The sequence below is a fragment of the Cebidichthys violaceus genome, unplaced genomic scaffold (genome assembly GCF_023349555.1).
Source record: "Cebidichthys violaceus isolate CVI_PGR_0920_01 unplaced genomic scaffold, fCebVio1.0.p SCAF_8, whole genome shotgun sequence".
NCBI lineage: Eukaryota > Metazoa > Chordata > Actinopteri > Perciformes > Stichaeidae > Cebidichthys > Cebidichthys violaceus.
The window spans coordinates 7,742-143,502 of record NW_027176964.1 but is presented as its reverse complement, the minus strand read 5'-3'; the positions used below and the strand labels follow the sequence as shown (position 1 = coordinate 143,502).

General features: G+C 43.5%; 1 protein-coding gene across 13 annotated transcripts; it reads left to right on the top strand.

Annotated features, from left to right (window-relative positions):
- Positions 1 to 40,247: 40,247 nt before the first annotated feature.
- LOC137866166 (adhesion G protein-coupled receptor L2-like) lies at positions 40,248 to 126,090 on the top strand. Of its 13 annotated transcripts, none has more exons than XM_068701882.1 (24): positions 40,248 to 40,919; positions 61,206 to 61,421; positions 76,848 to 77,061; positions 81,028 to 81,137; positions 84,786 to 85,586; positions 95,832 to 96,128; positions 97,622 to 97,722; positions 99,430 to 99,615; positions 101,016 to 101,054; positions 104,554 to 104,737; positions 106,327 to 106,449; positions 108,154 to 108,359; positions 108,781 to 108,954; positions 110,139 to 110,348; positions 111,476 to 111,696; positions 112,494 to 112,560; positions 115,306 to 115,397; positions 116,809 to 116,977; positions 117,742 to 117,870; positions 119,138 to 119,234; positions 120,334 to 120,459; positions 122,433 to 122,489; positions 123,313 to 123,351; positions 123,985 to 124,055. In XM_068701882.1, the coding sequence occupies exons 2-23, from the start codon at positions 61,346 to 61,348 to the stop codon at positions 123,348 to 123,350; spliced, it is 3,717 nt and encodes a 1,238-aa protein (XP_068557983.1). In that variant the 5' UTR covers positions 40,248 to 40,919; positions 61,206 to 61,345; the 3' UTR covers position 123,351; positions 123,985 to 124,055. The 13 variants fall into 13 exon arrangements, with proteins under 13 accessions (XP_068557983.1, XP_068557982.1, XP_068557986.1 ...); XM_068701881.1 differs by having other exon boundaries at positions 123,313 to 123,366; XM_068701885.1 differs by lacking the exon at positions 122,433 to 122,489.
- The last annotated feature ends 9,671 nt before the right edge of the window (positions 126,091 to 135,761 follow it).

Genomic DNA, 135,761 nt, shown 5'->3' with positions numbered 1-135,761 from the left:
AGTTAAATGGTCTAAGAGAAAAGTAGTCTACGTCATCTTTATTTTTAAATCAGAGAACAAAAAGCAGCAAGTGATACCTTTTGAAAATGTCTGGCGTTCTTCCCTGATAAATGAAACAAACGATGAATCAATGAATCCAAATTTCTGCAATTTTTTGTGCATTGACAAAGTGATGATTTGACAGATTGTTGCGGCTCTAGTTTGCACATGCGTAGCTTGCGTATTGTTCTGTCTACATGTTATCCCTTCAGGTCATTTTTGTGTCAGTGTGTTTACATAATATTTTCATGAATGCACCACATTCTACGAAACAGGATTTCATTTTTTTGTTTCAATTCTGCTCCTCCAGCGGGGGGGCCCGCTGACCCGGAGCGCTATTGGGCCGACCCAGCAAGACACAGGGCCTGAGCGGAGGCAGGCTCTCTGCAGACTGGCCTTTAGCTCTTTTTCATTGAAAACGGACTCCCACTGGCCTGCTTTTGGCTTTGAAAATATGCTCCTTTATGTGCCCTGGCCGCCCCATACTACTGCAGCACAATACTATTAATAATCACACTGAATGGGAACCTCCACACTGGACCAGTTTGCTGGCTCACAAAGGAACCGGGATGCTCCTCAGCATCTCTGTATGAATTTGGTTATTGAGCTGCAAGCGACGAGGACCTACTGCTGATGCTTTATTATCTCCAGAAAAGATTTTCCCAAGGCAATGCTTGTCATTTCACAATAATAGCACGATGCCACCCACACAACTACAAAGATGATATTGTAATCGTGAGGCGGATGGGCCTTAAGTGCATTAAACTGGGAGGCAGCTAAACCGTATTGTTTTGAATGCATTTACTGCAGCGACGTGTAGGTAGCAGAGCCAAATCCAACGAGAGGCTGGTCTTCACTGAGAACACCTGGTGAGGTGGACAAGCATCACGCTGAGGGCCCGTGAAGACCCCCGCCAGCAGGAGACCACGAATCAAAGCATCAGATGTGTTTCATCTCTCCGCTGGAGTCTCTGTTTTTTTTCATCCCGGGTTAAGACTGAAAGGACGACTCTTCACCTTCTGAGCTCCTCACATCTCCAGCCACGAGGTAGGGAGCGTCGGGCATTAGAAGCCGACCACTGATTCCTACAAAACACTTGTTTTCACACTTTGTTCACAGCGGGGGCTTCCTCACATCCTCCCCAGGAGTGGTTTCTGTAACTGTCGGGGGGGGGGGGGGGGGAGCCGTCTCGGGTGCTTTCGGAGAATGTAAATAGCGGTGGCATGACAGGAAATACTGAATAGAATTGACTGCTAATTGAAGGCTTTCATCTGACACGGCAGGCTGTGTGAATACAGATTATCATCAGTTGGAGGCGGGGACGCGGTTAGAATACCAATTTCTCTCACCGGGCGTTTTTTTTTTTTTTTAACCGTTTATTTAAAATATTTCAACCATTATGTTGGATGACTCAACTAGTACAAGAACATTTCATCATGAAATAACTGGCGGATGAAATTCCACGGTATGGGGTTTTTTAACTCGGTGACACATACTTGAACTTATGAACTTCATCTCTTTTTTTTTTATTGGCTTAGCTTTCATCGCTTATTGTTATTAAAGACTCGTAAAACACATTTTCTTAATCACTGTCTCGCTCTGAGGAATGGAGTCGCACACGAACACACAGATTCATCCCAAAGTTAGACTGTCTGTCTGAGCTGGTGTCGCCTGGTTCCTGCTTCCAGACCTCTGAATAGTCTGAATCGTCTCTGATTTGTTCAGCGATTTAAAACAAGTCTAATACAAAGAGCTGAAGTCATGACGTCACCTGCGTTCCTCTAGCTTCTGTTACTCAATGCAAGGTCTATTTTCCATATTCTACGACAAAATGCCATCAGCTGAAGCAGCTGCTATAATAAATTGAACCGACAATTAAACATTTACTTTGTGCTCACAGAAGAAACTACAGCTCCCATGAAAAACAAACTACAAGCGCGGCACTGCAGGTATTCTTGCTTCATCGGTTTCATCTGTATCCATAAAAGTCATCCTCTTCTACGGCCATTTTTCAACCTTCTAGTTTATTCAGCGAGCTACGGCCCATGAACTGTCTGCTGCCGAGCCGTGACAAACGTCTCGGGCTTTTTGGGGAATGGCGTTTGTTAAATGACGCTGAAAAGCATGAAGATATTCAGGTAACTATCATGTAAGACAAGATTCAACAAGGTCACATTTGGCATTTTTGTTTTTTCGCGTTCTTGACAACCTTCAAAAACAGCTGACCAATTTTCCAGGCATTGAAAACACATTAAAATGAGCGTGTTGTCCTGGAGGAATTATTCCAACATTCTCCGAGTTTCCTTTTCCTGAGAATGAACTGCTAGTCTATCAATCAAACGTCTGTAACTCAGCAGATCTTTTTTTTTTTTTTTAGGTAAATCAACTTCCTAGTACAAACCCTTGAAGAGCCTTATTTGAATCATTGAGTCCTAAAAGTTGTAAAATGCACTTATAGCCGAATCCGGAGTTATTTCCCTTCCTTCGTTCATGTGAATGAGCCTGAGAACGAGGCTGCTGGGAAATTAGTGATGCGAAAGAGTCCCGGGAGTTCTGGGTAATTTCAGGGTATGATTGATCCCGAAGAGATAATTAAGGTTCATCGACGCCGTATCCACTTCTCTTTACAAGTTGCTGGATTTCCACCGAAACTTATGATTGTTGCATATTTAGTCATGAATATTTAAAGAATCGTTGTGTAGCATTCAAATCAATTTGATAATAATAAGCGTGTTTTCTTGACCGTAGAGTGAGTTGTATCCACATATCCATGTATCCATCCGGTTGTCTTCACGGAGCCGGCCGCCATGTTTCTACAGAATCCCAAGAACGGACAAACGGAACGCCGACTCTCCTCCACGCGTGAACCTCACTGCTCGATGTCTCCAGATAGCACACACTGCTCCTTTAACGCTACAGAGAAACAGGTCAGATGCTGCAGTGAGAATAAGGATGCACTAAATCAATTAGTATGTTTTTTTGTTTTTTTATTATGTCATGAATATTTATTTAGGATATGAGTGAATATTTCCTCTCAAACTTCATATTCTGTTTGATTCCTTTGGTCACATGTCAACAGCACATCCTCACCACCGTGCATCTGCTGCTGCAGATGAAACTCGCATGACAAACGACACAAGAGTTGTGAGAGTGAACCACAAAAAAAAAAGAAGCAAGTTGTCAGAGAGTAAAGAGTGATCGCTCTGTAGCATTTCAGTGACCCCCCCCCCCCCCCATCCCACATGTCTCCTGTCAGTCACTGGCTGGCGGAGGCCTCTGATAGAGTACAAAAGGGAATCAGCAGGGGGCAATGTTCTCTCATCAAACCATCCCACACTTGAGTCGAGTACAGATGAGCTCAGAGTCACCGGCTCGGCTCGGGCTAATGGCTGCAATGCAAGCGTCTTTTCGCATGCAGCACGGCGGTCATCATTGATAATTCCTGCGCTGTGATATCGACTGCAGCATCCTGTGCAGAGCTCTTGAGATTGTAAAGGGCTTGTACGCCTAAATATTTTACACACTGCCCCGACTCAACATTAGCAACGTACACACACACACACACACACACACACACACACAGAGTCAGCTGTGTTTCGGGAGCAAAAATGCATTTGAGATCATGTAACCATTAATAATTAAGCCAATTGTTACATCCGTTGCGGGGTTGCCTGTGGAAATATTTTCAGTGTAAAAAGCAAAGAGGGAAGCAGGGAGACGACAGCCTGACGACTGTTTGCTGCTCCGGCTGTAACTCTCCGTGTCTGGAAGTGTTACAAAGCTAAAGAACAGCCGACATCGTCATGATTTAGAGGTTAATTCTCTGTCTTCTGCCAGAAATCACACCGTGGCCACACTTGTAACTGTACAGGCCGCCACCGCAGTGATACAGCAAAGGTCTGAAACAGTCTAAAATAGATAAAAGGGAATAGATTAATATATTAAGCAAATTAAAGGGAGAAGAGGGAGAAAGAGCTCTTTGATTGAATTCTGTTGAAAGTTCAAACCGTATGCGCCATAAATGAAAGAAGCCGTTGGAGTTTGTTGTTTGTCGTGAGTCTGACGTCTTGAAAGGTGTTCCTGTAGCTCCACACGGAGACTCGTACGGCCCGTCTCGATGCTGTTAATAAAGCCCCTGTGCTGAACAGCGCTCCCATATTGTGTAAGGCGGCCGAGTACAAGACAGAAATATCAGACATTTTAAATTCAATGAGATTTAAGGATTGGTTTCACAGACAGACAGTCAAAGTTCTCTTTTTTAGTGTATTAGACCAGGATTAGCTTAATCCATGTCTGTGAAATAGGCCCTTCATTTTCCTGGTACTATCTTCGGTGCACTAGGTATCTTCTTCTTCTTCTTCTTCTTCTTCTTCTTCTTCTTCTTCTTCTTCTTCGGTTTCTCACTTATTTGCAGAGGAGAAGAGGGAAAAAAAAAAGAGACAATTCAAATCCACATAATCACATTTTTTCTTTCTTTTTTTTAAAAATGGTTTCAAGCAAGTTCACTGATTTGCAGCGTAGTCAAGAGAGGCCAGTGGAAGAGTGAAACGCAACAGGAGAAGAATCAAGGAGGTAAACCGAGGAGGAGGAGGAGGAGGAGGAGGAGGAGGACATGTTGACATGTAAAGGAAATCAGGAAACAGACAACAGGCGAGAGGAGGCGTGGAGCGTCTGACGGGGGGGAAATTCATTAGAGTTTTGAAGATTTGATTAAAAACTGTTTATGTGAGTGATTAAAGCGTGACAGAGAGGGAATGGATTTTATTGATGTCTACAGATTGAATCTCATAGAAGACCAGATCAATGCTTATTTTTCCACCACTGTTTCAATATAAGGTGGATTTTTGCTGATATTGGTTCCTGTTTTTCCAAGAAAGCCCCCAGAGTGCACGGCGGGGGTAAATTGTGGCAAACAGAAATACTGCTCTGGCCTAGATTTCTCTCGCACGGCGGCTATTTCATTAAGTACATCCAGCTCGCAGCGGACCAGGCTACTGAAGCCGCTCTGTGAGGAGAGCTGATGGGTTTTATACAAAGCGTTCTGTTATCAGAGATGGACGTTAGATGGACGAGTTTGTTCTTCCTGTAGCGTTTAGTAGTTTTGCGAGACATGGGATGGTTGTTTCACTCTTCATATCTTCTTGCTTATTTAAATCCTCTTTCTAGAGTTTCCCTTAAAATCTACTATTAACGGCTTACATCTTTCCGTTACACACCGAGTGGTTAAAAATAACAAAACTAAATCTCCGAGGCAAATACAGGGAGTGAAAAGTGACATCCTATCCCACACACTGTAATTTGTAAGTTGTATTGGCAGTTGTGTGTGTGTGTGTGTGTGTGTGTGTGTGTGTGTGGCAGCGAGTTTAAATGTGACTGCTTCAATGGCGGCAGACGTACTGCGATCTTTTATTTAGGCAGAAATAACAACTCAACAGTGTAGAAATACTCTGTTACTCTACTTATCTGTTATGCTACTGAAGTAAAAGTGCAGAAGTATTTACGTCAAAACCTGCTTAAAGTAGAAAAAGGAGTCGTTGTGCAGAATGACCCCTGTCTGAATCATATATAATCATATATATATTAACAATAATTGTATTGCAATTATTGTTAAGTGTAAGCATCACTTTAATATAGCAGGTGGGGCTAATTTTAACTTCACATACTGCTGCATAACGTATTCTATAATAATATATCATCATTTATTCGTTGATTATATTTTGCATTAGTAATCTGAATCTGCAAAGTAACAACAATAGTACCTACAAATAAATGTAGTGCAGTAAAAATACAATACCTCCCTCTGAAATGTAGGGGAGTAGAAGTATAAAGTGCATTAAATATAAATACTCAAGTGAAGTACCAGTACCTCCAAATTGTAGTTCAGTACACGACTAGAGTACATGTACTTCCACCACTGCGCGTTTAAACGTTAACGTTAAAGAATGAGTGACATATCTTTGTTGTTCATTTTCGCTCACAGTCGCTCCACATTCTGTTCTTCCTCATTTGAACAGAACTGTGAGTGTTAAACTCTAACGAGCAAATAAAAACATGACCTGTGTATTCACTCACTGCCTCGTGGCGTCAGCATCACCGAGTCCCATTATGTTCCCTTTTAAAGTCTAATTACTAAGTATTAATTCCACTAACTCTGCGTGGGAGAATTACAAATATCACGCTCATTATTCATAATGTCTGTTTCATTCACAAAGACGTTACACACGTGTGGTTTGAACTAGCAGGAACATCTGCTCAGTGTTAAAGCACCTGACCGGAGGAACTCGGAGTGTTACCACGGCAGCGGGCCGATGGTCTAGCCACGCCCACACACGCGGTCGTGGAACAGCGGCAGTTTATTACAGCATCTACTTTTCATTTACTGCAGATTAGCCTCGAGTTAGTCAAGAAAATATCTTAATATCTGCTGCAAACCCAATTATGTTCTCATTTGAATTCTATTTTAATTCTATTTATAAGGATAAAAGGCTATTTAATAACATGAAAGCTTCAATCGTAGATATTTTTCAGGGTGTGTTGAAGAGAGAGAAAGCAGGCCAGTCCCCGTTCCTTTCCGAGTAAACAAACATGAAGTGGCAAAAATAGATTTTTTTTTTTTTTTTTTTTTCTGCTTCTGAATGTCATTTTAGTCGCAGAAACTGACACAGCTGTGTTTGGGGAAGAAAACAGAATCACACAGACATTTTGAGCCTGTCTCCAGCCTCACGCTGAATGGCGTACTGTGCTGTTGTTTGCTTGTTTGTGGTCGACCCCCTTTTTTCACTTACTCGAGTCCTGCAAAGCCTCCCTCGATCCCGGTCCATTAATGAGCTGGCTTTTTCTTTTTTCTTTTTTTTTGTTGCCCTCGGAGCTACTGCTGACTGCAGGGTTTGTGGGATGTCCAACGCACGAAAAAAAAAAAAAAAGCGCAGGAGGGTTGTCTGTTTATGAGATACTGGAACCATCACGCCTGGCAAGGACAATCACAGCAGCACCCACAGTGTCGCTTAATTGTGCAAAGCCTGCTTTGTTCTGCAAACCACAGCCATGTGATTCACCGTCTGTAGAAGACATTCATTTCCGTGAATGCATAATAATGTTCTCCTAACTGTTCCCGGATCATTGCGAGTAACAAAGATGTGTCCCAGTTATAAAGCAGCCGAGTATTATTATTGTAGCGATAATGTGAAGAAAACAAAAAGGGGAATTTGCAAATGTTGTTGTACACGAGCATAATTTGTCCTCGGCACATTGCGGCGCTAAATGAAATGTGCTTCCAACTTATGTTGAGGTGCAGGCAACGCTGTTTAGGCTCTTTGTGCTTGGCTGCATTCATCTACTGTCAAGCTGAAGTTGATCTGCAATTCTCTTTGTAGCGGATCCTCTCCCAGCATCTACGATCCAGACGCACGAGGGAGAAACCTTGACGAGGCGCATGAGAGGAAAAACAGCACATTTGGGTATGACTAAAACCTTCAAAGCATTCTCTGTCAGCCTGATCTTTTTAGTGATTCAGCCCTATAGTGCGGACGAGCGGCACACGGAAAGAAGATACTGTATATATTTTTTTTCCGGCAGCATGTGTTATATGTGTTTCTCTGGACCTTGAGGTTCATGGAGCTCCCGCAAAATGAAGTGAGAGCTTGCAGCAGCTGCCAGACGGCACGTTGAATAGAAATACTACCTCCTCTGATGAGGTCGAGAGCAAAGACACGTTTTTTTTTTTTTTAAAAAGGAGAAAGGAAATAAGAGGATTAAGGCCGGTAATGTGTGTGTAACCTCCCACTAAGACAAGTGTGCCTTGTTGCAGAATACCTGTGGCTCTTGTAAGGGCTGTTTACAATGGATTCATAGACCGTCACAAGACAAAGGAGGAGCATTCTGATTGGCTGCTGGAGGTCGCGTTAGCGGCAGGCGTGATTCTTACATAAAGAGCTGAAGGTCATCCACAGCACCTTGTTTTAGTGGTAAAATGCACCTTCTGAAAACCTCTATTATCTCCTAATTTGTTGTTATTTATTGTAAATTGCATTTAGATGTGGGTTAACACCTTTGCGGCGGATGGGCTCCCAAAGCGCCCTGAACATTTTTAAAAGGGATTTTAATGACCTTAATGAATAGCCTTTGAGTTTGAGGAATGATCTAAGAAACGTCGTTAGCAAAGAAGACTCTGCGCCGCTGTAAATCACTGGCCTGCGTTGTTCACCATATGTAAAGGATTTATGTGCAGTCTAGTGTTTGGAGTACTTGTAAAGCAACAATTAAGAAAAAAAAAACACGCGTGTTATGCTCAAGGTCTACTCGGTCTGAATGTTGCAATTGAAGTCATACGTAAACTGGATGGATCACGTTTATTTGCTCAGAAACACCGGACCGAGTAGCCAACTGTGGCGGAAAAATGCCAAAAAAACAAAACTATTCCCACATTTGCCCCATTATCACATCCCGGTAATAAAAGGTTTGATTGATGACGGCGTTGGCAGAGCAGCGAAAGTCGCTCTCTTGCCACATTTACATGCGGTAAATCACTGCCTGCAGAGTAATTTGCCGTTTGTGCCATCTGCAAACATTAATAAGACATAAATAAATAAAGCGAGGGAAAGGTGATTGCGTACGTCTGTGGGGATTTTGGAGCAGAATGCCGCCGACAAAAAGAGTCCCAACACTTTGTAGGAGCGTCCTTGCCAAAGCCTCTATCAGCTTCCTAAATCACATCAGATGTTTGGGCTTTATAGGGATTGAAATTGTTATTAGCCTGAGCACCCACTCTGCTGGGTTTTTTCTCTCCTGCGAAAACAAAGACCCACACAATAATGACTTCTGCTCGGTGTGCTATCTGCTCCTTCTACAGTACTTTTAAAACTACGCCTTGAAGAATTCCAACAGGCAGGTGAACGGTAGTTAATATAAGAGCTAATATATCTCTCGAAAAAAGACTCGTAAACTTGAAATTCACTTGAGATGAAATAAGAAAGTTTACCGAGCCGGCCTTATTACAACTGGGCTGCAAAAAATGTCTTTGATGGATCGAAGAAAACCCCTCCGTGAAACGATGAACACCACAGCGGCTCTCCGTAGAAACATCGGGGCTGAGCGTGCAGACGCTTTGCTCAGCCTCTGCTGAAAACCTTCAGCAGGAGGGATTACGGGAGAAGGTGGAGTGTTTGTGCCGTCCGCTGCATGTTTCCTAAATTACACTGTGCGGGTCATTTCCAAGGGGGGGGGGGGGGGGGGGGGGGGAGTAGGCCTGCAGCGTATCTAATTTGTCTATAATACCAGCAGAAATGGAGAATCTCCTGCCAAGCAGCATCTCAACTTCCCCCTTTGTCAGACATCCTGTTGCCCGGATTGCAAAACTCTGCCAATCTTCTGCCAATATTCCACGAAATCAAATGTAAAACAAAAAAACAAGTCATGCACTGGAGAGATTGTTTTATGGATATCCAATATATGCTAAGTATTCAATTAGTAGTTTAGTTTTTATAGGAGATGTAGATCGAAAACACATCGAACGTGAATCTTTTTATTTTCTGCTGCTATTATGATTGACAATTTACCAAAACATGTTTTATATGCTAAAGGGTAAATGTAATTATTTATTTATTTTGCTTTTTAAATTAAATGATATAATACAAATTATTAATTATACTAACCCTGATCAGCAGTACAGTGTAGATGGCTGTGGTTGTACAGGTTTGAATGTGTGTAACCATCCTATAGTACATGGATGAATTAATAAATAAAAAAAAAAGCTGTATTTATTTTATAAGATAGAAGTAAAAACTGTATTCCCCCCAATCCCATATATGAGCCAAAACATGATCAGTATATCTCTTATTATTTAAGATATTTTTCTTATTTAATTATGAAGTGCAAAAATTAAATAATATCCTAGCGTTCTTCACTAAAGGCAGTAATGCCATATTATTATGAAGCGACATCAGTGTGGTATAATGTTTCTTTGCAGCAGCAGTGTGTGTTTCTATTATCAGGCTGTATGTGTGAAAACACCTTCTCTCTTTTGTTGCGTGAACTAAAGGCTCTGACATGTATGCATTTCTTTCATTTATTCTCCTCCTCCTCTAATACAAGAAACCTTGGACTCCATGGAAATCCCATTCATTGGCAACAATACAGAGAAACCAAGTATAGAGAGAGAAAGCGCTTTTTCTTCTTAGGAAGGGAAATATATATATATATATATATATATATATATTAAAAAAAAAGAATCATTCATTCCTCTGCATGGTCAGAAATGTTCATGCTGATTCAGTTCACTAGGAGTGTAATGATATTACTCAATAAGCAGCGGGTGCGGTGTTAAGCATTAATTTGTGTGTTTATTAAATACGACCACTGCTGCTACTAACGCTGTGACTGCTTCTGTCACGTGGGTGCAAAAAAAAAAAAAAAAAACTTGTCAAAGGAGATGAAATCTTTTTTCCTCAAATTGCATTCGAGGCAAACTGAGCCAAGCAAACGTTTGACATTCAGGTGTTGGTCAGAGCGCCGGATATGCTTGACTATTTCAAATTGATTACAGGGTGAAGGATGGCCGCTAGACCTAAATTTAGGATCGCTTTCACAAGTGAGATCTGAGATTTCTCTCCATATAGGCTCCGGTCAGAGTGCTCCCTGTCGCTCAGGGTTGCCAGCTGCTTCTAAACTTGTGTTCAAAGTTTGGCACAGAGCACAGATCACACCGAACGCAAACTGACAGGGAAGCCAAAGTCGTGTCCCTTTTTTTTTTTTTTCTTCTCAATGTCAATTTTTTTTCAAGTTTTGTAATTTTCTCGTAAAATCTAATTGTCTCTCCTTCAATGACGAGTGAGCGTATTTCTCCTCTAACCTCCTCTTAGCCACAGATGAAAGTTAACCTCCGCTTCATGTGAAGGAATAATGAGAAACCGGTTAATTATCTTTTACGTCTGTGCCTGCCTCCTTTGTGTCCTAGTTAACATTTATATTATAAATAAAACCTTCCAGAAATAGACACAATAACCTTTTGTTCTCTCTCGGGTAAAAGAGTTAAAACACTTGAAGCCCTTATGACGGCTCAGAGTTCAACATCTACTGTAGCTACACAATCCATTCAAAATATAGCGGCGGTATTAATAGCAGTTGAACTTAAATTAGATGAAAATTAAGATGGTCATCTGCTCGTCTGTTGGTGACATACCGTGTATCTACACTCAAACTAAAAATAAGTATAAAAGACGTCATAATAAAACATAAAAATCATGTTTTTTGATATAAAAAAATGTGAAACTTCAATATTACTCATTAGCAGCTGCAGTGTTGCAGTCTACTACCATCATGAGCGTTAGAGAGATGTTAATTTAATGGCCGCCTTGGAGGCTGTAGTTTGTGGTGCTGTTGAATTGTATTGCATTAATACTGAGAGGAAGAACTTTATTGATATTATGATATGAGAGATGGATGTATTCACCCTATGAAGGCTGTAATGTAAGAGATACATTACATTATAGATGCATTTTTTTTGCAGAATTATTTTGGGTTAAAATCAATTGCAGTGCCTTTTAATCCACATCTAAATATGTACTTTAAATGACAAACTTTTTTTTTTTTTAAATTTACTATATTTATTAAAATTAGCCATACCCAAATTATGACATTATTATTCATCTCAAGGTCTTATATTGCAATATTAATGCCGTCACATTGCGTCTTATCTGTCATTTGTCAATCATCTGTCCACAAAAGTGAAGGAAGTTGTCAATCACATCTTCACGATAAGCCAGAGAACTAATGAAAACTTGGGAGTTTTTAATGACGGTAACAAAAAATGCAATAATTGTGATTGAAATATCTTTTGACACGGATGTTTCCGGGCGACCCGGGACTCGGCGCCGTCAGCCCTCTGCCCTGCCTGCGTTCCTGAATGTCTCGCTGCTGTACTCTCCACAGCGCACCGTTGCCACACTGCTGCGCTGCGCTGCGCTGCGCTGCGCTGCGCTGCGCTGCGCTGCGCTGCGTGCCATGTTGATAACGACAAAACGCATTCACCTCAATTCACACCCTCTAGTTTGTCCCTCTCATCGACGGCAACAAGGAGCACACTTGGGCCGTAAGAGGAGCTGTAACGCGATCACTACAACACAACAACACCGACCAATTGACTTATATTAGTGTCAGGTCTCTTGCTAACACAACTGTGGTGGTCTATTTAACCGCTGTGGAGTGCAGACCCTATGTAGAAATCCATATCGCTGCATGTTGTCACCGCATGTCTATTTCACGGTAACATAATTCCTGTAATAGGTGTCTGGTAACTCTCGGTGTTGACTGTATAATCAGCGCAGAAAGAGCCCTCGGTGCTCAGGTTGTTGTATACAATGGAATTCATCTTGATAGGTCAGTCTCCAAAAAACAGTGAACCTGGGAAGTGCAGTTGTAAAACTGTAGAGCTGCTGCTGTTCCTACTTACTTTCCGCGGATCACTTGCTGTGGGTTTCTAGAGCTGGAGAGTGAATTTTGTCACACTGTATGGTGCTTAAAAACAAGAGGTTAGCAAAACATAACCTGCCTGTCTGAGGCAATATGGTGCGGAAGGGCCTGCTGTTTCCGTTAATTCCCAGAGCAAGAATATCCACACAAGTCGAAAATATCAGTACAAGAAATCTGTGCCAGCAGCACAAAATACCACATGTTGGTGGGTCTGATGCTATAGAGTCAGACAAGAAAACATAATGGCTAGTCGGATAATTGGGTCCAGACTAAATTGTTACTGTTTGTGTCACAGCTTGGGATAACCATTAGTTTTTGATTTTTTTTTAAATATTATGATGAGGGTCTCTAAGGCTAACAGATGGGGGAAGCTAGCGCTCTTTACATAATAATACTTAACATAACAGATAACCCAGGGAGACGTCCGCTGCAATTATGTAACACATGTATTTGTGAATTTGGATTTAATTAATAAAATGTGGCAAAAATTGTTTTCATTCAAGTTAGAAATACAACTGAATACAGCAACAGATAATATTGTTAGTATATATAGCACAATACCAATTATGATGGAGAGCAAAAAATAAAGCTTTTTTATTTTTTCTTTAACTCGCACATACAACTGTTCAAATATTTAATCATTTATATATTCTTTATTTTCCCCATGTATTCCCAATTCCCTCACCACATTCCCAATTTTCAAAAGCATTTAATGAGATGGGCGTCCAGAGAAGCTATTGGTCCAGGGTGTGTGTGTGTGTGTGTGTGTGTGTGTGTGTGTGAGTAACATCCGTGGAGCCATTAAAAGTACTGTGGCTAGCTAGCTTAACTGGAAACACTGGTGACTAAACAGACATGAGCGCTATCCAGCTAGCTGAAGCTAACCTGCGTGCAGAGTTTACTGCATTGCTGTGTAAACTCTAGCCGGCAAGCAAATGCTAAGAAAGTCAGCCAGCTTATGCTACTTATACGTTTTTGTTTACTTTTTTTTGCCATGAGAGAAAAGAGACGTTGTGTCATACACGTCTGCAGCGTGTCTCAGATGCTCAGACTAGATGAAGATAAAGTGATGAAGATAGAAGCATGGCGTCTGTGAACTTATGTTATGCTCTTCCATGGGGAATTCTTGAATTTTGCTGCAGTTTCAGGGCTCCATAGCTGAACTGAAAGCTACGTTTGAAGTTATGTTTAACAGAATATTCCTTTCCATTACGCTTTTACTTTTCCACTTTCCCACTTTCAATTGCGCACATATATTATTTTATCTTAATGTGAAATGACATTTTCACTTTCATTTCAAATTACTCTCACATAATTTCCGAATCATTTACTTTAGCTTCAAAGCCTCGTTGAAAAATAAAAAAGAAAGGTTGCATCCTCATGTTGTTGTGTTGGTAATGTTTTAATGCTCTGTGGAAATCTCATTTTGGAATGAAACTCTTCACTTGCTACAGATTTATCCAATTATCATTTTTTTTTTGTTAAAGTTCTGCTCCCTATTGAACAGAGAGAATGTAAACCGGGGCTTGATCCGCTCGTGTCATTAGATCTGGCAGTGGGGATTGGGCGCTACCATGGGGTGAGATTAACCCTGTCCTCTGCTGTTTGATGTGGTCGGCTGACGCAAAGCGTCACAGTCAACTGTGTGCAGACGCAGACCGGTCTGGGGAGAGTCGTGTGTGAGGCATGCGAACACGGTACATGAAGCATGCTTCCCTGCTTCGCCGTCTTCCTAACAGCTTCCAGTCAGGGATGATGTCACTCCTTGCCCTGCAGAGGAGTAATCAGTCTCCTGCATGCCTGAAGGGCCCCGCAGGAGTTATCAGTCTTTGATAGTTGTCTCCATTGCAGCTGATTCAATCCGAAACACTTTACGGCCCCTGTGTGAGCACGTAACAAATACTTAATCATTTCTGCCCGTTAGAAGTGGAGTCCTCCGCCAAGCCGTCCCTCGTTATGTTCTAGTTGCGGAGTATTAATATCAGAGCAGACGCGGCGCTACGCCTTGCAAGAGGTATGATTACATGCGTACACATGACAGTGGGAGACGCAGGGCGACAGATTCACACGCACACACCCTCGGGCTGATACGAGCGCACACGCTCGGCTCAGTGTGCCACTTCCTCATCTCCTGCTGCTCTGTCCTTAAACCTCTTCACCCTCCATGCAGGGAGCAGACACTGTGCTCTTTTCTCTTTGTCATGGTAATAACGCTAAGCCTAACTGTCCCCCATTTTGCCTGTCAACTTGCATTTATTTTGTTTTCCTTTTTTCTTTTCTTTCTGCGGCATGTACTGTCAGGTTTCTCGGGGTACGTTTAAGTCCCTCCCTGCGTCATTCACGGCTCCTGGAACCAATTATATTATCCGGCCGCCCCTTTTCAATTCCTATAGAGGGAAGGACAGAAAGGATTGGAGCTCTATTCTCTGTGCCGGCAGCATCACACCTTCACTAACCTATTCTTAAGATCCCACTCATGAGATTTCCGCTCCTCGCTCTGCCTTCTCCGAGCCTCTCTAACTCTTCCCGCCGTAGTTTCTCATTCTTTCCGTGAAGCTTCCCCCTGACGGTGTGAATAAGGGTCTTGTTGTTTGCGACACCAACATGCTGCTGTGTGACATATTATCTGGTGTAGTCTGCCATTGCAGCAGGATGCTTGCCTCAGAGCCTAACCGTATTGTCTGAGCTTTCACCTCACCCCTGGCTATCTGCTGTGCTCTGGCTTAAGGCTTATCCTCAGGCCTCTGCAGAGCTGCCGGGCCAATGAACACTAACAACTTTCCCTTTGTATGCTGTGAGAACCTCTCTACACCAGCACTGGCACATTTACTACTACTATCTACCTCTACTACTGATATCATTCTGTCTGTCATTTAGTGGCACTACAATAAGTTTTATTGCGTTGGATTTTTCGGCACGAGCCTGTCCATTCAATACATATAGTGTTCTGAACAATTCACCACGCGTTTTGTTCAACATCTCTTGAACAATGCAGAGCGGGTTGTTTAGATGAGATCACTTCTCTTGTTCTTGACACAACATCTGGTGTTTTTGTTAAACAGCGAAGCACTGCTTTGTCTTTTCTTTATATGTAATGCTGAGAAACCAGTTGCAATGGGCCAAAAATTATGTTGCTTTTTTTTAGAATCGATATATTCCAACCATGATCTGTTGCCATATCAGCCTCCGCTCTTCAGTAAAGGCTTTCCAGCATTTTTTTTTTTGGTTGCTGGCTGCAGGGAATTGTTTTCATTTAGCCACATAGGCATTAGTGAGGTGAGGGCACTGATGCTGGCCTGGCTCGCAGTCGGTGTTTCCGTTCAACACAAAAGGTCTTGAATGGTGTTGAGGTCGGTGCTCAGGGCAACCCAAGTCAAATGTTTCGACACAAGACAAGAAATTGCCCGAACCAAGAAAACAGCCCCAGACAATAGTATCTAGCTATATCCATCTATCCGTCCATCCATCCATATATCCATCCATATTCCATCCATCCATTCCTCTGTCCGTCCATCCATCCATCCATATATCCATCCATATTCCATCCATATATCCATCCATCCATCCATTCCTCTGTCCATCCATCCATCCATCCATCAGTCTATTCATCCGTCCGTCTATTCGTCCATCCATCCGTCCATCCATCCATCCATCCTTCCGTCCGTCCATCCATCCATCCGTCCTTCCGTCCGTCCGTCCATCCATCCATCCGTCCATCAATCCATCCATCCATTCGTCCACCCATCCAACCGTCCGTCCATCAGTCCATCCTTCCGTCCATCCGTCCATCAGTCCATCCTTGCGTCCATCCATCCTTCCACCCAAATAATAGGGTGAGGTTAACAGGCCTGTGGCAACAGAAACAGTATGATTTAGTCCTTTCAGTCCGTCCAGCTATCCATCAGCGTACCTACCTTACTCACTCTCTCCTATGGCTGACGGTTTGCAGCCCAGTGGGAGTTAACACAAGATGTGTTGCCACCTGAGCGATGCCAAAGTGTCCATTTGACTCACATTTCTTTTTGACACCACTTAAAGGTTAAAGCAATCCACCCCACATGTGGTGCTGTTTCAAAGGCATCGAGGTAGACATCGCATGGTAAACTATTCTTTCATCTCCTCACTAGCTGCTGTTGCAAATCAGACAAGGCTTTGCCCGCATAATCATTGGCTTTGATATGGATGCAGTTCCATTGAGATTTGTGTATCATCAATTCTTTTTATGTTGCGTTGCTCAGCTGCTTGGCGTCGGTAGTCTCTGACTGCAAAGCAATGCTTAACTTCAGATATATTTCATATGATAGTGATTTTTTTCTCCCCCCAAAGTTTTTGCCTCTCCTATAACGAGAGGAGAGATCCTGTATATGAGCCTGATTAAAATTCCAGTGCCACGGTCAAAGTTGTCCTCAGTTTCAGCAGAAAAGTGGTCCTATGTAATTATCCTAATCGCAGTTTTAAAAGCAATGGAGCTGTCAAATACTCTCATGCAGGATAATACCCATATTGGCTAGAAATGAGCCGGTCGGACAAGCGCAATAATGTGTCAGGAATGTCACTAGCTGAAGAAAATGCCCTCCATTGTTGTTCTGTCACACCTGTGGCTACCTTTTTACAGAACAGACAAGCTACAATTAAGTGCTCAAAGAAATATGTAGATGGGGAATATTAATGTTAATTTTTTTTGTATTTTTAATTTATTTATTGTGCCATATTATCTATTATTATTGTTGTTGCTGCATTGGTGGTTGTCTGTATTGTTTGCTTGTTACCCTGAAATTCTTATTGTCATTGTTATAAATACAAAATATGAACACTTAATTGCATGCAGCGGAGAAAAACAACCAAGAAAAATAAACGCACAACAACCACGTTGGAGACAATGACAACCTGGATGTCAACATTACTTCCGAAGTCTGATCTGAAGCCGGCTATGCTTTAGGGCGTGGCTACCTTGTGATTGACAGGTCGCTACCATGGCATCGTCTGCTCGGGGAGTTTTTGAACCCTTCACAGTGTGTTTTCAGTTCATGAAAGTTAAGTGTGACCGTTTTGGTCGCCTAAACAAAGTCTTATTCAGCGTTCGGTTGTACTTAGCTCCACCCTCTCTGGTCACCTCTGGTTGGAAAAAAACAAGATGGCGACGGCCAAATTGCCGAACGCGAGGCTTCAAAGCGGCGAGTCGCCAACCAATGGGTGACATCACGGTGACTACGTCCAATCAACAAAAAAGTTCTAAAGCTGGAATCCGGTTCTTCTTCTCTAGCCGACCATGCGCTCGGATACGTTCTTGTATGTAGTGAACCGTACGGGAACGTCTTTATGTCCTGGTTCGATCCCGCCTCCTGACAGGATTTGAATTAGCAGATCACTTTTGCTTGACACGCAGCTCTGCAAAACACGTAGTTTGACCTACTGTTACCCATTACACCCTTCCCCTGTGTATGGTGCTTACGTCTGTCTTCACAAAAGCACAATTCCAGTTTAACAAGAAAATGGGATAAAGCTGATCTCCCAGGGAAAGAGCAATTATTTTAGATTGTTTGGGAAATGTATACAATGGAAAAATGGACAGAAATTGTAAAAGGTGGATTATTTACACGAAACATGACGCCACGTACAAGTGAATGTTTAAATAAGGAATAACTGGAAGAGATTCTCGTCCAGGAATGATTGAGTTGTTTAATTTTGGATTCAAATGAATGGTGAGGGATGCAGGGGGGCCCGGGGGTCGAGCAGTAGGTGTTGACTCGCTTGCTCATGCGGGATGGTGCTCACGTCTCTGAAGGCGTCCAATAGCTTATTGATCGGGAGGTGGAAAAGCTTGTGATGGTAGTTATTGTCATGACAAGTTCAGAACCAGCTGTCCTGAAAGCACGGAGCGAAACAGGCTCCCGGTGAGGTTTACAAGCCCCGCGAACGCACTCACACACGGAGCAGATTCAGCAGGTGTTGCTCGCTGCTCAGGTCACCGACAGTTCAGACTCCCAGAGTTCTGGTCCTGCAGTGTGGAGCTGCTGCTGCTGAGAGAGAGGTGGTGCAGATAGCGACTACAGAGTTCTGCAGGCGCAATCTTATTTATATTCAGTGTATAGATTTACCCTGACTCATCATGGCGCAGGAAGAAGTATTAAGAGCGCTGCTGCATATGAAGAAAATAAATCTGCTTGTACTTTCTGTCAGTGATATCAAATAAACAAAAAGCAAATCAATCATTTACATGGGACGCTTGGCTGTGAAACAGAAACCTTTGTGTTTGCATAATGACTTCACATATTGCTTACATTTTTATTAATCCCATTTTTTCTCAAAGGCGCCGGCGCAAAACGCCAATCAGATGTCGGCTCAGCCTCATATTTATACAATATGTTTTCTTTCATCAAAGCCACTTCAGAACAATCTGATCGTTCGATTGGGTTTGCATATCGTGCTCTCCGTCCGCTTCCTTGTTCTCAAGTAAGATGAAGTCATACTGATGAGGGATGTTTCATCATGTCAGAATAACAACTATTATTCCTAATGCCACAAGCCACAGTATAGAAAATTCACAGCTGCCTGTGTTTAAGGGTCTATTAATTCCAGCCATGACTGCTGAAAGATGAAACAGCTGGCTATAAACTATCTTGACAAACTTGTGCGGCGAGAAAAAAAAAAAAAAAAGGATAGAAGAGGCATACTTAGACAGTCTCTGTGTCAGTGATTCTTTTATTTTTTATTTCTTCTCGCAACTCTGCCAGAACCATCGCTTCTTAAGAAGAAGGACAGAGAGCATATTTAATTTCCCAACAGTTCACTTAGGCCTGTTTCTTCGGATTCCTCAAGGACTTTGCAGGTAGCCTCTTTTTTTCCGAGGTTTAGTGCTTGCTCTGTACTTACACTGACATGAAAAATTAAATACATCCTGCATGAAACAGTTGGGACTTACAGTACCTTGAACCTCTTGTCTACATGCCCCGTTTCTCCAAGAGCAGTAAATCATAATGTTAAACTGCTGAAGTCTGGGACTCAAAATCTAAACTCGGGCCGTCATCAGCTAACGTGGAGTTTATGTAACACACACGCTATTAGTGCTGCACATGAAGAGCAGCCTTGAAGATGATTCCCCTTCCTGCCAGTGAAGGCAGCACCTCTGGGGGGCAGTAGAGGCATCAGCACTTCCTTTCATCTCTTCCTGGCTGCAGGAAAAGGGGCAAGGTCAGAGGGGATTTCAGCTTGGCTCACCACCACATGTTTCTTTGCTTTCCCAGTCTTGCTTCAGGCACATTATCACCATATACCGGCTACTGTTACATCTACCTTTGTGGCTTGTGTGCCACGCCAGATCCTGATTTGGTGTGTCAGGAGGCTCTTTCTACCCTTTCTTCCATATTTATGCAAACCAAAGCCCTTTTCTTCAAAAAAAAAAAAAAATATGCACAAACATCAGAAAAAGCTAAAGAGCCTCTTAAATGATTTCCTGCCAAAATATACATCAACAAAGCTAGCGCTGGAAGCCATTTGCTGAGCTTCAGCTGGAGATGCTTCACCTGTGTGGACTGAATGTTTAGCCCCATCTTGTTCTTATTTGTGTGCTCTTTTTTTTGAAACACTATGATATCATTTTCTCACCATTTACTGTTATTATTTCCCATCCAAGCATTCAACCGGACACCCCTCTAAGGGCAAATGATAAAAGATTAATAAAGCGTCGGGTATGCTTGCGGTCTCTTTTGACGACTCGTCCTTTACATGGCCTACATTTGCTTCGATTGAATAGTTGTATCATAAACACAATGAGGGCTCTCTGGGTTTGCAGCGCTCTGTAAACTGGTAGCGTGTGGCTTGATTGCACTGATGGTTTGGCAGAGAAGTGGAGCGTCAGGCAGATCGTGGCTGAAAGAGAAATCTCCCTTTGAGTGAAAGGAACGAGAAATTCATTATGTTTTTGGAGAGTGAGGACTGTGAATAGAAGATATGTGCGATAGAAATGAATAACTTTAGGACTCTCGCTACTTAAAATGTCACCGATCGTGCCATTTGAAGAACACAGTCAAAGTGACAAACGTAAAGGTCTTTAGATTAAAGGAAAATTAAGAAAAGTCAAGCTGTCAAAGAGCTGCGGAATGAGATTTTCACAGCTGCTTCCTGTACCTTTCTCTGCTGAAGCCACCTGCACTTGTCTGGTAGAGAGACAGAATATTCCTCACACATTTCTCCCATAAAAGACACCAAACCCAAAAAATTCACCAAACTGCTGTTGTTTTATGTACTTCTTTAAGTCTCTAGAGGCCTCAGGAGGACTGTGCTCGGAGTCCCAGTATGGCGAGGTCGAAGTCATCCAGCAGTGGCCTCCGTCTGGCATTTTACCCAGAGCACATCCTGTGGGAGCGGGAGCTTTGGAGCCGGCTGCGCGACCACATCAAACAATAGCTTTTTGTAGTAAACAAAGCCAGGGCAGCTTGCCGGGGGCACTCTCTCTCTCTCTCTCTCTTTCTCTCTCTCTCTCTCTCTCTCTCTCTCTCTCTCTCTCTCTCTCTCTCTCTCTCTCTCTCTCTCTCTCTCCCTCTCTCTCTCTCTCTCTCCCTCTCTCTCCTCCCGCTCACGGCCAGATCCAGTCTGCCTGCCATAATTCTGGACTGTCAGACAAATGTGCGTCAGTGCACCACAACTCTATTTGCATTTGTACACAAAGCCCACGAACCTGGCTGTGCAACAGACAAATTCAAATTTGTTTGAAAATGGTAAAGCTATATAGATGAAAAGCAAAACTAAAGGTTTGCCTCAAGAGGATAGTTAAAACACAATCACCTGAACAGTTGCTTGAGTGCACGGCATGAAACATAATGTCCTTATGTTTGTTTATTGTTCAGTGTAACCACTGCTGCAGCTGCTTTGTCCAGGGGACAGACTAAAAATTGTGCATAAAACATTTTATTTGTGTTTTTGTTTTCCTGAAATGCGCTTTCACATATGCTTATTTGCAACTTGATTGATAAAAATCCATATGGTCATATATATTTTTGAACACTTGAAGTGACACGCCAAGCATTTCAAGTTGTTATACTGGCAAACCACATAACGTATAGAAAGATTTTAATGCCTTTATTTTAGTCTTCTTAGCTTGATTATTTTAATAATTTTAATTATTGCCATAAAACCTACATATTACCTGAATAATGCAGATACTGCCTTTGGATAATCATCACAGATTACAGGAGGAAAATGCAGGAACTACAAACTAAATGTGTTCTTTCAGAAAGTAAACTTATGTTTGCAGCATTAATATAGCAGCAAACATCCACTAGCTATGTAAAGATATAGTGGAGTAATGTCGCTCTGTGCTTAGTTTCTTTAGCCGTCAGTGTGAGTCTTTCTGTTGTGCCCCATTGGCTAGTTGATGGCCACCGCTCTGCAGCTTAGCGCCCTGCCTCCGGTTATCCTTCAGGTGGACACTGTTACCTCTGTCTGCACTGTTTCCGTTGTTTGTGCTGTTAGCAACGTTAGCTGCTAGTTGCTGACAGTCGTGTGGAGGCAATAGATATGTTCTGACTTTCTTATTGAGCACCTCCTAAAGAATAAAATGTATCTCTGTATGTGAGGTGAAAATGTGCCCAACTACTATTAATATTTATAATGAATTCGATATAATAAACTGTACATTTAATTCTGTGATTTAATGTTAGCCTGACTTGACCAAATCACATGAATTCCACTAGTCACGGCTACGATTACGTTAGCTTTAGCATGAGTTTTGCCAGATATTTCAGCTTCTGCCACATTTTGTTATATGGAATAACTAAGATGTAAGTTCATTTGAAATTCTTTTCATCTATTATAGATAACAACCAGGGAAAATAAATTAATTAATGTAGCTTTAGTTTAACCTAAGGCTAGCCGTAGCTATCTCACCAGCTAGTTTTAGCTTGGTATAGTGCTCTTGCTTTAGCTCTGTTAGTTTCTGCTGTTTAGCTGAGTTTTAGCTCTGTCTTGTAGTTACTGCAATTATAGAAAAGATGTTTTCACATGTATTACACATTTCTATGGTGTAATGTGTTTTTTATATGTACATTTTTAGCCAATTTGTTGATACTGCGTTTAGCCTTTGTAGGGCTGATTAGATTTCCAGCACGGTAGCTCAGTTGGCACAATGACCAGTATAACTAACAAGCCACACTCACCATGAAATTACAGTTAATAGGTACCCAAAGGTGCTGCAACACAATGTCACATTAAATCAAAAAAAACAAAAACCCTATTTCAGGATCAGGACTGATTCAAAACAGAAGCAAATGATGCAACGTGCTGCAACCCCTGCTGCTTCATGTTAGTGCCATTACCTCTCATGCATCTGGCGTGTACTTGATCAAAGGTGACAATGCAGAATGTTTTCACAGTAGGGCTCGTGCTGATCCCAGTGATTAGCGCCACGTTATAGGACTGTTGACTGCACTCGCTCGCTATACCCTGGTGATCTCACTTTAGCCGTGATAATGAAAGATTCTGAACACCGTTGCTAATTGAAATGCTGGTGCAAGGCAGCAGCTGGTATTCGTGCTTTGCTATTATCACTACTAATAGTTTTGATCGGAAAGGGAAACAGGAAGAGGAAAGGGGAGCCCCATCTCTGTGTCCCAGGAGCCCCGGAGACCCACCGAGGCCGTTTGAGTTTGTGTTTTCCTATTATGGCACCTATGTATATTTTATCCCAACTGATATTCTGTCAGCAACTCATGCAGAGTACAATTTGGAGAGCTGGTTAATTGCAATGTTTGCCGATAATTGTTTCATTAATTCTAGCTGGCTCCCATTGTTCCTGGCCAGGCACATGGGTCCAAGTCTAAGCAGAGCTTGGCAGTAGGTTTTAAACGAAGGGGAAATGGAACAACCTGCTTCACTGCCCCCGCTGATCCCTCGGGTTTCAGCAATTTTTTTTTTCTTTTTTCTATCATACCTCATGTGTCAAGGGCATTCCCTGTTTCCAGGCTTCTGGAAACCTGCAGAGGACAATCATTGTAAGAGCTGGTGGAGGCGCACAGCAGGGGACCAGATTTACGTACTCTTTCCATATTCCCCTCGACAGACAGTCCAGGACGTTTGTTCTTAATAAATACCACAGCTTTTCACAATCCTGTAAAATATTCTCTTCAAAGAATAAGCACACTGTAAGGTTCATACATCATTTGTTTTGCTTTTGACGAAAGGAGGATTAGCATGCTGTTAACATTTATGTTCGGATTCTGCTCCGTACGAAGTGGAAATTATAATGGATTGAATTCTTACCAAGTATGTGCATGCTAATCACACCGCTCTGCTATTCGAGATCCGCATGCTGACTGCTGAAGGGGAAAGAGGCGCCTATTGACTCTATTTGAATCCATTGGTGAGCACATGTTCCAATCTCAACACAGTGAGCTGGGGTTATAAAGTGTGGCGATGGGTAGTACACCAGAGGGCAGAGGCCAGTGGCTTTATTGCTATTTGGAGCACCGCTGTGTGTCTTTGAGGTTTGAAAAGTTTGAATTAGATTTGCCTCAGCACATCTCCAGCTGGGAACTATGTAAATTGACAGTAAGGAAACTTATCTTTGCAAGAAAAGTTAAAGCCTCTACCATCCGCATCACAGCCACAGGCTCTACCATTTTATATCCTCTGCACTGAGTGACTAGTCTATAAATTATCATGTTCCAATGATTGAATAGAGCCCCTCTTGTTATCTGGTGGCCATCAACAGCGAGAATGTAACCTTATGAGCATATCCTGCTGATAAAATCTATTTCTGGTTTGTTCCTTGGGACCGAACCTTTTTTTTTTTTTTTCATTTGAGGGAATCAACCCAGCATGAAAATATTTTTCAGCGTCTTTTTGTTCTTAAAGAAAAACAGGATGCCTATTCATGTGCAGTTACTCAAAATAAAGGAAGAATCCAATCCCTTCAGTGTGAGGCTTAGAAGAATGCGTTTCAGCTCTGAATCGGTGTGTATATATTCAGTGTGCTGCAGGCTGCTGTGGCCTGTAGACCTCAGGCAGGGCAATCCTCCGTCATGGCTGGTGGCCGTTTTTTTTTCTCTTCAACTGCGAAAACATATGAGGAGCCGCGGCGCCTCTGTGTTGCGGAGAGAGAGAGAGAGAGAGAGAGAGAGAGAGAGAGAGAGAGAGAGAGAGAGAGAGAGAGAGAAAAAAGGCAATCATTTATTATTCAAATGAAATGAGGTCCGGCAGATGGTGGAAGAGGGGCCGTGGGCATACGGCAGAAAACCTCCTGCTCTCTACCTCTGTGATTTCAGTCAGCCCATGACAAAATAAAAGTTCAAAGGGAATCAGCGATCGTGACTGATCTCATTAGCATATTTCCAATGAGCAACATTAGAAGCTGGAGGAGTTGGGGGATGTATCCCATGCAGGAACTAATCAATGTATGCTGCGTATATACGATACTGCAGGCATCACTTACTTCATTTACTGTTTACTGAGTATACTAATATTTATTTCTCCTGTGGTAGAGAGGCCTTGGTTTCAAACAAGTAAAGGCACTGTTGCATAAACGAAACTATTCTGATCCACAGTTCCAACTCGTGGAGTCAAGGATTTTTTTATTTTTGTTTGGTGAGAGTGAATAGAGCCATTGTTTATTTCTGGAAATGTATAAACATTTGCATTTATTATACAGTACATGTTGTGTAGAAAACATCTTCTCAGGTTTTTTTCGTAGCTTTATATAATTCCAGTGTCGGGAAAGAAAATGAAAACTGAAAAGTTTACAGTTTAGGAGACTGTAAACAGAGCACACACACTTTGACACAAAAATGGCTCGATAAAGGAACAGATAACCATTTTGGGAAATGTGCATATTCGCTTTGCCGAGAGTTAGATGTGAGCATCTATACCTCTCGTGTTGTGTTTGTTGAATATGAAGCTAGAGGCTGGAGACATTAAGCTGAGCATAACGATTGGAAACATGGGGAAGTAGCTATCCTGGCTCTGTCCAAAGGTAGAAAAACAAATGCTCCCACCAGCACCTCTAAAGCTCTTTAACACTTTATATCTCGTTTGTATAATCCGCTCTAAAACGCAAAGTGTAAGTAACTTCACGGAGTCTCTGTTGGTTGCCTGAAGTCACTGCTCCCAGCCAAACAGTCCAGTAACCCCCCCTGTAAAGCCACTTTGTCTACGGATCAAACAAACAAGACACGACGTGTTAATTAGTGAGCTTTAGAGGTGCTGCTCGGTAGATTTCTACCTTCAGACAGCAGAGCTAGCTTATCCTCCCTGCTCACATTCGTTAGCTAAGCTAACGTGCTGCAGTCCCCAGCTACATATATATATATATATATATATATAGCGTACAGACATGAGAGTGGGGTTGATCTTGTCATCCAACCGTCGGCAAAAATAAGCATATCCCCCCCAAATGTTGAATTTCTTTAACCAGCCATGTTTGTGTCAAAATGGAGCTCTTTTCACAGTCCTCTTCAGGCTCTGCTCAGTTTTTCACAACATACACAGACCCTGGCTTAACATCAAAAGAATGTAGTACTACACAGTATAGTACACTGTATTATGTAGTGTAAATAGTAATGTATTTCTAGAAATGCACAAAAGCTCCTGTCTGTGGACACTGGAGCATTATGCAGTTGTGTCATGCCATTTGCCCGAGCTCTGTGAAACAAACCAAGGCTGGGCTTGTAAACCCCCGCCCCCCCAAAAAAAAAAAAAAAAGTAGAAACCTCTTAAGCTGCCCTTCAGACACATAAAACTTCAGCACCTGTCAAAGGGGTTACCTAAGTGTCAGCCAGTGACCACGTGCATCCAGAAGCTCGCAGCCAGCCTATCAGACATGGAGTTTCATGCCATATACTTTATTCTGTGGGAGGCCGTTCACCCTTCTTTACAGAACAGAGTACCACTCCATCTCTGATTTAAAATATTGGACTGGGAGATGCTCTTGCCCCCCCCCCCCCCTCCCCCCTTAGGCACGACTGTATTTCAAAAAAACTGAAACTTGAGCGAGTTTTTCTGAAGTTCCCTGTGGTGCTGTTCTTTTGGACCACAACAGGCCACAAATCTGGCAGCAGCAGCGTTTTCTCAGTGAAAAATACAGAGGAACAACTACCCATTAAAGCACAAGAGGAATTTGGTTAGGGAAGGAATGCAATAAAGTGTATACAAAAAGCCAAATTTGACTTTACACAAAGGATCTAAGAATGTCGCAGAACCAAACGAGGCATATAAAGGAACAAATAGATCACAATCTTTTTATTTATGGGTTATAAAGAAAGGGGCGGTCACATCCTGCAGAAGGGTTTTGGTTATCACATCACATAGGAATGTTCCGTCTGCAGAGGAGAAAGAAAACTGCTGCACATAAAATCATTCAATTTGTTAATCCTAATTTGGAACTGATCATGGAAACCGTAATAGGTTGGCAGTTTTACTTGTTATTTGCATATTAATTAATAGGTTGTAATTCTAACACAATGCCCTCCTCTTTTGAAAACGTGTTGCATTACAGGCTGAGGGAATCATAATGGAGGTCTTTAAACAGGAACATTTGGACATTTGGTTTGGCATCACGTGGCTCCTTTGTTCAGCACAGATGAAGAAATTGGCTAAATACATTGAAGATTAATATAAAAAAAAAAAAAAAAAAATCACATTCTTGGGAAAACACCCAAATCTTCCTTCATTGGCTATAATCAGGGATATGAATGTCTGTTTTGAAGATTAATGACTCAGGCGTTTTAAAACGGAGACACAGGCGGAACAATCGTGCGGTAAATTGTAAGTCTTGATTTAGGAGGGAGATCAGTGTTTCTTGTTTCCACTTCCTGCTGAGAGATAAACAGAGCTCTCACTGAGGCGTTTGGCAGCTCACGCACGGCATTTTTTTTTTCTTGCAATATCAGTTTGTGAATCTCGACTCCTCTTTGCGGTGACACCTTGTAAATTCTTCCCGCCTGCTTTAAATGTGTTGTAGTGCTTTTGAAAATGAAGAGACCACCATGTGCCTTGGAACATACCTTAGCCTGCAACAGGTTCTAATTTTTATTTTTTTTTCCGACTCCCACTCAAACACTCACCCACTTGCTCCACTCCACGACCAGAATAGAAGCAGCAAAGCGACATTGACGAGTTCACCGGGCCTGCAGGCTGACGTTAGCCCACCCTGGGCTGAAGGCTGGCGGAGGACCACCCCAGGAGGCTGTTAAGCCCTTGGGTGCCTCGGCCAATTTATGACACCTACACGGGGAGATTGCACTGTAAACACTTTAGAAGGCAAGTGTCTGAGTCATAGCCCTGCTCCACTGCTTCCTGCTTCCATTCAAGGCTTTATTTTTTCATTGCTTGTTATGCCAACAGATTTCTCTGTTGCCCTTATTAGCATGATTGCTATCCTGCAACTGTCGCGCTCACGTTGTCTCGCATACTTATTGTTATTTCAATTATTATGACGTGCCATTTTTTTGGTCACTTCTACCTTGTAAACCGTATATGCATCAAATACCATCATTCTCATATTGATATGTGAATGACTTTACTCAGTTTTCTGCGTTTCCATAAAATGTGCAAAAGACCTCTTTGAATCGTTTCTCCTCCTAAAGCTCCCGAGATCATTTTATTCTTGATAACTGTGACATTTTATGAACAATTAGAATTAAAAAAACGATCCCACACAGACATACGCTGTGTCGATGTCTCAGAATGCTCAATACTGATCAAGTATACACACCCTCATTATGATAACATGCACAGTTTACGAGTTATATATTTCATTTGAGTCAATAGAGGACCATTTACTCCCACAGGATTTATAATGTCGCGCATGTATACAGAACAGACTCAGTATTTCACACTGATCCACTGCATATACACTCGCTATAATGACTTTGTGCAGTTTATGAGTTACATAATGTTTATTATTGTCTATGGAGCTTTTTGACCTCCACTGTATTTACATCTCTTTCACTTTAATCGGTACAAACGCCACTTAAATAGGAAAATGCTCAGTATTTCATAGTAGTCAAGTGCTGATATACTCACTATAATGACAGTTACAGTTCATGAGTGATTATGAGTTATATAATGGAGACCCATCCACTCCCATTGTATTTATAGCATATTTTATTATTATTGACTCCTGAAATTTATCAAATTATTAGTGAGCCTTCAAGGCTATAGACAAATCAGAAGCACTCCCTCAGTCTGACTGCACAAAAGGAGTGAAATTAAGACCAGGCTGTGGACGAGGCTTAATCCACAGCAGATTCTCCCCTCAGCTTGAATAAAGCTTTGCAGCGTGGCTCTCCGCTACGTCTGCTTGCTCTGGAAACAAGCCTCCTCTGTGAGCGGGCAGGAAAAATTCATAAGCAAGGCACAAGGTAGGGATAACCTCCCTCGCTTCCTCTTCAAATAGAGGCATGCTGAGCTTCGCTGGAGAGGGTGGCGGTAGGGGGGCACAGGGGAGCATTCAAGGCCCCCGCCCCCCTCACTGCTCAGTTTTTAACCAGCCTTTTCCACAGCCCAGTGTGCACGCAAGGCAAGCCAAAATAGATAATGAGGAATGTCAGCCTAGAAACAGAAAATCACCTCTACCAAGTCCAAGCTGTTCCAGAGGACTGGATTGCATTCTACAGCAACCCTGAGTGATTTATTACTACCCCCCCAAAAAAAAACAAGTCCCCCAAAAAGACATCTAGCTACGCAGCTGGTTAATACCAACTGGTTGTGACTTGTGATGAGTAATGACATCCCTTTGAGTCCGTCGCTTTGTTCTGCAGCGTCTGAAATGATGGATCATTCTTTTAAATCCGTTTTCAAGATGTGCAGATTATCCTTTCCATAATTATTATTGTTTAAAAAAAAAAAAAACGCAGCCGAGAACTCTAAGAAGTCATTCCCCCCCCCCCCCCCCCCCCCCCCCCCCCCTCCGTCGGGTCAGCTGTGTTATCACGTTTCTGCGGAGAGTCGAAGCCGTAGATGTCCACTTTTCACTGGGCTCATCAACAGTAGATCCAGGGTCCATACAAACCCAATTAAGAATCAATTTGAGCCAGTGTCAGACAGTCTGGCGCCTGGAGAGGGGTAAATGCTTTTAATATGAACATTTTATCGTTGTCTCGCAGTCTTCCATCGTCTAACAGTCTGGCGTGTGTAAAGTATCTGTCATGAAGCCTTATGCCTGAATACTACCACAGTAGTGTGTCCACAGACCTCAACACATGGCACGCATGTGAAAGGACAGGTAGAAAGACCTGACGTGCGAAACCATCCCAAGGCACAAATCATAAAATCCTCCAGAACAATGAGATTTTGACAGTAGTCGTGGTTGGCATATTTATTTTCTCTGCCGCTCGGTCCCAAGACGAGCGTCGCGCCGTGAAATGTGCTCTTGAATCGTGTCAAACACGTTTGACGTGGGCGCAGATTGATGCTGTTGCCATGAACGCTTTGAAAAAAAAAAAACGGACACCTTTGCTACTCTTTTCTTGCAAATAGCCTAAGTAACTCCTCCACATGCTTCCTCCCACCTCCCAGCCATCACAGCAAGAATAATGAAGTTGAGTACGTATGTGGATCTGTGGATCCCAGCAATGGAAGCGTTGGAAGACATGACATTACATTGCAAGTGTACAAACACAGATTTCAAGGAGAAAATAGCACGTTTTACGCCAGTTAAATTCATAAATTATATTCTGTATTAGTATATGTGTTTTTACAGCAGACACGTGTAATTTATAACATCATACTATACACTTCTGCCGTCTACTCCCAACTGGCTGCACACTCTACCTGTATTTTCCATCAATTTGTAGCATTTCAGGAGCCTGCACTTAGAGCTGAGAACCTGTGCCACGCCGTCCCCTTTCTGGCGTCTCTCTCCGCGCTGACATACCTGTGGCTGTGAAATGCTGTGATTAACATTTGATGCAACGCTGTGCCGAGAGGAGCTGTGCAGAGATGTATGCTTCTGGAAGCTGAGTGACAGTCAAGGAATGAGTCATGTTTTCTGAACATATTCACCTGAGCATGAAAGTAATTTCGATGGCAGCGATGTTTTCATGCTGTTATTGATTTAACAGTTGGGTTATTTTTTTTTATTTTTCGGTCCCATTGTTGCTTTGTCTGCCGTTATGTTTATTGATGTTTCGGATCAACATTTTGGCCGTGTGAGGAAGCTTCGGGGACTTGGAGGAGCTACCTTTGAGGCTAGCTCGTGTGCTACAAGCCTTTTCTAAACAGAACTTCTTCTTTTTTTTTTTTGTTCTTCGTGGAAAGCTGAAACACAATACTGAGGTTTTCTGTCACATATTTACTCACAAACAACATTTTAAGACTGCTGTGTTAACACCCAGAAACTGCAGCTCCTGCAAAGATTTGAAAGTGAACTGGAAGAACAGGAAAACCTCAGGCTTTATTCCAAGATGCTAATTTGCATATTAGTTTAGAACTTGGCGAATATAAACATGTTTCATATTAGCAGCGGTTGGATGTCAAGTGAAATCAGATAGTAACAAATTGCGTAGATATTGACTGAACAAGAGTCAATGTTGGATTTAATGTGAATGTAATCACATATCTCTGACTGGACTAAATGTGGGCTGGAAGAAAACGATGGGATTGATCAGCGATCACATTTTTTTGGGCGACTGAAGATAGTTATATAATTGCAGAGGTGGTCAGCTGAGGGTTAAATGCTGCGCATTGACAACATGGGGCTCCATACGTTCGATTTGGGTTTGATTACCTTGATTGCGGACATTGGCTGACCTGAAGCTTCCATATTTGTTTTGCTTTTTCAACATATTGTTTCGCATGTTTCACCCGAACAGAAATAGGATCGACAGAAACTCCCATGTCGCAGCGCATGACTCATGAAAAATGTCGTTGTTTGAAAGGCCTCTGCCTAACACAACCACTCCCACACAGGAGCGGCTGTGCTTTTGAAGGGGCCTCTGTTCAGGTTGACGGCGGGTGACGCAACGCTGGGAACGACTGAACGACCTGACAAGAGACATGTTAAAGGTGCGAGTTGTCCCGCCCCTACAGATACCAGACCAACCAACAGGAGAGCAAACACAGTCAGTACACTGATCCCTGAGAACCCCCCCCCGGTGCTTCAGCTCTTCAGAGAGACCAATTAAAGACACTCTCTATGACTATTATCACTAGGCAACTAGCTTAAAAAGGGGTTAAGACTACATTCAAAGTCTCAAACCACCACAAAGATCGCTTGTGTTCCACTAAACATCGATGCCTCCGTGTGTTTTTGCATAGCCGATGTATTTCACTTCATTTTCCTTGTGAACTGCTTTGCAAATGAATGACTTACAACCAACCTTTGAGAGGGTAATCTCCTCCCTGTTTGGTGGATTTATTATTTACTGCGTGTGTGTGTGTTTGTGTGTTTGTGTGTGTGTGTGTGTGTGTGTGTTTGTGTCAGGGTTAAACTGTACGCTACGCGTCTGAGCTCCAGGTGCTATAAATAGAAGGCGGTCCCAGAACTCCTACTTGAGTGACAGGATTCCTTTTCGCTGGCACGCAAAGATGACCCATTTCCTCTTTTCCTAAAAAGTTAACCACCACCTACTGCATGATGTTATGGTATACATTTACTTTATGACTTTTTCTTCCTTCTGTCTGTGTTCTTTTAAAGAAAGATTTGACTTGGGAATTGAATAGAAACGGTGTGAAGAAAACGTAACTATCAGCTACCGTTGAATGGAATCATTAGATGCTGTAAATCTTTTCTTTTTTTTCTCCTCGCCTTTTCTCGCTGGAACAATGAGCATCTGTTTCCAATGTTTCAGTGTTTCTGCCTCATATGTGGAAGAGGGTAGGCTCGCTGCACAACAACAGAGCAACAACATGACTACACTCTAAGATAAACATTCACCATTGGAAAGTAAATTAAAACAAATGTTCCCAAGTGCTTTACCAAGTGCTTTAAAACTCTCAAGTTTAGATTGAGATGCTTTGTTCCGATAAGACTTGTTTTGTGGGCTGAGACACGCTGATATTTTTGGAGCAAATCACACAGCTGGAAAGCAGTCACTCTGGTACATTACTTTTATTTGCTCTGTGTTTTTCCCCCATATAAGAGCATTTTCACAGACGTCCCACGGACGGCAGAGGCAAAGTCCTGTGAGCCAAACAGATCTAGAGAGGAGACAAGTCTGGATCCATGTTGCTTGTCAGATTTTATCTATCGTAGAGAGGTGGATTCGCTTTCTATGCTTGATCTGACTTCTGTCAGCGGAGTCTGCAGTCGACACAAGTCTCATGGGGGGAAAAAATGGAGGACTACAAACTAGAAGTTCCAGAAAGGAGAATATAATGTACAGTTCTGAAATTCTGAGCCCCCTCCAAAGCAACTTTAAAGGCCCAAATTAATAATTGAGTACCCTATGCTGTCTATAAATAGATGGATTTTTTTATGGTTTTTTGAGGGACAGTATGCAACTTGGATATTAGCTGGATTTTTAGCTAGCCTGTGTGTATTGTTTGAATGCATTTTGTCAAGTGCGAATTATGTCCTACTTATTGTTCTGTACACAAGACATGTAATTTAAGAAATAAGAATGTTCTAAGTATGTCATTAGTCACTTTCATCAGTACTTTGTAAGTTTAAACTTAGCTTAGTTGTAATGGAAGTCTTTACTGGAGATTTACAAATTGCAAAATGTGTAAAGGTACATTTTTCTGATAAGTTTGCGGCGCTGGAAGCTTGGGAATTTAAAGTCACTTTGACTTCAGCTTTCTAAAACCGGGACTGTCTGTTTCAAACATCTTACAGTCCGCTGACCGTGTCGCTAGCTAGCTAGCTAGCCAACCACTACTGCGCAGACGAATGACATCACCAGCGCAAGATTGCAGCGCCCTTATCCGAGATATTTCGCCTTCATTTTTGTACGGCGGGAGGAAGTGGAGACACGTCATCCATCTTTAATATACAACCATCCATTATCCGTTAACGCTTATCCTGTACCAAACCATCGCAAGGCACAGAGAGACGCTGACATTTTACTTTTCCACATTCTTAAGTTTTTACGGGTTATTGGTGCTAACCTGATTTAGTAAATAAATTAGAACTTACTGAGAACTTAAGAAAGCCTATACACACAATCCAAGTAATTTATGAATGGCTGGTGAAAAGTAACTCTCCTGGTCCTCATTGAATTCAGTCATTGTCTCACCGTGAGTGTGGTAGAGTTCACTTGTGGGTGAGCCTTATAATCGAGCCTGTTCTATCATGGGAACCGTCATTACAAGATCATGATAATTCCCACCCTTTTTGATGCTGCCCTGTGATTACAAAACTATAGAAAGCTGCTCCACACAATAAGCTGGGAAATGAATGCCGCAAAGAATTAGCTTCCTCTCCATGCAGAAAGAACAGACAATGTTTCTGTCTGCGTGGAACAAGAGCATTTATCAAATCCCTTAGAAAATCCCCAAAAAACACTCCTTTGATTTTTGTGTTTTCCCTTTAAGCTCCAACTTTGCTTTTGAATGTGTGGCTTTTGATCTTAATGAGTAAAACCACCTAATAATGACTCAAGACATATTTGCCACAGCATGCTCAGCTACCCTCTTATTTACCGCATGAATGTTTGTTGAAACGCCCCACATTATTGCATGAGGTTTCTGCCCGTAATGTGAGCGGCACATATGGAGCGGGGGAACACACACAAAGCACGAGAGGACAGAAATCAAAAACAACATGTAGAGGTGAAGAATTCTGACACCGTGTCTCTCTGTGGGGTCTCTGTGGCTGCGGAAATACCACAAAATACTACTACCACCCAAAAAAAAAAGTAATTATCACTCTCATAATCCAATGTAACATGTGAAGTTTGGATTCACAAGAAGTGGAGTTTGTATTTGAAGGCATGTGTGCTGCTGTTTTCTTGTGTTTCTCCAGCTAATCATCAACAGCAGGGCAATTTCAAAGCAATGGGTGCTGTTTCCCTGAAACTCCAATAAAAGAGTTTAGTCCAGTCCTCACGTTAAAGTGGTAAAGATAAAGAAAAATGATTTTTTTCGCTAGAGCGTAAGGTGTCTTATCATAACAGACAGGTTACTTTTTGAGTCCAGACGAACCGTTAACAACTTTAATTTGTGAATTAAAGTTCACACACAATAAAAAAAAACAATAAAAAACTCAACAGCAATGTCTCTTTTGAGAAATCATGACCCGGTTACTCCAGATAATCCACAGATCATGTTGTCACATGGGAGTTCCTACGTGAAACTGCTGTTGAGTTTTATAAAATGTATTTTTTGGGGCACTTTGAGCACCACAAGCCGAGCGCCGTATAGTCCCATTAAATTGGAGAGAGGGCAGACATCTCTACGGCCGATTCCTCCAAAACGAGGCAACTGGCACCAAAAACGTTGTCGATTGATTAAAAGCAAACTTCAGGAAAAAGGGAAAATATGTATTTTGGATTTTGTGGTGAACTGTCCCTTTAAGCTGAAAGGCAGAGAAAAGCAGTAGCGATCATGAGCAATCGTAGGTGAATTAATGTGCGCGTGGACGCCATTTATTCTCCCCGCCGTTAATTAACAGAAATGGAGTCAGCATAAGCTGTAGTCAAATGTGGAAGTTAAGCTCTGGCAAACACTGAGGGAAGGATACAGGAGCATGTTGTTTCACCGCTGCTATAATTTCAATGTGGCTTAAACTGGACTCATAAAGACCTATAATTTACAGCACGGAGTCTGTTCTTATGATAAAGTCTGGTCTCTCGCAGTGAAATTTATTTACACTCTTTTTCATGAGTCAGCAGCAAAACTTTTTCGTTCTTTTGTGCTATTACTGGGGGGTTTTGATTGCAAACTGAACGCAGACAAGAATGACGGGGTGCGGGAAAAGAAAGCAAAGCTAAGCATTTTCTGACAACTTCATCGGTTCTCAAAAAAAAAAAAAAAAAAAAAAAGGAGAAGAAGAAAAAACAGAGACGAGAACCGGCTGTGTGTATTTACATATATACTGCATTGACCACAATGAATAAAACACCAGCAAAGCCAGGCTCTCCTGGGTCAGCTAATATGAAATAGAGAGTTTACACGTTCAGTAGTAGGCCATACATAAACATTGTCTCTCTAAATAAGAATATGTGCCAGTGGATCAGCATCATTACATCTGTTTTTTTTTTTGCTCTTCTATTCTTTATTATGTAAAACTACACCTCTGAAAAACACGCGAGCTCTGCACTAATCCTCTCACTTTCCACCTGGTGAATTTGACCCAAATTCACATTTCCCCCGTGCGGCTATAGGGGGCTGTTTTTTTATTGAAGCCACGTGTAACGGAGACCACTGACTCGGCTATGTACTTTGGCTCTCGACAGGAAGCCAAGAGAAGTCATATTTAGGACATTAATACTTACAAACTTGGGCCATCGAGTGTTGGTTCTCAGACAGACATTTCTCAAGCAAATATGTCCTTCGCCTGAAATTTGCACCGCCGAGGTAGCTCTTTTATTACAATGCTGAAAAGTAAGGCTCTAAAAATAGGCGTCGTGTTGGGGTGGACTGAAAGCTCCCACTCGCAGTACAATATCATGTTCAAAAGAAAGCTGCATGGGGCTGAACTTTAGAAACCTGAGGAAAATGTTACCATAAACCTGCGTCCAGCTGGGCAGATCATTTTTCTCCCAGTACATCGATTGCTGTGAAATTACAACAGAAGCTTCACATGATATTTCGAGGTAAAAATGATAGAGCTCAGATAACATATTGCACGTCACACACGCAGAAAGGCCGTCTGTGCAGAGACACCTCTGCCGAAAAACGAGGACACAGCTGGGAGTGCAGCTCAGGTAGACGTCGCACATTTCATGAGCCATTAGTGTGCTGTGTTGCTTTGGCTTATCACGGGCGTAATGGTTTCTAATGATAGCCTTAATGTGCTGACTGAATAAATCAGAACATTATGAAATACATTTATCTCTTCATGTTTTTTTTCGGGTCCTCTTTTTTGTAAGACAGAAAAATATGGTGCCTGCAGCTGGCACATCCGAAGCAGTCAACAAATCATGACGGAATAATTGGGAATCTGCCGTCCTCAAGCGCGCCGTTGTCCAGTTTGTCGGCGGGATTAGATCATATTTGTTCGCAAATGGCAATTTAATGCTAATGTTTTGCAGCTTACTGTAAAATCCGAATGGGCTTTCGGCTTTGAAGTGTAATTTTATCGACAAAGCCGAATCATTTCCAGTCAACTCAGTTATAGTTTCATGATTTTTGGGGTGCCAAGTCGGTTACGATTCTGGTTTCCGTTCACGACCGTAATATCAGGATTCAATTTGCCTCTTTTTCATTGTAACCAACAAAGGAGGAAGGGTGTGCCTTCATATGAAGGCAGAGGCAATGCAACTACATTCCTATTTGCATCATGGATGATTTCTTCAGCTAAAGACAAGCGTCTGTGGAAACTGTGGAAATGTGTTACATATAAATACATCTATGGTATTCTTCTATTTAATAAGAAACACAATGACCACAATTACTGACCCTTAATCTGAAAAACGTGTGCCTGCAGGACGAGATATTGGCCTTGTTGCCCTCTGTTGTTATCTCCTATTATAATAATACCTTTACAATATTCCAACGGGACATTATGCAGTTTAGAGAAATGTTTGTTCTCTGATCCACCGAGCCTTTGATTAAAGAATAAATATCAGAACACAGATGTGTTGTTGACGGGGAGAGTTTATTGCTCAAGCAAAGAGTTTGATATCATTCACACTAGAACCAATGGTGACGTGGTCCATTAGGAACAATACAAATAGGGATATTAGACCGATACTGGCTCAAATGGCTGGATATCAATGACAATGAGGCCGATCTATTTAATTCAGTATTCAATATATTATATATTTAATTCTGACCGTGGCTAAGTGGAGAGCAGGGCCGCCTTTCAATCAGAGGGTCGGCGGTTCGATCCCCGGCTCCTGCTCTACTAGTCTCATGTCAATGTGTCCTTGAGCAGGACACTTAACCCCAAAACTGCTCCCGTAGCTGTGTCCACGGTAGATAGATACTGAATTGTAAGTTGCTTTGGATAAAAGCGTCTGCTAAATGACTGTAATGTAATTCCTTAAGTTTTGACCAATTTGTTGCTGAATTATAAAGGTTTACACTTGAATTGTAATTAAGTCGATTTTTTATGATTTGTATCAAGTTGCTGGTGTACAATAAGAATAAAACCAATAACGCAATACATTTATATTTATTTGTTAGATTTTGTATCACAAAGTTAAGAAAGCAACATTTAGGTCAAGCCTGATTACACACAGGACAATGACCCCAGTCTCTTCCACACAGTGAGGCATACAGGTCACTACTTCAACACTGGTATCGGATCAGCTCTCCGCGTCGGGCCGACGCCTAAAGCCCAGGAATTGGTTTCGGTATTGGGAACGAAAGAGTCGTATCGGTGCATCCCTCAATACAAACACGCATTGGTAAGTCATAAACACTGACGTTCAAAAGTTAGAAAAAAACTGCATATTTTTTTACCCCAAATATGTCTAGTACATTTGAAATACTTTGGCCCCAAAAGAGGAATTATTAAATGATTTAAACATCAGTGTTGCGAGACAACTTGGAATACTGTTTTTACCCCAAATACCTTTTGATTCTGAATTGTTTTCCTGTCCAGTCGATGCTCTGCGATCCAGTGTCAGTCGCGCTAACCTTCTATTTCTATTGTGAAGCTTCAAGAATAGCTTTGCTGGAGCAACACACCTGTTAATTCCAGCTATAGGCATTGTTGTGCTCTTGACACTGAAACAGGAACCTGTTCCTATTTAAACCTGCACAGATGCTAAGCCTCTAGCTTTGTTTTCCTAATGACTTCTTCTGTTCTTATTTAAAGATGCAATATACAGGATTCAGAGCATTGATGTATGAGCAAACAGCTATGTGTTATGTAAAGATGTAGTCGAGTAACGTCACCCTGAGCGGAGAATGAAGCAGCTCCGTTATTGTTCTTATCTGAGCGTCTCCTTGCTTTTTTGACAGCACGCTTGCCAGAGTGCGCCGTTAGCGCCGTTAGCGCCGTTAGCCGTGAGCCGCCGGCTCAGCCGTCGCCATGTTGATGAGCCGTTGAGAGGCAATGAAAAAATCCTCCCAAATCCTTTGCACCTTCAACTGTTGCTCAGCTGGAGCTTTGTCTCTTTCTGATCTTTAAATTGTAAATCTGTCTGAACCACTGCACCGCGTTTTTTGTTCTCCTTGTGCAAAACATGAATTCTTGGAAAAACCTTCATACAAAATAACATCTGTTTGTAAAGAGGACTTCCAACGACCTTAGAGCATGAAAGAGCATTCACAAATATAGAGCAGTCCTCTAAACCTTCTCGCTGTCCCCATGCAGGTTTTCATGGCAGGTGATTGAAAACCTTTTGAGCGGCAGTGTATATGCAGTGTATAATAGTGAAAATGATATTCATAAATCCTCAATGCACTTTGAATTTGATGCAGAAATACAAATTGTTGAGCATTTCTATTAAAAGCTGTTTGTGTGCATAAAGCTCAAGTGGTCTAGTTTGTATGAATATGACTTTATGTTGTGCCAGCTGAAGGTTGAGAGTTAAACCTTGAACATTTGTATTGTCCTTGTCCTTCACAAAGTATATTCATGCATTCTTATGCACACTGTACATCTTGCATACTTGCTTGCTGGCTGTGCTGTGCATAAGACAGCTGGATTCTTTCTTACACGCTATTTATTGATTCTTTCCACTCTGCACACGTCACACGTCACATTCCTGACAAACGTGTATGTTGGTTATTGTTCATATTGTATCCTATAAATAAGTTACAATCCCTCTTACTCATGGGTTGATTGTTTATGTTCTACATCATAGGCCTGTAACAAAAGAGTATTTTCACTTTGAATTAATCTGCCAATATTTCCGAGCTGTCATTTGATCAATAGAATCACAGAAAAATAATGAAACGGTGTTTTTTTTTTGTTTTTTTTTAATCTGATCAAAGCTACAAAACCCAAAGAAAGAAAAAGAAACAAAGAAAAGCAGAACATCCCGTGAAAAGTGAGGAGCTGGAACAACAGAATGTTTGACTTAAAGGATTAATCAAAATCAGATTCATTTGACTTCTCAGTCAGCCGCCTTGTTCTTCCAGCTCTACTGTATATTGACTCATCTTTATATATCTGTCTCCACTTCCCTGCAGTTTGCTTCATCTGATCTGATGCTGAGCTCTTATAGAATCGCTACAAGAGGAGTTTCAAGTGCAGAAAGCAGGATTAACCTCCCTGATAACATGACCCTGTTCCAGAGCTCTTCTTGTTAAACAACAGCGCCGAATAAAAAGTGATTTTCTTATCACCTTGGTGCTTTCTACTTTACCTTTATACGCCCACCCCCATAAAACAAGCCGCTCAGCCTCGTTAGTTAGTGTTTTTAGCATAAAATACTAATTATCAGTAAGACGTTTCTTTTGGTAATGAATGGCCTTGCACTTTTTTTGCACTCCTGATTAAACATTGGGGCATCCTGGTGTGAAAACATTGGTTTTGTTTAAGCTTGTGTGGGAAAAAGACAGCACAACGTGTTTACGCTTTACACACACGCGCTAAATCTGAGCACACGAGATAAGGCTTTTTTTTAATGTTAGCCCTAATGCGGGCTGTCATCATTAGCATTAGGGATCCGGTCCACGCCCCGGCCGGGACTCCGCTCCGCGTTTTGCGCGCCGCCCTCCACAGCCAGCTGCTGCAGAGCAGGGGACCGGTGCGCCGTTTCTCCTCGCCTTGTTTGCCTCCAGTCCGGCTGTAGCTCCGACTGTCTGCGCGGCGTGCGGAGGAGGCGCAGAGGGAACGAACCGGGGCGAAGAGCGCACCGACAGCCAGACAGAAGAAGTCATATAGTATCGCTCCTCGGGGTGTGTCTGTGGGGGAAAAAAAAAAACAGGCCCCAGCCGGAGAGAGACAGACTTGACGAGCTCGTGGAGTTTTTGCATTTGTGTAGCGAGACGCGGAGCGCATCTCGTCTCCTTGAAGTGATCCTTTTTTATGCAGTCTCTGCGTAGCGCTCCCGTCGGAAGGAGCCAGGGTGCACGCACAAGAGGAAGGAGGAGGAGGAGGAGGGGGGTGTAGTGGCGGCGGTGAGGTAGCGATCATTACTTTTGAACAGAGCCCTCGTCATGGAGCTATTCGTCCGGTCCCGGACGTTTTGGCTTGAAGAGGAACAGATACCTGCCACAGGAAACCCCGCCGTCTGTCCGCTGTGAGGAAAGTGGAGCACGCAGCCGAGCCCCAGCCGTCTTTGTGAGACCCGCTGCTCATAGTTTCTGGGGGCCTCTTGTGAGAAAAAGGAAAAAAATCTGGAGAGGAGGGGGGGGCTCCTGGTGTTGATCTGAAATTCACACCCCATGCCGGGATCCATATTTTGGCACGGCGCACCACAGTAAGTAGCCTTTAAAAAGCGGATGTTTGGAGTGTTTCAGGGGAGATGCCGGGTTATGCCTCAGCCGAATCGATACCATTTATTTACGCTCCCAGGATATCGCAAGGCAAAATGTCAGAAAACGGGCCCACGAGCTCCTCCAGCAGTTTAAAACTGTTGTGATGAGATCAATACGTAGTCCATAGTACGTGATGTTATTCTGTAGTGTGCGGAGCCTCCGCACTTTTGATTCATATGAAGTTGCTTGGCTATTAGCGTCAGCCCAATGTGGATTTCAGTGTGTGTGTGTGTGTGTGTGTGTGTGTGTGTGTGTGTGTGTGTGTGTGTCTATCTCTATAATTTGAATTAATAGCCCACTGAAGGATGCATATTTAGTAATTAATGGAATTGTGTGAAAATGCTTCTATTCAAGGTGTTTTCAGGTTTAATAAATGGGATTATTCTGTCTGTAAGATGACACTCTTACTGGATATGAGTCAAAAGCCAATCAGGAGTTGATTTAATAGATGCTCAGCTGTGATATTCAGCGTGATAACATGGTGAAAAAAAAGAAGAGCTCACACAAACATCTCCACCCAGTTCCAGGACACCGGGAGCTAAGTAGTTGGATGTCAGCTACTGTCTCCATTTACTTCTCCATTTTGCGGCTATAAAATAAGATCATTTCACAGGGCATGTATAATTCACAGACCTGAGCCAGCCATGTGTGATGATGGGACACACACACACACACCTACACACACACACATTTATACACACACACACAGAGTTTTTACAGGCAAAGGCAACCATATCTCATTCTCACGTGAAGCTTTTAGAGATAGGGCCGCATAGACTTCAGCAAGAAACCTCAGGAGAGCGAGACTGTGGCGGACTGAAACATCAAGGTTAAATAACATCTACACATAATCCATACTGTCAATGCCAAATCAGGATAGTGGTGCAACCTTACATAACGGACAAGTTCAGAAACTGAGAGCTTCCCTGCTGCTCTGCATATACTTATATAACAGCTGTCATGCAGGGAAGTATATATATGATGACTCTTTCCAAATCCAGTTGTTTTTTCGTCCATGAAAGCGAACCATAAAGCATTCGGGGACTCGCTTTTTTGATCTTTTGAGAGCTGCAACGTTATATAAGACGTATGCACAGCGTGAGGAATCGACTCGCCACCAGACAAATCCGAGCATTATTTTGTGACCCTGGCGGAGAAGTTTCTCCGTCATGCCAGCCATTTTTTTTTGGGGGGGGGGGGGGGGGGGGGGGGGGAGGGACGAGATAAAGAAAGCGTCTCCCAGGCTGGGATGATGTTGAATGTGGCTGCTTGATGCTGACGTTCCCGCCAGTGATTCCTGGCAAGGAAAAGGTCATTTCAACCCCCCCCCCCCCCCCCCCCCCCCCCCCCCCCCCCCCTCCCACCACCGATGGGCCGCTTTACTGGTGAATGTAGATGTTGCCTCCTCTGCGTTTCAGCTCAGACTAATAAAACTAAGTATTTCTTGAAACAAATGCTGGGACAGGGGGTTGTAGGAATTCAAGAAGGGGGGGGGGGGAGCAAATGTTCTCCCTTCCTCCTCCTCCTCCTCCCCTCTACCTCCACTCCATCCCTCACCCGCCCCAGACGTGCTGGTTTGGTCCATTTGTCTGTGTTGTCTTGGGAGGAAGTGCCATCTCATCTCACATTGCGCAAATGGTTTCAATGCATGCGAGTGTGAATTCTAGCGGCTTTTTGTAACTGCCAATTTCCATATCAAAGTGTCTGCATTTCAATGGGGAGAACTTGAGCTACCAGCCCCCTTCCTCTGAGCAGTTTTGTTCTGATAGAGAGCTGCTGCTGCTGCTGCTGCTGCTGGTGTTGCTGCTGGTGGTGCTGGTGGTGGTGGTGGTGGAGGAGGCTTCTGACAGGCTTGCTGGACACTGCTGTTGGTTGGTTGTGTGTGTGTGTGTGTGTGTGTGTGTGTGTGTGTGAAGCAAGTGTTTGTGTTGGAAGCAGATTTAGTGTGGATTGGGAGAATTCGTTGACCATAATCTAACACCAGAAGCCATGTATTTAGCGGAAACGTTGGACGGCGTTCAGACGTGGTTATGTTAAAAATATTTTTTTTTTCTTCTTCCTGTTATAACATTGTCCCCCAGTATTCCTCCACATAGAGCACACAACACCAACAAAGACAGATCTGTATTTTAATTTCAAGGATAAGGAGAACAAACCGCATCCAAGGCGCTCAAAATAAATAATTATAAACAACTTGACAAAAATCTGTTTGCATATTTCGACTGGTATTTTTCCCCCAAAAAGGAATTTGTTTTCAGGTGTGGAATAAATGGCTTAATTCCACATTCAGTGAGTGTGGATGTTAAGATGCAGAGCATTCAAGACTCTGAGTACCTAGAGGTGTCTGATTGTTTTTCTGTCGCAGAGATAATATTTATTTCCCATTCTGTGCAGCTGTTGTTTGTCAGACAAAGAATGCGGCAAGACTCTGTTTATTTCTGATGGATTCCTTCTCTGTCTTATGATACATTGCCTAATGTTCCTCTGCAATTTTTAGGCAGATTCAGTAGAGGACTTTTTTTTTTTTTTTTTTAACCAACGAGACACAAAGAAGTGCCTTTTGTGCACGCCTTTGCTTCGGCAGTAGGTTCAGCATCGGTTAATAGTGAAAGAAAGTGCAGCGTGTGAGATGTTATTGCACAGAGACGGGGAATGTAAATGCCTCTGAGAGCGAGGTGGGGGTCGGTGGCCCCCCTTCGTGGTCATCCCGCTCCCGGGTAATAACATGAGCCAACTGCTGCCCAACCTGCAGCAGGAGAAGAAAGCTTCGCTCCTTCTTTTTGTTCGGACGAAATAACATCACACAACTCCAAGTAGAGCCAACAGTGGGAGCTTTACATCCAGAGAGCAAGGCAGGAAGGGGGGAAGAGGGGGGGGGGGGGACTTCACCTGCCATCTTCACTCACGGGGGGGCGGGTTTGACAGCTGTCTTGTTCGGTTCCTCTGACACGCTCGCTGTGAAAAGTTGGACAAACAAATGGACAGAGAGAGGGAGCGGTGAATCACCGTGGATGAGACAGTTCTGATTGTGTTCGGGGAGGAACTCTCTTTACATCAGCTTGTGATGTTCAGTGCATTTTCTGATGAATTGTGTAATTCTTTTTTTTTTCTTCTTCTTCTTCTTGTTGTCCTGACTTTACACCAGTCTTCTCCTGACGACTTTCTGACAAATCCCAGAGAATAGGACTCTTTTTTATTTATTTGTTGTTGAGTGGAAATGCTGCTGTGGTGTCTGCTTGTTGAAATTATTAAAAAGCTGCTGAAGTGCTCGCATTGTGCTCTGTGTGGAGGCTGCTATCGCTGGAGGAATTGGCATCGGGGCTCCTCCTCAGATGGATTTCTTCCTGGGTGAGTGTTTGCTGCAAAATGGTCTTAGAGTTTAGAAAGTAGTCTCTGATTCTGAGGGGCTGACACCAAACCTGACATTTACTGGTGATGCTGTGAAGAGGAGCGCCCACCCCTCCAAAAAAAAAAAAAAAAAAGATGTCTTTGAAACGACATCTAAGCGGTTCATTTGGCCTGTTACGCCAGAGAAAGAAGAAAAACACACACAGCAGAGGAGCGAGAGGGAAAATGGAAGGAAAAAAAAACAGCAAAGGGCAATTTGTTTATTTAACTAAGTGCTTTGGGGTAAATTTCTCATTTAACTGCATAAAACCCCCATCGTAGCCATTTTGCGGCTCGCCTCAAAAATAAGGAGACAGATGACTGGAACGAATGATTATGCGTTCGGGTAGTTAACCCGATGGATGGATTTATGGTCTTGCTCCTTTTCACCAGAGAAAATACATCTGAGGGAGATAAAAAAAAAAAGAAAAAGAAAGAAAGTCTACCACCTCCTGTGTTTAAAATGACAGTTAACTTTCCCCCACTGGTTCAAAATGGATGTTTAATGATCAACAGAGGCTGGGAGCTTAGGTCTAGCAGTCACGCTGGCTCTCATCGCAGAGCCTCTGCTCAGAAAGAAGCTGCTGCCCCCTCTGTGTTGTTAAAGGACGCCCGTGCTCTAAAGAGAGGCTGATTCTTGAGTGATGGATCATCACAGGTCTCTTTGGGATGCGCGTTAACTCTTTGGTGTGCGCCGATCCCTCTCGGCTGGGAGCCGTTGGCGGCGTGTGATGGATGTGTCCCGGGTCTTTAGGCTCCATATATCAGAAGATTAGCACTGACCTGCGACTTGTCTGGGCCGCCCTCGGAGCGTCTTCTCCGACACTGGCCGGCATTAGCATACGAGGACACTGCTCTGTCTCCGGGGGATACCGAGATAGTGTGCTTTATTCGGTCCCGTCGTAGCGCGGGTCACAGGAAGTGTGCAGATTAGAGGCTGAAGGCCTTTGTGTTGGTATTAGGTGCATCTGACAGGTCATCTGTCTTCAACTGAGGGAATGCGCCTCTCTTCCTCAAATTCCTAAATAGTATCATATAATTATCCTAGAGATTGAGGTTCAGGCCATGCTTCACTGCAGAGACATCTCTCCCCGTCCTCCTCCACTGTATTCACGAATCGCATAAAAATGCAAATCACTCCGCTGATGTGGTGTAACATTGTTATTTCTCATTTTGCATTGAAAAGAGAGAAATTGTAACAGGTATACACCCAAACTCATGTTTTTTATTTTCCAAATGAGTAATCGGCAGGGCCTGTGCATGCGGAGGGCAGCTCCAGTTCTTCTATTAAATGCTTTCACATCATCAGCAGAGGAACCCTGTTTATTACCGTGGGCTGAATTGAATCATTTCTACGTTTTAAAGCAGATTCTCTAAAAGGATGATAAAACCCTCTCACGTTTAGTGCTCTAATGCATCTAACCTAACTCTTAAAGTGTCACACCCGACCGCGGCGACGCATTTGTTTTTGTTGTCTTTAAGAGTACAGAGAACGCTTTTAATGCCATTTTTTTTTCTCCCAGAGCCGTTGTCATGTTGAAACGGAGGCGCGGGTTCACCTGCAGTTCCTCGTCCGCCGCGTCTAATGGCTATTTGATGCCCACTTGGTGTCACCTGGCGTCTTGTGATGAGAAGCCAATGTGTTTTCAAGGTGACGATATATTGTCAAAGCCCTCTCGACGTTCCCCGGGCCCTGATTGGCAGGCGTTGTCACAGAAGATGAGAGGCGGTGGGAGTCAGCACAGCAAAGAGAATCTATTACCCAGGATGGCAGGGCGTGCTTTCACAACGTGTCAGTGCAGTCAGCCATCTTGCTCTCTCTCTCTCTCTCTCTCTCTCTCTCTCTCTCTCTCTCTCTCTCTCTGTCTGTCTGTGGAACCGTCCCTCCTCGGCGCGGCCAGGGAGCAGCTTTCAGGTTTAATTTTGGTGGCTGCCATAAGTCATTTTATTGATGATACGTGGGATTCATACTATGATGAATTATCATGTAAACGCCCCCCCACCCCCCAACAAAACATTTAAGTGTTCATCAGCAGCGGTGGGTAATCTGCTCATGATTGCTGGCAGTCAACATTTAGAAGAAGCTAAATATTCCACGTAAATGGCATCCTGGGTAAATGAAAAAAAAAAAAAAAAAAAAAAAAGAGCCCTTTCTGGTATAGTTTTGCTGATTTCCTCCATTTCAAAAGCCTCTTTAAGAAAGAGAGAGAGAGAGAGAGAGAGAGAGAGAGAGAGAGAGAGAGAGAGACCCTTGTTGTTGATCAGCCAAGCAAATCAGATCTTGATATTTGAAGAGTTGAGTTGTGATTGCTAATCACTCCACTGCTGAGTTTTAATTAGGAGACTCATGAGCATCATGTTATTTCTCAGCAGAGCATAGTCAACCATCAGATGTACTTAAGAGAACAAACAATTAGTTTTCTTCCTGGCGAGGGCTACAGCAACAAGCACAGGTTGTTGTTGGGTTTTTTTTCTGCGCCGCGCATCAATGAGTATTCAGTTTTATTGTATGTACTTATGGAATTGATTTTGGAATATTGCAGCATAATCGTGCTCCATCTGAAGCTGTGTACTTACACTCTCTCAAACCATATCGCGACCCTATTAAGGGATAAGAAAAGACTTATTTTGAGCACAGCTGCCACTTCTTTCACCTCCAGTGAAAGGCTGAATCTAATCTTAAGACTACCTTCTCTGAGATGCTGCTATAGATTGGACTGAGCTTATTGTCAATGGGTAGGTTTCTGTCCTGTGCTCCTAAGACCTTTGTTAGGACATTTTAATTACAGCAGAGCTGGATGTAATTGATCTAGGCTTAGAGGGATTTCACTGTCAATGAGAGTGAGCCTGGGCGTTAATGCAGCCGAGCAAATGCTTCCACCTCTGTGCTGCTCTGACACACACACACCCACACACACACACACACACACACAGTGTCTTCTTGTTGACTCTCCCTTAATTCAGCGAGGCGTCTGTCTTTTATGTGTAATGGTTGAAATCAGCCTCGCGGGGCCGGCTGACACGCCGCCGTCCCTCCTGCCTCCACTTTAGCATATCTGTTGCCAACACTGTCGCCACCTGGAGCGTCCTCTTACGGAGCACTTTCTTCATGGTTCCGTGTTGTCACCAGAAATCTTTAAATTTTCATAAGGCTGTTAGATAATGCTTCCCGATGAGGGTGAATTATTGATGGTCTTGTTCGTACGAGCGGGACAGGGCAGGCTTTTAACTCTCCGAGCTGCTGGGTCTCTTATCCGGTAACTAAGGGACACCGCACAAACACCCGAAGGAATGATGTACTGGAGGAGGGAGAGAAGAAAACCTGGAGGCGGCGGCGGCGGCGGCGGCGTGGGTGGGTGGGTGGGGGGGGCTGAAAATAAAATAAAAGAAGCATGCATCCTTTACACTACTGTTGGGCTAAGCCTCACAGCACAAGGGAAGCTTGGCAGCAGAGAAAAGCGTTGCATCTACAGAAGCGTTTTCTCTGTGTATGGAGCATTGGGTATGGTATGGTGGCTGTGTGTTTGCTGCTCATGTTTGTTGGTTTATATCGGAGTACAAACGGCACTCTGGCCCTGCTTCTGCTTTCTTCTTTCTTCTTTTTTTTTGCAGACAAATGTTTAAAGTTTGGTACTTTTGTGAACACAGGATGCTCAGGCAGGAATGTGATGTGAAGCTGATTTTTTACAGTTTGAGTGGACAATTAAACTATGTAGCCACTAGAGATGAACTCATTAGTTGATTAGACGATTTTCTGCTTTTTCCCTGTTTTGTATCACTGTAAAAAAAATTTAAAAAAACAACATCTTTGAGGTTTGGACTGACGGTCGGACCAATCAGGCTATAAAAATATGTCACATTAGGCTCTGGGAAGTCTTTTTTTTCTCGGTTTTCTGACGTTTCATACGACTAAAGATTCATTGATTAATCGTAACAACTATCAACGGTTTAATCCATGATAAAAAATACCGCTAAGCTGCAGCAGTTAGCTGGCCGAGCGTTGCCGTGTGTTCACAGTTCAAGGGGTTTTCTTGAACCGCTTAACCAAAAGTGATTTCTTCCAGAATGTCAAAACGGATACGGTGTCCTTGTATTGTTACGTCGTCGGTCCAATGCGGCATAAACCTTATTTATGAGCATTTCTTGGAGGAAGAAGCCACACAGCCGAGAGTCTTATCTGTTCTTAAGCAGCGGAATGGAGCTTTGACCCTGAGTGACTAACGGTGAAACGTGCTGCACAGTGTCTTTGTGACTCCAGCACAGAGCTGCGTTTCAGTCAGATCCGTCCTTCACCGCTAAATGTTCGCCCGTACACCCTGACAGCTGTCCTGATTCTTGTAACACGCACTTTCATCATTGTTCCAATTCAGTTCCTCTGCACTCGTGTCGCCCTCCAGTTTGCATTACAATGGAGCGAGCAGAAAAAAAACTTTGGAAATGCTGGTAAAGCGCATAATTTGGCATGCTCTACTTCAGCGGTATTGTCCTTCTTAAGACACATTCTAGGCTCCATTTTAACGTTCAGATGCGGGGACGTTTTTTTTCCAGCCTAAAAGCGCTATATTTGGCCTCGTCCTGTCCTCTGACAATATCTCACAGATTTTGTGCATTAAAGACATGAAGTCTGGCCAAAGTCGCATTCCAAGATTGGACCCAAATTTCTGGACACTTATCTCGTTGTTTAGAGGCAATGTTGTGTAATTATGTCGTATTTTTGTCCATTCTGACTTCTTACAGCTCGGGTTGCGTCACAGTTCTCAGTAAAACGTTTTCAGCGTCTTCTTCTCTAACAGCAGGATGAAGATGAAGGAGAGACATTTGAAGGCCACTGGTCCATCTTTCAAAAAATGAAAATGAAGTGCTTTACAGCTGATCCAGGAGCAGAGAGTCTTAAATAATATCCACGAGACTGTTGGGGCAAAGAAAGGAAAGAGAACAGGAAACTAATTATGTAGAAAGAAACAAGAAAAACAAGTCCATCCAGTTCCCATTTCCCTCTGGAGAGGCTGCAGATTGATGCCCGTGTCTTGGTTTCCAAAAGGAACAGACAGAGTGGGTGGACAAATTAATAGAAACCAACACTGAGAAAAAGGACTTTGAATTGAAAACAGGCATGAAACCCGTCCAGGCCTACAGCGCGCGTGTGCATATTAAGTGCATGGCTCATTTCCAACTCAATACAGCCAAACTGTAGAGCTGGTGAAAAGATATTTGATACTTCAGTGAAATACTGTGTCTCTACAAAAGGATCTCTCTAGTTAGAGGAGTGATTAGGAATAATCTGCCTCTAATAAATGCTGTTGGAGAACAACAGGCCAGTGCAAACATGCCTTTATTCAAGGTTTTAAAGCTTTTTTTCATAATCTTTCAACAATCAACATAAAAATTAGAAGTTTGGAACAAGTTCTGTGTCAGGGCCAGTCGCTCCAGGATCTCTGTGAGTTTGATTATTACATCCCAGAATACATGAACCAGAACATGGAGCACAGCTACGAACGTAATGTTTTCCTGCTGTCTCTCAAACATTCATGAGATATTTTAATGTTCCCCATTCCCAAATCAGAGTACGCACACTGACATTAGCTGCCTCCTCAACTCGGTTCTTCATTGAAATGTAACATTTCAGTAGCTTCTGTGATGACTGGTATCAAGTTGAATTATCAGATATGTGTCCGCTTCAAAAGAGGCTAATCACCATTTTTTTTAAAACCGATATGACCCAACTACCAGCGATTCCAAACAGAGATTGCCTGAACTGCCAGTGATAAAAAAGAAATATGCTAAAAATAATTTAAGGTCACGCTGGGAACAGTGGCGCTCGGTGCTACAGACACAAAGTGTCCACGCACACACGTCAGAGACCTGCACCGGTCCAGTTTAACAAACCTGCACCCCACAAAGCTCAGGACCGGTACCCACAGACACAGTGGGGGGGGGGGGGCAGTTGGCACACTGCTAACAGCTAACAGAAGTACCAGTGCTGAGTACATCGCCGCCACTCCATTTTTTTTTTTGCCAAGATTATATGACATGTCTAATAACACGACTTGGAGTCAATTTCCTCCATACATAGCCATATATTTTTCAGTATGAATAAAGTTCAATTGTGTCTATACCGGCGGGGGGGGGGGGGGGGTGTATCTGATTGAGGGTTGTATTCACTCAATCACACAATACAGCAGCGGTCTACTGAGTGCACCTTTCTACTTATTATTTTTACACTGTGTTTTAAGGCCGATTTTCTGTTCTTGAATCACAAATCCAGCCGAGGAAAAGTCTCCGTCTCTGGGACGGCGATAGCCTGCGTTTAACTTAATCACTGCGATTCAGGCGACTGATAATATTAATTCAGGTGTTAGAATACTGCATACGCATGTCTGACTTCTTCAGAACACAGGCACTTAGTGGGAACGCCGGTAAACACGATACAACGTCCTCACCTGAATATCATTCAAAGCGAGTATTGATGAGGAAGGTGGCCTTTTAGAAAACACACACGTCTAAGGCCGAGACACACGCATGCATCGGGTCACCTGGTTTATCAGCAAAGAAATGAGAAACGGAACAGATGTCTGCTGTCGACTGTTGAGCACGGCGCTGGGGTCCATAATGGCGTCGGCAGCCGTCTCGTGGGACTGATTGGGACCGGCGATTACTCCACACGGCTGCGTAATGGCCGAGGTGTATGAGACTGTTTTACAGGACTACTGTAGCAGCACCGTGTTTTTACGGTGTGTCCATGAATGAAATGAAATCGCTGGTCTGCTTTACCCCCGTCCACCAGATCCAAACAGCATTTAACATGAAGGGAAATCCTGCAGAGCGGAGTGTGAAGTTAATTTCCACCTCCTCTGCCTCTCACATAAGCAGAGCCTTCACTCCTCCAAGAAGATGACCTACTTCAGGGCTTGTGGGTACTGTAGTCCCACCTACCTCTGGTTAGGATCTTAATATCTGATTCACTGACTTCCACATTCATCTTTAGGCTTCTGCTCCTTTAAGGCATGATTAACCCTTTTTATTTACTATCTTAATGTAGTTGGTTTGTATTGTGTGAAGGCAAAGTGGTGCAGCTATTTTCTCGTTTAATTTTTCCATTGTTTGGTCTGTTAAATGTTCCAAAATGGTAAAAAAAAAAATGACCATCACATTTTCACAGTCTTCAATTAGCTTGTTTTATTTGACAAACAGTCCAAAATGCCCAAATTTCCAGTTCAGTTTATAATGACGTGAAATAGCAACAACAGTTGATGATCAACGCTCTTTTGATTGACTAATTCACTCTGATTGATTCAGATCTAGATTATTTTATTGTTTTATTGTCATAAATGCTCTGAGTTGACAGTTTATTTGGTACGCTAAGCTAAAAAATACATTTTAATATAACTTTATATCCTTTGAATTCTAACTTTATAACAGTTGTAATGTTCTTTTTTTTGTTGAAAAATAAGCTAATTCAACTGTATGGTCACTTCAGAGGCTGTTGTGAGACTGTTGAATTGTGAACGTGTTTTTTGACATCAGAGAATTATTGCTATTAATATTGTGATTGTGAGTTCAGCGCTCTGTGCCCCTGTGTGTTTTCATAACTTCACACAACACACTTACTTACTTGATGTGACACATCTTCCCTCGATGATTTTAACACTCGGTGCTGCCACTGGGCTCCTGAGGGCACATTATGGCCGTGAATTAAGGCGAATTAATGCACGTCAGTCACTGAAGACCCTGAATGAATAGAGACCACACAGACCGACCACGGTTAGGATGCAGCCCATGTGCTGACCATGCATAGGTAATGCGAAGCAGACTGGATTCAGGACAGAGATGGGCTTTAAGTTGGACTTAAACAATGAATTGGTGAACAATGAACTGCAGAAGGTGATGACACCAGTGTAGGTGAAGCCAGCCAGGAGGTTTCCATCATCACTGCATTGAATTGTTTCCAGCTGATAGAAGACACAAAACTTTGAACAGCACCGAAATCAATAAGATGCACCGAGCGTGACGCGTTAATCGGGACGTGAGGAGGTCTAAAATTCCTGATTACCAGGTGAAGATTAAAAACAGAGTCCCACTATGCAACACGCGACGGCAACGTAACAGCTGTGTGGCTGAAGGAGCGAATGGAGACGCTCGTACTCGAACTGGTAGAGCTGAGTTAAATGCAGTCGGTGCTACATGAGTTTTATACAAAGATATCGTGAGTGTTGCATTTTGAGATGTTTGTGTTCAGTAAGAAATGAGTGAAACAAGCCAGCGAGGCTCTTTGATTAAAGGAAGTTGTATCTAAGAGGAGGAATGCACCTCAAGGCTGGAAAATATCCTGCAGACTCCGCTGCATATTTATTTATTTCCCGGGAGGTCGTGTAAAAAATATTTACTGTATGTTTCTATTCAGCCCACAGTCAGTATTCTTTAAAATAAATGCCGGGAATGAACTTGACTCTAATATGAGACATCTGCATCTCGTAGGGAGACGGCAACTAACCATTATTTTCATCATCGAATTCATCTGCAGATTATTTCCTCGATTAATTCATGAATTACTTGACCAATAAGAGACCCAGAGAAATTAAATTTACTAAAATGTAAGATAAAAAATAAAACAGTAAATCCTCAATTTTGCAAGCTGTAATCTGGCTCAGCAATCGTTTGAAATGTCCGCGTTAAAAACGACTTGATTGATTAATTATCAAATTAGTTCGTTTCAGCTCAGCAAAAACTAAATGTGATTTTTCAGTGCCGTTGTTTTATTAATAGTGCAGGAATTTACATACCATTAAAATAAAATAAAAAAGAATGTTTTGGAAAGCTTAATCACCAATTTCATAGTAATGTGTTGGTAGATTGGTATGAATATTCAGACACATGACGTAGCAGCTCTGACTTCATGGCCCCTCACCCACCTCTGAAACCAAAGCTACTTATTTGCAATAATTCAAAATTAGTTTTTTGTTTACACCGCCATCTAATTGCTCCCCTCAAGCATTTGTGGTTTGCTCAATTTGCATTTATTTTTCTATCAAAAATAAAACTAATTGATGTTTGCGTTTGGCAACAAACGTGTGTCGTTTCCCCCCCCCCCCCCCCCACACACACACACACACACACACACACACACACACACATTATGGTGGGATTCATGTTACGGGGTTCGGGTGTGGTGGTGGTAGTGTCTGTATTTTTAGTTCCCTCTGAATCTCGCCACGTCAGTAACTTGTGCGGATTTTACCGGCCGGCCAAATCTGGGACCTCCCAAATACCCTCTGATAAAACCTCAGCCAGTCCAATCCAATGTGACAACCCTGAGATAGTTTGCTAATATTTTCTCATTTCCTTTCGGAGGTGGGGGGGGGGCTCCTCTGGCTTTTACCCCAAACTGACATCACTCTGGTCCAGTTGCCATATTTCTTCTCCTTTTCTTCCCTGTTTTGTCGTTTAAAGAAGTTTGCTGTCAGTTGCGGAAATTGTGTTTGATTACAATGATGCTTTTTTAATTTTTTTTGCAATGGCAGCGCTGGAGACTGATTACGCACTCTCCTCCTCGCCTGCCTGTTGTTCATTAACATCACACATGTTGCATATTAGCAGCTACTTTATGTGCATTTCTGCTGAAAGCTAATCCAGTCCGAATGAGGCTACAGTGTGTAAGAATGTAACATGGTGCCGGTGCTTTTTTCCCCCCAGAAGGTGTGAACATCAACACATCACCTGCTGGGAACGCGTTGAAAGAATGAATGAATTTGTTGTGAGTGTGTTGTTAGTTTATGGCGGGGGTGGGATGCTGGTCGGAGAGAGCTGGAGGTGAGCTGTGTGTGTGTGTGTGTGTGTGTGTGTGTGTGTGTGTGTGTGTGTGTGTGTGTGTGTGTGTGTGTGTGTGTGTGTGTGTGTGTGTGTGTGTGTGTGTGGGGGTGCTAGAGTTATGCGTGGTGGAGGCGAGAAGTGCGGCTCTCGGTGCATTGATGAGGAGACTCATCGAAGAAGAGAAGCCTCTCTTCACCACGTCGGTGTGGAGCTGATCTCCGCTCCTCCCCGGTGACCCCGCTGCTTAACCAACTGCTCTGAGGTCAGCTCATTCATGCATTCAGCAGGATGGGCTACTAAGCTCAGAGTGACCTGTGGCCAATTATTAGAGGATAAAACCGACATTTTAGTCGTTTCTTTTTTTTTACCCCATACATTTTTAAATTCCGAGTTCAGTTTTTTTTTCTATTGTAGAATACATATGGTTTTAATAAGCCCGAGTAACCGTCGCAAAATGTTGAGGTGAGTGTATTACCATAAAACACTAGAGCGAGCAGTTGGTTAAAGCCTGTTATGAATACCAGGAACAATGTTATATTAATACACGTCAGTCAGAGATGAAACAATTTGTCAATTTATCAAAAGAACATTTTAAAGAAAGAAAAAGAAAATCAGTGAAAATGTCAAAAAAATCACTGGTTCCATCTTGAATATAACTAAAATCAATATGTTGCTGTGTTGGTCTCTGAAAATTTGCATTTAACTCAATTTCTGACATTTTATAGAATAAGCAATTACTTTATGAATTTTGGCTGGGCGATATGGCCAAAATATTTTATGACGATAAAGGTAATTTTGTATCCATATAGGTATAAAGCAGGTTTTCTGATAAGTAACCACATGGTTTTGTATTTTGTGTGAATTAAATACTAGACAAATAAAATATAGAATATTTGTTCTGATTTCATTAAGAACATAATGCTAAATAATCAGCTGTTCTGAGAAATTTGAGTTTGTATGTGCTTCTTATTATCAATGTAGTAATTGATATATGAATCACGATATGTGATGTCATCACGACATGATTCCATGATCATATTGAGCCGTCGCCCGGCTCCACCATGCATTTTTATTGATGGATGAAGTAAACAAGAGTTGCATAATTCCGTTGGCTGGGGATTCCAACTACAGACCTCGCCAGAAACATCCACTTTCACCCTTTCTTGCTCCTCCGCACGGCTCCCGTTTGAAGACCTCCTCCCTCTCTTCATTTAGCCCGACGCTAACCTGCTTGTTCCGTCTGGGTCTTCTTTGTTCTCTTCACTTCACGGAGCTTCTCTTCGCCCTTCTCGGTTTCACTACGTCCATCTGCCCGCTGGCACTCCGTCTTATCTACTGCCTCAATCATTTGGCCGAGAGCTGCTGAACGCACCAACTGTTGTGCTCTCCCTCTCTCCCTCTCTCCCTCGCTCCCTCTCCCTCTTTCCCTCGCTCCCTCTCTCTCTCTCTCCCTATCTCTCTCTCCCTCTCCCTATCTCTCTCTCCCTCCCTCTCTCTCTCCCTCTCTCTCTCCCTCTCTCAATGAAATTGTAAAGCGTTGCACCTTTCTGGAGGTTTCTGTTTGGGCTTTTTGAGCTACACTGAAGAACATTTCAACTTAAAAGCAGACTTTCCAGAGGTCTGCTTTTAATGTAGAGCCATTTATCTCGAAAACAAAAAGAAAACATGAAAGCTGAAAATGAAGTGCCTTGAAGTTTTGCATATTTCGATGTTACAGTGAAATCATTGTGACCCTCGCCCAGACAGAAGATGTAATTCGTGATCTATTAACCGTCTTATAAACATCTGTTGACACATAAATCATTTATAGGCGCTGAACCGGGCTGTAATTATGACGGAAGAAATGGCACCCACTGGCTCATAAGAAGTAATCCAAAAATAAATGTTCCTAAAAATGAATCTAAGCAAAACTAGAGCTGAAACCATAAGACGATTAATTCACAGCAAAAGCAGCAGCTCAGGGCTGCGTGGTATGGAGAACATCAAATATCACCGAGTAAAGATATCACCTCGACATCATAATGATGTTGCAGGGCTGACTGTTGGTGCTTTCACAACATATTTACACCGATTTTTGATATTAATCATCAATAATGTGGATATAATAAACAAGTCATAGAACGACTAGAACAGTCCAGTAAGTTTAGGAAATGACACCACTTCACCGTAATGCAGCCTTTAAACAGGAAAAGACAACATTCACACACATATTACAATATCTAGTCTTGTATCAGTGTATTCATATAATATTGATTTATGTCTCAGCTCTACAGCAGGTATTTTGACAAACTATTCTCACTGTTATTTCTTTAAGCAAAACTGCCAGACAGTCAGTGACTAATGCTGAAGCCGTCTCTCTTTGTTAATAATACACTGAGTACATTTTGGTTTTGGACTGTTGGTTAGAGAAAACAATACATTTGAAGACGTCCTTTGGACATTTTTCACAATTCTTTTGTTGATTTTATACTCCAAACAATTAATTGAGAAAATGATTGGCAGATTAACCAATAATTACAATAATTAGTTTGTTGCATCCCCAAAGCAAACCATGCAACAGACTGTAACAAAGCAACATTATTTCTAATAACATCTAAGATGTTGTGAATGTTGCAATAAAAAAGAAATTCATCAAGAAAATAAGAAAAAGCAGAGAAAGTTTGTTTATGATGTTCTATTCATCTTAAGTTAAACTGCTCTTAAACCTCATCAAGACTTCCCTCATTTAATCAATTGACCCATTTGCAATATGTTCACAGTTCAAAACCCATTTATATGTATTCATGTAAATGTTCATTTGACCGTAATAGAAGACTAAGAAAGCCAGAAAGTGTTCATGATTGAGAAGCAAACCAGTGAATTTCTTGTAAAATGGCTCAAACTGATAAATCACTGCAGCTCTACTTCCAAGAAAATATCATAAAAAGGTTTGTTGATGATATAATGTTGTGAAAGTTATAACTGGGGGAAGACCCGGACTATAAAACGTAATTTTGCTTCACAAAATGACTTAATTTTCTGCGGATCGTCAATTGAGAAATCCTAATTGTTTGAGCGCGTGCAGCTGTAAAGCAAAGTTTACAAGCTGTTTATCCTCACAGAGAAAACACCCTCTGCAGACTGAGCTCGGTGTCAGCCCATCTCTGTTCCTGCCAGTTGATGGCAAGTTCTCCACATCTCCGGTGGAGCCAAGGAAGTGACATCATGTCCCTGTAGGGGTTGAAAGCGCAGCCCTGACAGGACTGTCATGACAAAAGAGTTCCTTGGGAACATCATGGTGCACCGAGGACAGAAAAAGAAAAGTGTCTGGAGGCTGTGTTTTCTTAGTTCCTGTAGCTCCCGTCTCCCACTTCTAGCCCATCAACCATTTTCTGGTTTTTGAAATTCCCCTCTCACATGTGTGTCTTTTTTTTTTTTTTTTCACCCTGAATGTAGGCCATGGGGGCGGGGCAAAAAGTTCTCCAAATTAGCAGTTATTCAAAGAGTGGAAGAGGAATCATTGTGTTGGCGAGATCCAGCTCAACGTCTCTATTTCACTTGTAGGTTTTCAGGCTTACACTTGGACTTGCGCATTCATTTTGTTCCCGTCTTACTTGATATGTATGTATGTATGCGCTCTTTATCTCCCTCTTCTCGGCGTAGACAATTGAAAATAAATTAACATTCCTGGGCTTTATTTTTGTCTTCTCTAAGCCGGTGGAGAGAACTTTGAGGCGAACCCGGGAGGTCAGGCCAAACTCACAGGCTGTCAATCCTCCACGGTGACCCTGCCGCCCCTTTCTTTCTCCCCCTTCCATTCTTCTCCTCCTCTGCTCTCCCTCTCCCATCCATTTAGTCCCTCCCGGCTTAGAAACTCCCAAACTCCCCCCGTCTCCCACTCGCTCTTTCACTGGACGCCTCTCCAGCTTGAGTGAGGCAGACACAAGCTTTGTCAAAGGGAGACTCGCATTCATTCGGCCGGCTGTTGCACACGGCCGTGAATTTCATGTGAAGACATGTGGGCTGTCTCCTTCTATCCATTTATTTTAATTACGTTTTAATTGCTCGCCGTCCTCTTTTAAATGCTTGCTTATTATTTCTATCGGGCTGATGTGAAAAATTGGCTGTGGACTGTGATTCCCTCCATTATCTTAACTGATGATAGATTTCTCTCCTTGGGTTTCCACCGTGTATGTATGGCAGACAAAAGAAAAACAGATGTCTTGAATGTTTGCGTATCATTTTTCATTTCATTGGTAGTTTTTGGGCCTCGTTTCCAGTAAGACATACTGTTAATAGAGCGAAAACCTGAGGGAATATATATGCTTGTATTTTTTTAGGGCGAGGAGCTAAAGGTCCTGATGAAAATGAATAACTTGTATTCAGCCAGTGGTCTTCTGGTGCATATATATCTGTATTCCTATTTACTTTAGATCAGTGTCTAAGGCAGGAACATACATTAGAATAAGTAAAAAACACAAACTGGTATGGCAGATTTTAAAGGATCATGATGATATATATACATTTGGCATTAAAAGCACTTAAAGGGACAGTTCACCCTAAAATCAAGAGTACATATTTTCCCTCCTATACCTGAGGAGCCATTCATCAGTCTGCCCTCTCTCCAGCCCGGTGGAACGACATCTTGTGGTTTATATCAACTGTTTGCGTTTGTTAGATTTAGTGTAGGTGGTGACAGTTAGTCATAACTGTGTTCCTTTTTTTTTTTACACATCTGCCTCAGTGGAACATGAGGATCATTATGCGAAAATAAAAAGTTGGCCTCAATTTCCAGATTTTCGGGGAGGGGAGGGGGGGGGGGGGGGGGGGGGGGGCGGGGGAGTGTATGGGTGGTTGGTGTAGATAATTCCTCAGCACCGTCTCTGAGGGGTTAACGATGCCTCACTTACCTCTTAAAATCATTTTCTGCTTGAGAACATCTTAGCCCCCCACAATCATCATCTCCCTGTCCCCTGATGTGAAATCGTGATAAGTCTGTCAGCACTTTAAAGCACGTAAAGCATCTTAATGTTGATCGCCTAATCCTTTTATCTCGAGTCCGGACCGATTCAGCGCAGCAATCCCACCAAACAAAACAGTGGTTGTTTTTTTTTTATTCCCGAAAGATGAACATGGCTGTGTCCTCCAGCAGCTTAAGGGAGAAAGAAGACGTGTTACCCAGCAGGGTGACGCCTGATCAGGAGAAAGAGCCCCGGGGTGGTGGGGGGGGTAAGTCTGCATCCGCGCGGCCTGGCGGGCTCTCGCCCCCTGGTGTCTGTAGGGGCTGAGTGGCTCAGCGGGCCCAGCGGGCCAGAAGGGCAAGGGTATGTCCCCCCCAACGGTTTCCAATCTCCTCCTGTCAACCACCATTATGGTTACCCCCGTGGCCCCAGGCCTCATATTTGCAGAAGATAAATGGCCGAGGAAGAAGTCACGCGTGTCTCTGGAGATTCGGTGTTCGGCCCAATATTGAACTGGTGGCGGTCTTGTTAGAAGACCGGAGAGCGAGAGCAGCCTCAGCAGATGTGGAGCGAGACTTTTTTTCCCCCGCATAGGGGAGCTCACGCCTACCAATTTTGGTCTTATCTGATCTGGTCCGGCGCCACTGGCAGATAAACAACTAGAAGACAAATAAAACAAACAATCTCTATAAAAAAAAAAAAAACCCACCCAGGTTTAACTGATAAATCATAGGTTAGCTGTATGTGTGTTTTCTTGGCACGCAGTGTGCTGCACAACTGCTCGGCCAGGCTGACCTCAAATGAAAATAAACACTCTCGGGCTGCTAGGTACGGATCCAGTGGGCCCTTTTTTTTCCTTTTTTTTTTTGTTCAGCTATCATCCTACAGCACCAGGTGTCGGGTCCCGTACAGAACGAATCTCATAGTGACTGGAATTATTACTCCTTCGTATGCTAATGTGAAAGCTTCCCATGTTTTGTGGGTTCTCATGTTGCCAAAAATATCCAAGCGCATTAGTGAGACCCGTGGAGCGATCAGAGCCGACTGCTGGGCTGCTCAAATTTAGGTTCATTATAATATAATCAGGGTAGTTGACGAGTGGCTCTGGAGCGCCGGCGTTCACAGACGGGGAAACATTCGCTCATCTCTGCATAGCGACGGCTACCAAGTGGCCGGTCGTGTTTACAGTGTGGATACCTCCGTGTGTGTGTGTGTGGGATAGTGTGTGTGTGTGTGTGTGTGTGTGTGTGTGTGTGTGTGTGTGTGTGTGCATTGGAGAGATGCTGGATGGCAACCACATGGGAATAAACGAGATACGATATATTGGCATGCGTGGGTGTGTGGATCCTGTCTCTGCATGTGTGTCAGCAATGTCATCGGCTGTATGTTTGTGCAGGCATGCGTTTGTCAGTCCGTGTGTGTGTGTGGGTGTGTGTGTGTGTGTGTGTGTGTGTGCGTGTGTGTGTGGGGCATTTCACATATGACACAACACATCCCTCCTCGGTGTTTGACTTTGGTAAGCAGCTTATCTCTCGGGTGTGTTAGTCCGTCTCAGGCTCTAACCTTTTGCTGCTTTTTTTGCAGACAAAGGTCTGTTTTTGCCACCCCTTGATAGGGACGGAGACAAAAGTAGTCCTCAAAGCGGCTGCGTCTCTAATGGCGTCCCTGTGTCAACGTGTTGCCGGAGCGACGAGCTCTTCTCCAGGGATCCGGGAGTAAATGGGGAAGGTGGAACAGGGAAGAGTGGGAGAATGAGGCAGCGTAAACATTGTGTTGTAACACGCCGCAGAGAGACGAATAAGTGCCGAGAACCAGGCGCCCCTGTCTGCTTTGTTTTGATGTCGGGTTCATAAACATTTGAGAATAAAGTTTTAATATTTCTGTGAAGGTTCAGACAAAAACAAAAAAAAAAAAAATGCTTTTGTTTATTCAGTCGAACTGCAGAAGTTCTTGCTTTGTGATGACATTTCATTTACGCACACACGCAGATAAAACACAAATGGCACACCCAAAGGCTGCGGTGATACTGAAGATATAACCGTCCATTTCCTCCATTTTCATGCTCTTTATTCTCTTTTTTTTTTTTTGTTCCAGATGAGATGATGACTGCTGATGCTTCTCCGAGAACCACTGATCGTTGACATCGCTCCGGCTCTCAGCTCTCCCACTGCAGCACACTGAACCACTGTTATTATCCGAAAGGCTCCCTGGATCGTCTGCACACGGCACACAACATGGCCTCTGCACTGTGGAGGTGTCCGATGTTTCGCTGCCTCTCGCTCCTTCTCCTCTGCTTCCACTGTTCACAAGGTGAGTTGCCATGGAGTTGCGGTGGCAGAAAGTGTTTTAATGTGATTCTGGTCAACCTTTCAAGAAGCCACTTATTATTCAGCTTATGAATGTGTGGAATTTATTAGCACACATTCTTCGGTGTGTGATAATAGCTCTTCTTCAGTGGTTTTACCCTTGGAGTGCGGAAAAAACACATTGTACTGAACTCATTGAATATTCCTGCCAATCCACGGACATTACGCTGACATATTTCATTCACGTTTAGAGCGAACAGTGTGTCGGAGACCGTCCCTATATTAAGGTCCATAACTGAGCAGCGAGCTTCATAGCAGAATGTCTGCGTTGTTCTCAAGGTACTGGAGCCGCAGAGAATAGATAGAGAATAGCATTTTCCATTTAATTTGTGCCTAAACCAGATCGTTCTGAGCAGCCAGTGTACCTGAAAGCATCAAAAGCGTGATTTAGCGCCAGACTCGGGAACCGGGAAAAGTATGCGTCACTGTTTTTAATTGTCTGCAATGACACCCCCCCCCCCCCCCCCCCCCCGGCTCTTTTTGGGTTCCTTCCCTCACTTTTTTGATTAGTACATTTGGCTGTAATTACAAGTATTGTCACATAACACTCCCGTCTGTTACATGCACGTCAAAACCACTGATGTTGGTATGTCGGTTTAATGATGATCATTACATTTTTTCCCCCCTTTTATTCCCATTGTACCGGGAAACAAAGTAACCCAAAATCACATGCTTGTCTGCCAAGCATTGATTACAGATAGATAGTTGAAGCCCATTATTTTGGGGGCTTCCTTTTCAATTTGGATTTTGCCTCTCTCTCTCTTTTTTTTTCGCTCTCTTGCTGTTTTGTTCTGTGATAGATTTCTCTTCCAGTTTTATTTTAGGTCTGGCTGCGGTGTACAATTTGTTAACAAAGACGTATTGCTATGGAGCAGGATCTCCCAGCAGCCTTTCAAGCAGAGATGCATTTTTTATTTTTTTTTGTGGATTAGCAATTTTAGATAATATAAAACAGTCTTACTCAGGGATTTGGAGAATATGCCCTCTGATTTAGCCTGACTTAGAATCTGAGTTGAATAGTCCTGTTGGATTTCTTAAGAGAGGAATACTGCTTTGGTATGCAGAAAGCCCAGGTTTTGGGTTTCAGTTGATGTGAGGGCTCTCAGGCCTTAGAATGCATATTTGCCCATCCATCAATAAAGGAATGTGTGTGTGTGTGTGTGTGTGTGTGTGTGTGTGTGTGTGTGTGTGTGGGTGTGTGGGTCCCTCTGAAAACAATATCTGATTCTATCCACATGCAACTCACCTCCAGCCTGTCCAGCCCCGAGGGCCCGCATCCCGCCGCTTATGATCTACTCTTCCATCACAGTGCCAGCAACAAAAACTCCACTTGATAATTACCTCCTGTCCCTCACCAGGAGAGAGAGTATAATCAGGTTATCGCTTTCACCCAAAACATTCCTCGCGCTTTGAAATGCTCATTGACATAGCTGAATAGAAAGACGTGTTTTTCTCCCTCCTGGTATTGACTTCCCCAGCCGGACTGAATGAACACCAGTGGGGCCTCTGCTTTGATAAACTTTAGCAATTTGTGCAAGATCAAATGAAATGAACTGCTATCAGGCTTTCAGTTAATGTTATAATCCTTGAAGTGGCTGTAAACAATAGTTTTATATTCAAGTTGCTACTTGGAACGTGGAGCTGTGGGAAAGCGGGCCGTGTTTCTCAGCACCAGAAGCCCTTTAGAGAACCTCTCATTTTACTGCAGCAGTCTGCCCTGCGCACTCTTGGTTCTGGTTCTCCTTTTCTTCCCCTGCCTCCAGTGGGCTCTAGGCGGCAACCTCCGGGTCTGAAAAGTGGAGCCAGCGAGAAAGTGCCTTCAACTGGCATTCCTTCTAATGGCCATCAAGGGGCTCTGGTTGCGAAAAGAAGTCAGGTTGTATAGAAGTCTATGAGAAAATGACTCTACTCCTCAGTTGATTTATTCCCTCAGTGAACATTGTAAACATGAGTTTATGGTCTCAATCTCTAGTTTCAAGTCTTCTTCAACACAGCATGATGTTCATTTAGTACATTATGCTCCATTTAGAGTCAAACAGACCATAAAGCAGGGGATGCTTTAGGGCGGGGCTACACGGTGATCAACAGGTTGTTCAGTCGGAACACTTTCACTGTGTGTTTTCACTTCATGAAAGTTAATTGTAACATTTTTGGTCGCCTGAAAATGTCTTTATCGGTTTTTGGATTCAGATTTCGGTTGTACTCTCGTGCCACTTCTGGTTGCAAAAAACCAAGATGGCAACGGCCAAGTTGCCAAACTCGAGGCTTTTAAAACCATGATCCACGAACCATTGGGCAACGGCCCGGTCACTGCGTCCACTTCTCATGTATACAGTCTCTGCTCTGCTCCTGGCCGGAGGAGGAGCAGCTGCTGCAGGGTTCAGAGCTCTCCAACTCCGACAGCAGGTCGGAGGTGGCAGCGAAGCCGGATCTCGGGTCCGTTCCCGGTGGGCCGGTCACTGCAGGACGCCCTCCCTGCCCGGAGTCTGAGCCGAAGGAGTTTCTGCTGAACCTGCATGATTTTATCTGATTTCACCGGAATCCAACATGGTGGTACGGATGACAATCATTAAGAATATCTAAATAGAAAGAGACAGTCTTCTCCCTGATGGTATTGTGTACTTGCATCAGTATTAAACAGTTAAAAGCTCCTTGTAGTAACTTAACTTATGTATCAAATGACAATGTGAAAGAGTCATAGTGATGAACCTACAGGTGATGAATTATCTGAATCAACCCTTGGTTTTATGGAGCTTTATAGCAAGTTTCAGCTCATTGTCTAGCTGTTACTACTTGATTGTTTTTGGTTCACTCTTACTGTTCTCACAGCGTTGCGTTGGACTGCAGCAGTTTTCCGCAAAAAAAACCCCTCTAAGCTCTAAGAACCGACTCTAGAGCACCAAACAGCAGACAGACCCGGTAAGCGACTAGCTGGTGAACAGAGTGGAGCATTTAGCAGCAAAGAGACAGCTATTTCCCTCAGGGGCTGGTAGAGAACAAAAAGAACAAAACAAAAAAGAGTGATTATTGGACTAACGTACACCTGGCTGCCAGAAATACGACTCCAGTCGAATGCTAATGCTGCTCTGGAACTGCTGGAAGTCTAAATGAGCAACTGTTTGCTCACAAGTTTGTCATTTCAAGTTAAAAGGTGACGACGCTGTTGTCGTAGAAGCCGGACTGTGTTTCGCCAATTAGATGCTTTTAATGTGAAGTAGTGAGGTAGGAAATGTTTGGTTTGCAGTAGCGGTAACTTACAGCTTAGATACGACATGAAAGTAAAAACAGTAACTCTGGTTTACATTTCGTTTTTTTTTCTGTGAATTTCTTGTGCTTGTGAAGGCAAACCCCACCACTGACATATAGAGAAATACGTACAGAATGGACATTTATTGAATTACTATTGCCTTCTTCTTCATCTATATCTTCCATATTCTTCCATATCTATTTTATATAACAGATCTGTGAAATGCCGCTGCCGCTAGAGCAAACTAGGTCATGCAGGTTTCCGATTTGTTTGAGATGTTCCAGACCGCCCAGTCTGCAGATATGAAGGAAGACGACCGGTTTCAAAGGGAGCAGCCACAAAGGTGGGGCGAGTGCACAGCCACATATCTGCCGTGACTGAACGAGAGCTGTTATCCGAGTCTTTAAAGTAAAGAAAGACAGATGTGTGTGTGAAGGGGGGGGGGGGGGGGGGGGGGGATTATGTTGTGAAGTCTAGTGTCAACGCTTTTAGTTAGCTGTTGTGTTTAAATGCCAAAAGGAGAGCAGGCCTTCATAGATAAATATTGTGCAAGACGAGAAATGTAAAATGATTAAAGTGGTTTGTGTCATATCTGCAGTGACGGGGATCAGAGTGAAGAGGCAGTGTTTGTTCAGGTCCTAGCAAGTGTTCCAGCACCAATGACAGACTTTATATGCAGTTTTTTTTTTTTTTTTCAAATTATCAAGTCAGTAGAAGCAAGAATAATGTGTAATAAAAATGCAAAAAAGGAGAAAAACATTCCAGACAAAGACTTGTTTCTGTTAGTTTGAGCCCCCGCTGCTCCGGAGAAACACACGGCACATTTCCCTCTAAGGAGGACTGTGAAATATTCCTTGGTTAAACATACCAGCGTGTTTGTGTTTCTCCCCAAAAGGTTGTAAAGGTTACCAATACGTCTCAGCACAACATTTGTCTCAAGCGGTGCCATACATTGTGCTGATGGAGGACCCTCCCTCGTGCCACACTGGCATTTCCAGAAGCATTGAATGAATGGGGAAGCTATTGTGCTCTAACTCCTCTCTGGCTCCGGGCCATACACATCCAGCCTGTCGTTCATTGATATGCTTGGCTTGCCATTTTATAATTCATATTGAATGCTGCGGGGTCCGTGGCAGGGCGATCATGAATTATCAGCTAAACCATGGGAGATTCACAGATGACTGGTCAATCTGTGTGGCGAGAAGAAGCAGAAGAAAAAAAAAAAGAGAGAGATATATCAGTCTTGCATGGAAATTCTGCCCAACTGGAAGTGTTTCAAGAAGGAAGACGGGTTCATAATATGGATTGAATGGATTTTCCTACCACATGGAGACCGATAAAGCATCACATTTCTTTGTTTTTCATTATTTCTAATACAGTTTTGTCAGCGTTTGCCACAATCCCGGCAACATGCAGCCCTTCAACTTCTGCACCAGACATATTTCCGTGTAGCATTGCGCAACAAGATGCCGCTTTTAATAATAATGGCGGACATGGAAAGTTTTGGATCATGCGAGAACATGAAATTGAAATGAGCCAGAGTCATATGAATCTTCAGGATCAGTATTTCACTCAGAGGAAATGAAATACAATATCACCCTCGACAGGGTCATCCTAGATTTATTGGAACAGCGATTTCCTGAGTGCGTTTTTTTTTTTTTTTTTTTTTTGGGGGAAAAGCAAAAGAAATATTTCCTTCCAATATGCGAATGTGAGAGCAAAGCTCTTTTTCCTTTTAGGAGAGAAGCTTTATTGTGTGTTTTAGACACGCTTGTAAAAGTTGTTGTACAGCCAGCTGATGAACAAACACTTAATTAAATGGGCTAGGGGCAACAGTTTTCTGACAGTTTGATTGCGTTTGTTAAGCATGCCTTAAATCTCTCCCGCTCGCAGCGCCTCCGAGCTGCTCAATTCACACCCCTTATGGTAACACGGTGTGTAAACAGTGGAGCAGATGCCTACCTCACTCTTTCCTTTCTTAAACGCTGTCCGCACTTGTTTTTTTTTTTTTCTCCAGGCAGCCTAATTCAAATAATAGATGAGTCCCGCTTACAACCACAAAGTAGTTTGCCTCAGAATCTAAACTTTTGGATTTGCTCGGTGTAAGTCTGCTTCACAGGAGGCTTCAGCTGTCATAACAAAGTAATGCATTTAATCTTGAGTGGAAGCAGAAGGATTTCAAATAAAATCAAGTCTACACTATAGAAAGCTGTATATATTTCCTTTTTTTTCTCCCTTTCTTTGTGTGTGGGGAGGTGTTTGCCAACAATATAAATCAGGGTTGGAACAGAGACAAAAGTATTTACGGCGGCAACAAGAACCTGTCGGATTTCAGTGCGGTTCAACGTTCACCCAATACTTGTGAATAGCTTGGAGGCATGTCAGAACTAATTTCATTTGAACAAAAAGCACAAGAGCTAAACAAACATGCAAAAACAAAAGGAGGCGTATAACATTTAACACCAAAGGGACGTTGTGCTAAGGCAATCAAAGCAGATTGTTGCTCTCGCTAAATACCTGCGGCAGCGAATTCTCTTCTTCAGCACAAACACTCCAGCTGTTTTTGTTTTTTTTTCCCCCCCCTCTAATCGTGACATACATTTTAAGCATTAATTTGTTAAAGAGCGCTTGATTTTAGGGACGGATCGTGTGCAAAAGAACACGAAGGCCATTTGAACAAAAAGCCCCTCGCTGTTACAAAGAGGAAAAGAGAGCGGGGCCTCAATTATATTTACTCGGTGTGGAAATGGTTCAAAAACGATGCATTTGTCTCTACCTGTCCTCCTCGTTCCGTATCAGAAATGTCACAACAGCTCAGGTCCCACATTTTTGTTTTTGCTGGTTATGATTTACACGGCAACGGCTTGTGGTAAAACTAATGTCGACAGCGGGGAAAGGATGGCGATCAATAAAATAAATGATGATGGATTCGGTAAATGTGCTTTTGTGTGCTCTCTGTGACACAAGTGTGTGGTTTCAGTGTGCGCACGTATTTTCTTACATGTCCGCTCTTGAAACGGAGGAGGAGGGAAAACCTCACAGAGAGGGACTGCTGTGTAAACATAAGATGAAACTGTTTCCACTCGGTTTGTCTTTCATTTCACTTTTGCATGGCTCATAGTCGTGTATGATTCAAACCGGTGTAATAATGTGTGTTGGGCCTCTCTCTCTCCCTCTCTCTCCCTCTCTCTCTCTGCCGGCTAGCTCTCACTACAGGCCCATGAATGCAGCTCTGTTGCCTTCACTGTATTAGTAATCTCCTCAGGCTGAGAGGCGCTGCCATAGAGCATGACCACACCGTTTTTGTCCAGGAATTAAATGTCACCTAAGGGTGGGTCACCTGCAAACAAAAGGCCACCAGCCGATTTGCAGGTATAAACAGTCAAAGATAAGGAAGCCCTCTCCTGCCGTGCAGGAAATTGAATAAGTACGCGGCAAGAAGAAGAAAAAAAAAAAAAAAGTCAGAGAAACAGCGAAGCACAAAGAAGGTTTTTGTTTGCCTGGCGCTATCGGTATTGACCTCCTCTTGTAGCGCAGAGCCCCGTTGAGTGCGCGGGGCACAATGGCCTCGCAGAAGACGAGGGGCAGGAAGCTGTCTGTCATCAAGATCTCCCCATCTGCGCGTCTCTTATCAGCGCTCCTGTTTTCTGCTCGCATTGACCGGAATGCTGGTGGAAGGGAATGGGGCAAGGTCATCGCGCTCAAGCCAATCAAAGTGGTCAGTGTTCCAGAGATAGCAGCGGGTTATTGCCAAGGAATGTGCCTGGATGTTTTGTTTTTTTCTTCTTCTTTTTCTCCTGGTACATCTGCGAGAGACTCCAAACAGAGCTGTGCAAAAGCCCACAAAGACTTCCCCTGTTGCACCGTACATACATGCGTACAGTCACACGGGTAGTGGGTCTCTGCATACACACAGTGCGCTGGCAATGTCTTTGTATGTATGCACGGGAGGCTCTCGAATTACCGCCACGTCCGGTCAAAGCAACTGTCACATGATCGATCGAGACGGCCAAAAGCGTCCATAGGCAAATATGTGGGAGCCTTGTAAGCTTGGCGAACGGCAGGCTTCCTGGTAGCCAAGCTACTACGCAACTGTGTCTCATGTTTCTCTGTATAAGAAGAGGAAACGGTGATGAAGTGCATTCTACGGGTGCTTTGAAAAAATCTGTGCAGCAAAGGAGCAAATGTAGCAAAGTTTGTTGAGCGATATTTAGCGTTTCTTAATTCTTTCACCTCCGTTTAGTTTTGACAAATGACGATAAATTCAGATGCATGATGATTACAATAGAAACAAACAAGGCAAGATCCTCCAAAATCAATCATGAAAACATAACTCGGCTACTATTGACCCTCACTTTGCAGATTGTAGCTGTTGACCAGTAGTCCATGGGTAGTGGGTCTCCGAAGAAAGATAGACATTGTTAGCAGGTGCTCAGAATGTGCCCTGTAGACATGGCTGATCAGAAGCATCCATTTATCAAAGCCTTCATTTCATGAAAAAGTTACATTTCAGAGTTAAAATGTATGTCGAGATAAAAGAGGCAAAACATGACTTTTTTATTTTTTTTTAACTTTCTGTCTGCACCAACTAAAGCCACCGAGGATTCTGGTGTCGGAATGAAACACAAACAAAATGAATGCCAAAATTGCACTGCCCCACTCCATCTGCATAAACACAACCTCAGCTACGCCACTCCAACCCACTTCGACACAAGTGGGTTCATTTGGAGACGCGAAAGCACCAAAATGGACTCCCGCCCAGTGGAAGTGATAGCACCACTGCGTTAACGGCTACTTCAGGCTCTGCGTGAAGATGACGACCGCGTCCCTCATCGGAACCGCCTCGACTCGAGGCCCTGATCTCTGTTTCCTGTCATCCTTGTACGCTGCGCTTCATTATTCATGTAATCCGTGTTCCAGCTGCAGCTTCTCCTGACACCCTGTCCATGTGACGTTCTGAGTAAGCCTGCTGGGCTCGGCTCTGCACAGGCAGGGCCGGGTGGAGGAGGGTTGATTAGCAGGGTGAAATGGGGAGACTCTGCCCGAGCAAACAAGAACAGAGACACAAGCATGTGATGGGAGACAAACCCACATCCTCCTCCTCCTCTTTCCCCACTTCATCCTCCTTTTTTTCCTTCTCCATCCGCACCCTGGGGGAGGGCACCTGACTTATTCTGAGACAATTTCTTGAGCGGAAAATCCAGTGGGGGACGTTCAAGTGCAGGGGTAAAATGTGGGCTTTAAGGGGAGTTAAGCATCACTCAGGGTGGATCAAACCTGTGAAACTCTACCCCTTGCTACACTTGGAAGGGTTTCTTGAACTCACCTCTTTCTGCATATTTCATCAACTTCCTTGCAAAAAGGAGAAGCAACGATATGTTAGGTATTGAACAAGCAATGGACTAATTCTGTCAAAATGGATCTCCCCCAGGACCATATAGGTGTTTTCATCTTCCAAGTCGAACAATTGTTTTTCCTCTCAAATGTTTAGCCTCTGCGACAGTTATTTATGACAGGGTTGTTTTCTCAGTAGACTGTACAAGGTGTCGAATTATACTTTGCTTTAATCCGAGTGATGTCCATGGACCCGAACAAAAGCAGACTTTACATCTGGTAATGTCTCTGAAATATTCTTGTGACTGTGCCTTACATTGAGCACTGACCCTCTTTACATTTAGAGGATTATACAGTATGTATTAGTGATATAATGATGCTCCCCTGCTTCCTCGCTGTTTTTCTTTGATGTGCGCCCACGGGGTCAGGGATCACGCAACCAATCGACAGAGGAGAAAACCTTGATTCTTGCAACCAAATTAAGACACAGTCATTATAGCCGGGCTTTTTTTTTCCCTTTAGCTCTCACTCCCTTGGGAGGAATTCTTCATCTGCAGTCTTCTCTGCAGCTCAGCCGGCTGAACCAAAGTAATCCACCGTGTCGACTGCGCATCAGTTGTGGCAAAACTTAAACATTTTCTGTGAGTTGTGTAATTCCAGATATCAAAATAGAGCGTGTCTGTGCATTTCAAATAGTCTGTGTACACTGTGGGGTTTGTCAGATGCTTCATAAAGGGGTCTGCATGTTTATTCTGGTATCAACCTAGATCTTATTCTTATGATTGTGGCTATTTTGACTAATGGGTCATGGTAACTTTACACTCCTCACCTCCGCTGTAGAAATTCAGGAAATGACTCCGGCAAAAACAATGTATTCTGAGGAACAAGCAGCACGGAACCTCCTAAAATACAATAGTTACCACATGAATCATTTCAGTCCAGCTAAAACACGGATTAGCTTGGTTAGTCGTGCTAACCGTTTGGTTAGCCAGCTAGCAACTTAACCTTTTCTGTCTGCATTCATTATTTATCCTATCATGTATATCTTGATTCTACTTTAGCAGAGGGAAACAGATGTCGGTTCCTTCGGCATCTGTCTCTTCTTCCAGTTGATTTTGGGGAGGTGTAACAGTCTCCCGCTCGGTAATGTAAATAAACAAGTGTGCTGACAGACAGGCAGCTGCATGTCGTTACCTACCAAAGCTAATCCAGTTGGTTACGCACTTTGTTTACTTTTATAAAAGAGACAAAAGGATCATTAAATATTTTTGGAAATACGACCAGTTCGCATTTGTGCTGAGAGTTACGCGTTTTATGAAGCTGGAGCCAGCAGCTGGTTAGCTTAGCCTAGCATAAAGATGTTAGGTGACGTGTTGGCGTTTAAAGGAGGGTTATGTGCTTGAAAAATGTCTCTGCCACACGTTGACACTGTTCAGTCATAAAGTCCTATCATTTTTACATTTCCACTTTGTTTTTTGTATGGATTAGACAAACTTTTAAGTGCAGGCAAGCAAACTTTGTTACCTCTGGACAGACTAAGTTAGCCGTTTCCCCCTGTTTTCACTCTGCGGTGTGCTAACTAAGCTAATTACCTGCTTGTCTTACTGCACAGACGTGAGAAATGTATCAATCTTCTTATCATCTAACGCTCAGCATGAAAGCGAATAAGCGTATCTCCTAAAATGTTGTGTGTATAATTTCACATGATTTATGTAAAATGTACATTCACTTGGAAAGCCTCGGGAGCGTGATGCAGCTTCTGCAATATTTGACAGAGTTTGTTTCCTGAATCTCTACCATAAAGGTGCGACGTTGGCATTACCCAGTCATCAAAATGGCCACAATTATGACAATTAGACCCAGGCTGAAAAGACTCTAAATGCGTGCTTGTGATCATGTCCCACCTGAGGAGTTAAGAGGAAGCAGCAGGGTCTGTCACTCTCAGCCTCAGCAATATGAGAAACACTTTAAACCCCTTCAACCAGACGTGCGTCAACATGGAACTTGTGATTCTCTCCTCCCACCTGCTGTTTTTTTTTTTTTTTGAGAAACATTCAGGAAATGAATTAGAAGAAAAAGCCATGGCGATGAATAGAAATGGTCACTTTGGAATGTGAAGTGGCTTCACTGGATTCATGTTGGCTATCACCAGAAGCAGAAAACAGATATGACTCAGAGCGCTTCATCTAACCACAAATGGACTCCTATATTGCCAGTTTCTATTTTAGAATGCTTATATCGGAATCTAGAGTGTCTGATAGCAGTTGTCTGGGAAAGGCGGGAGTAGCCCCGGGGTTTGTGGTCTTGTCTGACACCGTCTTTAGAAACAATTCCCAGCAAGGTGGACTAGAGCGGGGACTAAAGTGTCATGGGAAATGGTGCCATATGTCCAACTAGATTTTCAGTGTTCCACCGCATTTCGGCGGTTGAAATGAAATTTGAGCCGAGTGCTCGGGTTGTTGTCTGTATTTGAAAGGCAGGTGTTGTTTTGTGAATCCCAAATCTCTCTTCTCATCTCCCACCTCGGCCCTGTGTGCCTCTCACTTCTGATGGGCGGTCATGTACTGCATTTGTGAATGCGTGTCACACATTTTTACGCAGTAACACCGGATGCCTCACAAAGTTAGGGATGTGGGAATGGAAATTTTGAGTGTTGTCTTTGTACCGTGCAAGCTGAACTAGCCCACCTATTTAGTTTGTCAGTTTAGAGGCATGTGCATGGACAGTGAGGTGCACTTACAATTTTATTTAATACATAAAAGGTTGACCGTAACGGTCTCTTGGATTTTGTTTATTTTTTTTAAAAGCTAATTTTATTCCTTGGCCAGCAATCAAAAAGTTCCACTGAACAGATTAGAAATACTGCAGTAAAGAACAAAGGAGTTGGAAAGAAGAGGCAAAGCGGTGATGACGCTTTGTTCCCTTATATTAGGAATTCAATTTATTTTCTCATCCTGCTTTATGAATTACCATTGAAAATCTCCACCGGAGCAAAACATGCAGTAAGACCACTCTGTCACTCCGGATATTGGATTACGGAGGCATCCCCCGCTGTTGGAGGAAAAGCTTGACTCTAGGATCTGCGCTTTCTTCCGAAGATGTTGGCTACCAGTAATATGGGGTATAAAACAACATAAAAAGACAAACAATCTTGAAGTACTCCCGCTGTGACCACGGTGGGGGCACTCTTATTTGACTAAAGGCTACACCCTCCTTTATGCTGCAGAGAAAGCGTCCCTGTCAAACCCAAGCCCAGAACAATGGGGGCCAGCCATGGGGAAACAGGGCTATTTGCATGCAGCTGTTTGCCGTTTCCAGGACCACAAAGGCCAATCAAAGGAACCTTAATGGAGGATGACAAGCGTCAACCAACGCCTTTGCTCTCTGTCTGTGCCAGCCCTCGCCACTCTGTCTACCCTCCAAAAAATGGCCCACATTTCATTCTTTGGGACTGATCAAACAGTCCTCCGGCTCTCTCTCCCACCGTCTGATGTCCTGAGGCAGTGGGGTTTGAAGGGTTAAAGGTTGGTCATGACTGCGAAACACACAGAGCACCAAAGACAGACCTCAACATGTGTGTTATGGTCTGGCGCTCGCAGTCGCCAAATGGCAATACCTCAACACCAAAACCGCTATTATCTTTTCGCTTCATCTCCTGGGTTTTAAAAGCCACCGAGTGTAACTCTGTGGATGGTTTCAGATGCACCCATCTGAGCCACAGTACCACTTCCAATTTCAAGGGTGTTGATAGAAAACAAAATATGTATTATGAGGGGAGAGAGGGGGGGGGCAGGGAGGGGGTTGTCGCCAGTGAATTATAGGCTTTCAACTGGAGAAGAAGAGAAACTCCCAGAATGCAACATATTGTGAAGCAGTCCTTGGCTCCTACTTTGCTCTCCTGAGCTCAATAGACGGCTTAGCAGGCAGGTCAGGGGGAGGAATCTGAAAAGCTACTTTCCTCACAGTCACTCACTGACCAGAATGCATGATAAGGCTTCGTGTCAACAAGGCCAGGAATAGGGATCACAGCCAATTATGGCTATGTCAAAGTGGCTACATGGCAATTTGACTAAGTGGTCATATACAGCATTATTCAATTCCCTCACTGATTGTGCAATTCAACGGAGACACGGAGAGAGAAAGCCGCTGTATTTCTTCTTCTTCTTTTTTCTTTTTTTTTTACACGCGAGCAGGGATCGTGTTATGGATTTCTTCCTGCAGTTTTCTTGACACCGTTTTCCCCGCAGCTGGTGCCCTTCTGTCGCAGTCCTCAACTGCTGCAAAGTTGAGCAGTCAAACAAAGCAGAGAATGAGAGATGAAAAGCTTTTCATACCTCCCAAAGACATTGACATTTGTGCACACAAACAAATCCGCCTCTCTTTCCCAAAAAAATCTCGCAAAACTTGTTTAAGCCGAGAAAATCAACACAGAAGAATACCTTCATCCAGAAACCTTTGTTGTCACAAGGTTTTTGTCTTTCTTAGCTCTGCTTAAATCCTAAGATCTTAAGCAACATTCAGTTAAGTCGACCAAAAATATATTCGCTTGAATTCAGAAAAGAAAGAAGAAAAAAAATCTACTTTATATATATTTGAACTTTTTACACGGATTTGTCATCACTTGCTCAATTAAATGTTGAAAAAGACAGTCATTAATGAGTCCGAGACTCTCCGCAGTGTGGAGAGGAGGCAATTTATTCTTCAGGTCGCCAGTACAGTCCAGATACTCCCCTTATTTGATGCAGTGTTAGCCTATGACCAGAGAGATCCATACGGCGAGGGAGGAGGAGGAGGAGGAGGAGGAGGCCGGCGAGGCACAAGCCCAATCAATCGCTCGGCCTCTGTTGACAGCAGCATGCCATTATGCCATAGCAGCCTGATAGATGGGCAGAGTCAGTGGACAGCCAGAGGAAGGCGGTTACGCAGGCAGATGGCGTGTGTCCGCGAGGGTGTTTTGGCCGAGCGACGCTCTCCCAGCTCCGAATTTTAAAACCCCATGAAATGCATTCTTTCTGTCTGCTGTCTGTAGCTGCCGTGATAAACCCGTCACTCCTTCCGTGAGGAATGGCAGGCGGGGGCGATCATTAGTCTTCGCCAGTAAAGCCGGCGACTTCTCTCTGTGTTTTATCATCCACTATTCTGGACAGGTTTTCTGAAAGGTTTGGGTAATTGTAGTGGTTATTGGAATAGATGGAGTGACCCCACAGCCCTCCACTTATGGTTCGGCTACACTGACGTCTCCTAATGAGGTGATAAACAGTCCAGCTAAGCAGAATCTACTGGCCATTAGACAGATCATGGCGCTGTAATGAAATGTCTAGTGGCCGAAAGCCAAAGAATTTGTACCATTAGTTTCATATTTTGTTATACTGCTACCACCAGCGCACGCAGAAGTCTCTCCTAACATGGGACGACTCCAACATTATATTCTCAACAATGTTTCGCAGATGTGTGTTTGCTAGTGTGACAGACTGACATAGAATCCCATTATTAAGTGAGCCAGGAACAGCGGGCTGGAATGACGAGCAGAAAAGTGGGTTGGGGGGTTTCAGGGTAGGAATTTCAAGCCGGAACCACTTCAACTTTGAGCAGTTCAAACAATGCTAATTGCGTCAGGCCCTGACTGTCAGAAGCGTGAGGATAATTAGAGTGAGGGGGCAAAGTGAACCCGAGGTGGTAAGTGTTAGTACATGACAATGCTCGGGAGCCAATGGGAGCATGGCAAAGGCAACAGGCTGAAAGGAGGGCTAATTAGTGGAGAGCAGTGCAGGAAATACAAATGGTAGCTGCCCCCTCTGGGACCCACTATTGCTGCAAACAACGGCGATTATTGACAGTTCACGCAGCGCTCTGCTTGCACTTTTTAAATGGAACGCATTTGCATGTTCTACTTAGATTTTACCTAATTGTTTTCTCACAATTGCAGACACTCGACATTCTTTTTTTTTCTTTTTTTTTTTACTTTGGATAATTTGAACAGATAATGGATTTCTTTCTTTGTTTTTTTCTTCCCCTCGCTTTTCTCTCTCTTTGCAAATCTCCGTATCTTTAGTTTCACCCTATTTGTGACATGACATTTTATTACTTAGGAAGAAAGGAAATACGGAGGAATCACCTATTCCATTGTAACTTGCTGAAAAAAGACAGATTTGAGTGAAACAGTTAAATTTCCCCCCAAAGTAGAGCTATTTGGCGGCGCTTCCATCTGTTCCTTGATGTGTTCCATGTATAGATTTTTCCTCCTGTGTGGACTCCAGACTCTTCGATCCCCGATATGGTAAAATAGATTATATTACGCTCCGTTCTGCCGGGATTCTGCCGTTTTCCTCTATCTTTCTTTACAGAGCAAGTAAAGCAAAAGAAACAAATGAGGAGGCCTGCACGACTGTAAAGCAAACTGTTCTCGGCCCAGATCGGGTTGGCTCCGCGGTGGATGTTCTCTAGGTGGAGGCCTCGCTGATGCTCTGTGGCCTTTGTGTTAGCTCAGGAATTTATGAGGTTACCATTGGTCTCCAATGACTTAGATTTGAGGTCTTAGCCAACATCCGAGACCACAGAGAGATGGAGAGATGAATTGTTTTGTCTTTCTCCATTCCTGTATCGCGTGTAATGGCCCAACTGTTTAAAACTGCGGTAAACATTGGATCGCTGTTGGCTGTTTATTTTGCGCCAGTGGATTTTCACCGCACAATGTGTGGTCTTATTGTATCGCAGCCGTGATCCTTTTAACTCATTAATCATGTTATTATTTGCCTAAAGGTTTCGTCTCTGTCTTCGTGTCTCCGTCAGGGTTCAGCCGTGCGGCCTTGCCTTTCGGGCTGGTCAGGAGGGAGCTCTCGTGTGAAGGATATGCTATTGATCTCCGCTGCCCGGGGAGTGATGTCATCATGATCGAGACGGCCAACTACGGCCGAACCGACGACAAGATCTGCGACGCTGACCCGTTCCAGATGGAGAACGTCAACTGCTATCTCCCCGACGCCTACAAGATCATATCACAAAGGTAAAACGCTGGGGAGAGGAGGGATCTTATTTCACAAACATAACCGAGAGCTGGCAAAGTACGGACCTCTTTTTCTCTCTCTCTCTCTCTCTCTCTCTCTCTCTCTCTCTCTCTCTCTCTCTCTCTCTCTTTCTCCTTCTGCGCCTAACATTTGTGCACACAAAAGAAACGTTTAAATTATCACCCTGCTCGTGCAGCCACCTACATACAGGACAATTAATCAACATCTCACACCTTTTTAAATTGTTCTTTATTCCCTCATTGACTGGATGCATGTAGGTGGCATTTTGAAATCGGAAAACTGGGGCGCAGATTAATTCTTGACAGGCAGGAATCGACATCCGTGCAAAGCTCTTCACACCAGCTGCGCGTTGTTGCTGCTGTTTGAGTCATAATCAGTGTAGCTCAGTGAGACTGAGAGTCACATGAACACCCTCTTAATTCCCTATCTGGAACATTGGGCTTGCTTTGTTCAAACACTTGTACTGCATTGAAGTGGCTGTGCCTCAGGTAGTGAGCAGTGCCCATCATCATGCCTTTTATCCCGGTTTCCCTCTCACAGGATGTTGCTTTGCTGTCAAACGACAGCACAGCAACACTTCAACCCGACTGCTGCTTACCCCTAGAGGTGTGTGTATTTTTAAAGGGCACTGGATGAACTATTCAAAGATAGCAACCGGCGCAGTTCATCTTCTAATGCACTGCTGCGCCCTAACCTGGCCCCCCTTAGGCTAACTCCTGAGCATCATCGCCCACCATCTTACTCCTCTGGGGTTTGTTTTTTTTCCCTCTTACACTTCTGTATTTACCCTCATGATGCAGAACTACAGAATAGCTCAGGAATAGATCTAGTCCTACTGTCTTACTCTGTTTTCGTATATTTACAGCCGAGTCTCAGCGCTCTCATACAGTAACACACACCTGACGGTGTCCATGCCCCTTGGTTTGCATCCCATCTGTTGACAAGTCAGCCACTCACTCGCTGGAGTCTAACTTCAAACTTATCTCCATGGAAGATCCCCTGGAGGCAGTGAGCGAGCCAAAGCTTTGAGAAGACTCTGCACCACAAGCCCTTAGCCAGAATTATTCTAATGGTTCAGATCAGAGAAAACAGGCTCCTGACCGTAATTAAGGTTGATGCGATAACCAGGGATGTTAAAGCAGTCAAAAGGCTTTGGGAGACCCTTATCGGTCCTCCTTCAGTCCCGAGCAAACTAAAAACCAGGGGGATGTTTAAACGACGAAACGTTAAGACACGATTCTCTGCCAGTGTCGGGGAAGATTAACAAAAGGCAATAGCGCCACAGACTAGATAAACAAACGTGTTAAACAAGATTGGGGTGATAGAAACAGCGGGAGCTCTGCTGCACAGAGTGGCAGTTTTGTTGGTTTGGAAATTGCCACAAAAAGGATCCATCAGCCACCCGTTTTTTTTTTCCACAACAAAAGCAGCTCGACAGAAAATCGAACGGCTTGATTTTCTACATCTACATCGATGTGTTTTGTCAAGTAAACTGTTTGGTTGACTATGGGGGGAAAAAAGTGGCTGGATAAAAAAAAAATGTACCAAGGAAGTTACTGGTGATCGTTCCCTCAGAGATGTACTGTAAATGGATGACGTGTCCGACCTTGTTCCCTCCTCCTCTCTGTTTTCTGCCGGTGTTGGTTCAAAAACACACAGGAAGATAATCTAAATAAAGCTTACCGTACCTCATTTCAATAGCCACCCACAACAGAACAAATGTTTCCTCCGGTCAGAGGTGCAGCTCTTAGATACAAAGCAAACAGGATTCTAACACTTTGCTACCATGAGATTGTTCTCAGCGCAGTAGAGATTACATGCAGCAATTTCAGCGGCAGTTTAAAACACCGCAAGCGTATCTAAATGCCGAGCAACGACGCCTCCCTTTGCTCCAAAGCATCTAAAAGTCGCAGTACAGTAAGCGCCAGAGTGAATTCTCGCTACGCGAAAGAAATTAGCAGCGGTGGTCTTTCAGCTCATTGTTTGGGTTTTTCCGGCTCGCAGCTTTGATGTTTTGGTTCAGTCTCGTCGCTCTCATTGGGCTCAACCAAAGCAGGAAGCAGTTTCAGCAAACATCAAACAAAGTAAAAAGAGACGAAGCTAAAGAAACAGATTTTTCCTCCAGGAGTTGGTGGTGACCAAAACGGAGCTTAAAAGAGAGTGAATATTGGACTTGCGTTCATCTGTAGGCCAGAAAATGGACTCCAAATGAACGTTAATGTTGCTCCGATCGCAAACACATTTTCCATATCGACTTAAAAGGTGATAATTTGTCCGTGTCGTGTTCACAGTTTACCCTCGTTACACGTAAAAACCCTGCAATAAATGTATTAACACTTAAGTATGAACAAGGTACTGAAGTATTAAAAAAAGCTATCGAGGTGTATGTTATCACATGCATTTTGTATTTAATGACAGTATTACATAAGAATGCATTGCATTGAATGAGCTACTCTTATCTTTTGTCAGTTGAATACTTGAGTAGATATAGTTCCTACACTTCGGAGCTAGTGTCAGTCAGACTTCTAAACCTCTGAATTAAATCGATTAGCTCTGGATGTATCTGAAGTGACTCTGTTGCTTTCATTTGTTGTCAGTCAGTCAGTTTTGATGCGGTGACCCTTGTCCCTCTCGGCAGCTCTCACCGGTGTGAAGCCGTAAAAGTGAATCTCCTAAGTGCAGCCGGTACCGTACCGTCAGTGATGTTAGAGCCGATGCTATTTGTTAACTTCATAATGGACTTTGTGCCTTTTTATTCATACGTATAATATTTAATAATCCATTAGCTTCAAGGGGAAGGTTTTTTTTTTTTTTTTTTCTTTTTCTTATGAAAATGCATAGCTGGATTTCTGGAGCGCAGCTTGAAAAGCAAGGTCTCTGTCTGGTAAATGTAAATACATTTACATTTTTATTCATGACTTTAACGTCGTGCATAGTTGAAAGTGCAGAGTCGAGGCTTTGTGCGCTTGTTGTGCGGCGCAATCCCATTTTGCAGCGACGGAAAGCCTCTTGAGTTTCTAATGATTCTTTGAAAGTCCTGTCCAATGTTGAAATGTCTGTCCAACTTGCATGACTGCTACTGACCCTCTGAAATATTCATCTCAGGCTCGCAAACTGTTGAATGTCCTATTTTGCATTTGTTACTGTTCACATTATTCTCAATCCCTCGGCCTCAAAAGAACTTGATTGAAGTGGAGCCAATTTCACCCTATACAGTATTTACACAAACGCCGTCCTCTGCTGTTACCCCCCCCCCCTTCTCCTTCTCTACTTGAACCTTTTTAGCACCCAGAAACATCTGCAAACACACACACACACTAACACACACACACACACACACACACACACACACACACACACACACACACACACACACACACACACACGCTAACTTTGCAATCAACTCATCAGACTTGTCAATTCACCATTTCCATTATTTCATACTTGAGGGCAAATAACCTCTCGTTAAAAAAGAAAAGAAAAAAGAAAGACATTCACGTCTTGTTTGTTACATACATACAGAGGAGCAACCATTCCAGTCCACTTGCATGTCACCGTCCACCTGTCCTGTGTGTTTTAATGAATGTCTTCCCCTTTCAATAGCGGTATGAAGACGCTGTTAAAGGAAATGCCATTGCAAATTCCTAACATGCCTTTAGCTTCTCTCTCTCTCTCGCTCTCTTATTCATTATCACATATTCATTGACATTCATTTACACTTAATGCCTTCATTCCTCTCTCTGTTTGCCAAGGTGTAAGCTAGAATGCATATGTGACACTCCTGGTGGCTGGGAATTCTTCAATTTCTTTGTGGCCGTGACAATGAACTCCCCCCCCCCCCCCCCCCCCCCCCCCACGCTCTCTGCTGTTAATGTTGTCTTTGCCGAGTGCTCTTGCTGTGGGTAGTCATGATGAAATCTCTGGTCAATCTTTTTTTTTTCTAGGTGCAACAACCGTACGCAGTGTGTGGTTGTCACTGGCTCTGATGTCTTTCCTGATCCATGCCCTGGCACCTACAAGTACTTAGAGGTCCAGTATGAGTGTGTTCCCTATAGTAAGTATCGCCATCCAAATCTCACACTGAACTCTTACTGTCTGCTTTTTACAAGTATCTGTAGACTAGATGTGCTGTTTGTTTTACAGATGATACTTCACCTGGAGGACTAGCTTTGATAATGACAATTTAAGATGACGGATGAAGTGTCATGAAGTAGTTTAAAGGGTCAGTTCACCAAAATTGCAAATAAGATTTAAAATGAATATATATTTTCTCATTTATCTCCAGTGGAATCCAGACATGCAGATAGTTTTTTTTTTTTAATATCCGTCTTTAGGTTCGGGTTTTGATAGCTGCTTCCTGTTTGGATCTGGTTCCCGGTTGGTAAAATACCCAGATTTGTTACGCTTAAAGGCTAAAGACCCCCTTATTGGACCTTATTGTTATTCATGTAAATTTATGTTAATTCTGTAATGGCTTCAATGAAACTGCTGGTTGTTGTCTGGTTAACGTGCTCGCTGCAAGCCAGAGTCTGCACTCAGCCAAAGATTGTTTGTGAGGGAGAAGAATCGTGTCCTTATGGCCGCCAGTTGTTTTTGTAGTTCAGCAAAGACCGACTTCTATACATATCAATCAATAGTTTAAGCCCCGTCTCCCGTTTGTAGAGCAAGTAGCTCCTGAAAAATAAGCTACAGGTTGTGAACATGAATCGTCTGCTGTTCTGCAGTATTGTTTTAGTGTAAGTGAATACAGATAGAAATGTCATTTATGAGTTCTAGTGATACTAAAGTTTGGTTGCTTACAAACCTTATTAAATTCGAAATGACATTCCAAAGCGTCTCAGTTTGTGTTAGATTTCTGCTCGCAGTGCAACAGAAGTAAATGGAATTTGTGGTTTGTGTTGATGAGCTCACAACAATGAAACATGACATTTAAAAAAAACAACCTTTTTCACAAACAATGTTCCTGTTTCTCCCGATAATCCACAGAAAACTTTTGATTGGAACACCTTTCTACTTAAATAATAGTCCCTCTGTTGCTGTCAGCAGCACAAACAAAATTCCATTCACCTCCATTGAATTTGGATGGTGATGGAAAATCTCAGAGGCAGATATTCCCAAACACACAGCTACAACCGAAACTATCTGCATGACTGGGTACCAGTGGGGGAAACTGGGTGAACTGACGCTTTAAAGGGCTTTAATAACAGTGTTTAGATTTGATGTCGTTGGTGGGATAATGAAGGAGAGATTACAAAGATTATAGGTCTTACATTAGCACATTACATTCACCGATGTCCTGTGGAAACAGACTACCCAGACTTCTTGAGAAAAAAGTACAAGGGATAAAAAAAAAAATCCTAAAAGTTTAACCAGATTCTTGTAGACGGTCATGGATCAGCTTTAGTGTTTCACAGGGAACATGATTCAATTAAATGTACTGTGGAGTTGGTGGAATCCGGCACTATTTTAAACTCTTGTCTATAGTATCTGATTTGAGTTAATCTACCTTAAAAGGGTGTTTTAGAGTAGTTTATAACAGCAGCTGGAGGCTTCATCCCTGCCTGTGAAAGTACTTAGTATTTAAATTGATGAATTGTAAACACTTTCAGAGATATTCACCTCTTTTTCTCTTCTTTCAAACAGACCTCCCTTTCACCTCCTGTCCCGTTCTACTCCCTCCCGACTAACCTCTGTGCTCTCATTTTTTTAAACTTCTAATCTTTCACATATTGTCCCCAGCCTCCCCCCTCTCCTCCCTCCTCCCTCCCCCCCCCCCCCCCCCCCCCCCCGCTCAGAGCGTATGCAGCGTCAACAGTCCGCTAAAGAAACTCCATATTAGGCCGACTGCTCATCAGTCATCTCATGTGCTGCTGCTCTCTTTGGCTCATTTAAAGGGTTCGGTGTGTAACATTAGCACCGTGTCATGTTTTACGTGTGTGGGCGAGCGAGTTCGGAGTGGAGTTTTGATTTGTGTTCATAAAGTTTTTTGTTTTTTTTTTAAATTCCACCCTCGGTCAGTACATGCCAAAAATAACTCCTGTGATGTTTCTCTAACAATGTTATCCATCTAAATATGACCAGGAGATATTTTTTCTCTTCTTCTGCCACTTAGGAGAAGCACTTTTAGAGGGATTTTTTCGGCCAATGCATTCTTTTTTGTTGGCAGTTAAAGACGGTAGGAATGAGAAGTTTAATGCGCTGGAAAGCATTGGCACATAGCTTGTCTCCAGCCATAACTTGTCTGTTTTTATATCCTAGGATGAGAAGACGTTGCACTGACAGACACTTCTTCCCCCTTCCTCTCTAGCTCTTCTTCCCAAAGCAGCCCTGCAGTTCATCTCATGGTCATATCCTCCAGCTAATTCTTCTCTTTGTACCTGGTAGTTGACTCATGATAACCTTTCTCTCCCTCTTGCACTCTTTTTTTTTTTGCTTTCTTTTCCAATGCCTGAAATAGAAGTGGAGCAAAAAGGTAAATGAGTGGTCTGGTCCCCACCCCCCACCCCCACACCCCACACACCCCCTCCCCCTCTGGCTCCTTGTTCTGTGGTGTTGAGTACAGCTCCCCTCACGTCTCCTCCCCCTCCTGATTGCCTCTCCTGTCAAATGCTAAACCCATAGGAGGATTGTTTGCACCCATGGAGTCAAAATTAATTTCTAAAACTGAATTTCAAATGACATCCACGGTCCAATGTGAAAGAAAACACCAACTGTTGGGTGTTGATTTGTTCCAGGGACTCTTGCCTAGCTCTGTGTTCACCCTTGAAGAATGAGTAGTTGTGTGTGTGTGTGTGTGTGTGTGTGTATAGAGTCTTATTTGGCGTAGTCTTAGTTTGCTTGGCCCAACTTCTGCTGCACCCATAGCACGTGATGTGAAATAGCAGTGATGGCTGAGTGAGATTGGCACGGACAAAAAAAAAAAAAAAAAAAGACAACAAAAAAAAAAAGTTTTGAAAAGAAAACAAGATTTCACTTTGTCCCTTTTTTTTATTTATCCAGAACCAATTCATGTATAACCGTCTAAATGGGAACCTTGCCATGGCCTCTCTCACCCATCAGTGGTTACTCCTGTCTTCTGCCACAGAAGTAGTGGAAATCCTTTACCACTGTTGTTCGATCTATTCCCCCGACCTCCACTTTCATTTTTTCCTCTGCTTTGCTGCCGCCACCGCCATCTACAACCTGTTGTTCACTCTTATCTCAAGATGTGAAGTCTGTTCCCTTCTCATTTTGGTCTACGACCTCCGTCATGTCAGTGTGCATGTGCAGTGTGTCCATGTACCCAGCTGTTCGTGTGGCATTTGACGACAGAGACAGGCTGGTATTTAAAAAAAAAAAAACAACCTCTACTCCTCTCATTTTCCATGTCTTTCATTTGCAGGATTTTTTACCCTTTTCGTTCAGGTTTTATTTTGTTTTGTCCCTGTTAGGATGTAGCAGCAGACCCTTGAGATGCAAGCTCACGTTAACGTCACATTTCTCATCCTATGACACCTTCATTTGTTTTCCTTTTTTCCCTATACATCAGCGCTAGAACAAAAGCATTAGTTAAACCATTCCTCCAAATTCACAATCCCTGATCTTTTTTATCCTGCACTTCAGTTGTACAGCAGCAAGAATGATGCGTGTCAAATGTTTTAGCGGTATTGTTTGAAATGAGTCGCCTCACTGTGTTTTGTTTCACTCTCTTCTCTGTCACTAGTTTTCATTTGTCCCGGGACTCTGAAGGGTGTAGGAGACGCCACCTTCCTGTTCGAGGCGGAGCAGCAAGCGGGGTCGTGGTGCAAAGACCCGCTGCAGGCCGGAGACAAGGTCTTCTTCATGCCCTGGACGCCGTACCGCACCGACACCCTCCTCGAGTACGCCTCTCTGGAGGACTTCAAAAATGGTCGCCAGACGACCACCTACAAACTGCCGCACCGCGTCGACGGGACGGGCTTCGTGGCCTACGACGGCGCCATCTTCTTCAACAAGGAGCGCACTCGCAACATTGTCAAGTTTGACCTGCGCACTCGCATCAAGAGCGGCGAGGCGATCGTCAACAACGCCAACTACCACGACACCTCGCCTTACCGCTGGGGCGGCAAGACTGACATTGACCTGGCGGTGGACGAGAGGGGCTTGTGGGTAATATACGCCACGGAGCAGAACAATGGGCGCATTGTGGTGAGCCAGCTCAACCCTTACACCCTGCGCTTCGAGGCCACGTGGGAGACGGCGTACGACAAGCGCTCTGCCTCCAACGCCTTCATGGTGTGCGGCGTGCTCCACGTGGTGCGCTCCACCTACGAAGAGAACGAGAGCGAGGCCAGCAGGAGCCAAATCGATTACACCTACAACACCAAGCTGAGCCAGGGCGAGTACACCGACATCCTCTTCCCCAACCAGTACCAGTACATCACCGCTGTGGATTACAACCCCAGAGACAACCAGCTGTACGTGTGGAATAACTTTTACATCCTGCGCTACGACCTGGACTTCGGCCCACCGGATCCCGCCGAAGGTGAGAGCCTCATCCACTGTTTGTTGTTTAACTCGCCTCTCCTTTGTTGTAAGCGTTCTATTGTTTGGCTGCGGCGTGGCGTGTCACAGATGGCTGCCTTTTAATTTTGGATGCAACTCAGGTGTGATGAAGAGAAGAGGGCTGTGTTAGTCTTGGGGAAAGGGCTCATTTGCAGACAGAAATTACGGATTCACCTCGGAATGACGGATAGCCCCCAGTGGGATTGAGCCTCTTCAGAAACCCGTTTCTTTATTACCATGAGGCAAGCTGAGGCACTCACTCCAGCAGGAGCCTGGACCCTATCAAATTCTCTAATCTCCGGCCTTATCCAAAACCATTATGAGTAGATATATATATATATATATATATATATATATATATAATGCTGGGAATACATTTTATAAGTATTGTGCACAGTATGACAAAGGTTATCCTCTTCCCCTTACCTTACAAGTTGTGTTGCCATGGCTACCTTTTTTTTTTTTTTTTTTTTTTTTGGACAATAGACCGGGAGATAATAGCCATCCTATTGTTGCGTGATATTTTAAAAAGCACCAGGCTGAAGTGTGTGTGAGTTGTGCACCACATGGTGAATCAGCGCAGCAGAGTAGCTGGAAAGAGATCAATTACAGGGAAGAATCCTGCCGGGCGGTTAGAGGGCTCAGATTAATCTGTGAAGTGCTCGGAGGTGACGTACGTGTCATCAGACGGGGACCTTACATTAAGACGATAATGGGCTTAATTACCTGACTGCAGCCACCTTATCCTGCAGAGCCGGGCTGAGCCTCCAGCGTGAAGTGGGAAGTGTGTATGGGGTGGGCGGGGGGGGGGGGGGGGGTCTTGACCCAACTTCTAGTTATGTTAGAAGCTCAGTTTTCCCCCCCGAGCACTGGTCTGGATTCAGTTATGATTTTTAACTTCTGGTTATTCGGGAGGGTTTTCCAGGGGGAAATCTGATTCTTGACCTGAGCTGTTGAAGGTGGGGGTGTGGCGGGTGGGGGGTAGCGTTGATGTCTCAATGGCGGCTGTGTGCTCCTGAACTCTGGCCTCTTGTCAACAAGTCTGTTTGTTTTCCTGCCATCCCCTGGAATCTCCCCGGCAGGATAACTCGACACTCCGAGCAGCAGGAGGAGGAAGGGGGGGGGGGGGGGGGGGGGGGGGGCTGCGTGTCTGCGTCCGTTCTGCTGAAGCCTCAATTAAGAGTATGTTGGAGGACATATGAAAAAAAAATACTCAAACTTTAATGAGTTCTCCATGCATGCAAACTGCCTGCTCAACTGTTCACGTCCTGATGTATGTAAATGTAATTAACAACTGAATTATCATAATTACCCTCCTTGTCTCAAAAGAGGCTCGGAGAGGAGGAAAGTGGCCATCACAGAGCATTTTCAATGAAGGGTTTAATGTGCTCTCTCAGCTACTGTAATGCCTCGGTAAACATAAATGCCACATAGGCTTATTGTTGTCGCTTGCTTCGGGAACAGTGCGTTTAATCAAGGAACCCAACAGAACAAAGTTGTTGATTTCACTCATTATTCTAAATAACCGTTTCCGTCCGCGCTTCCCTTATTGGGATCCAATCAAAAGTGCGTCCCTGCAGCAGAACTTGTCACTGTGGGTCATTAAGTGTGTTTTATGGGAACATTTTTGAAATGTTGCGAGCTCAAGAAGGAGAGAGGAGGCATCTCAAGATGCCGCGGCCAGCAGCAGCAGCAGCAGCAGCAGCAGCAGCACACCGGGCTTTGTGAATGGCACTTGAAAATAATTGGTTCTTGTTTATTAGGTTTTTTTCAGATCTGCACCTTTAACTTCTTTACTGTGAAGCTATTAGGATTTATTGCTGCCCATGATATGGCGTTGAATTAAACAACCTATTCTGCAGGGTAATCTAATGGTGCTGAAATAATGTCTCTCTCTCTGAAACTGAGGGGCACTCGAGGCGTAAAGGAAATTAATTGTGCCCATTAAGATTCATCGACCACGGACTGAAGTTACACCAAACCCAGTGTATTTCTCTTCGTGGTAGAACTCATGTAACGCGATGAGCGGCCGTGTCCTTTTCTGTCAGAGGCATCAACCTTGACTGTAATGCTCATCCTAGAGAGGTGCCGAAGTGTCTGCAGGATTAGGGGTTTATATTAAGGGAGTTTGAGCAAAGTGATCAAAGCGGAACATAATTGACCTGAGCAACTTGTCTGCATTCTCCTTTACCTTGTGCAGAGTGTTTGTACAACACTGCAGCTTTCTTAATTCTAGCCCTGGTTGAAGTGATTAGCTAAGATCCATTCCCATATTGATCTTTCCGCTTATTGTTCCAAACAATTCGCACACATTTAAAGAAAATGCCTACCCTCTGCTAATGCATTGTGAACACAAACCAGCGATGATCAATACTTCCAGAGTCCTCCTCCTCAGAGGTCTCTCTAGAAGAGGCGCATGCCAATACAAAGCACACCAAAGCGCCCGGCGTTACAAAATTTAGAGGGACACCGGTAATGTATTCTCTGTGATGTGCAAAGGAATTAACTGATTTCAGTCCAAAGAATAAAAAAAAACCAACAAAAAAAAAAAAAACAAACAATCAAGAGGAGCAAGCAATTGCCCGAGAGCCTTTCAAACTAACAAGGAGAGAAAGGAGAAAATTAATTTGTATTTGAGGTAGCATTGATCTGAGGCCTTAAAGACGAGACGAGAGCCATAAAATGAATGGCTTTGTCCAAAAGGCTTAGCTGCTCGGAGTAATCTGGCAGCAGTGAGCACAAGTGGGCTCTGCGCTGAATTGAAATGTCAAGCAAAACCACTATTTCATATCCTGCATGCCACATGATAGACATCTATCTTCACAAAGCCAGTGTGGGTTTTTTTGTTTTGGTTTTTTTTGCTCAGCCATTTTGTGGCTAAACCCAGCTGTGCACCTCGCTGCACTTTGCGCCGCTTTTATATCCCTGAACGACGCCTCCAGGTGAGCCGCCAAGACAGAGGACATTTATAGATGTATCATGCACTAAGCCTGTGTTCCACCCTCTGAAGCGTGATGTTCGGCAACAGGAATAGAGGCTGGAGGAAAAGAGTCGGGAGATTTGCAAGAGCTCTAATTGTTCTGCTTCTCGCCGATCAACACATTTGAGATTATGGCAGGGAATTGTTGAAGTATGCATTCTAGACGTAGACGACGGAGAGCTTTGGAGTGTTTTCGCTCTGAGTGTATTTCTGGTTGCACATATATCTTCCTGTCTGCATGCATGTGTCTTTATTGTGAGCCACCGTCCTCTGACTCAGACCGTCTAGTTGTGACTGTGCTATGTCTGCTGCTCCACAGAGCTCAGTTTCAGGCCTCATAAATTACCCCGCGCAGACACAGGATATGTCCGGCAGAGCTTTTTCTGTCTGCTGCTCTTTAAAGGTCGAAGCCATCTGCGTTCTTTTCCGGGTTTTTCAAACCGAAACGGCCACTCAGCCGTTAGCAAAACGCAGTGGCGACGGTTACCAAAGTAAGCTGATCGATAAGCTTATGGATGACGTTAACGGTAACTGGAAGGGTCAGGTAGGATTTTTGAAGTGGGGATGTGTGTACATACTCCTGTGTTCTGCAAGGTAAAAATGACTTGTTTTTGTCAGAGGAGTCCGGTGGCAGCTTCAGTACCCCATCGGAGAGAGGGCTGTCTGACGGCTGTGGAAAAGCTGCAGATCAGATTTAAGTCAACAACAAAAAAAATGATGATTTATCACTTCAAGTGTGCTCTGTCTTTAGAATATTTTCACCGCCTTTTCTGATGGGTAATTGAAACTCTCTACTAGACTGTGTCACCAGACTCCATTGACAACAAACAGTAATCAGACTTTGCAGAACACGGGAGTTGCTGGTCTCCCGCTGCATCGATCGGTTACTTTGTTTACGTTATTGGGAGGCTTTTGGGTCCGAACTAATGTGGCGTCCACAGCACTTCATTGCTCAGCTTTCTCCTGTCTGCTTCTCCACGCCGAGAACGTGACGAATGCCATTACCGTAGGTAATACACACTGACTATGGATATGTGAATATTTACATGGATATATATATAGAGATACATGAGAAAAATGTTTCTAGAAGGGCTTGGGGAAATAGCATTGTGACGCTAAAAGATTTGATTGTTCGGATTTGAATACATAAGGAACACTACTTGGAAGCTACAGAAATAAAAAATAAATAAATAATGAACTCGTCCTTTTAAAGAACAAGTGTCCATAAAACAGGGAGGCCGCTCAACAGTTTCTCATCGACTTGAGTTAAGTAAAGACACGATAAAGGCATTTTTAACAGCGTTAACTAAACTGCTGATGAATTGTCTTGTGGCCCTGTACCTTCCATGCCAAGCTGTGTGCTCCCGTCAAGTCGGCTTGGATGAAGCAGAACAGCGTGAGCGCATATAAACAGCCTAATGTAAAATTCATGTCTTCTGGGACTTGTTTCTCTGTCATTAATTACCAGCGCTGGCTCTAGGTAAAGAGGCAAAAAGACCAACTGTAGCTCTCACACAGTTCTTATCCTCTGAGACGGTCTTGTTATTGAGCCAAGCTCCAATGCACAATGAATAAAGATGTATGAAGACCCACACGCGCTGAGTCACACCACGTCTTACTTATAGTGGCGTACGGGGCGCCGTCAGCGCCTCAACATGCCTATTGGTTCGGTTTACGCAAATGTTCTTGACGATGCGGGAAACACATTTATTCGCTTCCTCGGACATCAAGACCGCTCTCGAGTCTGTTCAGTAAATATGAAGCCAGCAGCCGGTTAGCTTAGCTTAGCATAAAGCCTGGAAAGAGGGGGGAAACAGCTAGCCTGTCTCTCTGGAAAGACAACAAAATCCACCAACCAGAAGCTAAAGCTCACAAATGAACAGTGTTGCATAATTTAGTAATATGTTACAATAATGTGTGATTATTTTTGCCAGTAAAGTTGCACTTTGTTATCCCTAGTAACCCTCTTTGATAGCTAGCCTCTAGCAAAAGATTATAACTCTCGCCACTCTTAATACCTTCAAATGTTTTATAATTTGCACGTTGTGCGCTTCAGCGGACATGCTAAAGTTCACAGGCAATGCTGCATTCGAGAACCAGCTAGTTTTGAGCGGTATGTAATGAGTAATTGATTACATTATCCAAGTGATATCCAATGCTGTAAATTAACATTTTACATCTTGTATGTCTAATCCGTCCCAAAGAACGTAGTGTAACAACAACAATCCACATTTTATTGGTGGCTCATTAATATACATTTAATAAAAAACATATTTTGTTGTTTAGCTGAAGGACGTTGAGAAATAAATGAAACTACTTTCTAATTCGACTAATAAAAAAAGGCTATCAATTAGTTTTCCTCTTGTCCTCCCCGATTCTTTCCGTCGCCAGCCGCCGCTGTGTTCACGGTATGATGAGAAAGAAGGAAAGGTTGGGTTTTTTTCTTTCTCATTTGGATCAACAATAGAAACTTTGCTCACCTTTTCACAAGGTGTAGAAATGCGTGCCGCTGAAACGGGTGCTTTTCAGTTCGAGGACAGCTAACTTCCAAGACAGAGAAAGGAGACCGTGGCACACATTGATTGGTTTTCAGCCTTCAACAGAACCTGCTAAAGGAGAGATGATTTCTAAACTGAGCTCTGCCTGTTCGATATTTCCTTTTGTCTGTTTGTCATTGTGCTGGGAGGATTAGCCTTGTAAGTGATTCATCTTCAAAATTTAAACCAATTGAAAACAGCGTGATTTAGCTGCGAGTTGCCATTGCTCTTCTGTAATAGCAGGTATTAGGCGGCTTATGATCTATTTATCCTGGCGTTTGTATGGACATGTAGATCATCTCCACTGCTCTGACTGTATGCGTGTAATGTGAGATAAAAAAAATGCTCTTTTAGTGCAGCGGTGTAAGCTGCAACAGCAACGACAAAAACATTATCCATCTCTGATCATCTGATCATGGTGTCATATTTTTTTTTGTCATTTTCCCCACAGATTCCTAAATGTCTCTGGGGGGCTATAAAGTGATAAAACTAATTCTGCTTCATCTCTGATGTCTTGATTGATGATCTTGCATAATGGTTTCTCCCCTTTTTTCTTTTTAAGCTCTGTTTTAATTTACACACTCTGGTTTAGACTCCGCTGTCAGCCATTTTTCAAGTGTTCAATCTCAAACTCTTCCATTATTTACAAGAGGTATTATTCAGCATATGGCAACAGTATGCCTTTGGTGTCAGATTGCCCATAAAGAGTGACTTCACCGCCTCTTGAGAGAAATGGCAGCTAATTGGTTCAGCCCTCTCTTGGCTGAGTGCTACCAGAGGACACGCGGCTCTTACTGGAGGGGAATATGCTCGTCGCAATCAAAAGAAAATTGTCGCGTGAGCGGTGGAGAGACATCATAATAAGCCCGCAAATGCTTCAACATCTGACAAGCATGTTTCTTGATGTAGTATTAAATAAATACGCTGTTTATTCAACGTTCTAGTTGTCCTTCAACATCACCGAGACATGCTGACTGCAAATAGCCACAAAGATCGTGTCTTGTTTTTGATTAAAAAAAAATGAAAGAGATATGTTTCATGATTCTGCCTGAGAGAGTGAACATGAGAGAGACAATGACAAAGTGTCTGGCAGCATGAAATGACAAAAAAATAGAATGATACGATATGCTAATAGAACATATAATGTATAATTCATTCGGTTTTATCTCCTCTGGATTTTGTGAGTGATTAAAGGGGACTAGGACGGCCACTTACTGTTATTTTCATTTTGGTTTAATCTAAGTATTCTCTCTATCAATAGATTAGTCGTTTCATCTCTAAAATGGCAGAAAATAGGGGAACAAATGCTCATTACAATATCCCAAAATCTCAAGGAGATATCTTGAAATGGCTTATTGATTGATTAGAACAATGGCCTGAAAACCCAAAGATTAAAATTACAATTAAATGAACAGAAAAACAGCAGAAAGGCTCACCCTCTCGTTAAAGTGATAACCAGAGAACAGAGTATTTAGGCTTGAAAGATGACTCATGGTCCTCATGAAGCAGATCAGCATTTCTGACTTCAAGTCATATTTTTACGGATCGATACCTAAGATTTGATTAGCAGGAACTATTAACTCACTTTTTAAACACAAATACCCCAAAAATCACTGGCACAGGCTTCCAGTCTGGTTCACAATGTGAATGTTAGCTGTGGTTTTTTGCCGATAAGTATAAATTGAATATTGGTTTTGTTTTTGGACTGTTGGTTAAACACCACTGTCAGTTTGAAGACGTCCCTTTGAGCTCTAGGAAACTATGGGTGAAAAAACAAGACTATTAAGATTAATGAAAATATGAATTAGTTGCAGCCCCAACATGTAGATGTGGTAATTCTTTACCTTGCACTCAATATTCCCTGTTGTGTGCATCATCTCTGAATTGATTGAATCCCTAATGATAATATATGCTAAAAGCATTTGCCAAGATGACAAAGAGACATAAAAACCAAATGCGTCTCTGTCCTGTGTAATCCTTTGTGATGAAGTGTGGGTGGTCGGGGGCTTTGGACCCGTTGACTACAGTCGGGGGCTTTGGACCCGTTGACTACGGTCGGGGGCTTTGGACCCGTTGACTACGGTCGGGGGCTTTGGACCCGTTGGCTTCGGTCGGGTGCTTTGGACCCGTTGGCTACGGTCGGGTGCTTTGGACCCGTTGGCTACGGTCGGGGACTTTGGACCCGTTGACTACGGTCGGGGGCTTTGGACCCGTTGACTACGGTCGGGGGCTTTGGACCCGTTGGCTTCGGTCGGGTGCTTTGGACCCGTTGGCTACGGTCGGGTGCTTTGGACCCGTTGGCTACGGTCGGGTGCTTTGGACCCGTTGACTACGGTCGGGGGCTTTGGACCCGTTGGCTTCGGTCGGGTGCTTTGGACCCGTTGACTACGGTCGGGGGCTTTGGACCCGTTGACTTCGGTCGGGGGCTTTGGACCCGTTGGCTATGGTCGGGGGCTTTGGACCCGTTGACTACGGTCGGGGGCTTTGGACCCGTTGGCTGTGGTCGGGGGCTTTGGACCCGTTGACTACGGTCGGGTGCTTTGGACCCGTTGACTACGGTCGGGGGCTTTGGACCCGTTGGCTACAGTTGGGGGCTTTGGACCCGTTGACTTCGGTCGGGGGCTTTGGACCCGTTGACTACGGTCGGGGGCTTTGGACCCGTTGGCTACGGTCGGGGGCTTTGGACCCGTTGGCTACGGTCGGGGGCTTTGGACCCGTTGACTTCGGTCGGGGGCTTTGGACCCGTTGACTACGGTCGGGGGCTTTGGACCCGTTGACTTCGGTCGGGGGCTTTGGACCCGTTGACTACGGTCGGGGGCTTTGGACCCGTTGGCTACGGTCGGGGGCTTTGGACCCGTTGGCTACGGTCGGGGGAGCAGGTTAATCAGGTGATGACAGCAAGTTGTTTCAGGAAATGCATATAAGGGCGGGTATCAGCCTGTGGAAAAGTTTGCTCAGGTATGGGGAAGTTTTCATATTTTCAAACTCAATTATACTTGCCCCTGTATTGCATTATATGCGCATATTGAATCATCAGAGTCAGCCTATGAATCATCTCACTTTTCCTGAGACAATAAAAAATGTTCTCTGGCAGTACATACATTTGAAACTCTTCTTGTTTAACCCCTCTTCTATAAACAAAGTGAGTTATTTGTCTGTTGAGGGAAAAAGAATAGGTTATTTTTTTCTCTCAATAAATTCAGTTCAGTGTACTTTATATACAAGTACGAAAAAAGCTGGAAGACAATGGCGATCCTTTTTTTTTTTTACACATTTCCAATCATCATAGGGTCCTAAGGTTCTTATTTTGGTCGTAATTCTGAACACCTTCATAGTCGTGGGTGCAGACCGACCACTTCATTATCGTCCGCTCATTTTAATGCGAACATGTCAGCTGTTACTTTAGCTGCCATGCTGGCCTGGCCAACCTGTGTGCGTGCAGCTGACAGACGCACAATGAGTGAAAGCGTAAGAAGGTAATTAGCGAGGGCTCCTGCCAGGGGAAAAGGTCACGGAGTGAAATGTCACAACTCGGCCAACACCGTCGGGTGGTCTGGGCTTTATTTTTCTTATGGAACACAGTCTTCAACCTCCCGTGGCCTCCTGACCGCGTCGCCAGATATCAGCTTTGTAATAAATATTTCACTGGGATGAAAAAAGCAAAGATTCCCCTGACTGGCTGATTAGTGTGAAACGTGAAATGTGGGCTTTGTCACCCTTCTCTCTCTCAGGAAATGGAGATATGTGTCTGATGATGGAGTGTCAGATAGCATGATATTGCGTTTTCCCAGAAGCACCCGGGGAACGTGAAGACAACACTGTAGTGCATTGTGGGAAGCTGCTTTTATCTCTAAATATGATCCGGTGGTTGTGGGTAAAAGATGTACGATCATTCATACATGAGAGCAGTATGTCCGTGTAGACACACGTGCACGTGCACATCGACATTCACTGTGTTTTCTTCATATTCATATTAGCTATTCATATACTTCATACGATATATAGATTTCCTATTTCTGCTCTCATTTCCTAGTTATCTCCCGGCTCTCTGCAGCAGCTATCCGTCTGTGTGCACGCAGTCCTTTTAAGCAGCAACACACCTGAGCAATGGAGCAAACACAAGCGCACTCGCACACGTGCACGTGCGCGTGCGCGTGCGCATTCACACACAGATTCGCTTCGCAGCGGAAAGCGTGTATTGAATACATTGGAATCACATTATTGCTGATGTATGTTTTTTCGCTCGGAGCAGTGCGGTTCTCCTTCCGCACATCAGCTTTATCAAAGTGAGAGAGATGAACCAGGCAGAACAAAAGTGAAATGCAGACAGGCTTTGTCTTCATTGTTGACATTTAATCAGCCCAGGGTACTGTCTCTGTTGGGAGGAAATCACTGCTTTGTCAAAGGATGCCCCACCACCACTGCTTGTCTTATTTATGGACTTAAGTACACTAAAAATAGCAAGAGATAGATGTGTGGTGTTGTCAGGTTTGCCTTGATTTTGTTTAGGGAAGGTGCAGAGTTGCGATTGAAAGCTGCACGAAGCTTTTTATTTCCAAGAATTATGGGCAGCAGTAACTCTAGCAATACCAACAAGCCACGGGACTCCAAACAGTTGCAGTTCCCCCACTGCTAGAAACGATGGGAGTTCAAGGCAAGGACATTCATGACTCGCGCTCTAACGGCTTCACTCTTCTCCCACTCTTAGTGCCAACCAGCGAGGGTTTCTCGGTCTCGCCGCCCGCGCCCAGGACCACGGTCCCCATCACCACGGCCGTGTCCACCGTGAAGGGGCAGGGGGACACCACCGCGCCGGGCGCCGATCCGAGAGACGGGAGGGACCCGTACGAGGACAATCGGGGCTCAGGGACGGCGGAGCCCACCGTCCCTGAGCTGCCGCCGACGCCCAGGCGCTTCTGTGAGGCGACCAGGAGGAGAGCCATCGACTGGCCCCAGACCCACACTGGGAGCACTGTGGAGAGGCCCTGCCCCAAAGGGACCAGAGGTAGGCCCACCATCTGTTTGTTCGATACATACTGATGACATCTCATGACTTAATGAAGACGATAATCTATTCATATTTTTTTAAAACCTTTATCCACCCATCGTTCTGCCTGCGGGATGCTAGCGGTATATAGAACTGCTAACACTACTGCTAATTACTTATGACAGTCATGAAAATACATCCGGTTACATGCACATGGGTTTCCAAGTAAACGGTCGTTAGTATTCGATTGTATAAGTATGCACATATATTTGGGCTATTTTTTCATTTTGTGTAAGTCCAGCTTTTTGTAATTATCTTTATGATTCGCTACTACTACAACTCTGTAGAGGGTAAACAGGGTTAATGGGGTTTTCTTCTTTTCATTAACATTTAAGCATTTCATAAAGAGTCACAGAATCACACTTCCAGCATACAAATGATCAGGAACAAAACTTCAAAGATCCCTGACAAAAATCTGTTAAAATGGCCCCGTCACTGTATTTGTGCTCATTTAGTTAGTTTATGTTCCGTTTCCATCTTTGCCTCTGTGTACCGAGTCTGTGACATTTCAGCTAAGGGGCATGTCAAATTTAAAACCATAATACAGCGTGATTAGAGCCTGTCAGTTCCACCGAAAATTGGTAACATTGCTCCTGTTTGTGTGTAATTTTGAAACTCATTTCTTTTTGAGAGAGCAGGGAGAGAGAAAAATGCTGTCGCCCATTTCCGCGCTAGCAGAGAGACAGACGGCAATGAAGAAGACGGACAATATCTGAGACGGTTATGAAATAGGAAGCGCTGTCAACGTCCAATCTCTACTTATTGTCTTAATTACATTCAGACCGTTTATTCAGTTATTTCTCACATTTGAAAAAAAAAAACTAAAAAAAAACCACTTTTGGAAGTGTAGGTTGTCACCAGTTAGGGACACATGATGCTGTTCCTCCAGTTCAGTTGACAATGATACTCTCACAGGAAGTCTCTCACTAGTTACCTTAACACCTCATCACACAGACTGACAGACCTGTCACAATACAAAGCACGGCTATCGGAGGATGAAAGCGGAAAAGAGACAGTGTTTTGACTGGGGGGGTGAAAAGGGAACGAGTGTTGGATTACATACAGTGTGTTGTCGCTGTTGTCTGTGAAGCGGCATTCATTAGGAGTCATTTTCATCCAGACATGCATGGCATATACAGTGTTTACACTACTGAAGTGCTTACAGGCAACAACAAACCAGAGTCCATTGTTATTTTCTGTCGTTTTGTCCAAGTTATGTAGGAACCTGATGTTTCAGTATGCCTTCTACATTTCTTTGTGTTCCATTTGTGTAGCCTGTACAAAGCTTGCAGCCTTTCAAATTGCTTGGAAGTGGTTTGTTGCTGCCGAGCAGTTTGAGTTTCCTGCACCGGAGAGAGAGTGTGTGTGAATGGGGGATCAGCGGGAGCAACTGTATCTGAGCAAGGCTTTGGCTTCCCACCAACTGTTGTGTTTATTCTGTGGTACTGCAGGCATCGCCTCCTTCCTCTGCACCGTGGCAGGGACCTGGTGCTCCAAAGGCCCAGACCTCAGCAACTGCACCTCCCACTGGGTCACTCAAGTGGCACAAAAGGTAATACAGGATTGTGTCAATTACAACATTTTGCAGCAAACAAACACGACACGCGCCTCAAATCAAACATCAAGTGAACCTTTTGCTTGCTTGGTTTATTTTTCTTAAACCGGCAGAGATGTGGTCAAGGGTAAATATCATGAAAATGTGTTTTCTTTTCCAAGTGTAGCTAAAATACAGTGTGGGAGCAGAAAGAAATGAGCTATCAGGATTAAATGCCAAGTCCTGCAGTCGGTTACTGAGAATCAAAGAGCCAGAGCTTCTTTCTTCACTGCCTCGTCTGCTTTGATGTTCTGCAGTCATGCAGGTAGAAAGAAATCTAATGGAGACACACAGATACCAGTGTCAGAAGCCCGAACGCAGCGTAATGCAGCACCAACACGCAACATGTTGCATTCTAAGGAAGAGATTTCTCTTGACCTGAATAAACAACTCGCACGTGCAGCAGGTTCAGAGAGGGCTTCTGGGGGCTGGCAGAGGGCATTTTGGGAAATGTAGACGAGACCGACTGAAGAACTGTGCATCGTTTCCAAATTTCACTACGATACCAATGACACGATACCAAAGGAAAGTTTACGAAAGAAACAGGAAGTATCCACAATAAATCAGCCTGATGTTTGAGTGTGTGGCTGACACTATTGTTATACAGAAGCTCCTCGCATATGCAAAATATTCAAACATATTCATAATATTCAAAGCTTCAGAATGATCTTGAAAAAAAAAAGTAGATTTTTTTGGAAAAACATTGATGCTGCATCCACGGCATGTTGGAATGCTCAGTTATTATTCCAAGATGGTTCCACCCACATCTACCCTAATAATAAGCTAACAATATGAGTCTCAGTTAGATACATTTATGTTTTACATATCTTCTCAGCCGGCTGAGTTGATTGCATTGATATTGAATTTTAATTAGATATAATTGCCAATGGCGGTGGTTTTTGCAGCCACTTCGCCAACGGATTTGTTGACACTTCCGTAGCTCTTTCTGCCAAATGGTAGAAAACACAGCTGTCAGAAATGTCTGATATATCTGACTCAGAATTACACCTTTGAATCTGAATGCTATGCATGTTGTTCCCACTCAGTCACTCGTAATTATGGCCTGTGTGATACGACATGAACGCTGCATTGGCTTTCTCTTTGTGAAGTTTAATTGGCAGTGCAATTCCAAAGTCACATTTGGATTGATGCGAGTGCGTGCGTTGCCTCATTTCCTCTTAGTACAAAATGGAAAAGTAAATTGATTTTTGTGTGTAAAATTGCAAAATTGTCATACCGTGAAGATAAGCATATGGTATATACTGTATAACATGAGTGTGTAGTGATAAATTGGGTCACAGCTCAGTTAAGACAGGTTGGAGGAGGCTGGGAGTAAAAAGTAAAACACTTTATCACAAAATAACTGTTAGAATTCACTGATCACAGATGAGCAGACGAGCACTGACAGCTCATTGTTGTTCACGGTATTGCCGTGTTTCTATTTTCTTCAGCTTGTTAGTTATTGCTGTGCTGTTATGTTCCCTGCTAAACATACAATCCCTTTGTTTGTATTCAATCTGCAGACAATTTCTTTCTTTCTGAACAAGCAATGTGTTGATGGCTCTGAGGTGTATGTGGGATACATTATTTCAGCTTCAGCTTGCTTCACCGACGCTTCACTGACATCCCCCCCCCTCCCCCTGTTGTCCCCGCTGCTGTTTTTAGATCCGAAGTGGCGAAAATGCTGCTAATTTAGCCAACGAGCTGGCGCGCCACACGCAGGGCCCGGTGTTTGCCGGTGACGTGAGCTCCTCGGTGCGCCTGATGGAGCAGCTCGTGGACATCCTGGATGCTCAGCTGCAGGAGCTCAGGCCCAGCGAGAAGGACTCAGCTGGACGCAGCTTCAACAAGGTGCTGTGAAACTCCTGTCTAACTTTGTCCCCTTTTTGCCCCGACTCTGTTTTAGCATGACTCAGGACATTCATTAGCGGGGGCGCCCACCAATACACGTGAACCGACACACTCAGCCACATTAATGGGCACGCACGGTCTCAGGTGAGGGGGTTAGGGAGGCAGGTCCGGCCCCGAGGGGAAGCTCATTCCTCCACAGCCCCCTTGGTAATTACCGGCTTTGGAAACACCGGCTCACCTGGCAGTTCTTAAAGGAGCTAATGGCCATGAGCCCCCCACCAGCACAAAGGAAAAACTTCATTGCTGACAAGTGTGGAACTGCTTCTGCAGGCACTCGTCAAAAAAAAAAAAAAAAAAAAAAAAAAAAGAGTAGGCCCAAGAGACGTACTTACATCTCTCAGCTAGAGGCAGTCCCATGCAGAGATGAGCGACAGTTTGAAAAATGACATTGTTATTCAGATTTCCTCGACAGCAGTTGCTGTGTAAACAAAGGTAAAAGGTTATTTGCACCAAAATCACGCCCATTGTTTGTGCCTTTATGTCCACGACAGCCACTTCGCTATTAAGCAATGGAAGAAAAGAACTTCTCGCGTTTCTCACAACAACAGCGTGTGATTGGCTGACGACAAGCAACAATGGCGGAAGCTAGAGGACCAAACCGATGGTTTTATTGTCTTTATCAGAAATCACACCCACATGATTTGTATTCAAGGAGCTAAAACGCTGGTATGGTTCTTTAAGTTTTCATCCAGCCCTCTTCCACTTAATCAACAAGTGGTGGACGGAGGTGTCCATGGCAGAAACCTTGTCGTGGTTGCAGAAACATTTTCCTGCGTGTGTTTTTGCAGGAGGTGTTTATGATGTGGAGGTTTGCAATCTGGATACAAAGAACACTTTATCTCTTTGTTTTCCTGTTCTGTGTGAGAGCTACGGCATGGGATTTTCTCCGGTTTGCTCAATTAGGTAGGAGAAGGCGACGTAGTTAATACCAAGATGTCAACAAAGGCTTTTTTTTTTTCTTTTTTTCTTTTCTTGTTTAACTAGATTTTTCTCGTCATGCCATGAAATACAAATGACCTCATCCCGCATTGTTTATCTTTAAAGCATCACTAATGGGCAGCATCAGAATCTAGCCTCAGCATCTTTTCCCTCAACACTGCTGTGCATTCCTCGTCTCCTCCCCTCACTACTATGTGATCCATATTCACATTTAGAAAATCACCCGAATGGCGTTTAGAGGCTGTCGGAGCATTTCAAGGTTGTAGTTTATAGGCCGGCGCCTTTTCTTCTTTTCATTAATTCTGTAATGGTAAGTGGCATGATTTTAATGCGTCCTGTGTTCTTACCACCTCTTTCTACAATCTGTCTTTTGTGCTTGATCCTCTTATTGTGTGGAAAAGCTTCAAAAAAGAGAGAAGACATGCAGGGCGTACATGAAGGTATAACTCCTACCAGTAGGCTTTCTGTGTTGCTTTTGTACCCCGTTTTTCTAACGCCTGACCAGCAGCATGCAGCACTGTCTGTCTCTATGTCCTTGGTTGTCCTGTTACAGTTTGTGCCTGGTGACCTGCTGCTTGTACAAGATGTGGCTGCTCCCTCATCTGACTCGGCTGTCTGTTCTCCCGTCATTCTGTCCATCTGAGGATGCCACTGTCAATATCACTCCGTCTTTGTCCTCTGTGCGCTATCACTTGTACATCTTTCTTTCGCTTTTTTTTCCTCTCTCCTCCTTTTCTTCCTCCCCCACTCTTTCTCTCTCTCCCTCCGTCTCTCTTGTCGGCTCTTCATACATTGTGTGAATAATTGCCTTCCCACGGTCGTAATTGCACCTCCCTGTCAGCCAGAAGTGTGATCAAAGTGGCAGTGTGCTCAATTTTCACTTGCTTACATTGTACAATTTCTCGTCTCCCTTGTCCCCTTAGCAAAAAAAGAAAGCCTCCTTTCCCATTGCAGTTGTGTTTTATCTGTGAGATTAATTTCTGAGCCCATTAATATGTTTGTGTTCCATTCTGATTTTTCAGTCTTTCCCCCCCCCAGACATTTTGCTTTTCCTTCGCTGTGTTGAGTATATTTCCTCGGGAAGGTTCTGCTGAAAGACAAGGGCATGGTGTAAACACTGGGGAGGACATGCGTTGCATGGCATAATACAAATGAACAGATTCTGTATTTTCCAGTGGCTCATGGGGCTTCTCTGCAAGTTTGAGTTGTTTTTCTTTGAGGTCTCATTTTACTGAGAGAAAAAGGGCGATACTTTCCCCCACAGCTGACTTAGAGATGACTTTTTGCCGTGCTAGCAGCATGGCTTCATGGATACATTGGTGTGCTGACCTCTGGGTCGACTAAACCATCCAAGGATGTTTTTTATGTCTTTTGTTTCTTTATAACCATCAGTACAACACGTTGTACAAAATACAACATTTCATGGCAGTCAATGCTACGGTTGTTGAGGTATTTCAGTCTGCATCAGACATTCATGGTGCCCAGAGGATGAATCTTAAAGACTTTGGTGATCCCCTGACTTTTCCTCTAGCTCCACTATGAGGTGGACATTTGGTTTTAAAAGAGTGCTCCACCATGTATCCATCGCACTCAGAGTGACGATGGGCAGTTTTAAAGAGGTATCAAAATTGATACAAACAGAAACATCCTTTTTTTTTTATTCCTCGTATTCTTCTTCCTTGTCAAAAACCCGGCAACTACATCACCCAAAATGCAACTCAACTGCAACAGTTCAGGCGGAGATCTGGGGGTCTTGTCTAGATGATTACCCTAGATTTGGAGAAAATGTGCGGAAACTCTTGCTCCGCTCTCCGCTCTTCGACTAACCCTAACCTCAACCATTCCAGGTCAATGCCTAGCCTCAACCATCTCCATGAGTTTTGCAATTCGAGGGAGACCATCTAGACTAGATGTGGGTGTGTTGTGCTAGTAGGGGTTGATGTCACCTCATGCTGCTAGCCTGAAGCAGAGATGAGGAACGGGCCACAGAGGTAACTTCACTTCCTAACATTTGAGTTAATTCATCAAACCTTGATCCGCTCCCTCTGTAGACGTAAAATGCTTTATTCAACTTATTCCTGATAGAACTTCCCAAGACCTTTTCTCCTCCTCATTGTGGGCGGGACTTAATCACAATTGGTCTCTAATTACCTTGTGTTCTGTTGTCAATAATTATGTTACACCAATGCAATCATTGTGTGTTGTGTTTAATAGTGTGTCATATAGTTTTCAAATGGTTTGGTTGATTCGCTCTGTAGGTTAAGTGTGCTAGTGCTGAAGTAGCTGTCTCCCATCCTTATGAAAATGCCAATGGTGCATGAACAACGTCACCTGAGGACCTCGGGTTTAGGGAGTTCGAAAATATGGTCACCCTAACCGCTAATCATCCGCTGTTGCTCTTGAAGTCGGCGCTGTTTTCGTTTCATTTCTCCGGCTTTATAGCGAGCTGTGGAGGCTCCTCTGGTAGCACCCCAGTGATTTGTAAAGTGACCTCCAACCAGGCGAGAATTAACCAGGATTCAGTCCGAACACGGAATCTTTCTGTGCTACACAAATTAGAGACAGGCGACTTTTTATTCTCCTTTTGGATTTCATGGGTCCTTTGAGGATGGCTCACCACGGGGTTGGAGAGAGAGGGGAGGAGGGGGGGGGACCATTTAGTGTCTGTCTGGTTGTAATGTCTCCGACTCTGTAATGGCCACTGCTCTCTCTCGCGCTCACGCTCACGCACACGCACGCACACACACACACAGAGCGACTTAACTCCTATCATAGTCACAGCTCACAAGCTTCCAGTTGTCTGCAAGGTCAGGGCAACGGAGACTGATTTCTGTGCTCAGGCCGAGAAATAAAGACACGCTGGGAGCGCTGCGTCTGGATACAGTCATCAGCGCCGCAGTTAATATGAGCTCAGTGGTTAAATGTTGCGGTTAATCATATATCGGTGCAGACTTTGGTTGATCCCCTTTCTTGTTTTTCCAGGCAAACGGATAATCCTGTCTGTGGTCAATTAGTGTTTTGGATAATCACAGCTGTGACTAATTGGTACAGTGAGCAAGGGCTTGTTGTCGTTAATTACCGTTCTCGTGGTGGGCCTTGCCGTGGTTAAATGCACCTATGGTTAAATTGTCACTCTGATTTACCACACCAAGGGTTGAGCTGGATTCTGAATCTCCGTAGTGTCAACGTTGCGGTTTGTTGTGTCGGGCAGGAGTCGTGAACTCTTCCGAGGTCAGAGGAAAGTTGTTTTGTCAACATATGATACTTGTGTGAGTTTTGTGGAATGTTTTGCTTACTTACTGCTTATCAGAATGCAGGAAATGAAAGGATTTCCATTGAAAACAAGCAGAAATGTTCCCCCCGTCTTGACTCAAACTGCCACTCTGGACATGGATTTCCGGGATAATGCCCACTTTCCTCCAGGACAATAGTGTTCAAGGCCATAATGGGCAGATCCCGTCAGGGAAATAATAGTTTTGTTCATGGTGGTAATTGTTCTTTTGGAAAATAGCAGCTTAAAACCAGGAATTGAGAAAGCATCATTGTAGACGGCAGTGAAGGGAAAAAGCCATTTGTTTTTTATTTCCTCTTCCCCTAAAGCACTTTTACATTATTCAAAAAAGAAATTGGTCCAATAGAGGCTTCTTAGATTTTTGGTAAACAGAATATTGAATAATACACACTGCATTTTTTATGATCATTATTATTTCAGTTGACTTTCTTGAACCCTTGTGTCTTCAGTCGGTGTGATTTTGATATTTCAGTGTCAGTCGTTGTTGCTACTGTCACTGTCGGCCATGCATGCAACCTTTTTTTTTTAATTTTGTTTTTAATCATTTGCTGCCCGGTCTCCCCCCCCCCCCGCTCTTTGTTATTACATTGAAGTTGATGATGGGAGGAAACGGCAAGCTGACATTTCACTTGTCTCCATGGATACAGGCAATCGTGGACACTGTTGACAACCTCCTGAGGCCGGAAGCTCTGAAATCCTGGAAAGACATGAATTCCACGGAACAAACGCACGCCGCCACAATGCTGCTGGACACCCTGGAGGAAGGGGCGTTCGTCCTCGCCGAAAACCTGATTGAGCCGGCGATCGTAAAAGTGCCCGCAGAGAATATCAGTAAGTTCCTCTCCAAAAACCTATAAAACTACATGTACACATCTGTTACTCATAAGTTATGATGCTGCTGGTTATTCTTTTTCTTTTGGCCGTGCACCACCTCTCAGTAGAATTGTGTCAAACTGAGTGGTGAATTTTTTTTTTTTATGAGAATATGATTTAAAAAATAGTCACATCTTGCTTATGTTTTAATAAACGATTTGTCTCAAAAAAAAAGAAGCAAATGTGTCCTCCAGACAGTTTATAGCAACATGATCTCATTCGTTTAAGTCAGATTTGTGCAGTGAACTGTCATATTTCTACTCTTTTCTCTTTGTTGCTATGGTAATGGTCTCCTACTCACCCTTTTTTGTCTTATACCTCATTGGTTTTTAATCGTTTTCTTGCATATAAAGTCACCTCATTGAGTGTGTGCTACAAGATGAACTGTACAGACCTCTGGGGGGAAACAAAGAAGCTGGTTGAATGGCATTGTTCCATTCATACAGCACTCTATCGCTTCTCTCTAAGCCTTTCCCATTAAGTGGTAGTTAGCTAAGCTGATAAGGACTAGTTGCTGTGTATCTACCAAAAGCACTGATTAATACATTGTGTAATATGCTGTATATTTGGCCACTTAATCACGGCATTCAGGCAGTTTTCATGAGCTCGTCAAGCTCCCGTTTATCTGCCAGCAGAGATAATATTCCAGCGGAAAAACATAAAAAATAGAAAAGAAAACAGCCATATGAAGAAACACACAACCCTCGAGAACAGCTTACCTGACCTCCCTTGAAGAGTTGGAAATGATTGTTGCTCCTAATTAGCAGTTTGTCGGCGGCAAAACGGCGCCTCCAGGTGCGCAACAAGGGCGAGACGAAGGGAAAAGGGATGGAGAGCAAAGAGAGAGAGAGAGCGGAGTAACTAGGCGGAGGGGGAGTGCAACCAGAGAACAATTCCTCATCTCCGACTGTCAGAAGCCATCTATCTGAGGAAGTGAGGCCGTTCCTGATGGGAGGGAGTGTGCTGATACGTGTGTCCTCCTGACCCTTCAGTAATTTCACACATCAAAGGGAGCACCACCCGGCAGCTGGCATACCGGAGAGAGAGGGGCTGCTGGAATTTGGAGGATTTTCAGAGATTTGCTCGTCGAGCCCAGAGTTATCTGAACCCACAGGGGATAGAAAAAAGTAAAAAGTAAAAGCTCAATGATATTTTTGATCCTATGAATATTTGACATTCATGCTGCAGTAGGCTGCATGCTCACATTTGCTCATCCTCTATCGCCGCCCTTGTTGTTGTTTTTTCTTTCGCTGCTGCCTCGGAGGCTTTCACAATGCCAACTAACAGCTTAGTGACATGTTTTTTTTTTTTTTTTTTTTAGTAAGTAAATGACACTCTACAGGGTTTTGCCAATAAGATTAGATTCTGTTACTGGTACAATGAAACTCGAGTCTTGACACAAACCCTGCTGGGCCTTAGCGGCGGAGCTCTATTAAACACCATGTACTGCTTTTGAGAAGTTGCCACGGTTTAATACTCTCTCTCTCTCTCTCTCTCTCTCTCTCTCTCTCTCTCTCTCCTTCCCCTCACCTGCTACCATCTCTCAGTGTTGGATGTGTACGTGTTGAGCACCGACGGTCAGGTGCAGGACTTCAGGTTTCCTCAGACAAGTAAGGGTGGAGCGTCTCTTCAGCTCTCCTCCAACACGGTCAAGGTCAACAGCAAAAATGGTGAGAAGAATGAAACATTTAATCATGGTTCATTTTCTGCTTTTCTTTTCTTTTTTGGGAGGGGGTTGTTTCAGGCGTTGACTGGTGATGTAAAGAAAAAACGTATAGTAATACCCTTATTCCAACGTATAGTAATACCCTTATTCCAACGTGTAGTAATACCCTTATTCCACCATATAGTAATACCCTTATTCCACCGTGTAGTAATACCCTTATTCCAACGTATAGTAATACCCTTATTCCACCGTGTAGTAATACTCTTATTTCACCATATAGTAATACCCTTATTCCACCATATAGTAATACTCTTATTCCACCGTGTAGTAATACTCTTATTCCACCGTGTAGTAATACCCTTATTCCACCATATAGTAATACCCTTATTCCACCATATAGTAATACTCTTATTCCACCGTGTAGTAATACTCTTATTCCACCGTGTAGTAATACTGCAAATATGCAGCTTTTTTAAACGCTGATAGACTGTGTTCCCTTTCTGTGTGTTTTCTGGTTGTTGAGTGAGTGAAAATGTTCCGGTGGTTACTTCTTCTTTTTTTTTTTATATATATATATCTGTTACTTATTCTGTCTTTCATTCAAACTCTCAAACCAGAGTTGGTGATTGTTGGAACAGTGGAAAGACTGTGATATAATAATTGTCTAAATCCCTGTTGATTCTCTTCAACGTGTGTCACATACCATTGCACAGGAATCGGGGGTGGGTGGGGGTTTAGCGTGTCCACACGGCTGTGATGTTTCCATCACTGCTGATCAGAGCTGGAGCCGATAAAGAACCATGACAGAATTCTGCAGGAATGAGTCCTGAAACGCGGCAATGAGTCAGCGTTTTGGCACTTCCAGTAACCCTCCTCTCTAAGTCAATGGGTTTTTTAAATGGGTTTTTGGTCGGCTGATGCCTGAAAAACGGTTTTGTGCTACGATATGTAAAATCTGTCGGTAAATACCCCTCTCAGGAATTTTGAAGCTTTTACTTGGTTGCTAACAAGTGGCTAAATGAGACTACAAAACGTCATCACGCCGACTAGTCCACCTTTACAGCCTAGTTGCGTATACTCGCGCTCATGAGACCGCGGTGTTGTTTGTTTAACGGCCATTTCTATTACTTCCTGGTGTCCACACTGGTTGCTTTCCCAAATCGTCAAAAAAAATCATATCTCAAAAGAGAGAGCGATGTGATCCTGAGTTAATTGAAGACAACAGCTTATGTGGTTTAGATTTAAAATCACAATTTCCCCTCAAGAATATGGTTCATGTCATTAGAATGAGTTTAAAAATCGAGTTTTACCGCTAACATTAAACAACAAATTGAAAGCCAAGCTAGCAGAGGTGTCTTTTATAATTTATGTGGAGCGGTATCTCAATTGGTCACTGAGAGAGAAATGTCAGCAAGGCTCCCATATCCAGCTGTCATGGTGCAAAATCAAAAGGGGCTCAATGCTGCCCCCATGTCAGCAACGAGCCCCTTAAAGGAATAGTTTAACATTTTGGGAAATACTCTTATTACGAAGTTGAAAGAAAGTGAATCAGCGTTGTTCCTAAAATGTGTAACTCTTCCTTTAAGGTTTCACACGATGCATTCACACGATGAATGAATACATCTCTTTTCGCTAATGAGATCATTTGTATTTCACTTGTTTATGCTCCCTCTGCACGTCTCATGATTGTATGATTTGACGGTTGCAGGTGTTGCCAAGCTGGTTTTTGTGCTCTACAAACACCTGGGTCAGTTCCTCAGCACCGAGAACGCCACTCTGAGGGGAATGGGGGACCCGAGCAAACGCAACCTCTCCCTCACCGTCAACTCCCACATCCTGTCAGCTTCCATCACCAAGGAGTCCAGCCGTGTGTTTGTGGCCGACCCCGTCATCTTCACACTGGAGCACCTGGATGTAAGCTTCCTCCGGAGACTCACCGGGACCACACCGCAGAGCCGGGCTGCCAAAATACAGAAACAGCTGCACAAGCTTTTGTAGAAAAAGGGGTTGGAGTAAAGTGAAGGCATCTATATTATGAGCGGTGGGACTAGTAGAGTTAGAGAAGCCAGGCGGGCTTGGAATCTGCCATAGCAACCTTTTATATTTCTTTATTCTTTCATCAATCAATGGTAATTAAAAAACTTAAATTGTGCAGATACTAATTGGTAGAACATACATAAGCACAGTCTACACACCAGGTACACTGACATCCTGTTTCTTACAGCTAGAGATGTGAAACATACACGCTGTGTTTGTGTACATTCATGCATATTGCAGCGTATATTCATGTATGTTTCATCATTCTTTTCTCTCCCTGTGCGTTTGTCTTTTTTAGAAGGTGCACTACTACAATCCCAACTGTTCCTTCTGGAATTACTCGGAGCGGAGCATGATGGGATACTGGTCCACTCAGGGCTGCAAACTGCTGGAAACCAACAAGAGCCACACCACGTGCTCCTGCAGCCACTTGACCAACTTCGCCATCCTCATGGCTCACCGGGGAAACGTGGTAAGAGGCTCGATCCCGGTGGTTTGCGCGCGCTATATTCCTCTGTCTCAGTTAGTTGTTCTTCCGTCTCGCTGACAGATTTATGCACACACGGCAAGAACAAGAATGGCATTTCAGTGGAGATAATTAGATTATTGCTGGAGGAGAAGGTGGGGGGTGGGAGGGGATAAGGAAGCGGGCTGTCACTTTAAAAGAGCGAGATTGTGGATCAGGATAGGAAGTGCGTTACCATTATCAGAGGTAATTATATTTTACCTATGGTCCGTGTCTAATATTCCTCCATGCGTATGTCCCTGAGAATCATGGGAAACAGTATATCCTCAGCTTTAACTTATGTTTCCTCCCCTCTTGAAGTGGTGTAGGATCCATTCGGTCGCAAAATGCAATTACAATCCAATTACATGATAAATGGCATGTGTAGCGAGGACCTATAGCCGGCAATAAATGTGGAGGATAAGTTTGTGGTTCGTTTAATAATACGTCCCATTTCATGAACTCTGTCCCTGTCATCTGTCTTAACCTCAACCTTAACCACAGCTCGAAACCAGAGCCCCGAGGCTAGGCTTAGCCTCACACCAATTCCCTGCACATCACGTCAACGGCAACTCCTGCCCTCAATAAAATTACAAATGTCACAGGAGGAATTGCCTCACTTTCGGGCCACCATGTTCCTTGAGTGATATGTTGCATGGTCAAGTCTGCTATTTTCACATTTGCCTGGATCCCATCTTGAAACCAGCTCAGTTTCAGATTTTCTGAAAGGCGGCGTTGATTTGACCTCAAAGAGGAGAACCCACATGTGGACGACGCGTCACGCGGTCGCGGTTCTTTGTGGAAGTTCGATTCAAACTGACGTCGCTTTCTGCAACATGGGCGCCATAATGTGATCAAAAGCATGTTCAGTTTGAGCGCCACGTGTCATCGGGTTGAAGGACAGGTTCTCTGAAGCTGATCAGAAGCAGTCTGAGGCACTAAAGTCAAGTGGATATCTTCCAAAATTAGTGACTGCAGCTCAACAGGGAAACACAGATGGATTTTATGCTAAAAAGACAGAACTTTTGGAAGATATCTACTTCATCTGTCTATCCTTATAGGCACATGGCGATTGTTTTAAGACACTGTGTGTGTGTGTGTGTGTGTGTGTGTGTGTGTGTGTGTGTGTGTGTGTGTGTGTTTCTCTGCAGGGGGACGGGAGCGTCCACGAGCTTCTTCTCACCGTCATCACGCGGATGGGCATCGCCGTGTCTCTCGTCTGCCTCGCCATCAGCCTCTTCACCTTCTGCTTCTTCAGAGGTCTGCAAAGCGACCGTAACACCATCCACAAAAACCTCTGCCTCAACCTCTTCATCGGCGAGCTCGTCTACCTCGTGGGCATCAACATGACGGAACCAAAGGTGCCGTGGAAATTATAATTCGCAGGGTTTTAAGCGTTCACGCTGCTGATGAATAAGCTCGTCTGCTGTGATTAACCTTTAAACAGATGGATTTCTCTTTTGATTGGTTATAAAGTGGCTGTAATGTTAGCAAAGAAAAAGATTAAAATACCACATATATATATATATATTCTGTATCTGCTTGTTCCAACACTTGAAGATCTTTGATGCTGACTCTGAGTGAAATATTGAAACTCAGGAGGAAGGGGGTTTTTTTGGTTGTTTTTTCTCAGGCTTCCCCATTTTATCAGATAGAAATATTCTATGCATGCATTATTTCATACGCAGTTCTCCTACATCAGTTCCATCTTTGGAAACTTTGTAAAACTGAAAGCTTTGAACAAAGCTTGGTTTCACAATGTGCATTTTAACAATGGACCCACCAGCTGTTTTTTTGGGAAATTGTACATTTTGTACTCTTCTGCTTACCCAGAATGAGGACAACTTATGGACGTCTTTGTATGTATAATGTATGCAGTTGTTGGCTATTAGCTCAGCTAATTTATTGAACAGTTATGAATCAGTGCCATTTAGGATACATTCTCAAATATACTGTTGTTTAGATTTTAAAACATTGCCATTTTATCACCTCATAAAGGTGTTTGCCTTCTTTACACATTCAGCAGATACGAAGCAACATTAGCATTCATTTGGAGCAGTATTCCTGTCCACCTGATAAATGTAGGGCTAATGTTCGCTCTCATTTCAGCTCTGATTGTGTCTCTAAGGACTCCTGAGGGAGATATTTGGCTAAATGCTCCACTGTGTTCCCCGTCTAGTAACGAAGTTTGTCTGTGTTCCAGGCAGGTAGTGCACAGTAGGTTTATCAAAGCAACAGCTGCCTGCTGCTGCTGCTGCTGCAGCAAAATATTGAGCTGGAGAAAAGAAAAAGCTTTAACATTACATGTAGTCAAAAAGCATTGATTTGAGCAGCTATAAGCAATTCTTGATCCCATAGACATTGTGATCTAACTAAAACTCAAACTTTGAATCTCTAAACAACAGCATCAAACATAAGTAGCTAGGAAACTGTCCCTCTGAAGCCCCCTTACCTTTGTGTGTAATGTCTGCATGTGTCTTCCTGTCAGCTGGTGTGCTCCATCATCGCCGGAGTTCTCCACTTCTGCTTCCTGGCTGCGTTCGCCTGGATGTGTCTGGAGGGCGTGCAGCTGTACCTCATGCTGGTCGAGGTGTTCGAGAGCGAGTTCTCGCGCAGAAAGTACTACTACGTCTCCGGGTACCTCATCCCGGCCGTGGTGGTGGGCATCTCGGCCGCCATCGACTACAGAAGCTACGGCACGCAGCGGGCGTAAGTGGGACATCTTTGTGGAGATTCTTCTTTTGCGGGATATAAAAAAAAAAAAAGTCAAAATGAGGAGCGTTAGTCATCCCTTCTCCCAATCAGCATGCATGTGTGTGCTAATGATAGCGCAATATCACTAAGAGTAGTCCACCTCTGCCCCCTTGGTAAATTTACACCCCGACACAGCTGTGACAGGGTGTAAATTTCAGGCGGCTGTGAGCAAAGCTGCAGCTTTAATGAATGCGCTGGCGAGCTGCTCTGGCCTGCTGGGTTTTTATTCTTTGCATGTGGATAATTGCCACCCTTGTCAGTTAAAAGTTTATGCACTTCTTCGCTGGTCTTCATCCAAGCAGCAAGCTTCATGATTTGTAAGACTGCAATCCTCTAATTTATGGAATTTAAGCAAATGCTTCTTCTTTTTTTTTCCCACCCTCACATTTTACTGCCGTAGTCTTCACTTCTGTTTCCTGGTGATAAACACGGGTCGAGGTGTAATTCATTCTCGGACTGTCTGCAATACAATGTTTACTGTTCAGAGTCTTGGGTATACACAGTCAGACGCCCCACATTTATAGGCCGTGAAGTCATGAGTGCAATAGCCGCTGCCTTTTTAGACTGCAGCTCCTCGTGGCACGGGGCCAACGCTCCCTCAAGGTCGGGTTTTCTTCTCTGTGGTCGGTGGAGTCTCTATTCTGTCGTCGTATCATCCAGCCAGCTCTGCCGGGCCCTGATCGATGAGACACAACTCTGTTTTGGCAATGAGATGATTTAATGAACTGAACATCACCTTTTACCCACTGTAGATGCTGGCTGAGGGTAGATAACCATTTCATCTGGAGCTTCATCGGACCTGTAACCTTCATAATTGTGGTAAGTCGTAATGTTTGTGCACGCGTGTGATAACTATTTTTTTTTCCTTCTTTTCTTTCAAAGAAAATCTTTGAAAACAGTTTATAGATTTTCTCTCTTTCTCTCTCTCTCTCTGTACCGGCACCCTCTTAGCGCTGCTTTCTCGGATCAATTTGCATGAAAGTAAAGTGGTCCCATTATAGCTGACACGAGGACATCAGTGTCCATTCAGCTATGAAATCCTCTGAAATCAGAATCGGTGCGCAGCAACAACCCAAAGCTGTTTGGTCCTTGCTGTACATCTAGAGAATACTCTCCTCCCGCAATCAAGAGGCGAAATCGTCTCAGGCATGAAGGTCATTTGCTCAGTGGGAAAACAAGGGTGGTGGTGGTGTTGGTTGGGGGGGGGGGGGGGGGGGGGGGGTTGAACATGGAAGTAATGAGTGGGTGGGCCAGACAGCCATTATCACAGCTCATAGCCCTGCTGAGGATCATGACACGTCCCCAGCCAATCCCAGCGCACGGACATCTCCATCTTCGCGCTTTAATATTTGATGTGGTGCACTGGGTGTTCTCGATGCGCACACGCAGCACACGCACATGCATGCAGGCGGGGATGAATGCACGCAGCCCTGAACAAACACACGCTGCGTATGCAAACAGGCGCCTATGGTGACACACGTGTAAATCTGTCCATAGGCTGTAAATACGCAGCAAAAAAAAAACCCCAACAACTGGGAGAAGTGCTGCGTCGGCAGCGCTGGGTTTTTTTGGCAGAGAAGTGAGAGACCTGAATATTGTAGAGGACGGCCCCTTGGAGACCGGGGCATGAGGTGGGGAGGGGGGGGGGGGGGGGGGGGTCCATATGTAGTTTGCCTTAGCTTTCTGCAGAGTGCCTCCCTGCCCGTCTGTCCGTCCGTCCGTCTGTCTCATCGGATCTGTGTCATCACTTGCGGCTGATGTTAAATGCATCTCCAGCCACTCGACTCATGCGGACGTAAACCGGCCCCGGTGGCTGGGAGACAAAACTCGGCATTACTCTAAGCTGTGATCTAAAAGCCTCTTTCTGTCTTCTTGGCCACTCCTTTTTTTTTCTTTTTTTTTATCCATCTTTTCCCCTGATGTTGTTGGTTTCCATCTGCTTTCCACTCACACTCTTTGTTTCTATTTGAAGACCCTTTTTTCTGTTGCCCCGTTTCAGAATGCACCCGTATGTTGCAATAATGCGGCTCTTTTTTTTTTTTACTTATTTATGTATGAAAAATTGAAAGCGTTTGATAAACTGAGGCTACGTTGAGATCGCTCCGCTTTGTTTTTCTTGCCAACTCGTACTTTTTGTTGTTGTTTGTTTTCCTTCATGTGCGGTCGACTGGTCACACTCAGATAGAAGTTTTTAATAAGACTTCTCATTTATATTTACAATATTGAGAGAAGTGCATTTCAAAGGTTTAACATGGAATCGGGCCAAGCTGAAGCACACCTCCTCCCTTCCTCCGGTGCTTAAAGAGTCATCCTGAAACCTCTCTGGATGTATTGCTCGAATCACTTCAGCGTTTTTTTTCCCCTTGGCTTCAGTAAATATTCCTTCTAAAATACGGCACTTCTTTCTTTTCTCTATTTTTCTGGAGCTTTTGTTCGCGGTTCATCAGGTCTGTTTGGACTCCATCAGATATACATTCTTTGTATTTGGGGAGGATTTGCTCTTTGGTATTGACTATAATGTCAAACCAGGCAAGGAACTTTCTACGCAGCTTATGTTGAAGGCCAGAGCTGTGTGAAGTAGACCGAAGGAGTTAACCTCTCACTGCTGTTTTTCTCTTTGGAAGTCGATGTACTTTATGATCTGCACTGAGGCGTTCAATTTTGATATTCCTCCCAGTAAAAGGTATGCTGGTGTTGATGCTAACTATAGAGCCAAAACCACTATACTGTCGATTAACCAATACTTTAAGTCAGTGGGAAACATAACTACGGGGGGGGGAAACCAGCGGTGGAATACAACAAAATACATTCACACATGAGCTGTACTTCAGTGCAGATTTGAGCTTCTTTTGTTTTCATACCACTTTATACTTCTACTCCACGACGTGTCAGAGGGAAGTATTGTACATGTTGTACTCCACTACGGTTATTTAAAAGCTGAGAAATTAAGAAGTGATTAAGAGCTGGTAGATGATCATTTGTTACTGATTGAAGAAACATGAGTTGACCAGCGGAGCCGAAACGATTAGTTTATTAATCAATGCTCGACAGAAAATCAATTGACAGCTATTATGATAATAGTCGTTTCTCATGGTTTACTGATTCACGTAATGTAATTATTTGCTGCTTCTCCTTTCAATCATGTTAATAATCAATTAAGGAAATTATATTTAATCTTTTGAAATGTATTTATTTTTTGCAGTTTGAACGCAATAGAAATATTGTGCCTCTAAAGTAATCATGAGTTGCAGCCTTATAAATAAAAGGAACCAACGTAAACATTAAAATACTCATTAATAATCTAATTATATAATTATGTAATTTTATGACAGACACACAAGACATTTTTCTACATTGAGTATTTCTATTTTATTTATTTCTATACGTTTCTGATTACATACTTTTACTACTCAAGCATTTAAATGCAGGACTTTTACTTGTAATGGAGTATTTACTCAGTGTGATACTAGTACTTTTACTTCTGAGTACTTCGTCCATCCGCTGTCAGCAACTGGATGCCTTTCTAAGTGCAGTCTGTTAACCCTGAAACATCTGCTTTGACAGGTCAATGTCATCTTCCTGGTGGTGACGATGTTCAAGATGGTGAAGCACTCCACCTCCATGAAACCCGACTCGTCCAGGCTGGGGGGTATCAGGTGAGGGGTGTAACTCTGGCAGATTAGGTGGCCGCTCTGTGGTTCGCCTGCTCGGAGACCGTGTGTGTGTGTGTGTGTGTGTGTGTGTGTGTGTGTGTGTGTGTGTGTGTGTGTGTGTGTGTGTGTGTGTTTGAGTGGAGGCGTGGAGGTAATATGCACCATTACTGCTTTTGCTCCCTCTCTGGAATTTCAAAAGCCACATTTGACCAACCCATTTATTTGATTTCCTCTTCTCTTAAACCCGACTGAACCAATATTTTTTCCCCTTCCAGATTTTTATTTCGTCCCGTATGGACGGTGCCTTTTTTAGTTCATTTTATGATTTCACTATTTGCACTACGCAGGGTTATATTGCCTTTTTTATTTCTTCATAACTGCATTTCTGACCTCTCTGTATCTATTTGCTCCTCTATGCTGGCATAGTTTACAGGCTTCGTCTGGAAGACGTATTCCTCCACATGCCTTAAAGATTTAAAGATGGGGGGAAAAAGGTCCCCTTCCAAATCTTTCCGCTTCAAGTGGGCTGCATTTGCTCGATAAAAAGACAGGTCCCCGTCCATTTCTGTGCCTGGGTTCTTGCTCAACAATGCGTTTGAGGACAGGCCAACATATGCTATGTGGGCGCCTGATTTTAAGGCAGCCGCTCTTGATTTTGGTCCAGAACAAACAAACCAAAAAAAAGACATTTAATCTGCTTTTTCAGGTTTGTTTTAGGAACACAGAGAGCCCACATGTTTGGCTGCTGGATTGCACACCATCATCTTAAGAAGTCAAAACTCATTAACTGTCATTAATTAGGGTCTACCTCAAATCAGTATGTAATTAGTTTCTGTGTCAAAGGTGGTTACTGGTATAAAAAAAAAAAGAAAGTGAAATAATTGGTTGCGCTTTGCGTGATTATATTCAGACCACAACAAAATGTATTCTTGTTTGAAAAAAGCACCAAAAGACTGGGCAGCAAGTCTAATCAGCCATCCCTCTTATTTCTGTGTGGCTCGTCTCTCAGTGACATGTTGTCCCATCTCTTCCCTCCTCACCGTGTCTCTCTCAGCATGTCTCCTCTCTTGTGTATCAATAAGGGATAGTCATCGTCACTGACTGTGAAGTTATCTTATTTCCTCTATGATTTCCTGGAAGCCGCCGAGGAAAAACCTGCTGCGTTTGCGTGCTTTTAAGCCAACGACTCCAAGGAAGACCAGGGAAATATTTTTGGACTCGGTGTCAAATACCGAATGCACATTCATTCCAAATCTTGGTATCAGCGTTTATACACCAAAAGAAAAATAGCTTTATTTTATTTTTTTAACAAGCTGCTGTCCAAGAGCAGAGAAACGTCAAACTGAGTAAAGAGGAAACCTACTGCAACTTTGCGGTTTCACTCGTTAATATCGCTCTTCTTTTTCTTTCGCAGGTCGTGGGTGTTGGGAGCGTTTGCCCTACTTTGTCTGTTGGGGCTCACGTGGACCTTTGGCTTGTTCTTCCTCAACGAATCGTCCATTGTGATGGCTTACCTCTTCACCATCTTCAACACTCTGCAAGGGATGTTCATCTTCATCTTCCACTGCCTCCTCCAGAAAAAGGTAGGACTTCTTCCTCCGGCGCTCTTCTGATTTAATTGATTGGTCGAACAACAGATTTCAAAAGGTAGAATTATTCAACAAGTTGTTTTTGAAGCATGAATGCAAACAGAAAAAAAGGTTCTTCCAGCTTCTAAAATGTGAGGATTTTCTTTTATTTATCTGCAAATTCAATATTTTTTGTTTTTTGGATGAAAATAACATCACTTTAGAAATTCTCAAATAATCTCTAATCAAATAATGACTTTATCAAAAAGACTTGTTAAACTACAGTATAATCAGTATAGTCAATTCATGAAATTTAAAAGCTACTTATTTTTTGCTTTTCTTTGTCGTGTAGTAAATTGATGTTTTGGGGGTTTCAGACATTTTGTTCTGACAAAACAAGACATTTGAATCACCTTTGGCTCAGGAAACTTTTAAACAATTACTTGATCTATTCAGAAAATAATCTGTAGTTAACTGTTAATGGAAATCATTATGAGTCTTACTGTCATGACATTCAAACATAGCTCTTCCTATTTCTTTCCAAATCTGTCTAATCAGTGCACTGCAGCTCTGGACACATTCTCACTCTGCAACACTTTACATCACAGTGCATATCACCGTGTTATCAGAGTCTGTTATTATCCCTGTCCTTACAGATTCGGCATTTAAACAGCTGTCAGCCGGATGGCATTTGACAAAGATTAGGGATTTGCATCTCCCTTGGGGGCTGTGTCTCTCTCTGAGTGCTCAGCCCGTCCTGATCTTTTGTTCTTCTGCAGGTCCGCAAAGAGTACAGCAAATGTTTCCGTCAGTCCCAGTGCTGCGGCGCTCTGCCGTCCGAGGGACCCCACAGCGCAGCCAAGACGGCCACGTCTCGGTCCACGGCCCGCTACTCATCTGCTACACAGGTACGTGTACACGGCCGGGAATCCCACGTGTGCTTAGGGGTTAGGAACGTGTGAAAAGCTTGTATCCACATTGATTCCAGTTCATATATGTTGGTGGAATCACTTTTCTGTTTTTCAGTTTTATTTTTTTTTATTTCTTTAAACGGTAAGTCTGGTGATGTTGTTTAGTTTTTAATTGTGTTAAAAGACCAAAACCAAAAATGAACTGATGCTACAAACAAGTATTTGTCTTTGTAGCCCAAACCTGATCAACTGCAGCTTCTTCCTCTGTGTGAAACAGCTCCATTAGTCCCTTCATTATGACCAACATTGGCAGCGGTGGTGTAAATACTCACAAGAGCACTGATCAATTTGCAGCCGACAAAAAGTCCCCAACAAATGCACCATTTACTACTGTTTATGCGGTTTGTTAAAAAACTACAGTGCCCAGGTGTTAAGGGAAATTACTGAGCCTTTTTTAAGAATGAAAGTATATATTGGTAACCCGTCTTTAAAGATTTATGTCCTCGGGAACAAATGGCCTTTTGGCTGAGAGCCACAGAGAGGCTGGGGAAGTTGGAAGGTATTGATGATTCTTGTCTTTGAATTTGTAGACAATAAGAAACATGGAGGATGTCATCCTTGAGTAAAGACTCTAAAGCAGAGATTCGTGTTGCTTTCATACAAATACACAGTTCAAACCTTTCAATGGAAACATCACGACAGTACTTTATGTCACATTTCAGCCCTCACTTTGTAACGTTAGGCTTTGTTAGACTGTCAAGATTATATATCAAGAGATGGGAGGGAAGTGCTTTACAATACCGTACAGTGTAGCTGTCAGACAGACAGCATTAATGTGTGTCATTTTCTCTTTTTAAATGGTCTTTTTATACCTGTTACAATGACCTTATTTGAAAAGAAAGAAACTGTGAATAAAAGGATGTAGAATTGGACACATTTGTCTCTGATCTCTTCTATTGAGACCTTAAGAGATCTATGCGGCTTCTGCTCTAACTAGCTTTAAAAAAAAAAAAAAAAAAAAAGAGCTGCTGTGGGCCCGATTCTTGGACTATCCATTTTTGGTATCGGTTGGATCAATAGCGCGTGCAAAGGTTTGGTTTCACAGTAGCATGACCATGTCGTCAGCAGGGGGTAGCTTAAGTCTTGTATACAAGTGTAGAGTCACGGAAACCCACGTAGCTCCTGGATCCGCGGGGCCAGAAGCCTTGAATAACAGCGGCACCATGTCGAGTCCTGATCAATGGCTGCTTTTCTCTCCACCCAGAGCCGCATAAGGCGGATGTGGAACGACACTGTGAGGAAGCAGTCGGAGTCCTCCTTCATCTCGGGAGACATAAACAGCACCTCCACACTCAACCAGGGTAAGCAACCGTTTCTTGTGCCGCCATTTTCTTTGTGATGTAGCTCTGAATTTGGAATAAACACTTCAATGGATGCAGCTTACATGGCTCTGTGGTGGCTCGGGAAAAGAGCAGGATAAGACCCGGTTTAATGTTTCTCTTTATGCTAAGCAATAAAAATATATATATATATATAGAAGAGAGTGTTAAATGCTGCCTGTGTATCAAAGTTCTCAGCATTGCTCCTGCACTTTCCCGCTCAGGTGGATCACTTTAAAAGGCGAGGAACAGCAGACAGATGTGATATAGAGGTGTGGTATTTAGTGTGGCACAAAATGTCACTGATGAGGCCTTGAGTTCAGATCGCAGCGACTCTATCTGTGCGGCGGCGGCGGCGGCGGCGGCGGCGGCGGCGGCGGCGGCCTCTCTAACTCATCTGTGTGATTGTCAGAGTGAAGGTGGTGGAGATGAGCAAAGTCGGGCTGAGGTCAGAGCAGCTGTTTGGGAGCGATCCCGGCCTCTCAGGCCGCAGACTGTGCCAGAGCAGATTTGGCCGTAGTTATGAATTAGATTGTTTCTCTGTTGGGTTTTTTTTAAACACATGCCAGCGCAAAGGTTCTCAGCGATCCGTCCAAATGACTGAGGGTTGTTATTACATTCTTGAGGATTTACACAAGCATGCTCAGGATGATAGGGATACTGTATTATTCATGGCAGGCCACTTAGACATGTTATGTCTACTGTCCCGACTGGATGAGTTTGTTTAGATGGATTTGTTTCACGTAAACACTGGAGCTGATTGTGTTGCTGTGCTTTGGTCAACACTTGTCGCGATAATTTTGTTTGTCAGCCACATCAGCTGACTGTTTGTATAAAGTCTTGCTTTGACCAACGTTTCTATGGCTGCGTCGTGTCCATAAATAGAAGGCAGACGGATCGGAGGTCAGAAATCTTTTGCGGTGTCAGATTTTGGACAGTCGATGTCAGTGTTTGTTTATGTGGACACCACCACAGACCATGAAGTACAGTACCTCGAGCTCTGTTTTCCTCAACTGTGTTTTCCCCCCTCTCTCTCTCTCTCTCTCTCTCTCTCTCTCTCTCTCTTTTCCTGTTATCTCAGGGATGACTGGCAACTACCTCCTAACTAACCCTCTCCTCCGAACCCACGACACTAACCCTTATAACAACCTGCTGGCAGAAACGGTGGTGTGCAACACCCCCTCTCCACCAGCCTTTCACTCCCCAGGTGCACATCCACCCTCCGCTTTTATTCTTACATTGATTTGTGTGTGTGTGTGTGTGTGTGTGTGTGTGTGTGTGTGTGTGTGTGTGTGTGTGTGTGTGTGTGTGTGTGTGTGTGTGTGTGTGTGTTTGTTTTAAGGCAAAAATTTGACAGCTTGGAAAATACACGTATTCGTTTTCTGGGCTTGAGTAAGATGAGACGATCGATACCACTCTCATGTCTGTCTGTTAAATTCAAGGCTACAGCCAGCAGCCAGTTAGCTTAGCTTAGCAGAAGACTGGAAACAAAGGGAAACAGCTAGCCTTGCTGGTGTCCAAATGTCAGGAAATCTGCCTACCTGCATCTAAAAATACAAGCCAAAGAAATGCAGGCCAAGCACATTTAGCCATGTGAAATAGGGAATTATCGTTTGTACACTTTGTTATTTTGTAGGGGATAAACAAACAAGGTTTAATGAGTATCGTAGTGGCTAGGCTAGCTGTTTCTACCTGTTTCCAGTCTTTGTGCTAAGCTAGCCAGCGTCTGGCTGTCGCTTCAAAGTCAACAAACAGAAATGGGAGCGATATTAATCATCTCGTTTAACTCTCTCCTTTTAAGTGATTTATTTAAAACATGAAAAATCTTGAGGTCGTGACTCTGACACAACGCGCCTCAAAAAACGTTACAAATAATGACTCTAGATTTACCGTTTGTTCTTCATTCCCGCCGTCTTTGTATTTCCGGTAGTTCTTATCTCAGCCAGTTTGTCCTTTGTAAGCGCTATCTCATCTCTTCTACCGAGCAGTCATATGGGAATTCCTGTTGAACGTGAGCTTCACTCGTCGGTCTGGATCATTTATATTCGTACGCTTTATTTACGGGTGAAATCTCGACAACATGTTTACATTGTTCTTTAGTTTACTTCCAATTAGATCGATTTAAATCACGTCAGTGTTTATGGTGACCTAGTTCCTCACTGGCAGAGCAACAGAAACCCAATCAAAGAAGAAGAAGAAAAAAAAAAAACAGAAGCTCATGACGCAATGCGGGCAGAATCGTAGCCCTCAGATATTCCCAGGCATTTGATGATAAAAGAGAATATACAAAAACAGGCTGTATGGCAAAAAGTGTGTAAGGAGATGTGCAGGAATGTATAGCTTTAACCCGCTGCAGTCATCGCGGTCTCGTTTAGCGCTGCGAGCTCACTTACAGCACAATGAGAGCACTTCACACTCGCCGATAATGAAGTAGGGTTGGGACCAAACAATGTCTGCAAAGAAAATCAAAGACTTTCTTTTTTTTTTTTAATTTATTTATTTATTTCTGTCTGAGAGCTCAGCAGCAGGCGAGCAGCTCGGATGCAGAAGTCAGTGTGTGTTCAGACAGCTTGAGCTTTATTGCCCTCAAATGTTTACCTGCTTAATCATTGTAGTAATTACATGTTAACATTGGAGCAGCAGAGACAGATAAAGAATGGAGATATTTAATTAGCACGTCATTTTGAATGTCAGCGTAAATAAACACCTCTTTTACCTGTAGAACCCCCCCCCCCCCCCCCCCCCACCTCCCCTGAGGCAAACCGCTGCACTTAGCTCATACACGGGAGCATCAGGAAGCAGTGACAAACGGGGGGGGGGTTAACATATGGAAAGTAGTTTGAGGATACTAGGCAGCAGCATGACACACAAATGTCAAAACCTGGTGTGAAGATCACCAACCAAGTATGAAATATGCGCAGAGAGACTGTCAAGTTTAACATAAGCTTTTTCAGAACCTCACCTGCTATAGTCATTACATTTAGCTCCTGGAAAAGGATGAGCGTGTCCTCTATTATAAGTGTATTAATGCTAAGTAACACTCTGCAGATGTTCAACCGATGCAGTAAAATGGGTAAGGAGAACATCTTGGATGAATCTCTGCTGGAACGGTTCCCAGAGTGCAGCTGTCGCCGTGTCCACTTGAATTCTGTTCACATGGTTTCCCTTCTCTCCCGGCAGACAGTACCTGGCTGCAAGAAAATCACTGCCTGCGCGTAAACAAATGCAAATTTGGAAGTATGGTCTATTTAGAGAGGTGTCTAATAATCTTCCAACCTCATTTTCTTTTCTTTTTTTTTGCCCTTCTGCACTCTATTCACTCTTTTTTTTTAGAAATGTCTTTGATGTTGTTTTAGAGCTTTCGTCTTCAGTTGCTATCATGCTTTTTTTCTTTTTCCTGAGACATTCATTTGAAACCTAACAATACAGATTCCCCGTGTGTTTTTTTTCTTTTTTTCTTTCTGCCTTTGACGACTTCCCCCTCACTCTGTAAAATGTCGGCCTTTCACTTACAGGCTCACAGTGGACTCACTAAATAGAATCCTCACATCAAAAATCAAGCCGTCATCCTGCTATGTGCACTTAGTCATCGGCCTGCACAAAATTAGAGTACTCCACTGTGTGTGTGTGTGTGTGTGTGTGTGTGTGTGTGTGTGTGTGTGTGTGTGTGTGTGTGTGTATTGTTCACATTTTCAAAAAGTGAAAAAAAAGAGGGCATTCAGAAAGAAGGATTTACTGTAGACTTTGAAAGAATCCAGACTGTGCTTGCTGCTGAACCCTTTCACCTGCTGAGTCCAGGATTCAGTTGTCCTTGATTTGTCCTTTTGCTCCGTCAAACGTTAAACACATCATTTCTCTGTCATTCTCCACCGACAACAATGTGAGCAACGCCTCACATGGGCTAAATTATAGTTAATTGCAAGGACACAAAGACTTGGATTTACTGAATCCAGGCTGGATGTTTGAAGCTTTTCCCACTTTGGTCTTATTTCAGTGATTTTGTTGTTTCTGCTGCAATTTTTTATAAAAAAGCATCTGTTTTACTTTTTTTGCACATCAGCTGTTCTTAGGCCAGATAGCCTGAGCAGACACACTTGATGTGAGTGTTGGCAAAGTGAGTCATTGCACCGTGCCTGTGTGTCGTGGTGTGTGGGGGTTTGTTGCTGTGCTTGTGGGGCCCTCGGTGCAGAGAGGTGGCTGGCCATCTGTGTTCGACATTACTCTTTTGTCTCGCCTTCTTTTTAAACAGGTGGAATGTTTTATTCATCGTTTGTGTCACAACACTTCCTCATCAGCTTGTATTCATTTATTTATTTCACCCCCCCCCCCCCCCCCCCCCGCCCCATCCTATCCTGTTGCTTTTTGTATGCTGCTGTGTTGTTACCTGGTCATCAGCTACCTCGTAGCGTGTTGCCGTGCTATATTTTTAAAGTCATCTTTTGTTCTCATTTCTCCAATATTGTTCAGGATAATCTCTTAGATTGGCTTTAATGATATTCAGCCATAATGAGGATGGTCATGTTGGAGAGCCGATTGGGTTCTCCTTTGAATTTTAAAACTTTGTTATATTTGCATAAAATTGAAATTAACCCAGAGATCAAAGAGCACAAGAGTGCAGTGTCCTGAGCAGTATCAAGTTGGATGTGGATGGTGTAGTGGACACTGTTTTGTTCTACAAAGGCCCAAAAAAAAAAAATCCTCTCTCATGCACTCTTTTGGCCTTTTGTTGCAGGACAGCACTCTCTGAGCAACAGCAGGGACATCAGCGCCATGGACACCCTCCCCCTCAATGGCAATTTCAACAACAGCTACTCCCTGCGAGACGACGACTATGAGAGCGTGGGCGTTAGAGCCCCGGGTGACCTGGGGGGCCTCCACCTGGACGACGTCGCCTTTGAGAAGATGATCATATCTGAGATTGTCCACAACAACCTACGGCCCCGCGGGGCCCCCAAAGGCCGCGACCACCCGAGGGAGCAGGACCGGGCTTTGCCCCCTCAGACCAGAGTGACGGCGGACCGAGGTGGTGGTGGTGGTGGTGGTGGTGGTGGGGGGGGCGGGAGCGGCAGCGAGGATGACGCCATCGTGGCGGATCACGCCGAGGCGGCGTCCCCCCAGAGAGGAAGTGGAAGAGGAGGCCACGCCACCCTGGAGCTGCTCCTGCACCCCCACCACAAGGAGGTGCTGGAGGCCCCCCTCCTGCCCCAGAGGACTCACTCCCTGCTCTACAGCGCCCAGAAGGCCCCCAGGCGCCTGGAGGGTCAGGGCGGCCACGCCTCTGAGACTGTCACTGCAGTGGAGGACGTGGGCGCCCAGTCACCCAACAACAATAGAGACTCCCTTTACACGAGCATGCCCAACTTGAGAGACTCACCCTCGCCCTCAGCTTCGCCGTACCCCCCGGAGGAGGAGGAGGAGCTCTCCTCCTCGCCTCGAAGCGAGAGCGAGGACGCGTATCACAAAAGCATGCCTGAGCTCGGCGACGCGCCGCAGCCCCTGTCCTACTACCATATAAACCGAGGCACCAGCGACGGCTGCATCATCCCCCCCAACAACGACGACTGCACACAGGAAGGGGAGGCGCCCAGCGACGGACAAATGCAGCTCATCACCAGCCTCTGAGCCGGCCCTCTTTGTTTGCACAGGTTTCAACAGATGGCTGCTTTCGGTCGATGTCGAGAGAGCCGGCGAGTCTGGCTCCGCACTCCACATGCCCTTCCTGTTAGGACAGGAAGTGAAACGTTGTCGGGTGGGAGAAGAAATTACTTTTTTTTTTTTTTTTTTTTTTTGCACACAGATCCCATTAACACACAAAACACGTCCATCCGCGGCCGGACAACTGTGGACTGTGAAAGCTCTGCTGTTGGACGAAAGAGGTGCAGAGAATAACACACAGGCCGTTGCGTCAGAGACAAGTCTGGCTTTTCTGTTGTACTGTACTGTCGAAGGATAAGAGATGAAAAAAAAATACTTCAAGCAAAGAACTTTGAAACTCCGGACATATTCTTTGGGGGACTTTGCAGAACCAGGGTCTTTTTAGTCATGAAGTCCAGAACTAGAACTAGTGTGGCTCCACTACACAGTCGGGACTGTAAAGTTAAGAAACCACTAATTCAGACTCAGGCCTTATATTTTCTCTATTGCACATTTAACTGTTGTCAAAGTAACAGCTAAAGAAAATATATTTTGCTGTACCACTAGTGTAAAAATGAAAAAAATTAAGAAAGAAGAAAAAAAAAAAGAGAAGAGAAACGGCAACCATTCAGTAGTTAAGCCCTGTCAATGTTAATACGATTCTTGAGACAAGGTTCATCAAAATGGTGGAAATGTGCTTTTTCCTCTCACACTTGACTTGTTGTATTATGTTTGAATATGAGAAAAAAAAAAAAAAAAGAAGTTTCGAGAGATCCATATGAAATCATGCTCACGTCTCTGCTTGTGAAGTGCTTTTGCTTTCATGAATGATGAGTTTTTGCCAGTAGTATATTTGTTAACACCGGGCCATGCACAGATTTGGAGTAAATTTGGAAACTTGTGTAATTTATTTTACTTTGAAAGAAATTGTCAAGTTTAAAAGACTTGTGTTCACGCCAATGCGATATTGCAATTTTTGCGGACATATTTCATCCTTTGACACTAATTAATTTATTAACTGAACTATTCAGAAGAAGAAAAAAGGAAAAAAGAACATGGTTGGAAAGTGTGAAAAGTTGTTGCAGCACTGATTAGGTTCAATTTATTTCTTTTGTAAGAGTCCATCATCATCATCATCAGCTGATATTTAATTCAACTCCTGTTTGATATCAAATAAATGTGAAATTTTTTTCTTGTTCTCAGAGGTCTGTCTCATTTTCATGTTTTGCATAAAAAGTATTGCTGTGATCCATACGTGAAGGGGTTTTCCATATTTCTATATCGTTACTGTTAACAAATCCAATGAAAAGAACTAACAACATCTGGGACACAGAGTGCTGCAGGAATGAGTCATAGTCACAGAAATGATTAACACAAGCCTCAGAGATTTTAAGGTTTTGTTCTACGATATAAAATACATCAGTAAATAAATGCACGTCTCGTGTATTTTTAAACTTTTGGCTTTTTGTTGAGTGATGCTAGTTTCTGGGGTTGGCCAACAAAAACTACGTTGTGCAAACGCACCATGTTCATCTTTAAAAAGTGGTCACCAATATACAGCAGACCAACACTTTAAATGCAAACGTCACTCAAATAGAAATAAATGGTTGTTTTATTGGGGATTATTTTCAGCTGCAGATTAATACACGTTAATTAAACATTTTAAATGAACCATGTTGATTTCAACGAAAGAACACCCAATGCATTTAAATTCTCCAGCGGATTTTAACTTCTTAAATGTCGATTAAAAAAATTGTTTACACGCTTTTCCATCAACTGGGAAATGTAAGCCAATAAACTCTTATAGTTTGGCCAGTTGGTGCTATAAAGACTCAGCATGGCTGTTAATCCGCCAGTAAACAGAGAAGAAGAAGAAGAAGAAGAAGAAGAAGAAGAAGAAGAAGAAGAAGAAGAAGAAAGTAGGAGGTACGAACCGAAACAAAACAAGTCGGAATTGCCACGTGTCTAACCCACGAGACGGTCTTCAAGAATTTGTTTTAATTGAGGAAGTTTTAAGTGTTTCATGTATTGGCCATGTTTCCCGCTGTCTGGAGACGAAGACATGCATCCGCAAGTTATGGGAACATCCGGGAATATCCGAGAAGACGCCGACAGCGGAAACAGCTGATCTGTCACGTGAGTTCTAGCATCAACAATTTTATTTTTTTTACCAATTAAGGAAGTTTTGTTGAATTTCCATATAATTTTTCTAATGCGATACTTAAACAACTAAACTAATGTAAACATGGCTGCTGTTGTAGTTCTCAAATCACCCCCATCTTAATTCCTCCTGTCAAAGTCGGTCACTCACTCAAATCATTTAACTTGTGTGTCAAAAAAAAATAGCTTCATCACTGCTGCCAAAATCAAATGTCTCTTCATCATTGTTTGAACCAAGGCTTTCACGTGTCAAAGGACCTGTCAGTATGACGGTGAAGATGCTAAAAATAGTGTTTGTTTGTGACTTGATGAGATTTTAACCCTTATAAGAAAGTCAAATATTATCTTCAGCTGACGAATGAACTCACGACATCAAAAACGTTTCTACAGACTGTTTGTTAGCAGGTGACATGATTTAAAAAAAAGCAAATGTCAAAATACAAAATATTAATATAAATAAGGAACTTAGCTTCACCCCCTGTGGTGTATGCGTGTTTTGAGATATAATAGCTTACCAGGTTTGACAGCATGTGATGAATGACATTAAACGTGTCATAAATACACGTAAGGATTCACCTGTTATCAATTATCACAATACTAAATCAATTAAACATAGGAAACGTTTTTGTCTTGAAAGTTGTGTGGAAATTTTCTTTCGACAATAACTGAAGAAAGCCTCATCCTTTAGCTGCCACGGTAAGAATACACTTTGACAGTAATTATGCAGGTTTAACAAGATGTGCCATAATCGTTTTTGATCGGTGTCTAAATCGTTCCATGTGCTGAAGTGTAAGCACATCATCCGAAGAGGAGACAGAGTGGATGAGACTCACATCATGGATTTAGCAGATTTAGTGCTCGATATGTCTTTCATCCGTGACTTTCTCCAGGAGTGTCTCGCTCCAACTGACCACACACACACACACACACACACACACACTCTGAGCAGACCTACAGTACATGGAGCCGCTGTAGGATCTGGGTGGTGGTGCACTTTATTAGTTGGAGCAGGGTGCCAGTTTGCTGTCAAGAGACTTGACGGGGGAGGCCAAGGCAAAGCTCTGAATCCACCATGGCTCTCTGCCTTGTTGTTTGAACATCAGCCTCTCGGTTTACACAGAGCCATCCAAAAAGGCCGGAGAGACAGAACGCTGGTCTGTAAATTATACGGAAACTTGGCTTCTGTTCAGATATAAATCAAATTTAATGCAAAGTCGATGACCCGCTCACGCTTCACCGGGAACGGGCCAGGCATTGTCTGTGAAAGCTTCTTTATTATAAACACTGGAGAATCGACATGGCGGCTCACAATCGGCTTCACATGAGACTATCCCTTCGGGGGGGGGGGGGTGGTGATGTCACTGCGAGGAGGAGAAGTTTCCCCCGTCTGCGTTATCATAACAGTCAAATTTGTGACGAGCGAATGTGCTGAGCTCCCTTTGTGAAGCATAAGGATCGGTTTTGCATGATGCATATATATTGGTTCATTACCACTAAGTCACCTGTGCTCTGTACTAGCTCCCTTACCCTATTATCTTAAAGAACATTGGATTTTGAAATTGAACAATATATAGATGATCATGTCTTTTCCCCAATAACGGGATAATCTTTACGTTTTTTTTTTTTTTTGTCGGGAAAGGGAGAGAGAGAGGGGGTGACATGCAGCAGAAGGCCGCGGGACAGACTCAACCTGAGCGCATTGGTCGCCGCTTTACCAGGCGAGCTACCAGGACGCCCGAGTGGACGAAGTCACCGAGCAATTTGGCCGTCGCCATCTTGTTTTTTTTTTGCAACCAGAAGTGACACAAGAGGGCGGAGCTAAGAACAACCGGACGTTGAACGAAACAATTTTATGCGACCAAAAATGTTACGATCAACCGTCCTGAACTGAAAACACAGTGTGGGACCATCATTTACTTAAAGGTACTACTAGGAACTTTCATTTAGTATTGATTTTGGCAGCCCATGTGAATGAGTGGTAGTGTCTCCGAGCACCAGATTCCCTTTTAGAAAACCTCTAATTTTACTGCAGCAGACTGTCTGCTGCCCGCAGTGTGGTTCTGGTTCTGCTGTGCCTCCCTTCCCTCCAGCGGGCTCAGCAACGCGGCCTGGGCCTCCAGCAGTGTGGTGTCGGTGTTGGCTCCCAGCGGGGCGGCTAGGAGAAGCTCTGCTTGTGGCCAAGGGGGGGGAGGAGACGCTTCTGCTGTGCAATGAGCTCTCCTCCTCCCGTTGGAGCTCTAACTGTGTAGGTTAGAAGCTGCTGGTCGCTGCTGGACCTGGGTCTGTTCACGGTGGGCTGGTCGCTGCTGGACCTGGGTCTGTTCACGGTGGGCTGGTCGCTGCTGGAGTCTGAGCTGACGGAGTTTCTGGTTCACTTTTATGATTCCATCTGAACCGGTAGCACTGATGACAAAAAATCAGAATAACTATCTAGAAATAGACACGTTAGGTTGGTGATATAGAGGCGTCAGTATTAAATTCAGACAGTAACTTAAATGAACATCATGCTGTATTGAAGAAGACTTGAAACTAGAGATTGAGACAATAAACTCATGTTTACAATGTTTACTGAGGGAATAAATCAAGAGAGAAGTAGAGTCATTTTAGACTAGACTTCTATACAACCAGAGGAGTCGCCCCCTGCTGGCCATTAGAAAGAATGCGATCGTATGCCACTCCAACATTGGCTTCACTTTTCAGACCCGGAGGTTGCCGCCTGTTTGATACAAAAACACAGAACATCTCGGGCTCTCCCCACCCTGCTGTGATGATTTTCGGCTACTCGTCCTCTTCAAAGGAAACTCCCTCCACCTTTTGACTTTTCATTGAGTCGCTGACATTACCATCTGAGATTATCTGATCACGTTATAATGCAGAATATTAGCCATGCAGTGTTTGCGCAGCGAATTGAAAAAAGTTGTCAAAGTTTGTTGGAGATGAAAGTGCCTCATTTATCAACTCATCTTTTATCTGTGCGCAGTCAAAGCCCAGCTTCCGTGAGGCAGTGGCAAATGAAGGCGCAATAAGGTTCGGTCCGAGAAGACATTACCGTGTTTTCATTTGAATCTGTTTGATGTTCCAGCCTCTGGTGATTTGGACATTATTTCATGTCCATCATCAAAAAGACATCAAACAAGATGCTGCATTCAAAATCAGATCACAGAGCCTCGGCCAAAATGTGCTCTATGTGTGTGTGTGTGTGTGTGTGTGTGTGTGTGTGTGTGTGTGTGTGTGTGCTGACTAAATGTAGCCTATATACTTGTGTGTGTGTGTGTGTGTGTGTGTGTGTGTGTGTGTGTGTGTGTGTGTGTGCGTGCGTGCGTGCGTGCGTGCACTTGAGGTATAGATATTTTTTCTAATATATCCTAAACTCTGCTCAAAGCTGGAATGAATATTATGTTTACAGAATCAGCTTTTTGACCCCCTACACCTGCTTAAACAAAGACTTAATAGCCGAATAATATCTGAACATGAAGCGAGGACTCTCTGTCTGTGGGTGTACTGCTGTGGACCCAAGGGAGTGCTTTGTTCATTTTGGTGCAATTTGGAAACGCGACACATTCAATATTAATACATTCTATAATAAGCAAGTTCTCAGCGCTGTGTTCAGCAGCGGAGGGGGCGGAGCTTCGGGGGCTTCGTCGACTGCAGTTCACTTCACAAAGTCTTCTTCACTTCGCTGGAGTCAACTGGAGCTGATGGCCAACTGGAAGCAGAATCAACCCCAGAGTGTGTTTCTCTAACTTATAACACAAATAACGTTACCGCCAGCAAAATACCTCCGCTAATTAACTCCATGCCCGGCTTTCTTACGGCAAGTTATTTCAAAGCAAGCGACCAATAAGCCCATTTGGAAATCACCCCCACTAAGTGTACTCCACCAATGATTTTGACCGCGAGTAACAGCAACTTGGGCGGGTTTCAGGGGCAGATTTAGTCATTTGAGGGCCCCAGGCAAACGCCATCTTGCTTTACTTTTCACCCTTTCTCTTACTGGGAATGTTGCTATTGGAGGAAGAAGAAGAAGAAAAATAATGCATCGTAATTTAATAACGGCAGGTGTGTTGCCGAGGTCCCAAAGAAGAACGCTGCCAGCAGCGACACCACAGGCCGACCGTTCGGCCCGGTCTGAACAGGCATGTGTTGAACAGTCGCTGCACTAGTTATTACAAGAAAGAAAAGGCGTTCTTGCAGAAAATGTTTATATTCCTGGATTGCAATCTTTACTTTTTGCTATTGCGGGAACTATGCATAATTACATTAGCACAGCCACAATGCAGAAGGAGTATTGTATTTCCTCGGGGGCCTCTGTAAATGTACAGCTTACATTCCTCTACATTTCACTCTGCAGCAGGAAGATAAAGAACATCTGAGTCGCTCCTGCTCCGCTGCCACCGTCCCACCGAACAACGCCGCGCCGCCTTGGCTGACTCGGCGTCTCTGTGTGCAGTTAGAGCTCCTGCACAGACACAGAATTCCCGCCTGCAGAAACGGCAAAACAAGACGAAATCCGGCTCCCCTCACATTTGTACAGCTGTGGCGCATCACAGATATAGTACACACACTGTGTTCTGGGGTGGATGTAAATGTGTGAGCATGTGTGTTGAGGATAAGCTGCACATACTAATATAGTAACCACGTTATGTTGCCCTGAAAATGATGCTGCGCCTTTAGAATTAGCTTTTTTTGTTTGTTTTTTGTTGCATAATCTCCTGGTGCCATTTCAGCAATTTTAAGTGTGCTGCAAAAAATTTAAATTAAAATTTTTTGCCTTTTTGACATTTGTAGTTTGTTGTTTTAACGCTTGTTAGGATATCACCACAACTAGCCCCCTCCAACACCAACAGAGGGCTGTTTAGAAAGAAACACGGGCTTTTCCTCCTCGACTTCCACAAAGAAGCCTATTATGCGAGATTAAGACTTGAGGCTTTAAAATATGCTCAAGAGTCCTCTTTGAGTCCGTCTGAGTAAGGCTTGATATAATGTTTTGCCTGTGTGTGTGTGTGAGGAAACGAAGGAAAGAAAAGGCGAGTGTTTCAGATAGAGAGTCGGAGAGGAGAAAGTGAGAGAGAGAGAGAGAGAGAGAGGGAGAGAGGGAGAGATCGTGAGGCAGACGGAGAGCAGCAGCAGTCTGAGATGTCAGAAACGATCCAAGTCTCAGCCCCTGCAGTTGTAAAACTGTCATAGCTTGTAGGAAACACCAGCAGTGACCTCAGGATTGGGCTAAGGTAGCCTGTCACACCCATTATACAGTAAACACTCACCAGAGGCCCGTGTTTTTGTTGGGTTGTGTCTGTTAAAATAATAGCAATGCATTCCCCTGAGACACAAACATAACATTAGACTGCTATTAGTCAAAAGCTCACGAGAGGAATTTTCCCTTATTTAAGCAATTGCTCCCCCATTTTTTGGTCTGTTTGAGACGAAAAACGTAATGATTATAATTTTAAAGATACTGGACTGGGAAGGGGGGAAAAAAAGCGAACGTGAGAATAAATCTCAGTCGAGCATATCCAGCACGATTTCAAACAAGCACATTTTTAACATAAAATATGGTCATTTTTACTATATGTCCCACTTCAAAGTCCCGTTTGATTTGTCGATTCAGAGAGAGAGTATTGTCAAGAACAGCTCGGACATAAAAAAAAAAATCTTTGATAAATAAGAAATAGATTTATCTTTTCCAGGCTGAAAGTTGAATAGTATAGAGCGTAAATGTTTTATTCAGTGGTGTTTCAGAGTGATAATTATAGCTCATTCTCCCAGATGTTTTTTATACATCTCTGAAACTGTATAGCCATTATTTACACGAACAAACCCACCATTATACAAACACATCTGTACCTATTTTGCATTTCCAATTTATCACAAGAAAAGGACGGAAAGGAGACAAAACATCGAAATGAGGCACTGACTGGTGATGTGATTCTTTTTGTAAAATACGGCCTGAAATTTAAAATGCAGAACAGAATGTTTTATAGTTCAGTTGCAGAAGTGAGTCTCTGTGTGGCTCTTTGTACTTATTGTGTTGGCACTGTCGGAGTGAGAAAATGTATAGCATAAACTGCAGGGCGTCTTTGACTAATGCTTTATTTAAAAGGCTTTTATTCACAGCTAATTTACTTACAGTTTATTTAATCGCTCACCCAGGATGTACCGAGCCTCTTCTGGAAGTGAAATACAGTGGCACAGTTACAGTAGCATGTGGAGATAATTATGAAGCTAAGATAATCAATGTCATGCTCGAAATTTCATTCAAAAGGTGCCCAAAGCAATGTTTTCGTGGAACATTGGTTCCAAAAATCTAAGTGACGGGTGTAAAAGAGCGAGCGAGTTGAAGAAAGGTGTAGCTTCAGATATGAAACTATGATGAACGGAGCTACGACACATAGTGACATGTTTAATTATTGCTTCCTTGTAGCCGCTAAATGACCTTTACTACGGATTACATATACAGAGTTTCATATTTCATCAAAATATTTGGTTTAGGAGTTTGAGGCGAACACACACACTCCAAACCATCCACACATATACAAACGCAAAACAAAAACTAGAGCAAAATAACTCAAATGTTTCATTGTGACATTTGTTTTGGGAAGTTCTTAGCTTTTTAAACAATGTAAGAAAGGAATAAACAGTCTTTTTCTGACTTATAGCTACACTGAACATGCTCCACTGTGATGCTCCAGAAAGAAATCCTGGCACTTTCATAGAGGTGGAGATCAAAATGTCAGAAAGAAGCTCCTCAGCTGTTTCCACCTCCTGCTATCAGCGTGTCCTGAAGGCTTCTTTCCTAGAGGGGTCACGCTGGGGGTCGGACTCTACGTCGGGGGACCCCAAGTCTGTGAGCCGATGGGAACAGAGTACAGGCAGCGCAGAAGTGAGATGTGTCGCAAAAGTATGAACGCAAATAGGCCACGTTTACGGTTCCTTTTAAATCTCTCAGAACAAGAGCGTCACCGTATCAGCTGTGTTAAACATCATCTATACGTGAAATAAAACTCAAAGAAAGCCACATAAAGAGTGAACGTGCTATCAGATATTATTTTATCTTCAGGCTTTTATAATATTAGCAACTTGACATAAGCAAGGTGTGTAAAAAGATCCGACATAATGCTGATAGTAAATGCTCCTAATCGGGCAATGATGAGCTTGTTGTTCATAATGATTTTGTCTTTGTTAATGAAGTAAACGTTGCCTTTTTATCCTAAGCGGGAAGAAAAAATACAAAGTCTTTTGTAAGTTATTTCTGAGTACAATGTGGTAGAATTGAAATATATTTGAATACTTTTCATATCTAAACATCCGAATGAATCTACAGCTGTTGGAGGCCCACAGGCCCAGGTTTCCATCGTACCTCGCCTAACGGTAGCCGTGACCGGGGGCGTCCCACAGAAGCTCAGTGTCCAGTGTGAAGTTGTTTGTTGCTTGATGTAAAAAGCAACACCACGGCTCAAGCATGCAGTCCGCTCTGACTTGAACAGCCACTAGTAGCCTAAATGTTTGCTTCTCCGACAGGCCTTTGTCAGCTGCATGTTAAGTTACCACCAGGTTGTATTTTTACGGCAGGTTAGCGCAGCTCCTTTTTTTTTTTTACCTGACAAAAAGAAACTGCTAATGGATGCCGCACCTCATTATGTGGGGACCCTGCTCTCTGCTCGGTGGCTCGTAGTCCTGGGGTCCACATACTACGTGAGGTTCACAGTTGGACCCTCTTGATCTTTCCTCCAACCGCTCCGTAGTGTTTCCTGGTTGTGAATGACTTCATGAATATAAATCAAGAGTGCTGGTAAAAAGCCAGCATGCTCACACAGTCGATAGATTTCCTAGATAGAAGAGATTGTAAAATGTAAGAATTGTAATGATGCAAAATAAATAATGAATGCAAGTGCAAATATCTACTTCTGTGTTGTTCAGACAGAGGCCTTCTTTTTTTTTCCATTTGTGCAATGTTAGAAAGAAAGAACCATTCAGAAGTTGTCAGCAGCAGCAGAAGAAGAAGGAAAAAAAGAGAGATTTTGTGGAAAAGTCACTCTGAGCTGCAGCTCTGTGTTCTCTCTTCTGTGAGAGATCAAACTATAAAAGCTCAAGGCAGCACAAGAAATCTCCAGGTTTTCAACCCACACCTCCATACGTCTTTCACATTATAGATTCTGGCAGAGCACAGTGCAGCGCTTGTTCCTGCTTCGGTCACACCCAAGGCCGAAAGCTTTGGTTAGACAATTGGAGAGGACCGACCGGTTTAGTGACAGTCAGACCCAGTTTTAAGCCAGTTTTAAGCCTGACAGACAACCCGACCAGATGTGTTCAACAGCACTGGTTTATCCCTAACGGGTGCATATGTGATGCTGGGATTCAAACAAACTGTGTAGTAGACCAACGAGGGAACAACTGTTGTGTTCACTGTTGAAGCAGGAGGAGTGCAGTGACCAGTTCTGGAGTTCATTAAACACTAAATATCAAGAGGAGAAAAATGACTTTGAAGTAATTCTCATCATTACAGACATTGAGGCGGAACAAGTTTCAGTTTTTTATTTATTGGTAACGCAATGATTTGGCCCTTGCTCACTTTCGTCACCCATAAAGAAACGTTTAGTAGTTACATTAGGAAGTTGCATCCTCAGTTTTGGCCGAGCAAAAAATGGTATTTTCAGTCAATGCTTAAAGGAGAACCCCCCACTGCACCGTGTTATGTGTGCTCTCTGTTCCTTCCTT

What these genes read in the sequence shown, in the direction of transcription:
- LOC137866166 (XM_068701874.1), top strand. Translation starts at nt 61,346, where the DNA reads ATGGCCTCTGCACTGTGGAGGTGTCCGATGTTTCGCTGCCTCTCGCTC. An exon ending in CTGCTTCCACTGTTCACAAG is followed by an intron (nt 61,422 to 76,847) that starts GTGAGTTGCCAT and finishes TGTCTCCGTCAG; the next exon opens with GGTTCAGCCGTGCGGCCTTG. An exon ending in CTGCCCCAAAGGGACCAGAG is followed by an intron (nt 96,129 to 97,621) that starts GTAGGCCCACCA and finishes GTGGTACTGCAG; the next exon opens with GCATCGCCTCCTTCCTCTGC.